The sequence below is a fragment of the Oncorhynchus nerka genome, linkage group LG13, assembly GCF_034236695.1.
Source record: "Oncorhynchus nerka isolate Pitt River linkage group LG13, Oner_Uvic_2.0, whole genome shotgun sequence".
Taxonomy (NCBI): domain Eukaryota; kingdom Metazoa; phylum Chordata; class Actinopteri; order Salmoniformes; family Salmonidae; genus Oncorhynchus; species Oncorhynchus nerka.
In genome coordinates, this window is record NC_088408.1 from 60,426,668 (window position 1) to 60,570,846 (window position 144,179).

A 144,179-nucleotide genomic window follows, 5' to 3' on the forward strand; every position below is an offset into this window, starting at 1 on the left:
AAATGATTATTTTAGCGGCAAACCAAAACTATTTTTAGCAGCACAACACCACATAGCGAGCTAAACATGTTGCGGATTCGATTATGTTTAGCCGCAGGTCGCGGTCTATGGCCCGTGACCTGAACGATAATTGAAACCCCTCAGTAACTATGCCAACAATCGCGACCCCGAACCTCAGATTTATTACGTTAGCCCACTCACTAGAAATAAATATATTCTTGTCGAGTACATGAATCATGCGATGTAGCTAGATATAATATTAGACAGTAAGATGTGTACTCTTTGACACCGTTTACTCAAAACGAAAAACGTTTTGTAACAAAAACGAGAGGTTCAATTGGACAAATTCAGGTAGGTCCCGCCCTGTTTCGTTCGGTCGTTCCAGTTCCTCTGTTTAGCTTCCGTTTGGTTCCGAAACGGTAAACGGTTAATCTGTTGCACGCGTGTGGTTAGTCCACATCACAATTGTTAGCATCAACACGCCCAATAAAGCTGCAATGGACGGTAGAGGTAAGCCTACAACTAATTAGTTAACTAGCTACAGTACTGAACTAACCATAGTCACCGGACAATAGTTGGCTTTCAAAAACGCGGTAAAGAGAGTAGCTAGCTAGCCAGGCTATTCTTGCTTCCATATAACTAGTCAATGCCCAGTTTGGTTAGTAATGTTTACTATATATTGTTGCCTATTTTAGCATTGGGGAGTTGAAACTTTATGCGACATGTAGCCTAGGCCTGAGATCCAGGATTATCCATCCACATTTGTGTGATATTGTGTAGAATTGGCCCTGAAAAAATGTTTTTGCACCAAATCCAGAGATTGATAGTCTACTGTAATCAATGTCCGAGTACTTTTGTTGACTACCCCATCTGAAATATTGATGTGATGAGTATCACTTCTGACCTAGTCTATTTGATGTTTGATAAACTTAAACTATTGCATGGGCATACTTAGAAAGCAGAACATTGAGCACATAACAATCTACTCAAGCATGCCAGAGGAAAGCATATATTATAAATGGCCCTCCAACATTCTGAGTCAGGAGCCTGTTCACTTCGAAGTTCAAACTTGGCAGAGAAGAGTATGCCTTTTTATTTTTATGTGACATGGTATAATTTGGCCCTTTCGTCCTGTGCTTCATCCTATACCACTGTTGTTTACATGACTTGTCTGTCCCTCTCCCTCCCCACTCCATTCCCTCACAGCTGACCTTTCCCCCATATGGGACAAGGACAGCTGTCAGCCGTGCTCATGTGTGAATAAAACCCACTTGTGAATTAAACCCACTCGGTTCTCTCCAGCTGCCAGAGACCGGTTATTTACTGGTCACACGGTAGTAGTGAAGGAAAAGCCTGCCTCGCTCTGCCGTACCATGTAGCCTAGTCCCCGAAAACACTGCAAAAGGTTTTTTCTGCAAATCATTCCATTTGGGTTAATTATACAGTAATTTACAGGCTACCTCGTGCACTGTCAAGACAGCATATTTGGCTGCTTGTTTTTTTGCAGCCTATTTGTGTCTAGTGCTTTTAGACTGTCCTTTTCATTATGAGGTAGAAGTTGCCCTTTACCACAGAACTAGGATCATATTACATTACTCCCTGACCTTGACAATTAGCAGGATAAAGACCTAAGAAGATAACTGACCCTTGATCAGTGGTTGGGGCAACCTCCACATAGTCCGTTCTCTGTATAATGTTGGTAAAGCATTGAGAGAAAGGCTAATCTATTCAGATTGTATATCTGATTTTCTACAAGGTACACTACTAGGTACACTATGTGGACACCCCTTGAAATGAGTGGATTTGGCTATTTCAGCCATACCCGTTGCTGACAGGTGTATAAAATCGAGCAGACAGTAATGGAATCTCCATAGACAAACATTGCCCGTAGAATGGCCTTACTGAAGAGCTCAGTGACTTTCAATGTGGCACGGTCGTAGGATGCCACCTTTCCAACAAGTCAGTTCGTATAAGTTCTGCCCTGATAGAGCTGCCCTGCTTAACTGTAAGTGCTCTTATTGTGAAGTGGAAAGGTATAGAAGCAACAATGGCTCAGACATGAAGTGATAGGCCACACAAGCTCACAGAACGGGACCGCCGGGTGCTGAAATGAGTAGCCCGTAAAAATGGTCTCCTCGGTTGTAACAGGCTTGTTCCATACTGTCTCTGGAAGCAAGGTCAGCACAATAACTGTTCGTCGGGAGCTTCAGGAAATGGGTTTCCATGGCCGAGCAGCAGAATAATGGTCTGGGGCTGTTTTTCATGGTTCAGCTATGCCCCTTAGTTCCAGTGAAGGGAAATGTTAACCCTACAGCATACAATTACAATTCTGTGCTTCCAACTTTGGAGCAACAGTTCAGGGAAGGCCCTTTCCTGTTTCAGCATGACAATGCCCCTATGCACAAAGCGAGGTCCATACAGAAATGGTTTGTCGAGATATATATATATATATTTAGTTGTAATAATGACAATTACAACAATACTGAATTAACACTTATTTTAACTTAATATAATACATCAATAAAATCAATTTAGCTTCAAGTAAATAATGAAACATGTTCAATTTGGTTTAAATAATGCAAAAACAAAAGTGCTGGAGAATAAAGTAAAATTGCAATATGTGCTATGTAAGAAAGCTACCGTTTCAGTTCCTTGCTCAGAACATGAGAACATATGAAAGCTGGTGGTTCCTTTTAACATGAGTCTTCAATATTCCCAGGTAAGAAGTTTTAGGTTGTAGTTATTATAGGAATTATAGGACTATTTCCCTCTATACCATTTGTATTTCATTAACCTTTGACTATTGGATGTTCTTATAGGCACTTTAGTATTGCCAGTGTAACAGTATAGCTTCCGTACCTCTCCTCGCTCCTCCCTGGGCTCGAACCAGCAACACAACGACAACAGCCACCCTCGAAGCAGCGTTACCCATGCAGAGCAAGGGAAACAACCACCCCAATGCTCAGAGCGAGTGACGTTTGAAACGCTATTAGCGCACGCTAACTAGCTAGCCATTTCACTTCGGTTACGCCAGCCTCATCTCGGGAGTTGATAGGCTTGAAGTCATAAACAGCGCAGTGCTTGACGCACAACGAAGAGCTGCTGGCAAAACGCCCGAAAGTGCTGTTTGAATGAATGCTTACGCACCTGCTTCTGCCTACCACCGCTCAGTCAGATACTTAGATACTTGTATGCTTAGTCAGATTATATGCAACACAGGACACGCTAGATAATATCTAGTAATATCATCAACCATGTGTAGTTAACTAGTGATTATGATTGATTGTTTTTATAAGTTAAACTTTGGCTTACTGCATTTGCGTAACAGGCAGTCTCCTTGTGGAGTGCAACGAGAGGCAGGTCATTATTGTGTTGGACTAGTTAACTGTAAGGTTGCAAGATTGAATCCCCTGAGCTGACAAGGTGAAAATCTGTCGTTCTGCCCTTGAATGAGGCAGTTAACCCACCATTCCTAGGCAGTCATTGAAAATAAGAATGTGTTCTTAACTGACTTGTCTAGTTGAAAAGATTAAATAAAGGTGTAATTATATATATATATATTTTAAATCGGCAAATCAGCGCCCAAAAATACAGATTTCCGATTGTTATGAAAACTTGAAATCGGCCCTAATTAATCGGCCATTCCGATTTAATCGGTCGACCTCTAGTAACAATTGCTTGTTCACTTGATAGAAATCCTTACATCTGAGGCAGTCACATAATTCATTTTGAATCCATATTAATTTCCTTGTTGGTACAGTGACAACATTTGGATTAGAATCATACTTAGGTTAATTCTCTCTTTTCATGAATTTGCAGTTTCAAGAGGATGTCTGTGAATGCTCCCACTTCTACTCTCGGGATTTCTGCTCGTATTGTGGCTACTTTGGAGGATTAAGGACAAGATGATGCTGGACCAAGGTGGGGAAACTCCGACTGGGTGTGGAAGCCCTGCAGCTGCAGCACAAGAGGAGATGCAAGCGGCCGATGGACCCACCGCAGCTGTACACACCCCTGCTCCTGTTGAACACTCCACACCAATGGTTCTTGCATCATCTACCTCAGACAGCGGGGACAACAGTCCCCTAACCCACATTGACCCCTCTGAGGGACCCATGATACCCAGAGCAGGGGGTTCCCAGCCTCCTCAGGCCTCTTCAGAGGGGATGACAGAGCAGTACACACAGACCCAACCATCTCCCTTTGTCGTTCCTCAGCCTCCCAGTAGAACGACCAGGCCCAAGCTCAGCTCAGGCCCAGAGGTTCGACGAGCCTGTCTCAAGTTCATCCTGGGGGCATCGGAGGACAATTCATCAGATGACGAGCTGCCTTTGACCATGAAACCCCCTACAGGTTCGAGTTCCTCTGAGGCCACCGCCTCCACCGTACGGCAAACTGCATCAGCAACCTCAACCGCCTTCTCCCCCCCACAGCAAGTTCAATCAGTAACGTTAACCACCACCTCCCCTGGCATGAGGTAGGCCAATGCAATGTTGTTTTGCCCCTTAGTTCAAGTTAACTTTGTTTTCATAATTGAGAACCGGTTTAGACATCCTCAATTTCTATAGTCGGGTGACATCTGAAATGTATTTTGTTCAGAATGTGTTGGTGGTGAATGCAAGTGCCTGCTCCAGTAACCCAGTATGAAGAAATAAATGGACCATTGAGCAAATTAGCTCGTATCTCATTGACTAGTGAGGTGAGGGTACCTGTCAGTGCAGTAGCCTCTCACTGACAGTAGAGTGCGTTGTTGCCCAACAGGCGAGACCAAGTGTTGGTCTGAGTGGAACTTTGCCAACCACATTGTGGTATGATTGCTGCCTTGTGTTCTGTCTCCAAACAACCAGCCTGCCTGTGATCACCTGACCACAGCATGCCGCTGACAGTGAACTGTATTATTGTCGCATGCCTCACGTCTCTGCACTATTAATGGAACATGTCTCTTGACTGACCTTGAGAACCTGGGTCCGAGTCCCAAGGGCCACACGACAACGTATTGTATGGTAGCTAGACAAACCTTAATCCCGCCCTTGGAAGGTCTCTGCAAATACATTTGACTTGCTGTACGTGGCCTTTAGGTATAGCCCACGAGGAGCTATTGTTTATCTTTTTTTGGTGATATCGTGATGGATATCTGGGGTAGTTGGTCAGCTAAGCTTATCTAAGTCTACTTCTTTGACTGCCCCAGTCCACTCTGAGCCAAGTATTAAACACTTGTTTGTAGACTTGAGCCACTTGTGTAGGAATTACCATGGAGGTGAAGCTGAAAGAGGAGAAAGGTAAGAACTTATTGAGAACTTACTGTGTTTTTTTGTAAATAAGCCTTTTGTTTTTCCTAATATTAAGAAGTAGCATAGGCCTATGAATAGCACTGACTGACATCATGCTACTGTGTAGGCTTACACAACAATGTTTTGGCAATTTCAGTCAGTTTGCAAAATTGCTACATGAAAGGATTAACCTTCAAGTTTTTGTTTACAATGTGCATGAAGGTTATGATAAGCTTTAGTTTGGTGGTTTGTGAAGGGACAACTTGTATTTAACTTTAATGATAATTGATGCACCCTCTGTGTGTGTGTGTGAGGTCAAACGCGTCGAAACAGACAAACACTGCGGTGCTCTGTTCCCGTTCCATGTGAGTCTGTGGGTGAAGAATGTTTTGCTCCGCCTGTGTGACTGGAGAGGGGAGGTTGTGGATCAGCTGAGAGGAAGGGATTGGTGAAGGTCTTATTGTTTTGGTGTCAGAGTTTAACTCTGCTATTCACAGATCAGAAACAATCTGCCATGGAGGGAGATGGAAGCCTCACCTGGTTTCAGTATGGATCTCCCCTCACCTGGTTGTCTTAATTGAAAAGAAAAAAACAAAATAGACACTAGGCCCTCCATGGAATGAGTTTGGCACCCCAAGCTTCAACATGCTGCAGTAGCAAGGTTTTCACCGGTGGAATTGGGGTGACCACATCTAAAAAGCCCAAATGGAGGAAGGGAACTATTTTTGCGGAACAGTGGACAAAGTAAATGTTTCCCATTGTTTCTGCAGACATCTTTGAATCTTAATTCTTGTCCTGTTTCCTAACTCCTCCTGAGACACCCTCGGAGAGTGGGGTCATGCCAGGCATCAGCCATTATTGACTGCGACCCTGGAGCAATTAGGGTCAAGTGCCCTGCTTAAGGTTAAAAAAAAAAAAGTAGAATTTTTTTACCTTGTCGGCTCTAACTTCAAGGCTACCTGCTGCCCTGGTCTCATAAACTGTGAGAGATTTTACTGTCATTCTGTTACCTGTTAGTCAAATGTTCTGTGTCAATTGTTACAAGAAGCCTTCTGCAAATAGGTGTATGGTTTGTTGCCATCAAGTTTTTGCTTGGCATATTTTAAAGTGAAAAGTCTCAGCGTCACTCTTATCGTGTCCATTATCAGTCAGATGTCGGCTCTGATGAGTTGAAAGACTGCAAAACTAGCCTAACAGAATGTCTGGAGCTTGACAAGTGCACTTTCATCACAGGAATATGAAACCCCAAAGTACTGTATCTCTTTTGACTTCTGTCTTGAATTCCTGCAATCCTACAGTCTCACTGAATATCCCCCCCCCCCCCCCCCAGCCCTTACTGAAATAGAACATTGGCAAGCCAAGCAATGGAATTGCGATGCCAAACTTTTCCATCCTCCGGATCATTTTAGATTGGATGGAGGAAGAATGAGCTGTGGCGCCCAGTGAACACTACCCCGTGTCATTAGTGATGTTTGTCAACAGTTTACTCATTGACCATGCCAGGATTGTGACTTACACTGCACGCGCACTTGTTATTTAGGCACATGTAATGTCTTTCAGAAGTTCAGCTAGGCTGGTTGCCTGAGGGCTGAAATAGCATGTTTTAAATTTGTCCAAAATCATCCGGAATAACAGCAATTCATTCTAGTTGAGCTTTCGATCAGTCGACCTTCATCAGAGGATATCTCCACAAACAACAATGGGACAGATTAGGCCACGCAGTGAGCCAGAGGTAATTGCAGACACCTGTGGTAATATAAAATACCCAAAACGGCCATTAGATAGAAATACAGGATAGAACTGAACGTTATGGATGTATTTCTACTCTAATAAAACACATGTACGCAGGGAATGTGGTGTTTGTATAAGGAACCCATAGATTCAGAGAGGACAACAAAGCAGAAAAACTCCTACCGGCCCCATACTTCTGGGTTTAAGTATCAGGCCACTAGGGCTGTCATGAATACAGGACATCCTAATACCAGGGAGGCAGTGTGTGTGAAGCTAAGATGATAGGAATTACAACATGACCCTTGTCAAAATCCTCAAGTCCTCACGGTTGTAGGGCGCCTAAAGTATGAACCCAGAAGAGTTATCTATGGCAGAGTTTACAGTTGTTGTCTCCTCCTCTTAGTCACACTTCCACCTTCTCAATGCCCTGGAATTGTAGAGAAGACACACTGGACAAAGTCCAAATCGTCCCAAAGTGTCTGATTTGTGTATCTCAATGAAGTTACTTTTAAGATAATTTGTGTAGGACATTTGAAAACATTTAGCCTACATGTTTTAAATGTTAAACATTTTGTAATTTGGGTGAACTGTCCCTAATATGTGATTTCGCTACACTCGCATTAACATCTGCTAACCATGTGTATGTGACAAATAAAATTAGATTTGATTTGATTTGCCTAGGCCTAGCTATAGTTTCAACTCTTATTTGTATATGGATTGAGGAGACTGCTGAGTACAGATTTCTTTCTGGTCTTGACATTGTTTTCCTCGGTGATCCATAATTGAATCGTCATAATTTATAGCCACTAGAATCAACTTCACTGGAATGGTGGAAGTGAGTGGCAGGCTTCCTCTTAACCCTTCCCTGGTACACTATCGTTTTATGTCGCGTGTCAGCTTTCAATTAAGTTTCTGAAGGAGTCTGGCTAATTATTAAGACATCACGTGATCATGTTGAACCCTGTTATTGTATCATATCTTTTCCATATGAACTTGGTTCATATTAATATTACTGGTGGTTTGGCACAATGGAGAGATTGTAAAATTACCTGCCAGGGATTGCGTGTGTAATTAGACTATGCATTTTTGCTGATTACACGTGAACTCTTAATTGGCTCTGTGGTCTGGGAAGTCTTGTTTATACGTGCTGTGACTACCAGAGCCACACTATCTCTGACGCACCTCCCTGACGGTAAACAGAGAGGATTAGTACTTTGTTTTATTGACATCTTGTCTGATTGTAGCCGAGTTGGAACATTCGTCTGTCTAGGTAGGCTGAACACCCTGTGTAAAAATATGGCTGACGAGATCTTTGGCTTACAGAGAAGGTAAGGAACTTGTGACCTGAGCAACAACGGCACAGCTGCTGCTACCCTACCTAGAGACTCAATTTTGTCTGACTGCTGCAATGGTCCATCGATTTTTAACAATGTCGCCGCTGTTTCCTTCTCCTTGTTATGGGTTTTGTCGCAAAGTCCGATGATGGGCTTTCCCCTTGGGACAGTAAAGTAGGTTATTGCATATTGTAACTTGCTAGTGCTGGACAGGAATTTTCTTCTAGTAGTCTTATGTCCTACTTTCCATGCGTAGATTTGTCACAACACAGACATCTGTGAGTGCCAGTTGCTTGATGTTTCGCTTGAGTAGGTACTAGGTTACAAAATGAAATATTGTAGGTTACAACATTGACATATAAGAGTGTGTCACATGTCATTTACTCACTTTAACCTACTTCACTGGAATGGGGTCTAACGACATGAAATTCCTCCCTAAGCACTCTTTATGTTTTATCAAATGGCCTGTTCAGTGGAAGTGCCAGACTTCCTCTTTACTCCCTTCCCTGGTAGGCTATAGAGGTGAGTGTTGGCTCTTTCTCGGTAGTGAACTTCTGAATGAGTCTGGCTACTAATTTAAGTGATCATGTTAAACTGAGAATTTGAAATCCATTTCCAGGTTAATTCTCACTAAGTTGTCATTGTTTCCATTATCTTTTTCATATGAACTTGGTTCATGTGGATATTATTGGTGGTTTGGCACGATGGAGAGATGGTACAATTCTCTGCTAATGATAGCCTAGTTACACAAGTCCTTTTTGCTGATAACACGTTAACCTTTGCTTGGCTCTGTGGTCTGGGAAGTGTTGTTTATGCGTGCGTACTTGCAGTGTGCAGGAATTGAATTACCAGAGCCACACTATCTTTGAGACACCTCTGTAGGTAGGTAAGAGAGGATTAGCAATGCGTTGTGTTGACAACTGTCAGATCGTAGCAGAGTTTAAACATTTGTCACGGTAGACTGAATACCTTGCGTAGGATATGGCTGACGATAGGGTCGGGACGATACCAGTATCGTTATACTCGTTGGTATTGCGACAAGGAAATAAAACGAAGCGTATTTAACTTCTTTAGGAAAATTAGCCCTAATATTGCAAACAAACATTTGTTGTCATCCAGAGTCACGTGTATTTATTTTCCAAGCTGTAGCACACTTTTACATACAGCAGGTTTTTAAAAGACGAGAGTTTGCTTTGCGTTTTCATTTTTGCCATGGAAAAAACTATTGCTTTACTGGTTCGTCCCTGCCCTAGCTGACAAGATTTTTACAGAGAAGGTAAGGCACTTACTTGTGACCTGAGAAACAACAGCACAGCTGCTACCCGCTGAAGAGTCTGCAATTGACTGCTGTAATGGTCCATCGATTACCGATGCTGCTGTTTCCTCCTTGTTATGGGGTTTGTCACTGAGTTCGGTAATGGTTTTCCACTTGGGATAGTAAAGTAGCCTATAGCATATTGTAACTTGCTAGCGCTGGATGGGAATGTTCTTCGAGTAGTCAGTCCTATGTTCAATTTTACCGGGACATACTTTACATGATCGTTTTGTCACATCACATAAATGAGCGGTTGCTTGATGTTTCGCTTGAGTTGGTACTAGGATCCAAAATTAAAGTGTAGATTACAACACGAAATGTTGACAAAAAATGAGAGGCGTTGACACATTTGTGGTCTTCGCCAACAACTCGTCTGTTTTTCTCCAGGCCTAGCATGTCTCACCCACACCTGGTGAAGAAGGTTCGCGAGATCCGGAAAATGGAGCTGCAGAGAGACTTCACAGTGGCCTCGCCAGCCGAGTTTGTCACCCGCTTCGGTGGCAACCGGGTCATAAATAAGGTAAGACGTCCCTGTCTGTCTGGGCCTTTTGGATGAGTGTCGCAAAATTGTAACTTTTTTTTTTACTAAACTCCTCGTCAATCTACGCGCAACAGACTAAGCAGCCAAAATACAGCGTCAACGTTGTTCTAGAGTATAGTCGTTTATTCTCACTCTTTTCTTTTCTCTCTCTCCATTTCACTTTTGCTCTCCACCTATTTCTCTTTATCAAGGTGCTGATAGCTAATAATGGCATAGCAGCGGTCAAATGTATGCGTTCCATCCGCCGTTGGTCCTACGAGATGTTCCGTAATGAGAGGACCATCCGTTTTGTGGTGATGGTCACCCCTGAGGACCTGAAAGCCAACGCAGGTCAGTGAGACAGGTTTTCGCAGGTCATCAGCAGCAGCTCCAGAAGGATGTTCCTCATTGTGCCACTCAGCAGATCTGGAGATAAAGTCTACAGCTGAAACGGCATAAATTATTTTAATTAAATTGCTCCATGGAAATATCTAAATCATTTCCCTGGAACCTCTGGAAAAATAACTGGCGTGACTGTCTGTGTGTGGCTCTTCTATAGAGTATATCAAAATGGCGGACCACTATGTACCCGTCCCAGGCGGAGCCAACAACAACAACTATGCCAATGTAGAGCTGATCGTAGACATCGCCAAGAGGATTCCTGTACAGGTCAGACTGTGTTCCTCCACTCTCACCCACAGAGACATTCCCAATCCCAAATCAAGTCACAATGTTCTATGATAAGTGGACCGGCGGCCATGAGTGTTCCAGTCAAATTCCCATGTTCTTAGGGCTTTGGTCTTATCAAGTAATTCTATTTTTATGGCTCAGACTCTGATCTCTGCTTTTTCTATTGTTCATAGGGGGTCTGGGCCGGGTGGGGTCACGCCTCTGAGAACCCCAAACTACCTGAGCTCTTGGACAAGAACGGAATCTCTTTCTTAGGTACAGCCCTGCATTAAGCCGTTTGTGGATTATTGGATTGTAATGATTTCCCATTGGTAATTTCAGGTTTAATGACATTACAACACAAGCGCCATTCATTGCGATGTAGATATCGTTGTTGATTTTTGTTGGTGTGTGTCTCAGGGCCGCCCAGTAAGGCCATGTGGGCTCTGGGAGATAAGGTGGCCTCCTCCATCGTGGCCCAGAGCGCAGACATCCCCACCCTGCCCTGGAGTGGATCAGGTGATGTACCTCTCTGCCTGCACCCTTACCCTCAGACAACCCTGCCACATTCCCTATCCCCTATTACATAATACTCCTAACATACAGTATTAGGACTCTGACTGGGTTATTGAGTGGGTTGTATATTGAGACTAATGATTGTAAGGGACTGTCAGGTTATTACGAGGCCCGGAATTGAAAGGAGTTGGGAAAGAATGGTTTGTCTGTGGTACATCATCAAAGCTAATACTTTAGCAAAATGAATACATTTTGCAGTTCAATAATCAATACACAGAATCATCAGATAACAGGTTTTGTGACTGCACCAAGAAGGTACAGACTTTTATTGACAATTTGTTTTGAAGAGAACCTAACTCAGCCACACCTTCTTTCACACTTGGACTCAAATGTGAAGGGCTGATCTCAAACTCAGCCAATCAGAGGTCAAGTAGATAGTCAAACCCCTCCCTGGAACTATACAATAATGTGAATAACTGAAAGAGCTGATGTGATTGGTCAAAAGACCAATTAGTGGGAAAAATATCAGAATTGGGCTGCCTGTGTAAATGCAGCCTCTGTGTCCTTTGGAAAAATATAATTTAAGGTTTAGTAAGTACAGTCGTGGCCAAAAGTTTTGAATGACACATTCATTTTCACAAAGTCTGCTGCCTCAGTTTGTATGATGGCAATTTGCATATACTCCAGAATGTTATGAAGAATGATCAGATGAATTGCAATTAATTGCAAAGTCCCTTTTTTGCCATGCAAATGAACTGAATCCCCAAAAACATGTCCACTGCATTTCAGCCCTGCGCACAAAAGAACCAGCTGACATCATGTCAGTGATTCTCTCGTTAACGCAGGTGTGAGTGTTGACGAGGACAAGGCTGGAGATCACTCTGTCATGCTGATTGAGTTTGAATAACAGACTGGAAGCTTCAAAAGGAGGGTGGTGCTTGGAATCATTGTACTTCCTCTGTCAACCATGGTTACTTGCAAGGAAACACATGCCGTCATCATTGCTTTGCACAAAAAGGGCTTCACAGGCAGGGATATTGCTGCCAGTAAGATTGCACCTAAATTAGCCATTTATCGGATCATCAAGAACTTAAAGGAGAGCGGTTCAATTGTTGTGAAGGCTTCAGGGCGCCCAAGAAAGTCCAGCAAGCGCCAGGACCGTCTCCTAAAGTTGATTCAGCTGCGTGATCGGGGAACCACCAGTACAGAGCTTGCTCAGGAATGGCAGCAGGCACGTGTGAGTGCATCTGCACGCACAGTGAGGTGAAGACTTTTGGAGGATGGCCTGGTGTCAAGAAGGGCAGCAAAGAAGCCACTTCTCTCCATTAAAAACATCAGGGACAGACTGATATTCTGCAAAAGGTACAGAGATTGGACTGCTGAGGACTGGGGTAAAGTCATTTTCTCTGAATCCCCTTTCCGATTATTTGGGGCATCCGGAAAAAAGCTTGTCCGGAGGAGACAAGGTGAGCGCTACCATCAGTCCTGTGTCATGCCAACATTAAAGCATCCTGAGACCATTCATGTATGGGGTTGCTTCTCAGCGAAGGGAGTGGGCTCACTCACAATTTTGCCTAAGAACACAGCCATGAATAAAGAATGGCACCAACACATCCTCTGAGAGCAACTTCTCCCAACCATCCAGGAACAGTTTCGTGACGAACAATGCCTTTTCCAGCATGATGGAGCACCTTGCCATAAGGCAAAAGTGATAACTAAGTGGCTCGGGGGAACAAAACATTGATATTTTGGGTCCATGGCCAGGAAAGTCCCCAGACCTTAATCCCATTGAGAGAACTTGTGGTCAATCCTCAAGAGGTGGGTGGACAAACAAAAACCCACAAATTCTGACAAACTCCAAGCATTGATTATGCAAGAATGGGCTGCCATCAGTCAGGATGTGGCCCAGAAGTTAATTGACAGCATGCCAGGGCAGATTGCAGAGGTCTTGAAAAAGAAGGGTCAACACTGCAAATATTTACTCTTTGCATGAACTTCATGTAATTGTCAATAAAAGCCTTTGACACTTGTGAAATGCTTGTAATTATACTTCAGTATTCCATACTAACATCTGACAAAAATATCTAAAGACACTGAAGCAGCAAACTTCGTGGTAATTAATATTTGTGTCATTCTCAACTTTTGTCCACGACTGTACACGGTAGCCTCAGTACCTTTCGACTGTAGCCTGGTCCTTTGCTGAATTCCAAGGCCTACACTCTGCGCATCGTTTTTGTGCAAAACGTGGGCCTTTTTGTTCTGCCTTTGTTATCCAACTGTGGCCGATGTGGCAGCAGTGTAATCTCAATTTGAATGAGGGGTATGAGGTGAAGCCATTGAAGTAGAATAGGGAGCCTCCCATAAATGTCCTATTCAATTACTAGTGGCTATGCCATCAACCCTCAAAAGTTCCAGAATGGGGTGAAAATGGCAGCCATATTGGTCCGGGAGAAATATAAACCTGTCTGATTGGAAGTAAGAGGCATAATCCTGATTTTACTTAATGCAGAAAAATAAAGTAAGGCATATGATATATCAGAAATTGTGTAATAGAATTATTGTCAACCTAAAATATTGTCATAATTTCAATTAATACATGTTTTATACAAATAGTCTGTATAAATAGGCTCTGAAAGATAGTGCCTTCGGAAAGTATTCAGACCCATTGACTTTCTCCACGTTTTGTTACTTTACAGCCTTATTCTAAAAATGTTTTTTCCCCCCTCATAAATCTACACACAATACCCCATAATGACAAAGCAAAAACGGGTTTAGACATTTTTGCTAATTTAGTAGAAATAAAAACTGAAATCACAGTTACATTAGTATTCAGACCCTTTACTCAGTACTTTGTTGAAGCACCTTTAGCAGCGATTACAGCATTGAGTCTTCTTGGTATGACGCTACAAGCTTGGCACACCTGTATTTGGGGAGTTTCTCCCACTCTTCTCTGCAGATCCTCTCAAGCCCTGTCATGTTTGATGGAAAGCGTTGCTGCACTGCTATTTTCAGGTCTCTTCAGAGATGTTCGATCAGGTTCAAATCCGAGCTCTGGCTGGGCCACTCAAGAACATTCGGAGGCTTGTCGCGAAGCCACTCCTGTGTTGTCTTGGCTGTGTGCTTAGGGTCGTTGTCCTGTTGGAAGGTGAACCTTCGCCCCGGTTTGAGGTCCTGCGCGCTCTGGAGCCGGTTTTCATCAAGGACCTCTCTGCTCCGTTCATCTTTGCCTCAATCCTGTCTAGTCTCCAATCCCTGCCACTAAAAAACATCCCTTCAGCATGATGCTGCCACCACCATGCTTCACAGTAGTAATGGTGCCAGGTTTCAGGGTAAAGAGTTCAATCTTGGTTTCATCAGACCAGAGAATCTTGTTTCTCATGGTCTGAGAGTCTTTTACTGAGGAGTGACTTCCGTCTGGCCACTCTACCATAAAGGCCTGATTGGTGGAGTGCTGTAGAGATGGTTGTCCTTCTGGAAGGTTCTCCCATCTTTACTGATGAACTCTAGAGCTCTGTCAGAGTGATCATCTTATTCTTGGTCACCTCCCTGACCAAGGCCCTTCTCCCCCGATTGTGCTCAGTTTGGCCGGGTGGCCAGCTCTAGGAAGAGTCTTGGTGGTTCCAAACTTCTTCCATTAAGAATGATGTATGCCACATTTCTTGGGGACCTTCAATGCTGCAGACATTTTTTGGAACCCTTCCTCAGATCTGTGCCTCGACACAATCCTCTCTCGGATCTCTACGGACAATTCCTTTGACCTCATGGCTTGGTTTTTGCTCTGACATGCACAGTCAACTGTGGGACATTATATAGACCAGTGTGTAGCTTTCCAAATCCTGTCCAATCAATAGAATTTACCACAGGTGAACTCCAATCATGTTGTAGAAACGGGATGCACCTGAGCTCAATTTCGAGTCTCATAGCAAAGGGTCTAAATACTTATGTAAATGAGGTATTTCTGTTTTTTATAAATTTGTAAACATTTCTTAACCTGTTTTGGCTTTGTCATTATGGGGTATTGTGTGTAGAATGCGGAATATTTATTTTAATTTGATCCATTTTAGAATAAGGCTGTAAAGTAACAACAAAATGTGGAAAGTCAAGGGGTCTGAATTAGAGGTCGACCAATTAATCGGAATTGCCGATTTAATTAGGGCCGATTTCAAGTCGGGAATCGGTATTTTTGGACACAAATTTTGCCTTTTTTTTTTTTACACCTTTATTTAATCTTTATTTAACTAGGCAAGTCAGTTAAGAACACATTCTTATTTTCAATGACGGCCTAGGAACGGTGGGTTAACTGCCTCGTTCAGGGGCAGAACGACAGATTTTCACCTTGTCAGCTCGGGGATCCAATCTTACAATATTACAGTTAACTAGTCCAACGCAATAACGACATGCCTCTCTCTCGTTGCACTCCACAAGGAGACTGCCTGTTACGCAAATGCAGTAAGCCAAGGTAAGTTGCTAGCTAGTTAAGTTTAACTTATAAAAAACAATCAATCATAATCACTAGTTAACTACACATGGTTGACGATATTACTAGATATTATCTAGCGTGTCCTGCGTTGCATATAATCTGACTGAGCATACAAGTATCTAAGGTTTTGCCAGCAGCTCTTCGTTGTGCGTCAAGCATTGCGCTGTTTGTGACTTCGAGCCTATCAACTCCCGAGATGAGGCTGGTGTAACCGAAGTGAAATGGCTGGCTAGTTAGCGCGCGCTAATATCATTTCAAACATCACCGCTCTGAGCCTTGGAGTGGTTGTTCCCCTTGCTCTGCATGGGTAACGCTGATTCGAGGGTGGCTGTTGTCGTTGTGTTCCTGGTTCGAGCCCAGGGAGGAGCGAGGAGAGGGACGGAAACTATACTGTTACACTGGCAATACTAAAGTGCCTATAAGAACATCCAATAGTCAAAGGTTAATGAAATACAAATGGTATAGAGGGAAATAGTCCTATAATAACTACAACCTAAAACTTCTTACCTGGGAATATTGAAGACTCATGTTAAAAGAAACCACCAGCTTTCATATGTTCTCATGTTCTGAGCAAGGAACTTAAACGTTTGCTTTCTTACATAGCACATATTGCACATTTACTTTCTTCTCCAACACTTATTTATTTAAACCAAATTATTTAAACCAAATCGAACACGTTTCATTATTTATTTGAGGCTAAATAGATTTTATTGAATTATTATATTAATTTAAAAATAAGTGTTCATTCAGTATTGTTGTAATTGTCATTATTACAAATAAATAAAACAACAAAATCAGCCAATAATCGGTATCGGCGTTGCAAAATCATAATCGGTCAACTTCTACTCTGAATACTTTCCGAAGGCACTGTATGTAAAACAGCCATGCATGCATGTCTACATTTTTGGTTTCTTGGAAAGCTGTGTGTGCTATTATGTGATTACAATGTCAGTACTTGTTGCATTTACAACTTGTCTAAGTCCTATCATCAGCTGTTTTCAACCAGTGTATGGCTGTGGTTTGACTGCATTGTTTGAATGGAATGTTGGTATATTGGCAGTTATTTAAAACAATTATGGAATAATGTCTCTAAAATTGGCTGGCTAGCTAGCACATAAGATATAGTAAAATAATTAATTTATTACAGCACTGGCAAACCATGGTTGACCAACTTTACTGCATTTGAAATTTGTGTCGCGGCGTGTTTACATGGTTTTGACAATTATGCTAATGTGCCTACACAGCCTATTGTTTATCTCTGTCATTAGTGTATTTGTATAATGTGAGGTCTCTCTGTATCACATCCGTCCGTGATTGGGAGTCCCATAGGGCGGCGGACAATTGGCCCAGCATCATCCGGGTTTGGCCGGGGTAGACCGTCATTGTAAATAAGAATTTGTTCTTAACTGACTTGCCTAGTTTTAAATAAAGGTTAAATAAATAAAAAAATTTAACGTATTTTTCTCTTGCCTGTGCTGTAGGTCTGAGAGTAGACTGGACAGAGGACGACCAGAGGCTGGGCCACGTGATTAGCGTGCCTCCGGAGGTCTACGTGCACGGCTGCGTGCGTGACGTTGACGATGGACTGGCGGTAAGCAGCTCCACGCCATCACCCGCCTCACTAACGCTGAAACCACAGAGACAACCTTTTCTAGGCAATCCCTCTGTTTGAAATAATGCCCTTTCTTTTTTAAAAGATGTCTGAAACAATATATTTCAATGTACTTTTCCCAGAGAAAATAAAATGCGGCTGCTATTCGGTTACAAACCAAGGTTCATGAATAGTGGAGCAAACTGAAGAAATGCGTTGGTTTTATACAGTAAAATTATATTTTAAGGGTAGGGTTGCTGAAAGTCCTTTCATTTTCAATGTGCTTTCTCCTTTAAAGGGAGCAGACAGAATTGGCTACCCGGTGGTGATAAAAGCGTCAGAAGGAGGAGGGGGCAAGGGCATCCGGAAGGTGGACAACGCTGAGGACTTTGCCAGCTTCTTTAGACAGGTTTGTGTCGTCACACTGTTACACAACACACCTGTATGCTGATTCTCATTGCTGCTGGGGGACGTAGTGTCCGAGGACCACAATCAGGAAATGAATTGTGCGACTTGGTGTTGTCTTCGACAATGTTTAACTTCTTGCTCCTACCCTCTACTTTTTTGAACATTTTGTTAAAAATCGCGCAACATTTCAGCGCCCTGCTACTCATGCCAGGAATATAGTACGTTCATATGGTTAGAATGTGTGTATAGGAAACCCTCGGACGTTTTTAAAACTGGTTAAATCACGACTGTGGCTATTACATAACGTGCGTTACATCGGAAAGCGCAGGAAAACCTGATCACAGAAAATGGAAATAAATATCCTTGCGCCACTTCCAGCAATTGTTAACAGTGAGCCGAATTAGATAAGACCGAGCATTCAACTCCCACAGCATCCCCATGTAGTCGAGTATCTTGTGAATTTAATCATCTTTGATTCTTGGTTGAACCGAAAGAGGGGCACGACGTACCTCCGGTCTCCGCCCAGATCATTCCGGAAGAGCTCTCTCCTGAAATTTTTTCCAAGACGACAGCTAATGATATGTACATCGCCTACGGATGAATTTTATCGCTTATTAACGTTTACTAATACCTAAAGTAGCATTACAAACGTATTTCAAGTGTTTTGTGAAAGTTTATCGTCTACTTTTTGAATTTAAAAAAATGACGTTACGTTGTGAAATCGCTGTTTTTTCGTTTATCACACAGTCTACATATAACGATATCTTGGCTTTATATGGCCCGATTTAATCTAAATAAAGACCCAATAGTGTTTATGGGACATCTAGGAGTGCCAACAAAGAAGATGGTGAAAGGTAATGACTGTTTTCTATTTTATTGTGCGGTTTGTGTAACGCCGAAATGCTAATTATTTTGTTTACGTCCCCTGCTGTGCTTTTCTGTTGTAGTGTATTGGTGCATGCTATCAGATAATAGCTTCTCATGCTGTCGCCGAAAAGCATTTTAAAAATCTGACTTGTTGCCTGGATTCACAACGAGTGTAGCTTTAATTTGATACCCTGCATGTGTATTTTAATGAACTTTTGAGTTTTAACTAATACTATTAGCATTTAGCGTAGCACATTTGCATTTCCAGAGCTCTAGTTGGGACGCAAGCGTCCCAGGTAGAGGTAAGAGGTTAACGCAGCGTATCTGCTTGTGTGTGTGTTTGAACTTGTTTTTAGTAAATGATCTAATACAAATCATACGACGGATCCACAGGTGCAGGCGGAGGTGCCCGGCTCGCCCATCTTCGTCATGCAGCTGGCCCAGCATGCCCGTCACCTGGAGGTCCAGATCCTCGCCGACCAGTACGGCAACGCCATCTCCCTGTTTGGCAGAGACTGCTCCATCCAGCGGAGACATCAGAAGATCATTGAGGAGGCCCCGGCCACCATAGCATCTGCCACCACCTTCGAGCAGATGGAGCAGGTGAGACACCGAGGGGCTTTCCTCATCTTTAAATTCTCCACTTTGACATTTAGATACTTTTCTCTCTGCCATTTCCAATTTAATATTCCATTTGAACACTAAAAGTGTTAGGGCATGCAATGGAAAATGTTTCACAATGGTATGCCCATCCCTGTTTTTCGTTTGGTGCCTAATGAACATGAGCCCTCTCTCTCTCTCCCCCTCCCTATGTCAGTATGCAGTGCGGCTGGCTAAGATGGTGGGCTACGTGAGTGCAGGCACTGTGGAGTACCTCTTCTCTGAGGACGGGAGCTTCCACTTCCTGGAGCTCAACCCCCGTCTGCAGGTGGAACACCCATGCACAGAGATGATCGGAGACGTCAACCTGCCCGCCGCCCAGCTCCAGGTACGCTTCAGCCAGAGGTCACTGGTCACACCCTAGCTATCACAGGCTCGTGGTTTAATCTCTGGTCCTTTGACTTAGTCAATGGTCGCATTCCAGGTTATATTTTTCCGCAGTCTCAGTAAAATTGCTATGTCATATTAATGTGGTTGTTGAGATGTTATGTTCTGGAAGCCCTAGGGACTGATTGGAGATAGACCATGTTGGGTCTAACTGGGTCAATTTCCTTTGTTGTAGATAGCCATGGGGATCCCCCTCCACAGGATTAAAGATATCCGCGTGCTGTATGGAGAGACGCCTTGGGGGGACACCACCATCAACTTTGAGGCCCCCGACTGTGTCCCCAGTCCCCGGGGACACGTCATCGCAGCCCGCATCACCAGCGAGAACCCAGACGAGGTGTGCATTCTTAATTCTACAGGGCTGGCCGGCCATGTTCTAAACAAGCGATGGCATGGGTTCTGTAGGCTCACAACTGGCCCGTCCTCTCTCCTTGTAACTCGCAGGGCTTCAAGCCCAGCTCGGGCACAGTGCAGGAGCTCAATTTCCGCAGCAGTAAAAACGTGTGGGGCTACTTCAGCGTGGGGGCTGCTGGGGGTCTGCATGAGTTTGCTGACTCCCAGTTCGGCCACTGTTTCTCCTGGGGGGAGAACCGAGAGGAGGCCATTTCGTGAGTTTTTCCTTACCTTCTGCCGTAGACTAGCCTATCAGTCCTTCCGATGATGGTTCTATCGGCACCTACTTCCTAGCCACTCCTGGAGACCTGAGAGGATTGGATAGATGGAAGCAACAATTCCACCTTGCCAATCAGAAGGCAAGGTGAAGCTATTATCGTAAGACTTTTCCAATCCTCAGATCAACAGGAGCGACTAGGGTGTATGGGTTAGGCCCGGTTCCGTTTGGAATGCAGCATGAGTTAACGGTGTGTGTTGGTGTCTTGCTGTACCTGGGTGGTGATAGTGGCGGTGGTTACTGTGTGGTGGTGCAGGAACATGGTGGTGGCCATGAAGGAGCTGTGTATCCGGGGGGACTTCAGGACCACGGTGGAGTACCTCATCAAGCTGCTGGAGACTGAGAGCTTCAGGAACAACGACATCGACACCGGCTGGCTGGATAATCTCATCGCTGATAAAGTTCAGGTAGAGAGCACCCTTGTGAAGTATGAATGTGAATCTGAACCATTTCAATCCTGTAAATCTAACAGTTGGTAAAAACAAATCTTCTAACGTGCTTGTGTGTGGCGTGTTTTCCCCCGAAGGCAGAGAGGCCAGACACCACGCTGGGCGTTGTCTGTGGGTCGTTACACGTGGCGGACGCCAGCTTCAGGAAGAGCATGTCTGACTTCCTGCACTCACTGGAAAGGTGAGTACTACTTTACTGACTTCATTGTCCCCTTGGGGACATTTTGTTGCAGTTTAAAGTGGCATTTAAATAACAAAACAAATTGACAATACACCATTCATAACAGTTACATACCAATAAAAAGAGACTAACCTGCTGGCCTTACTGAGTGGATAGGAACATTAGCTCCAGCTATTTAGGAGGGATATCACACCTGGCACAAATGGTCTAATTCTGTTTTTCTTGCCGAGGGGTGCCCTATACCTGCGCCCAGAGGGGAGTAGTTAAAAGTCCAGGTACGGGGGGTGGTTTGGGTCGAAAACGATTTTGTGAGCCTTGCGGAGGGCCCTGACATGAAAGATCTCCTGCAGGCCTGTCTGTTTGACTCCATGTACCTTGCTTACTGTGGCAGCATATTTCTCTGGCTGACAGTGGCATTAACAAACCAACAAACAAAAAGTTAAAACCCTCTCATTGAAAGATTTGTAAAACAGAGTCTGTATAGTCATCTACATTGAAAGATCCCAGCTTTTTGAGAAAGTACAGTCTCTGTTGACTCTCTTTGTATATCAGATCTGTACATTTACTCCACTGAAGCTTATTGTCCAAGAGGACACCCATATATTTTGATTCCTCTATATTCTCTATGTTCTGACCTCTGATAGATGTTGCAGAGGTAGGTGTTGCTCGCTTCCTGAAGTCTATGCACATCTCTTTGGTCTTGTTGGTATTGAGGACCAAGTGATTCGTCACGCCACTCTACAGTCGTTTAGGACCGGGCCATGGTGTTTCCCGTCATCATGCATCAGTGAACTTAACGAGGTGTCTGTCAGGATGGTAACTAGTACAACTATTAATGTACAGGAGTGGGGACAAAACACATCCTTGAGGAGAGCCTTTGATGGTGGTGCGTATGTCCGACACGTGGGGACCTACTTTGACCCGCTGTGACCTCTGGCTCAGGAAGTCCAACAGCCATAAAACCAGGCAGAAGAAAAGTCAACAAACGGAACTCTGACATGGGATTTGGCACCCTCTAGATGTCTATAGGCCATGTTGAGGAGTGTACGAATGGCATCATGAACTCCTCTGCTGGGCTGATCTAACCAGCTGAAGGACTAAAAACAAAAGATAACCATTTTAAAATATACTGTGTCCGTAAAATATGTACAGTTGAAGTTTACATACACTTAGGTTGGAGTCATTAAAACTCGTTTTTCAACAACTGCACAAATTTCTTGTTATAACGAACTATGGTTTTGGCAAGTCAGTTAGGACATCTACTTTGTGCAGGACACAAGTCATTTTTCCAACAATTGTTTACAGACGGATTATTTCACAATTCCAGTGGGTCAGAAGTTTACATACACTAAGTTGACTGTGCCTTTAAACAGCTTGGGAAATTCCAGAAAATTATGTCATGGCTTTAGAAGCTTCTGATAGGCTAATTGACATCATTTGAGTCAGTTGGAGGTGTACCTGTGGATGTATTTCAAGGCCTACGTTCAAACTCAGTGCCTCTTTGCTTGACATCATGGGAAAATCAAAAGAAATCAGCCAAGACCTCAGAAAAAAAATTGTAGACCTCCACAAGTCTGGTTCATCCTTGGTAGAAATTTAGTGAAGGTACCACGTTCATCTGTACAAACAATAGTACGCAAGTATTAACACAATGGGACCACGCAGCCGTCATACCGCTCAGGAAGGAGGCGCGTTCTGTCTCCTAGAGATGAATGTACTTTGGTGCGAAAAGTGCAAATCAATCCCAGAACAACAGCGAACAACCTTGTAAAGATGCTGGAGGAGACAGGTAAAGTATCTATATCCACAGTAAAACGCGTCCTATATCGACACAACCTGAAAGGCCGCTCAGCAAGGAGGAAGCCACTGCTCCAAAACGGCCATACGGTTTGCAATTGCACATGTAAACTTCCGACTTCAACTGTACGTATTTTACACACACACTGTGTTTTTAAAACGGTTATCTTTTTTGTTTTTAGGCCTTCAGCTAGTTAGATCGAGTGTCTATCTACCATATTTCTTACACCAATCCTATGCTTTTAAATCTTTGGGGGGGGGAGCGAACACCTCTGTAAGCAGCAAGAGAATCTCAATGCCTCCCTAGCCCGTCTTATTACTCTAATGCTTGTGCTATGTACTTTTCTAAATCCAGTATGTGAAATGTCTTCTTGTAGAGGCCAGGTGCTGCCCGCAGCCAGTCTGCTGAATACTGTTGATGTGGACCTGATCTACGAGGGGGTCAAATACTGCCTCAAGGTAGGAGGACCTGATGTTACACCTCTCATTCTCTGTCGTGACTGAACTTCCTCATTCTCTCGGGGACAAATCCTAACCAGTCAAGGTTTCACTTAGTCGCCCATTGACGTCAGTGCATGACTAAGTGAAAATGTGTCTAAAGAGGAAGTTATCAACCAATTCAACCCCCCAACTGTGTTTTATGACTGACAGGTAGCTCGCCAGTCCCCCACTACGTACGTCATCATCATGAACGGCTCGGACATCGAGATCGACGTCCACCGGCTGAGCGACGGCGGGCTCCTGCTCTCCTACAACGGCAGCAGCTACACCACCTACATGAAGGAGGAAGTGGACAGGTGAGACTTCCTGTCCATCTCAAATCTGAATGGATGGATGGACTGGCCATGAAGTCGATACTTTCAAAATGGTCATCATTTGTCTCACTTGGGAGTTGATGCTCCATCGTGAACGTACGCGTTTGTAACCCTCTAGCTACCGCATCACTGTTGGCAACAAGACGTGTGTGTTTGAGAAGGAGAGGGACCCCACGGTGCTGAGGTCGTCCTCTGCTGGTAAACTCCTGCAGTACCTGGTGGAGGATGGAGGCCATATCTGCGCCGGGAACTCGTATGCGGAGATCGAGGTGAGCAGAGGGTTCCATGAGAACATACTGTACCAGTTTGGGTATGACAATTAGATCCTCATTAGATTGGTTGTGTGTGTGTGTGTGTACACACGGACTGACGTCTGCGTTACGGTTGCAGGTGATGAAGATGGTGATGACGCTGACGGTGGTGGAGTCAGGCTGTGTCCACTATGTGAAGAGGCACGGGGCGGTGCTGGAGCCTGGCTGTGTGGTGGCTAGATTGGACCTGGATGATCCCAGCAACATCCAACCAGCAAGTCACCCATTCACCAACTTCTATACAACTCTGGCTGCGTCTGAAATGGCAACCTATCCCTGCACTTGGCCTATATCGGGAACAGGGTTCCGTTTTGGGCGCAGCCTTTAATACAGCTATTATAGGAGGCAGCCTTTTTAATACAGCTATTATAGGAGACAGCCTTTTTAATACAGCTATTATAGGAGGAAGCCTTTTTTAAGAAATATCATGTAATACAATCCAAATCATAAAATGATGCTATATGTCTAAAACAGGTCATGTAAATCACACACTTTCAGTCAGTCAATCGCAGGGTGGCTTGGTGGTCAGGACCACATTTGAAGGCTGTTTTTATCTGAACCCTATCTTCCTGTGGGTCTCCTAGGTGGAGCTGAACACGGCCTCCTTCCCGGCCCAGCAGCCGCTGCCCATCGTGGGGGAGAAGCTCCACCAGGTCTTCCACATGGTCCTGGAGAACCTGGTCAAGGTCATGGCCGGCTACTGCCTCACCGAGCCCTACTTCAGCAACAAGGTGAGGGCCTCCACCCACTGCAGCTGTGCAGCGCGTACCAGTACAGTGGCTTACTGCTTTATTCCAGTTCGTCGTTATTAGCAGACGATCAGATCTCACAACATCCCAAAGAAGTGTTTTAAGTTCTCCGGAACCATGTACTTCTTGGATGATTTCTATAAAGACGTGTCTGGAACGCAGGCAATAGAATGGCATGCCTTGTACACACTGTAGAATAGGGATGTCGGTCAAGCTGTGGGACGGGGGTGTTGATATTGGGGTGTGTGATGGCAGCATGTCCCCCCCCCCTCCTCCTGCCTGCAGGTAAAGCAGTGGGTGGACACCCTGATGAAGACCCTGCGGGACCCCTCGCTGCCCCTGCTGGAGCTCCAGGAGTTAATGACCAGCGTGGCCAGCCGCATCCCGCCCAGCGTCGAGAAGGCCATCCGCAAGGTCATGGCTCAGTACGCCAGCAACATCACCTCGGTGCTCTGCCAGTTCCCCAGCCAGAGGGTGGGTGACTTAGCCTTAAGCTATAGCCAACGCTCAAAGTATCTGAAACTTTTCTACATGTGTGTATTTGAATCAGGGGTTGGAACCGGTTCAGGGAACAGAACCTGAAACTGGAAAATAACAATATTTTTTTTGAAGAACGGAAACAGAACCGGGAACAAGGTTCCTCCGTATTAGCCGCTAGTATATAGGAATCTAGTAGTATATAAATTATTACGGAATTCAGCGACGTAATGTTAAGCCTACTGCTAATATCCTAAACGCATTATAATGCAAGTCATATCGTGATGCCCAGCGCTTCAAGCCAAGCCTCCTCCGTGCCCGTCTGTCTCTTTCGCTCTCTCCCCACCCTGCAGAATTTCAGTCGCATCTCACGCCCAGCACTTGTCTGTATGAGTCAAGCTTATAAACAACTAGCTTTCCTGGTCTATAGAGCAGTTTTCTATCTCCACTGATTGGTGGAGTAATTTAATGCTCTAAATGTCAAAACTGGGTTGCTTTTTGTAGTTAAAGGAACAATATAAACGGGTACCCTTTTTCTTCTGGTTCAGAACTTTATTATGCTGGTCAGAACAGTGGAACGAAACGATTGGAAAATAAGTTTGGTTCCAACCCCTGATTTGAGCCCAGGTCTGCTCTACAGTGAATTGGTTTCCCATCCATTTCAGATTGCCTGTATCTTGGACAGCCACGCAGCCACCCTTCAGAAGAAGGCCGACCGGGAAGTGTTCTTCATGAACACTCAGAGTATCGTCCAGCTGGTGCAGAGGTCGCACTTCTCTTATTTCATTACCTGAATCATCACTCCATGACATGTACGACTTCAGATAGGATGTTGGATTGTAATAGTGGGTGGATGAATTTGCCGCAGGTACCGCAGTGGAATCCGAGGATACATGAAGTCTGTGGTGCTGGATCTGCTCAAGTGTTACCTTCAGGTGGAGATGCAGTTCCAGCAAGGTGATTTTGGTGTTTCACTGTGGATCTAATCGAGACGATATCCTGCTGTTTATGACTTGTTTCATGTCGCGGTGATGCATTGTATGGCCACATATTTTTTTTCTCCCCTTTTTGTGAACAGCTCACTACGACAAGTGTGTGATCAACCTGAGGGAGCAGTACAAGCCTGACATGACCCCTGTGCTGGAGAGCATCTTCTCTCACGCTCAGGTCTCCAAGAAGAACGTCCTGGTCACCATACTCATCGTAAGGCTACACTCTCTCGCTCTCTCTCTCTCTCTGCTAAACACCCACCGCTTCGCATCCACTTGATGAAGAACAATGAAATGAAGCTTAAACATAAATTCAGTATAAAGGAAACTGCATTTGCGCTAATGTTTTTGCTGTTTTGGAGGGGTCAACCAACGCAACCTGCAAACTGTTTTTCTCATTGACTTTCACTGGATAATGAAACCACACTCTTTTTAAAATAGTGTAATTTTCTTCAGTGTGAACACTGCAGTTTTCCTTCATCGGCAATTGATGGTGACGGGGACATGTTTCAAGACTCCAATGCTAATAGGGAGTGTGCTGTGTGTCCCTGGTGGCGTTTAGGATCAGCTGTGTGGGCGGGACCCCACCCTAGCAGACGAGCTGATGGTCATCCTGAACGAGCTCACACAGCTCAACAAGATGGAGAACGCAAAGGTGGCACTGCGTGCCAGACAGGTACGTTTCGCAACCGTTTGTACTGAATGATGTTTTCGGCACAGCGGAGTGTACCGCTCGTCAATATTCTAAGACCCCCAGTCAGTCTGGTAAGATGGTAGATGTTATTCACTTAGATGGGCACTACATTTTGTAGCTTCAAAACAACATTCTGAATATTGATGGACACGTGTGTATTTTTCAGGTTTTGATCGCTTCCCATCTGCCCTCTTATGAACTGAGGCACAACCAGGTGGAGTCCATCTTTCTGTCTGCCATCGACATGTATGGACACCAGTTCTGTCCAGAGAACCTGAAGGTGAGCGTCACGATTTCTCCAAAACAGCTTTTTTTTTTTTTTTTTTTTGTACTTCCGTAAGATCCGAAGGATAATATTTCTTTACTCCTCGGGCAGAAACTCATCCTGTCTGAGACCTCCATCTTTGACGTCTTGCCCAATTTCTTCTACCACTCTAACCGGGTGGTGTGCATGGCTGCCTTGGAGGTGAGCATAGTGAACAGCATATAAACCTGACATGGCTTCGTCCTGATGTAGATTTGAGCTTAAAATGTTTTCCTACCGTGGCCCCCAACCTGTAGGTGTACGTGCGAAGGGGCTACATTGCTTACGAGCTGAACAGCCTCCAGCATCACCAGTTGCAGGACGGGACGTGTGCCGTAGACTTCCAGTTCATGTTGCCGTCGTCCCACCCCAACAGGTACCCAGCCAGCAGTTCTCTACCAGAGTCACAAAGCAGCTCTACAACAAACGTAACCTACAATGTCCCAACTCTGGATTTGCCACTTTCAATACACAGCTGCCATAGCTGCCAACTATCCCCAGTAAAAAAAAAAAGAAAGTCTTGAGTTGAGATAGAAGGGACAGGGTGGTTGCAATTTGAAATAAGACAGGAAAGACGTTTAGTTTACAACCTAAAGTTACAACTGTGCCATTATGCAAACTGTGTCGTTAATGTGAAGCAAGTTGGTTATATATAGTTAGCTAATTTACTTTTCACCGCATAAGGATTTGAATCATTCTCAAGCAATGTGAAAGGACATCTTTTTTTTTGTGTGTATATTTGTTAGTGAATGAGCCAATCGTATTTTATTTTGGTCCGTCTTTATACCGTCTCTCTGCAGTCCAGTATTCCTCTGGTTCTCATTGATTTGCTCCTGTTTCCCATTTCTCCCCATCAACACGCAAAAGATTCACCCGAGTGATTCACTCGGCGCGCGCCAACACGTAGTCCACTCAACTCTACATGCTCAGCATCTCTGAGAACGTGTGGTTCAGTCCCTATACTGAGAGCACAAATAGGGCCTGTAAACCCTGGTCATGGTACAGTCTGTGTGCTGTTTCCTTTTGTGTAGAGCAGTAGATCATCTTTGTCCTCCCTGACACCCCCATAACCCTCTCCCCTTTGGGACAAGCCCTTCAATGTAATTGTTTCTCCACTGCCATTTTGGGGCAAACCACCAGGCAGAAGTAAACTATTGGGATGGACTCTCAAGATGCCAAAGCTCTAATTCCACAAACCAGGAAACTGACTTCCTTTTTTGTTTTAAAAAAATGTCACAAATTCAATTAGCTGACAGTCAGGCCCAATTGCAAATGATTGACTTTCGGCTTTCCCCTCTACTCTATCCTGTTTTGTTAATGTCAGGTTTTGTAATTGCAACTTGATAAATCACAATGGATCTCAATCACACCCAGTAGTTAAAATAAAATGACCCATTTGCTACTTTTAACATTTTAACTTTGGAATGGTTTTTCATGGTCATTATTAATGTGCAAAGCTAGAGTATGCCGTAAAGTGAAACTAATAAGAATGCATTGTGGTCAAGGTTGATCATCCACTGCTTACATTCACCTGTCAATGATCTGATTTCAGAGGGAGCAGCCCTACTCTGAACAGGTAGAGTACAGCTCCTCCTTCCAGGCAGCCTGCCACACTGTGTCTAGCGCCGTCTGTGTATGTCTCCTAGCAATGCATGGCTGAATGCGCTGTTTTGCTCTTCCCCATCTTTATCAAAAAAACACAAAAAAACATAAACCTCTGCCGAAGGACTCCTCCACCGCCTCCTTCTTAGTTTATACCCTTTAAAAAAAAAAAAAAATTGCCTTTCTCAACTTTCATAGAGATAAGTACCTTTTGAGAAGCATATGTACTTTGTCTGACCTACTGTTTGTAATGTGTGTTTTAAAACCTTTTTTTTTGTGACAAAAAGCGCATTCTGTATTCTCCAGTTGCAGATTTGACCCTCTTAGGCCACTATAGTAATCTGCCCTGCCTCTTTCAATCAACCATAGTCAGTTATACACAGTCAGTTAATTTAGAACGTATTATCAAACAAAACATGTCTAGTAAACATAGATGTTGCTGTCTGTCTGTTATGCTTTGTGGAAAGAGAACAGGTACAGTATGCTATACCATTGCTCCCAGTGCCCACCCCAACCCTACCCAGGTGTCACCAGTGTGTCACCAGTGTGTCGTCCCTTACCTCAGGTTGACGATGCCGGTGAACAGTGTGGGACAGTTTGAGATGAGGCGGCAGGGTAGCGAACTCTTCCTAGATGGGGCGTTCTCTCCCCCATGTCAGCGCATGGGAGCCATGGTGGCCTTCCAGTGTTTCGAAGACTTCAAAAGGTAAAAAACCCACAGAGAACAACTCTTGGATGTCTGGTTTGTCTGGATGTCTGGTAATATAAGCCTTGTCCTGACCTGAGGCGAGTTCAGCTTCTGTTTGCAGCGAACATGTTGCCACAATTTCAGTTGAACGATTTGAATGAACAATCCGAAATGTTACAGTGAAACATCAAACAGCTACTTTTTTGGGGATTATTGTGACTTTCTAGCGACAATATTCAAACTGTAAACAACTTAACTATTCCTACTAAATATAGTAGAAAGTCTACATTGCCACTTTATTATTTTTAGTGGAAGTTTAGACCCGAAACAGACATTTACGTTCGCGGCACACAATCTTCTCAGACTGCTAGCTAACTTTAGCGAACAGTCGCGGTTAACACAAAACAAGTGGAATATTGGGTGTGTGTCCGTCTGCTGGGTTTGTGTGCAGGAACTTTGACGAGGTTATCTCCAGTTTTGCTGACCCGCTCCTGGAGAGCCCGCTTTTCCCCGAGCCCTGCTCCAGCCTTTACGAGGAGGATACCTGCAAGGTGACCGTGTGATGGGATCGTGTCAGAGGCTTTATGGAATTGTTGCTCTCTGGGGGTTGATCTCAAGCCACAAGGGGTCTACTAAATGGACAGAAATATTGGCGAGGAAAATACCTCATTAGAACAACAACAAAAATATATATTTTTGCTGAAAACAAATTTGTTTCATTAGATAAGAAATGGATATCATATAATATTGATATCTTTGCATATGAACTATACAGCTACAATCTGATTATTATTTTTTTTTTGGTATACGAGGTGAAGGCTGACATTTCTCAATAAGCTGTGATTATTTCCCTGTGCGCTCCAGCAGAACATGAAGGAGAACCCCATCCACATCATCAATGTGTCCATCAAGTCGGCGGACACAGAGGATGACGATACCTTGGTCACAGCCTTCGCTGCCTTCGCCCAGTCTAAGGTCAGCAGCACGGTTCATCCCACCAAACTCTCACAGTATAATTATGTCGGGGCTTTTTTCCTCGTAGGGGTGAATCCTAGATTCTGCTCACGTTGAATTTCAACTTAGTCTCCCGTTGACCTCAACACAGGATTAAGTGAATATTTGACTGAAGTGGAAGTTAGGATCCTTCTTCATTGTTATCCCGGGTGTCTCCTATGATTATACTTGATATGATGATTTCTTATTACAGAAGGTTTTACTCTTTGAGCACGGCATCCGAAGGATCACGTTTTTAGTCGCACAGAGGGTAAGATGTTTCTACGAGACCATTTTGAAATGGCCTCGTACGGCCATCCTGATCTCGCAAGCTTCCATTCTGTTGCACGGAATCCGCGTAGCAAAACGGATTGTAAGCTCGCGAGATCGAGCTGGTCGTACGAGGCTACATTTTGAAATATCCCTTTGCTGCTGTTGAATACGACTGTTAATAGTGCTCCGTCATCTCTTCTTATTAATCTGATTTTACTTACTATTAACTTAATTTGAATCTACTTTGGATTTACTATTAATATACTATTAACTTAATATTAACTTAATATTAACTTACTATTAAACTATGGCTAATAAAAGCAGGGTCGTTTCCATTAGTGCACACCGCAGCAAAGCGTTTTGCCACAGAAAAACGAAAACGAGCATTTCTTATTGGACAACTTCAGGTAGTCCCTCCCTGTTCCCGTGAATTTTCTTCCTTTTGGTGCCTAATGAATACGACCAAGATGAATCTAATTTTCCTCTTTGATTTTTACCAGAGGGAATTTCCCAAGTTCTTCACTTTCAGAGCCAGAGACGGGGTAAAAAAACAACTTCTTTACTATTTTTATTTTTTACAATAACTAGACATTTTTAATACATGAACAGCTTTAAAACACCACCCACTCGCTCTCCACCTGTGTGTGTCTCTCTCCCAGTTTCAGGAGGACCGTATCTACAGGAACCTGGAGCCTGCTCTGGCCTTCCAGCTGGAGCTGAACCGCATGCGTAACTTTGACCTGACGGCCGTGCCCTGTGCCAACAGCAAGATGCACCAGTACCTGGGTGCCGCTCGCGTGCAGGAGGGCGCTGAGGTCACAGACTACCGCTACTTCATCCGAGCCATCATGCGCCACTCTGACCTCATCACAAAGGTACGGGGGGGGGGAATAAACGCCACACGAGCGCAAGCGTGCAGGGGTGGAAGGAGGCCCCTTTACAAAAACTCTCTTCTAAACAGGAGTTAAAAATACATGTATTGATTTTGCTCCCTTACATTGAAGATAAATCATTTGTGTCTTGCTTGGAACATGACTTTTCTCTCAAAACGCTGGCACCCCTTTCTCTCTGTCCAGGAAGCGTCATTTGAGTACCTACAGAACGAGGGTGAGCGTCTTCTCCTGGAGGCCATGGATGAGCTGGAGGTGGCCTTCAGCAACACCAAATGGCGCACCGACTGCAACCACATCTTCCTCAACTTTGTCCCGACCGTCATCATGGACCCCTCCAAGGTCCGTGTGCCTGTGCTGTTGGCTCCTCCGAGACAAAGGATTTTGACCACAATCCCATTTTAGTAATAGTCCATCTTAAAGGGGGCTTATGTGGCTCCTGATCCAAAAAGGGTTCCATAAATGGACAGAAATATTGCCCAGAAATGACCTCCTTGGACAGAAGGGGCACACCTGCCCATACACACGAGGAAAAGCATGTTTGCCTAACACAAAGGATTGTGGGGTTTCATGAGCTAGTTAAAGTGATCCGTGTTATATCATGATGTGTATATGAACTACAGTATGTGTTGCCACTCTCGTGTCCTGTAGATTGAGGAGTCGGTGCGTTCCATGGTGATGCGTTATGGCAGTAGGCTGTGGAAGCTCCGGGTGCTCCAGGCCGAGCTCAAGATCAACATCCGGCTGACGCCCACTGGGACCGCCATCCCCATCCGTCTGTTCCTCACCAACGAGTCCGGCTACTACTTGGACATCAGCTTGTATAAGGAGGTCACAGACCCCTCAACGGGACAGGTAGGCCGATCAGGAAGAGCACTATAAACCGGCACGCAGGCTGGGATCAGCTCACTGGCACAGATTGGTGCACGATGCACAGCCAGAGAAAGTGTTGAATTCGCAGTGCAGCAGGGTCTACATTTAGCTAAACGCTTCACAGGGTATTCCTGAAGACCATATGGAGGCTTAACAAATCAGTTATAAACACTTCTCTTTCAGTTTCTCTAGCCGTTCGATGCAATGATCTGCAGCTGACAACTGACCTCCGTCTCCCCTCTGACCTCTAGATCATGTTCCAGTCGTACGGGGACAAGCAAGGCCCTCTGCACGGCATGCTCATCAACCATCCCTATGTCACCAAGGACCTGCTGCAGTCCAAACGCTTCCAGGCCCAGACTTTGGGCACCACCTACGTCTACGACTTCCCAGAGATGTTCCGACAGGTGGGGGTTCCTCTCTCTTTCTCTCTCCTTTTTGACACTTGACCCTTTTTAACTGCAGGTACTTAAACATTTTTAAAAATTATCTGTTTTTTTAACCTTTTGTGTCTCATAGGCCCTCTTTAAGCTTTGGGGTCCGGGGGACAGCTACCCTAAAGACGTGCTGATGTGCACCGAGCTGGTGCTGGACCCGCATGACAGACTGGTGCAGATGAACCGCCTGCCTGGAGACAACGAGGTAGAGCACATAGCGTGCTCACATGGATTGGAACTACAACATTTTCTAGTGTTACAGAGACGAGCAAGGCCATCTTTCTTTTAAAGCCCCTTATGTTGTCCCGAAACCCTCCTGGCAATCCCGAATACTCTACTTGGCTCTTTATCCCTCTCTCCCAGGTGGGAATCGTAGCCTTCCGGATGCGGATGAAGACTCCAGAGTATCCCGAGGGCCGCGACATCATCGTCATCTGCAACGACATCACCTACATGATTGGCTCGTTCGGGCCCCAGGAGGACCAGCTGTTCCTGCGGGCGTCGGAGATGGCCCGGGCCGAGGGCATTCCACGCATCTACATCTCAGCCAACAGCGGGGCGCGCATTGGCCTGGCCGAGGAGATACGACACATGTTCCAGGTTGCCTGGACCGACCCCCAGGACCCTTACAAGGTGACTTATCACCAGTCACTACATAACAGTAGATTCTACAGTGTACATAAGACCTTTTCTTTGCAAGGACTGTTCAGTTGAGTGCGCCTGCTACTGAGTTGTCTTCAGTGGCCTTGTAAAAAGGGTTTTGACTTGTAAGGGCATACCATGCAACAATGTACTTTATTTGGTAAATATTTTCTTAACTCTTCTTCAACTGCACTGTCGGTTAAGAGCTTGTAAGTATGCATTTCAGGTTAAAGTCTACACTTGTTGTATTCGGCGCATGTGACAAATAAAGTTTGATTTGAAAGGTGGAAAAAACGCACTCTGGAAATGTTAATTAGAAATGTTAATAGATTTGCAGCAGCAGAGGTCACGGCATTGCAAATTAAATTACGTTTCTTAAGATTTTTATTTTTCTGACTTAATGTTATTCCTTCTGTCTGTGTGACACTGGCAAAGCTGATTTGTTACCATGTGCTGGTGGCATGGTCTAATGTGTCGGGCAAACTGACTGGTGATCAGAAGTGGGTGTGATTGATTTTCTCTGTGGGGCATAATGGCAAGGTGTAATCCTGATGACCTCTTATCAGACTCTGCACTGTTTCTGTGTCTGCCCACTTTCTTGGAACTGATGACTGTTTGCTTGTCTTCACCTGTAGGGTTTCAAGTACCTGTACCTGACGCCCCAGGACTACACCCGCATCAGCTCCACCAACGCTGTCCACTGCCACCACGTGGAGGAGGGCGGAGAGTCCAGGTGGCACACGCACCCCCGTCACCTGAGGGGTGTACTACAAAGCAGGATCAATTAGTTAGCCAGCTGACTTTGAAAAGCAACCAGAAATAACTATTGATTTGTTGGGACATTACTTCTTTTTTTTTTTTATGCTCAAAAGACATATCTATACCCATTTTCAAGCTTATCTTCAAATATCACAATGTTATGGCAGGTCAGCCGGCTAACTCCTTTAACCTGTCTTGTAGTATACACCTCTGGTGCTTGTCACCCTTATCAACTAGCACAGCTAACACACACAGTCTGGTATCTCAGAGGTTCGCTGACTCACTCTCTCCCCATCCTGTCGACTGGACTCCAGGTACATCATCACTGACATCATAGGGACCGAAGATGGTCTTGGGGTGGAGAACCTGAGAGGATCAGGCACCATCGCCGGGGAGTCTTCCCAGGCCTACGACGAGATCATCACCATCAGCATGGTCAGGAGGACACACACACACACACACACACACATCTCTTTGTCTGGGGTTAGATAAGCCACGAGGCATGCTATGCTTAAGACCTAGGTTATGTTGAAGCTATGGTACTGTATGTCCTGGGTACTGCAGGTGACGTGCCGTGCCATTGGGATCGGGGCTTATCTAGTGCGTCTGGGGCAGAGGGTCATCCAGGTGGAGAACTCCCACATCATCCTGACCGGGGCTGGAGCCCTCAACAAGGTACGTCTCTGTCCCGTCTGCTTGGATTCTTCATGCGTTTTAGAACTCTGAGACTTGCATAAGAAGTATACACAGGCCCACTGTTAGGATAACTATGGGAGCTCGTATGTTCAAAATAATATATGAAAATGTGTTTTTCAACCAAAATACCCCTCTAACCCTCATACTACCAACATATTTTATATACATGGATTACCAACTGGGGTCACTTTGACAAGCAACAATCATAGCAAAATATTAACTTGATAATAATTAAGACCTCATTAGACATATAAATCATGTAATCAGTTTTTTAAATACCAAACTGTCTTATTTTAGCAAAATGTGTTAATTAGCATATTCTATTAAAAATATATATATTAATGTTAACCTTCATTAATGTGCATAGTTTTTCCCAAAGTACAAACTACATTAGTACTAAAAAGCTGATTTACCATAATTTGATTGTAGTATCATTTAGTTTTTCAGAATTTTGAAGTAAATATTCATTTTGACATGAGCTATAAGAAGAACGACTGCATTTTAAAGGGGCGGTACACCAAAAATGTAAATATACATCATTGTATTTACAGTGTTTAATCCATTGATCATGAGACGATTACCATAAATATGGCTTTATTTTATGTATTTACTTACCCCAAAGCCATTAGCATCGCTTCTAGTGAAACAATGGGAGTGGTAGGGCCTATGGCAGGAAGCTTCTAAAAGCATGCCCAAATCCTCAGTCACTTCAAACCAAATGTTATAGCAACCAAAACACCATAAAAAGTTGCACGTATAGAATATTGGAGGATATTATAGGAATTCTGGTATTTATAAAATATTTCCTGTAGATTCAAATAAAAATCCTATTTATCAAATGACTACCGGCGGATTAGGTGTTTTTGGCCGGGGTTCAAAATGACCCCTAAGGTCTTCTAAAAATAAAAAAATAAGTCCATATTGATACAGAAACACTAAACAATTATTTAGATTGATTGACAAAAGTCATGAAGAATTGAATAAATCACCTTTTGGGCTATGATCAAAAATATGACTCTTGTGTCAAAATGACCCCAGTCAGTTGTATGACGGTTAAGGAGTCTCATATTTCACAAGTAGTGAAACCTATTTTAAATCGTTAGAACTGCAATGTCCTATAATCCTCTGGATATGTGACCCGTTTCCACTGCCCTTGACAGTGAAGCTGTTGCCGTTACAGGTTCTGGGTCGAGAAGTGTACACCTCCAACAACCAGCTGGGAGGCGTCCAGATCATGCACAACAACGGAGTGACGCACACTACGGTGCCCGATGACTTTGAGGGCGTTTTCACTATCCTGCGCTGGCTCTCCTATATGCCGAAGGTACATTATGAAAAAGAGGAAGACCAGGTCTGACCCCATATTCATAAAGATTCTCAGAGAATCTAGGATCACATCTCCTCTGTCCATGTAATCATATTCATTATGATCTGATGGACAAAATGGATCCTAGATCAGCACTTTTTTAAATCTGAGACGCCAATTTGGCAAGACAGCCCAAACAGATCTCAGAGCAGGCTGAAGATGTCCCGTAAGAGGTCAAACTCAGCCGACCAACCCCCAGATAGGAGTTGTCAGCACATCGTTCTACTCTTATTTCAGACCAAGCACTCTCCGGTGCCGGTGATCCCACCCAAGGACCCAGTGGAGAGGGAGATCGAGTTCACCCCCACCAAGGCTCCCTATGACCCCCGCTGGCTACTGGCCGGGAGGCCCCACCCCAGTGAGACACACTCTGCAGCATACATAACCCTCTTAACTCTGCCCAGATTCTATTTCTCCCAGCCCCTGAGATGACAGACATGGCTATGTCACCCAGTGCAGTGTACTGAATATTAAATTATATCAAATCCAACTTTTTAAAGTGCATAAAAAAAGTTTGCAATACACTGTACATTATTGCTGTCATAGACTATTTTTGTGTGTTGTGTTTAGCTGTAAAAGGAGCCTGGCAGAGTGGATTTTGTGACCATGGCTCGTTCATGGAAGTGATGGGGTCTTGGGCCCAGACAGTAGTGGTGGGCAGAGCCAGGTGAGTGTACTGTATAGACAGACACACACACACACACACATACATGCGCGCAATATAAATGATTACAGAAGACATATGAGTAACAATTTCTTAAAAGCTGCAGGTACAATGCAGTTTTAATACATTCATGCATTTTAAGACTACCGTAATTTCCGGACTATAAGCCGCTACTTTATTCCCACACTTTGAACCTCGCGGTTTATACAATGACGCGGCTAATTTATGGATTTTTCCCGCTTTCACAAGATTCAAGCCGCCAAAAAACTGAGCACCGTCACATAGTGTGACGTAAATCGAGCGCGCATTCTGATTACGGTAGTAATTTTGTCACCCTCATCATGGCAAAGACACGGAGAAATGCATATGATGCAGCTTTCAAGTTGAAGGCGATCGATCTGGCTGTTGGAAAAGGAAATAGAGCTGCTGCATGGGAGCTTGGCCTTAATGAGTCGATTATAAGACTTTGTAAACAGCAGCGTGAGGAACTGACTCAGTGCAAAAAGACAACAAACCTTTCAGAGGGAAGAAAAGCAGATGGCCCAAAGTATTTGCAGCCACTCGACATCAGTGTAAAACGTGCATTTAAGGTGGCGCTCCTTGTTCAGTGGGAGGCTTGGATGACAAGTGGGGAGAAATCCTTCACTAAAACGGGCAGCATGCGAAGAGCAACTTATGGTCAAGTCTGCCAGTGGGTCCTGACAGCGTGGAGCATTGTCAAAAAATCCACTATCATCAACGGGTTTTGAAAGGCTGGACTGCTGCGTGTTGAAGGGGCAGCATGAGCTCAGCGGGGTATTTGCCTCCGGATGAAAGTGACGAGAGCGACAATGAAAACAATCCAACATCGGATTAAGCAATTCTGAGGCTATTCAACTCTGACACCGAAGGAGATGACTTCAGTGGTTTCATTGCACAGGAGGAGGAAGATGGTGACCAATGACTTTACTGGTAGGCTACTGTTTAATTTTTGTTACAAGCCGTATTTCGTTAAAACCTATTTATTTTTGTTACAAGCCGTGTTTCGTTAAAGCCTACTTATTTTTGTTACAAGCCATGTTTCGTTAAAGCCTATTTATTTTTGTTACAAGCCGTGTTTCGTTAAAGCCTACTTATTTTTGTTACAAGCCGTGTTTCGTTTAAAGGCTGTGTAAAGTTAATTTGTTTCAATGTACCGGTAGGCACCTGCGGCTTATTTATGTACAAAATACATATTTATTTTAAAATCAGTTGGTGCGGTTTATATTCCGGTGCGCTTAATAGTCCAGCAATTACGGTAGTCATGAGCATGTTTGACCCCGTTACGTCTTATAATCATCTCATAATGACCCTTACTAAATATCAGTCATTTCGAGTCAGTTGATAGAGAGAGAGACATAACATTTTAATTATTATATACAATTATGAAGGCTCATAGATGATTATAACAGCTTGTTCAGCGTTATACCTGCAGGATATGGAATCACTGAGATGTAGCAGTTCCGAAGGCAGACTGCCAACTAATTTGTAACGCAACACCACAGGTTAGGAGGGATTCCCCTTGGCGTCATCGCTGTGGAAACACGCACCGTTGAGGTGGCTATCCCGCCGATCCAGCAAACTTGGATTCTGAGGCCAGAGTGAGTGGCTTTGTGTCCTCCATTATATGTTGTGATTATGTATTGGACCTGCTTGGGCCGTATGCCACGGCGACATGTTAGTCAACCATCATGAATTAAGTTTTGATGCCTTTGCTCATTTTCGAAAAGGGGACACATGATCTGACAAGGTAATGCAGACTCATTTGACACCTGCAACAGAGTTTAACATCCCTCTGTGTGTCTCACTCACTCACTCACACACTCACTCAGCTGGTGCAGCAGGCCGGCCAGGTGTGGTTTCCGGACTCTGCCTTCAAGACGGCCCAGGCCATCCGTGACTTCAACCGTGAGCGGCTGCCTCTGATGGTGTTCGCCAACTGGAGAGGCTTCTCCGGGGGAATGAAGGGTACTGACTGGCCAACCTGGGATCAAATACTATTCAAAATCATTTCAAATCATTTTTGTATCTGTGCTGGATTGAGCTTGCCTGTTGTAATAAGACTACTAGGACATCTCAAATGCAAGTCACGCTCACCTGGCACTCCAGCCAGACTAAAGCAAACGCTCAACGCATTTGAAAAATTTCAAATAGTATTTGAACCCTAGTCTGGTACTGACTGGAAACACCCCACTAGAACACAGCGGGTTTTTTTCCTTCTCGTTTTCTTCTAAATCTCTAAACAATATTGTAAATATTGGTGTTACCACAACTGCAAGTCCGTTTTTATTTCTCTCAGACATGTACGACCAGGTGCTGAAGTATGGGGCTTATATCGTGGACGGCCTGCGTGAGTTCCGCCAGCCTGTGTTGATCTACATCCCGCCGCACGCTGAGCTGAGGGGGGGATCCTGGGTGGTGATCGATCCCACCATTAACCTTCTGTGCATGGAGCTCTACGCAGACAGAGAGAGCAGGTAGGCCTTTTTTCTTAACATGGCAGGGCAGCTTCTCTCCAGAGTCTATGTGAATGAGCTGCTCTCTTACTCCTTTCCCTGTTGTCTCATCTCCACCACTCTCCCCCTCCCCTCTCCCTGTCAAGGGGTGGTGTGCTAGAGGCAGAGGGCACTGTGGAGATCAAGTATCGCAGGAAGGACCTGTTGAAAACCATGCGCCGGATCGACTCGGTCTACGCCGGTCTGGCTGAACAGCTTGGTAAACAGCCTGGTAAACTCTTACAACAGTACCTGTCGTTCCACCCATATGTACGATAGGCATCGTGTTTTCTTTTTAGTTAGCATTGTAAAAAATATTATAATAATCTAAAGGTCTGTCGTGGAAATTTCCTCTATTTACCAAATCATGGGAGCAAACCACACACACAAGTCAGAGTTAGTTATAAAAGTCCATCTTTAATTATATAAGCTCTATAGCATTTTGACTTTCAACAGTTCAGTATCTCTAATGAAAAGTTGAGAGTCCCCCACAACGACAAAATGGGATCCTTTATAGCAAAGATACACAGGATAAAACAGCATCGGCATAATTCATTGTTCAGCTTTGTCTCCTCTCTCAAACTCAGAACCATAAACCAATCCTCCATATCAACAGGCATATATCAAATTGTAATTTAGATACAACCAACTCTAAATACAAACTCCTGGACAAACTCACAGAGAGGAGAATAAGGCTATAGGTTAAGATAGAAACAACATTAGAGGGAGCATAGAATGATTCCAGACACTGCCACCCTCCTTTCCCCACTGGGAAAGGTAGGGAGTAAAAGATATGTTTACACATGATGACACTTTGACCTCTCCCCTCTCAGCGGCCCATGCAACTTAGTCTTGACATAGAACAGATAACTGCAACCTCGCCACAGTATTATACAAAAATACCATTCTGATGATAAGTAACTTACACACATTTGATGAATATAAAACATCTTACATATGTTACCAACAAATTCTGAATCTTCCACGACAGGTCATGAACAGTCAATCGTGTTTGTGAAGTTATGATATTTGAAGGAAACCAGATCAAAATATGAAAAGTGTCTGTTGCTTCTACATTGATAAAGTGTGATCATAAAGTTACTGGTCCCCTCCCCCATGTCAAACACTTGGATTCAGGAGGCAGGATTATTAAGGGGATAGGGTGACATTAACTCTCATTTTAATACACCGATGATAACATGATATTCTCTTGCCTAATTTAAATAAGTGCCACCTTGTAACCAAAATCGGAGAAGATGTGTTTGCAGAGTGGCATGGTTTATATAGCTAGATAGCTACTCTACTGGTGCCAAAATTCGGAATGTAGGGTATCAGCAAATCTAATTTAAAGTTGATCCTATTCATCTATGGCAAAGATACTTATATGTTTCCCCTTTCATCTGTGTCTGGCTAGTTACTGGCTAGCTAGGTGTTCAGCCAACTTGGAACAAAAGGGGGGGGTCATTCAAAACTCGGACGCAGTTGTAAAGTCAGCACATCTGTCTGTGATGCATCACGGGAGACATGCTAAACGGGAGACTTTTTTCAAATGTCCTGGTTGTTAGCCATGAGAGAAAGTACTTTTCAGAATGACTGTTCGGTTTTTCCATGTCTAGAGTCCAGTGGTGTAAATTACTTAAGTAAAAGTACTTTTAAGTTTTTTGTTGTTGTTGGTATCTGTACTTTACTATTCATATTTTTGACTTCTAATCCACTACAATCCTTTAGAAAATAATATACTTTTTACTCCGTACATTTTCCATGAAACCAATAGTACTTGTTACGTTTCGAATGCTTAGCAGGACAGGAAAATTGGCCAATTCCCACACTTATCAACAGAACATCCCATGTCATAACTACTAACTCTGATCTGGCGGACTCATTAAACACACATTTTCCATTTGGACATTATGTCTGAGTGTTGGAGTGTGCCCTGGTTATTCGTCAATTTTAAAAACAAGTGAATTGTGGCAGCTGGTTTGCTTAACATAAGGAATGTGACTTTTGATATATTTAAAATCAAATACTTTTAGACTTTTCCTCAAGTAGTATTTTACTGGGTGACTTTTACTTGAGTCAAAGGAAGCTATCTTTACTTTTACTGTGGGTACATTTTCCACCAGTGCTAGAGTCACAGGGGTTCGACAACCATTCAGAAAACAGCGGGGTCGTGTTCATTAGGCACCAAACGAAAGGAAACAGGGCAAGACTTGCTAATGCTAATTTTCTGCTTTCCATTGCAAAATGTTTTTAAACATCTTTAATTCGGTGTCCTATTGAACAGGGACTGAAACGGGGAAAGACATCCTGGACTTGGCCAATAAGAAATGCACATTTTCCGCTTTTTATTGCAAGATGTTTTTAAACCTCTTTAATTCTGTGTCCTAATGAACAGGGAGGAGACATTGGTTAATAAATCCTTTTGACTGGCCAGGTACACCGGAGCTGACAGACAAACAGCGGAAGGACCTGGAAGCCAAGCTGAGGGCCAGAGAGGAGTTCCTGCTGCCCATCTACCACCAAGTGGCAGTGCAGTTTGTGGACCTCCACGACACCCCTGGTAGAATGCACGAGAAGGGTGCCATCACGGTAAAAAACAATCCTCCCTTTTTGTGTTTTACAACAACACTTTGTGTTATAATTGGGGTTGGAATCCCCAAAAATTAAATGAATGGAACCCACATTTAAATTCCTTTCCACTGTTCCGACTAGCAAAATAAAGTTCTGAACCAGTTTGAAAACAAGAAAAGTTATGGTTTATATCGTTCCTGTCTGTTATTTTTTTAAACATTTAGCTCAACATAAAATTACTTCACCAATCAGTGCGGATAGAGCAGCTTGCTATGGAGTGGGCAAGCTATAGTTGTTTACATGCAACTATAGCGAGATGCGACTGAAATTTTGCAGGTGGGAAGTGAGAGATGGTGGAGGAGGCTTGGCTTGAGGCTCTGAGCATCTTGTTATGACATGCATTATCTGAATTAGTTACACAAAATTATACCAACAGAAGAGCGGCTTTTATGAAGGAACTTTGAATGTCCTTGAACTTCCAAGAGTTGGCTTAGCGTTGGACCAGAGCTAGCTGCCTAACCTTTTTTTAAAGTTAATAAATCCAATGTGGAATGTGATAACTTTAGTAACCTTAACTAGTATAGAAAAAGTTAATCCATTCTTCTCTAATTAAAAAATCTCTCTCCCTAATTTCTGAATCACGTTTGTAATGTCGATAGACTACAGTAGCCTATGCTTCGGAGGGGGAGGGGCAGGTAGCCACATCTGGCAGGCAGACAGTGGAATACATTTCTGAGGCACAGCGTGAGGGCTTTGCATAGGTGTTTTGTTGCATTTTTTTGGTACTGATAAAAACGCCAGAACATAAAATAACTTTATTAACCGGTTGCTATTCTTTTAAAATGACAGTTCTGTTCCAGAACAGTGTAGATCACTTTCGTTCTGATTCTGTTCCTTGAAGGATTCCGATATTTTCCGGTTTTTGGTTCTGTTCCCTGAACTGGTTCCAACCCCCAGTTGTGATAGTCAATCAAACAATGGAAGGTGGCAGAACAAACCCTGGAAAGCAAAATAAAGTTCAATGAGACCTCAATGGGCAGACAGGAGATGAATATGTGATGCCTGGTCCCATTCTCCACACCTGCCATGGGGCATTAGTGTCCCTCACTCTATGGTCTATGTAACCTGGTGGTCACATGCAGGACATCCTGGACTGGAAGAATGTGCGGAGCTTCTTCTACTGGCGTCTGCGGCGCCTCCTGCTGGAGGGCGTGGTGAAGTGCGAGGTCCTGCAGGCCAACCCAGAGCTGAGTGACGGACACATCCAGTCCATGCTGCGCCGCTGGTTTGTGGAGACCGAGGGCACGGTCCAGGTATGGATGTCACAACGTAATTGCTCTGTTCATGTGATACAAGCAAGGCTATCCTATTGTAATGGAGTACCCCTGTCTGAAACATGTAATCCCAATTGTCACCCTCGGAACATTTTAGTTATTTTTGGTCCAGTGTTTAAGATGTTGGGTTACTGCGTGGGGGACCCAGGTTCGAATCCCACTGGTAACACAATCTATTACAATCCATGGTGTGTAGAAGTGTTTTTAGAGTTCGGTTCTGTGCTTAATTTCCAGGCGTACCTTTGGGACAATAACAAAGCGGTGGTGGAGTGGCTGGAGAAGCATTTGGCCAAAGAGGACGGCACACGATCCGCCATCAGAGAGAACATCAAGTACCTGAAGAGGGACCACGCCTTGAAACACATCCGCAGGTACACACACACACACACATTGCTACACTTGAAAGTACTGTCTGCATATAATCCTATGTACCTACTGTGTGTGTTATCCCAGCATTGTGCAGGCCAACCCTGAGGTGACCATGGACTGCATCATCCACATGAGCCAGTCCATCACTCCATCCCAGAGGGCCAAGATCTCCCACCTGCTGGCCACGATGGACGGCACCGCGCCCAGTTAAAATCCAGATCTGAGGCTGAGCTGCCCAATGCCTTACACAGGAAATCCCTGAAGTTCTAGCATAGGGGAGAGAATAGATAAGTAGGTCTGTGGGATGTAGACCCAGGGCAGGGGGACACATGCACTATCTCCCCTTTCGGTGCCGCCTACTTTCTATTGTTGAGTTGAGACAATAAAGCTAAGACGCCAAAGAAGCCAAAACGTGTCTAATTCTCAGGGTTCGGGCTAGTTTGGGCTGCTCATACGCTATAACCATGCAGCACTATACACTACACATGCACTAGATCAAGGGTCCCTGCTTTGGGTAGATTTATTTTTCTTTCCTCAGATGGTCGGGGGGCCGGAACATAGTTATAAATCATTTGTACACTGCAAATTGACCGCAAGAATCCAAAACATATATAGTATTTGACATAATTTTAAACCTTGATTTCATTGGGATACGATCACTTATGCCTCTCTATTTATGCGTGGGAATACTTGGGAACAGATTCCCTAAATTAAAATCCCTTTTAGCTGATTTCCTAGCGATTTTAGTCTTATATGTTCAACAAATGAAATATATTTTTTTAAATCTTCAGCTTGGGGTGCCAAATAAAATCGCCCGGGGGTTTCGGTAAGTATTCAGACCCCTTGACTTTTTCCACATTTTGTTACGTTACAGCCTTATTCTAAAATGGATTCATTTGTTTTTCCCCCTCATCAATCTGCACACACTACCCCATAATGACAAAGCAAAAACAGATTTGGGGATTTTTTTCTAAATTTATACAAAAATAAACGCTACAAGCTTGGCACACCAGTATTTTGGGATTTCTCCCATTCTTCTCTGCAGATCATCTCAAGCTCTGTCAGGTTGGATTGGGAGCGTCGCTGCACAGCTATTTTCAGATCTCTCCAGAGATGTTTGATCGGGTTCAAGTCCGGGCTCTGGCTGGGCCACTCAAGGACATCCAGAGACTTGTCCCGAAGCCACTCCTGCGTTGTCTTTGCTATATGCTTAGGGTCTTTGCCCTGTTGGAACCTTCACCCCAGTCTGAGAACCTGCTCCAGAGTGCTCAGGACTTCATCAATGATCTCTCTGTACTTTGCTTCGTTCATCTTTCCCTCGATCCTGACTAGTCTCCCAGTCCCTGCCACTGAAAAACATCCTCACGGCATGATGCTGCCACCACCATGCTTTACCGTAGGGATGGTGTCAGGTTTCTTCCAGACGTCACATTTGGCATTCAGGCCAAAGAGTTCAATCTTGGTTTCATCCTTTAGGTGCCTTTTGGCAAACTCCAAGCAGGCTGTCATTTGCCTTGTGCTGAGGAGTGGCTTCCGTCTGGCCACTCTACCATAAAGGCCTGATTGGTGGAGAGCTGCAGAGATGGTGGCCCTTCTGGAAGGTTCTCCCATCTCCACAGGGGAACTCTGGAGCTCTGTCAGTGACTCTTGGGTCACCTCCCTGACCAAGGCCTTTCTCCCCTGATTGCTCAGTTTGGCCGGGCGGCCAGCTGTAGGAAGAGTCTTGGTGGTTCCAAACTTCTTCCGTTTAAGAATGATGGCCTCCGTGTTCTTGGGGACCTTCAATGCTGCAGAAATGTTTTGGTACCCTTTCCCAGATCTGTGCTTCGACACAATCCTGTCTTGGAGCTCAAGGGACAATTCCTTTGACCTCATGGTTTGGTTTTTGCTCTGACCTGCACTGTCAACTGTGAGACCTTTTTAAATAGACAGGTGTGCATTTCCAAATCATGTCCAATCAATTGAATTTACCACAGGTGGACTCCCAAGTTGTAGAAACATCTCAAGCATGATCAATGGAAACAGGATGTACCTGAGCTCAATGTTGGGTCTCATAGCAAAGGGTCTGAATACTTACGTAAATAAGGTGTTTTTATATACATTTTCAAAAATGTCTAAAAACCTGTTTTCGCTTTTTCATTATGGGGTATTGTGTGTAGATTTATTTAATACATATTAGAATAAGACTAACGTAACAAAATGTGGAAAAAGTCTTGGGTTCTGAATTCTTTCTGAATGCGCTGTACATGGCAACATTGGTGTGGTATTGTAGCTTTAGCGGTTCAAGAGCAGTGGTGAATCCAAATACTTCCAAATCAAGCATATGGAGCTTTTATGCACATTTAAAAAGTATAAAAGTTATCAAAAAGCTGTGAACAAGCAACCTATTCCAGACTGGTCTACATATTTTTAAGTTTGAAATGTGTTTCTAGCTTAAACGGTATAAGACTAGTTATAGGCTACATTTTTACCATTCTAGTCTATGGCCATTGAAATGCATTGGGAAAGGGCTGATTTTGGTGTTGGTAGCTTTTACGGTTTTGGCACTACAGGTTCCAGTGGAATAATAATAATTGAAAACAATTTTTTAAGAGTAAACCATTTTCATTAATCACACCTAATTATCAAAAGTACAACCCCCCCCCCCCCCGCCCACCTGACACGACAGGTAGGTTAAAGTAAATGGTCGAAGTATTTGAACTCGGGTCTGGTTTCATGTAGTTTTAACATTGCTATGATCAGAGGGAACCACCACTACTCTTTAGCATTTCTGATTCACTTCATCAATAGGATTTGAAAACATGAATTGAATGGATTGGACCGTGTGCCTTTTTATCAGTATTCTATCAAGCTTCTCATTGCTAATGCTGTACACTGGCATTTTACAACGGGGTTGACCAGGGTTTCTGCTCTGGTGTGTTGATCATTCTGTTCATATCTGGGAGAATGTGTGCCGACCTTTGAATGTACGCCAGCCAGGGGCCGAACAGAGCCCTCATTTGTGTACCATGTAAAATACTTTATTTTTTATGTGCCAGTGCAAAGACAATACACAAGCCTGTCTGGTGGTTGGGTGATGTGTAACCTTTACTTCAGTATGTTCCTAGGCCGTCATTGAAAATAAGAATTTGTTCTTAACTGACTTGCTAGTTTAAATAAAGATAAGATACTGACCCCAAAAAAGACTAATTTCAGTGACATTAAATTACATTAAATGAAATTAATTTTAATTTGTTTAATTTACAGAATCATTTCAGTGACAATGGTCTAGTAGGAAAATTTTATTTTTTTCCCCTCAAAATGGGATATGTCAGTATTGCCCTTAAGACTAACCTGTACAATTTGAAAGTCAGGTCATATTTTTTAGTTTTTATTAACCAGTGTTTATTTGTGTGCCCTTGAATTTCTTTCTTTGTATTATTGTTTTTTTGACTGAATAACAAATACACCTGAGTCATTTCATTTGTGTTTTTTTGTTGTCAGTGATGGTGTATGCTGGAGTCTGAGTGAATAATCCTATATAAATGCAGGTGGATAAATTCACACCCGTAGTATTTGTATAGTAATGATTTGGAACAAATTGACATTGATATGACTGTCTGTGATATGTGTTTTCATTGTTTTTAATATAATGCTGATTGTTGCTTAAACGCAGGTGAACAGGGGCAGAGAAGGGTATAATGGGTCCCCAAGCCATTCTGCTGCTGTTGCCTTCATCAAAATACCAGATATCCATTTGAAATTGTCAATAATATATGTAAAATATCTGCCATGTACTTACCCCTTATTCGAGTAATGTATAGTATCTGTAAATAAATGGAATGAATCTGTTTTCAGCAAATAACTTTTTATTTATCCATTGTGATTTAACAGTACATGTAGCCTGACATCCTCCCAAAAGTTGTGAATAATTCAATGAATATTATGAATTTGGACTTTGACAGATTTGAGCATATTTTCAAATGCTGAAATTTGTCAAATGGTCTACAAATGCTATTATTAGACAGGTTTTGGAATGTATGGATAAATACTGTTTAAGAAACAAGCTTTTCAGTGGAGATCACAGGGATTTAAAACACAAATATACAGTAAACGGTGTTCGATAAATTCCTCCCCTTCTCCAGCTGCCATTTAATAAATAAAACATCACAGTAATACTGCCTAGCACAATACACACAATAGCTAAATAACAGGGAACTAACAGTGCCATGGTAAGGCTTACAAACACAGGGAAGTCAACATTGTACAAAACTGGCAGAGATGGTTCCTGTTGCCTGCTAGGTTTGTGTACGAACAGTGTAGGACAGCTCTGGGGTCTTTGCTTGGCAAAGTCGTCGTCCCCCCCCCCCCACCAAGGGAGACATCACTATATTTTAGTCAATTTCCTCCCGAATTTCAGTTTTCCTCATTGGTTACTCCCATTGTAAAACCACACAGGTAAAAAAGCAATGACTTTGATCAAATCACCCTCCGAGCAGACTTCTTTCTCTCATCTGAAGTAGTGGCTTAGGTATGGCAACACAAGTTGCTCTGTCATCGGGGATGGAGAAAAGCAATGAGGATTCAGGCTTTTCAGTGGAGGATGTTGGGGGCTTTTTGGTGCCAGGAGTGTGATTGACAAGTAGAGCCACAGCAACAAATAAAAAAAGTGTTTGTATTGTTGGTGATGCCTCGTTGCAGCTCTCCCCTTGTGGTTTCCCTTGTGGTGCAGGGGATGTTTTCATTAAAGCAGGGCAGTGATGGGCTTGCTGTTGCCTGGCGTGCCCATGTATTGGGAGGAGAGGGTGTCCAGGGCGGCGTAGGAGGTGTACATGCCCGTCACCTGTAGGTCTGAGAAGGGCATACTGCCCCCGCTGTAGACTGGAGGGAGGCTGCCCGTCATGGTGCCGATGTCACAGTCAGACAAACGCAGGGGAGAGTTACTGAAGGTGCCCAAAGCCTCCAGGTTAAAGCTGTCGTCTTTCATCTCCCACAGGTTACCTGGGGAAGGAGGTAATTGTGTCACGTCACTGGTCATCACTGCTTCTGAAAGCCAAGAAAATGGCCCAACTGCCGTGCAAAGTCACGTTGGTATGCAGATTGTTAAAGGCCCAATGGTGAAAAAGAAACAAATAGTTTTTTTTGGCAAGAGCAATTTTATTGGCAGAGGTTTGGAACTCAGGTTGTTCTATTAACCAATTTACTGCCTGGTGATGTCAGGCAGGCCAAAACATCTGGTTTTCAGGTGGTCTTTTCAAACGAGTCTTACACTAAAAGGGCATTATAATAGAAGAAAATCAAAATATTATTCCAACCTCACAGTGTGGAAATGTATATAAATCACAGGAAATCACATTTTTGATTGCACTGGAGTTTTAAGACGGTATATAATGTTGTTGTGACTAGTACAAAAGCTGCCCACCTTGTAGGGCGAAGTCCATGATGCTGGTGTCCAGTGTGTCCACCTCTGCGTTGACCTCACCATGGAGACTGTAGAACTCGTGCGGCTGCTTGCCGGGATGCTGGGTAGCGAGGAGGCTGTTGGAGAGGTCAGGAACGGTGTGCAGGGGGGGCGTTTGGGCAGGGGGGGGGGACACCGGGGCCAGCCTGGCCTGGGCATGGAGCTGGTGGTGCTGGTGCATGGGCAGGCACTGCAGAGACAGGGTGACCATGGGCTGGGGTTGCATCTGGCCCGGGACAGGCAGGGATAGGCCAGATGGACAGATAGGCAGACGGGTCATCCCGGGGTCCATGGGCTTCCGTCTGCAACTCTCCGGCCGGTCCGTGATCAACCTGTCCAACTCATCTGACAGGGAAAGAGGGAGCAGACCAGTTCAGCGACTGATGACTCCCTTTAAAATTTAAAAAACAAAGCAGATTCTTTCTCTGTGATGCTGCTTATCACAAGGGCCGGCATACCAGGGCCCAAGAGGCAGCTATTGAAAAAAAAAAAAAAAAAGTAAATATATACAGTATAGATTATATTTACCATATATATATGTAATATATATTTTATTATTTTACTACAACCGCCAACCAGAGGAGGATTCAGGAGCCCGCTCTCAATGAGAGTAGACAGCCTGCTGCTCCCTGCTGCTGCTCTGCTAATTGTCAGTTGTCAGATGGGGGAAGGAGAGGAGGTAGGGGGGGGTACATGCCTTGATTGGGTAACTGATTAATAAAAAATGAACTGCATAATAAATTGATGTGACTGGTCAATTATGTGAGTCGGGGGCTGGGCACAAGAGGCAAAAGAAAAATAATAATTGCATTTGTTTATCCAACTACAGGAGCCCGCTCTCAATGTTCAAGATGCACCAGAGAGCATCATTTAGCCACAGAGGATCAATAGTTTCTCAAAAATAACAGTGGATTACATTTTAGCACAAGCACATACAATACAGGTAAAATGTCAAAATAAAGGAAAAACCAACATGGTGTCTTAAAAGGCCAACACGAGCTGCACCTTGGCATCGATTCTACAACTAGACCTAAACCATGCCAGGAAAATGCTTCCCACTCCCACATTTTATTATTTGTATCCCTCATTTACTCAAGTGTTTCATTTACTTTGGCAGTTACTGGTTGCCTGCAGTCGGGAAGGCCACAATTTGGCCAGCATGCGTGCCAAATATATAGCTTGTTGCCTTGTAGCCATAGACATAATCCATAGAAGGGTTTTGGAACTTCTTACCCTGGGTACACTAGCAATGGCTGCCAGTCCTGATTTAAATGGGAACTGCCATCTATGGATTATATTTCTATGGTTGGTTGCTGCTGTCTGTTTTGCAGGAAAAACATACAGTTTGGAAAGCCAATGCCTTCCGCTGAAAAGAGAAGACTAATCTGTCTTTAGAACTAATAGAAGCAATAAAGCCCTACAAAAAGGGCTTTATTACAGGCAGAAATACTTCTCAGTTTCATCAGCTCTCCGGGTGGCTGGTCTCAAACGATCCCGCAAGTGAACAAGCCGGATGTGAAGGTCCTGGGCTGGCGTGGTTACATGTGGTCTGCGGTTGTGAAGCCGGTTGGTCGTACTGCCAAGTTCTCTAAACGACGTTGCCAATTGCACGCTCCCTTAAAACTTGAGACATCTGTGGCATTGTGTTTTGTGACAACACTGCACATTTAAGAGTGATGTTTTATTGTCCAAAGCACAAGATGCACCCGTGTAATGATCATTCTGTTTAATCAGCTTCTTGATATGCTACACCTGTCAGGTGGATGGATTATCTTGGCAAATGAGAAATGCTCACTAACAGGGATGTAAACAAATGTGTGTACAAAATTGTAGAGAAATAAGCTTTTTGTGAGTATGGAAAATGAATGGGATCTTTTATTTCAGCTCATGAAACACTTTACATGTTGTGTTTATATTTTTGTTCAGTATATAGTGCCCCATCATGACAAAGCAAAAACAGGTTTTTAAAACTGAAATATTACATTTAAATAAGTATTCAGACCCTTTACTCAGTACTCTGTTAAAGCACCTTTGGCAACTATTACAGCTTCGAGTCTTCTTGGGTATGACGCTTGGCACACCTGTATTTGGGGAGTTTCTCCCATTCTTTTCTGCAGATCCTCTCAAGCTCTGTCAGGTTGGATGGGGAGCGTTGCTGCAAAGCTATTTTCAGGTCTCTCCAGAGATGTTCGATCGGGTTCAAGTCCGGGCTCTGGCTGGGCCACTTAAGGACATTCAGAGACTTGTCCCGAAGCCACTCCTGCCTTGTCTTGGCTGTGTGCTTAGGGTTGTTGTCCTGTTGGAAGGTAAACCCCCACCCCAGTCTGAGGTCCTGAGCACTCTGGAGCAAGTTTTCATCAATGATATCTCTGTATTTGCTCCATTTATCTTTCCCTCCATCCTGACAAGTCTCCCAGTCCTTGCCACTGAAAAACATCCCCACAGCATGATGCTGCCACCACCATGCATCACCGTAGGGATGGTGCCAGTTTTCCTCCAGACGTGACGCTTGGCATTCAGGCCAAAGAATCAGACCAGAGAATCTTGTTTCTCATGGTCTGAGAGTCTTTACAGTAGGTGCCTTTTTGGTCAACTCCAAGCGTGTGCCTTTTACTGAGGAGTGGCTTCCGTCTGGCCAATCTACCATAAAGGCCTGATTGGTGGAGTGCTGCTTCCTTCTAGAAGGTTCTCCCATCTCCATAGAGGAACTCTGGAGCTCTGTCAGAGTGACCATCAGGTTCTTGGTCACCTCCCTGACCAAGGCCCTTCTCCCCCAATTGCTCAGTTTGGCTGGGTCGGCCAGCTATAGGAAGAGTCCTTGTGGTTCCAAACTTCTTCCGTTTAAGAATGATGGAGACCATTGTGTTCTTGGGGACCTTCAATGCTGCAGACATTTTTTTGTACCCTTCCCCAGATCTGTGCCTCGACTCAGTCCTGTCTCGGAGCTCAAAGGATAATTCCTTCGACCTCATGGCTTGGTTTTTGCTCTGACATGCACGGTCAACTGTGGGACCTTAAATAGACAGGTTTGTGCCTTTCCAAATCATGTCCAATCAATTGAATTTATCACAGGTGGAGTCCAATCAATTCGTAGAAACATCTTAAGAATGATCAATGGAAAAAATATGCACCTGCGTGTAACAGTATAACTTTAGACCGTCCCCTCGCCCATAACCGGGCGCGAACCAGGGACCCTCTGCACACATCAACAACAGTCACCCACGAAGCATCGTTACCCATCACTCCACAAAAGCCGCAGCCCTTGCAGAGCAAGGGGAACCACTACTTCAAGATCTCAGAGCAAGTGACGTCACCGATTGAAATGCTATTTAGCGCGCAGCGCTAACTAAGCTAGCCGTTTCACATCCGTTACATGAGCTCAATTCTAATGTAAATCTCATAGCAAAGGGTCTGAATAGTCATGTAAATAAGGTATTTATGTTTTTGCGTTTTATACATTTGCTAAAATTGATGTTATTATGGCTTTATTATAAGGGTTCTTGTTGTTCTTTAACATCAAATTTACCACGCATCCAATTGCATCTCGGTGCACAGATTTGTTTACCGAAAATGATGGTGTGACTATGATTTCTTAATCCAGCCCTGTTTATAGCAGTCCACCAAATGTGACAAATGGATAACCTCTTTCGTTTATTCTTGAATTAGAATGTTGTCATCAATTGTAACATAGCCAACTGTAGCCATGACACTTGCCACACTGACATATAAAACTGAATGGGCATAATCATCATAATTGGTGGTGGTGAGTGTTCTTCATTGATGGGCTATGTTCATTCTAGTACACAAAGGAAAATGTTTTTAAACATTATGCAATGGAAAAGGTTGTCCCTCCTGGTTTCCTTCCCTTTTCTTTCATTTTGTGCCTGGTGAACAGGACCCAGGTTATGTGTGAATGGGCCTCAGTTGGTCCTGTGTTCTCACCTGGGTTGGCCATGCTGCGGCGGATGGCTGGGAGGTCCTTACGCTTCCACTTCTGCATCTCCTCCTCCATCTTGTCGATCTTGACCGGGTTCAGGGCCCAGAGGCAGCCCTTACGAGACGACCCACTCGTCTTGTTCTCCACCTTCTCAAAGCACTTGTTTAGCGACAGGTTGTGTCGGACTGAGTTCTTCCATCCGTCTGGTGCTGTCTTCAGGCGGATGAAAACCCAGGAAGAGGAAGGAGACATTTAAATGACTGACTTAGCACAATGCTTACCTAAAATATCTGCTTCCCCAATCCCTATTGAATATTAGGCCAGTTTCTCAGGCCCAGATTAAGCCTAGTCCTGGACTAAAAAGCATAGTCAATGGAGATTCTTTATTGAGCATGCTTTTTAGTCCATCGGTAGGCTTAATCCGAGTCTGGGAAACCAGCCCTTAGAGCTGGAGTGTCAATCTCATTCCATGGAGTGCCTTGTGTCTGCAGTTTTTTGTTTTTTCCTTTCAATTAAACCCTAGACAACCAGGTGTGGGGAGTTCCTTACTAATTAGTGACCTTAATTCATAAATCAAGTACAAGGTAGGAGCGAAAACCCGCAGACACTCAGCCCTCTGTGGAATGAGTTTCACACGTACCTGAGAGGATCCGATCGAGTCATACCTTAAAGTAGGGGAAATGTTCCTTCATGAAGGTGTAGATCTCGCTGACAGGGAGACTGCCTGTCTTGCTGTTCTTCAGAGCCATAGAGATCAAACAGCTGAGGATGGACCAAAGTAGCGAGGCAATAAGTGCATTAGGCTACACATACTGTTGATAATTAGACCAGGTTCGTGTTCACTGGGCATCAAAGGGAAGAAAACTGACTGAAACAGGAAAGGACTACCTGAATTTGTCCTTTTCCATTGTGTGCCCTAATGAACACGACTCAGGCAATACAATAATATTATAATGCCACTTGGCTCAGGGGGAAGCTCACCTGTAGGAGTAGATGGGCTTGGGGAAAGTCTTGGGCTGCAGGTCCTGGTTTTGTGGAGCCAGGCGCGGCTGTGTGAACAGGCTTTGGTTGTTGAACGAGACATTGCCATAGAGCCCAGCAGGAGTACACTGAGAGGGAGAGAGGGCAATGAGAAATTAGTGAACAATCTAGAAAATCTGTATTGTGTATTATTTTCAACTTATTTCAAAAACATATTTCTTGTTGTTTGAATGAATGGCATCTAAATATCAAACCCTTAATCAGCAGCAGGCGGTAAACTGGTAGAGTAATCTCTAACAAATTACATTACGTTGCTCTTATACCCATGTAATAACACTGTAATTACTCTAGTAACACTACTATATTAACAGGTTTACATTGTAACTTAGTTATCCACTGGACAGCTCTTATAACTATTTTAGTAACACTAAATACTCAAACTATTCTGTGTACAAAATATTAGTCACAGCTTCCTAATATTGAGTTGCACCTCCTCAGAACAGACTCAATTCGTTGGGGCATGGACTCTACAAGGTGTTGAAAGCGTTCCACAGGGATGCTGGCCCATGTTGACTCCGATGCCTCCCACAGTTGTGTCAAGATGTCTGGATGACCTTTGGACCATTCTTGATACACATGGGAAACGGTTGAGCGTGAAGAACCCAGCAGTGTTGCAGTTCTTGACACACTCAAACCGGGGCGCCTGGCACTTTCTACCATACCCCGTTCAAAGGCACTTCGCCTTGCCCATTCATCCTCTGTATGGCACACACACACAATCCACGTCTCAATTGTCTCAAGGCTTAAAAATCATTATTTAACCTGTCTCCTTCCCTTCATTTACACTGATTGAAGTGGATTTAACAGGCGACATCAATAAGGGATCATAATTTTCACTGGGATTCACCTGATCAGTCTATGTCATGCAAAAAGCAGGTGTTCCTAATGCTTTATACACTCAGTGTATGTAACAATTAATCTCTAATTAACACACTGTATCCACAGCCCAGTTGCAGGGATGACGTAGTTACCTGCTGGCTAGTCTGGGTCAGAGTGAACACTTGTTGGGGTGTAGGTTGGTAGACAGAGGCAGGGCATTGGTACCCTGGGGAGGGCTGTCCATTCATGGAGAATGGAGACATCTGTGGAGTAGACCGAGGACAAGTTTAGTATATTAAGTTTTTCCTATACTTTATTGTCCTAGAGTATAAGCACTGATTTTTTAAAAATGTGTTGATAAATAATTGGTTCGGGAAGCAAAACCTACACTTCCGCTTTGGGCGGTGATGACATTAATTCCCAGGGGGCTGTGCTGCATGTTGCTCTGTAGGTGGATCATGGCTCCCTGTCCCCCTGCCATGGTTATGTTGTTCATCTGAGCTGTGAGGAAGGAAGAAGTACAACATCCAGGTCAGTCTCCAATCAATCTCCACACATCGGCCCTGTTACAATCCTTTCTTCCTCGTTTCCTTGAGGTAAGTGTAGATATGTAGGTGATGGGATAAATTCCTTTCACTAATCCAACCATTCAGATCTGTGATTGTACTTCAAGGAGGATGCATTTGCAAAGTATTCAAATAGGGCCCATGGCCCTATCAAGATTTAGCACAGGCCCGAGTCTATACCCCCTTATACTTTAACGATTTGATTTGTCTTGTAAGTCTTATTAACCAGGTTGACAGTTATAGCTTTTTTAACTGTAATGGCTTTGGCTAACTTGTCCTCCTCAACATCCGGGCCTAGCTGTACTCCTGAACTATCCAATCAAAGCGTATGTGTGTGGATTTGAAATGGCGCTGCCCCACCGACGTGGAGTGTGTGTGCGCCTCACCTTGAATCCAAGATAGCATAGCAGCAGGACGTGTGTGTTTGTCTTTGTCTTATCCCGTGTCAATAGCCAGTCTTTTTCGTATATATCTTAATCTCACTTTCTATCTACGAACTAAATATACTTTCCTGAAACCCGCCTCACCCAATGTGGTACGGGTCTGCTATTTTTTTATTCCTTTTAACTGGAACTTCCATCAGGAGCTAGCCAGCTAACTAGCTACTAGTCTTTGTTAGCCACGGCTAGCGGTCTTCACCTTTTTCTCGGTCACCAGCCAGCCTTAGTTCGGACAACACCTGCCAGTCTGCACAGCATGATATCAACCCAGAGCATATCAGACTGCTTCTCTCTACCACATCACTGGATTCCTGCCGCTCTGGATCATTATACCGGATCATCGCAGCTAGCTAGCTGCAAACGAGTGGCTACTGTTAGCTAACACCTCTGTCCCGAAGCAAGCACCAACTAGCTTTGAGCTAGGCCCATATACCAGCTAATTCTAGGGCTACAACACCTCCTTTGCCAATTGGCCTGGACCCTTTATTGTCGACATGGAGCCCCGCCGATCCATCACGACTGGACTGCCGACATGATCACCCGATGTGGTCTCAACAGGCTATTCTGTTACGATGTCGCCGAAGAAATACTAGCCCCGGCCCGCTAGCTTTTCTGAACACTGTGTCCCCTGCTCGCCTAGCGTAGTAGTGACTACCGAACAGCACCCTGACTCACCTATTGCTGCTCTTTTGACCTTATGATCAGTCGGCTACACAGCTGATGTCCCCTGGACTGTTTCAATAACACGGTACCTCATTTTGTTTACCTGTCGGCCCCAGCCTCGAACTCAGGTCCTGTATGTACCTAACTGACCCGCTCTGCCCATTCATCGCCATTTACTCGTTGTTGTCTTAGCTCTCCTGATCAACGCCTGTGATTGCTTTATACCTCTCACTAATGTCATTATGCCTTATCTACTGCTGTCTTGGCTAGTTCTTATTGTTTTATTTCACTGTAGAGCCCTCAGTTCTGCTCAGCATGTCTCAGATAGCTTTTTTGTCCTACCCCGCACAAATGCGGAGACCTCATCTGGCTTAACTAGTACCTCCAGAGACGAAACCTCTATCATCGTCACTCAATGCCTAGATTTACCTCCACTGTACTCACATCTTACCATACCATTGTCTGTATTATGCCCTGAATCTATTCTACCACGCCCAGAAATCTGCTCGTTTTATTCTGTGTCCCCCAACGCACTAGACGACCAGTTCTTATAGCCTTACCCTATTTCCTACTCCTCCTCTGTTCCTCTGGTGATGTAGAGGTCAACCCAGGCCCTGTAGCCCCCAGTCCCACTCCTATTCCCCAGGCACTATCATTTGTTGACTTCTGTAACCGTAAAAGCCTTGGTTTCAAGCATGTTAACATCAGAAGCCTTCTCCCTAAGTTTGTTTTATTCACTGCTTTAGCACACTCTGCCAACCCTGATGTCCTGGCCGTGTCTGAATCCTGGTTTAGGAAGGCCACGTAAAATTCTGAAATTTCCATCACCAACTACAACATTTTCCGCCAAGATAGAACTGCCAAAGGGGAGTTGTAATCTACTGCAGAGATAGCCTGCAGAGTTCTGTCATGCTATCCAGGTCTGTGCCCAAACAGACCTACTTTTAAAAATCCACCTTTCTAGAAATATCACTGTTGCCACTTGTTATAGACCACACCTCAGCCCCCAGCTCTGCCCTGGACACCATATGTGAATTAATTTCCCCCCCATTTATCTTCAGAGTTTGTACTGTTAGGTGACCTAAACTGGGATATGGGATACCCTCATAGATATCATCCTGACCAACCTGCCCTCTAAATACACCTCTGTTGTCTTCAATCAGGATCTCAGAGATCACCGCTTCATTGTCTGCGTCCGTAATGGGTCCGCGGTCAAACGACCACCCCTCATCACTGTCAAACGCTCCCTAAAAAACTTCAGCGAGCAGGCCTTTCTAATCAACTTGGCCCAGGTATCCTGGAAGGATATTGACCTCATTCCGTCAGTAGAGGATGCCTGGTTATTCTTTAAAAGTGCTTTCCATCTTAAATAAGCATGCCCCATTAAAAAAATTTAGAACTAAGAACCGATATAGCCCTTGGTTCTCTCCAGACTTGACTGCCCTTAACCAGCACAAAAACATCATGTGGCGTACTGCATTAGCATTGAATAGCCCCCATGATATGCACATTTTCTGGGAAGTTAGGAACCAATATACACAGAGGCAGTGAGGAAAGCAAAGACTTGCTTTTTCAAACAGAAATGTGCATCCTGTAGCACAAACTCCAAAAAGTTCTGGGACACTGTAAAGTCCATGGAGAATAAGTGCACCTCCTCCAAGCGACCCATTGCACTAAGGCTAGGAAACACTGTCACCACCGATAAATCTACAATAATAGAGAATTTCAATAAGCATTTTTCTACGGCTGGCTATGCTTCCACCTGGCTACCCCTAACCCGGTCAACAGCTCTGCACCCCCCACAGCAACTTGCCCAAGCCTCCCCCATTTCTCCTTCACACAAGTTCAGATAGCTGATGTTCTGTAAGAGCTGCAAAATCTGGACCCCTACAAATCAGCCGGGCTAGACAATCTGGACCCTCTCTTTTTAAAATTATCCACCGCAATTGTTGCAACCCCTATTACTAGCCTGTTCAACCTCTCTTTCATATCGTCTGAGATCCCTAAAGAAAGTTGCCACGGTCATCCCTCTCTTCAAAGGGGGAGACACTCTAAACCCAAACAGTTACAGACCTATATCTATCCTACCCTGCCTTTCTAAAGTCTTCAAAAGCCAAGTTAACAAACAGATCACCAACCATTTAGAATCTCACCGTACCTTCTCTGCTATGCAATCTGGTTTCCGAGCTAGTCATGGGTGCACCTCAGCCACGCTCAAGGTCCTAAACGATATTTTAAATGCCATCGATATTAGACAGTACTGTGCAGCCGTCTTCATCGACCTGGCCAAGGCTTTCGACTCTGTCAATCACCGCATTCTTATCGGCAGACTCAACAGCCTTGGTTTCTCAAATGACTGCCTCGCCTGGTTCACCAACTATTTCTCAGATAGAGTTCATTCAGTGTGTCTAATCGGAGGACCTGTTGTCCGGTCCTCTGGAAGTCTCTATGGGGGTGCTACAGGGTTCAATTCTCAGGCCGACTCTTTTCTCTGTTTACATCAATGATGTCGCTCTCGCTGCTGGTGATTCTCTGATCCACCTCTACGCAGACGACACCATTCTGTATTCTTCTGGCCCTTTGGACACTGTGTCAACAAACCTACAGATGAGCTTCAACGCCATACAATGCTCCTTCCGTGGCCTCCAACTGCTCTTAAATGCAAGCAAAACTAAATGCATGCTCCTCAACCGTTCGCTGCACCCGCCCGCCCGTCTAGCATCACTACTCAGGACAGTTCTGACTTAGAATATGTGAACAGCTACAAATACCTAGGTGTCTGGTTAGACTGTAAACTCTCCTTCCAGACTCACATTAAGCATATCCAATCCAAAATTAAATCTAGAATCGGCTTCCTATTTCGCAACAAAGCATCCTTCAATCATGCTGCCAAACATACCCTTGTAAAACTGACTATCCTACCAATCCTTGACTTCAGCGATGTCATTTACAAAATAGCCTCCAACACGCTACTCAGCAAATTGGATATAGTCTATCACAGTGCCATCCGTTTTGTCACCAAAGCCCCATATACCACCCACCACTGCGACCTGTATGCTCTCGTTGGCTGACCCTCGCTTCATATTCGCTAAACCCAATGGCTCCAGGTCATCTATAAGTCTTTGCTAGGTAAAGCCCCGCCTTATCTCAGCTCACTGGTCACCATAGCAGCACCCACCCGTAGCACGCGCTCCAGCAGGTATATTTCACTGGTCATCCCCAAAGCCAACTCCTCTTTTGGTCGCCTTTCCTTCCAGTTCTCTGCTGCCAATGACTGGAACAAATTGCAAAAATCACTGAAGCTGGAGTCTTATTTCTCCCTCACTAACTTTAAGCATCAGCTATCAGACCAGCTTACCGATCATTGCACCTGTACACGGCCCATCTGTAAATAGCCCACCCAACTACCTCATCCCCGTATTGTTATTTATTTTTTTGGTCCTTTGCACCCCAGTATCTCTACTTGCACATTCATATTCTGCACATCTATCACTCCAGTGTTAATTGATACATTTTAATTATTTCGCCACTATGGCCTATTTATTGCCTTACCTCCCTAATCTTACTACATTTTCACAAACTGTATAAAGATTTTTCTATTGTGTTATTGACCGTACGTTTGTTTATCCCATGTGTAACTCTGTGTTGTTTGTGTTGCACTGTTTTGCTTTATCTTGACCAGGTTGCAGTTGTAAATGAGAACTTGTTCTCAACTGGCCTACCTGGTTAAATAAAGGTGAAATAAAAAAAATATGAACATAAACCTGTCTGCTGCTCCAGCAGGCTGGCCCCCAGCCCCTGGGAAGGCCCGTTGAAGTCTCCTTCGCCACCACCGCGACCATCGGCCATCTGCTGAAGCCGGGGAACGTCTACAGAGGTGAGCCACGACAAAGACTGCAGGTCCCCGGGGAGATCCTCCTCTCGGAGCTGGGAGGGGTCTGTGGTCAGAAGTCTGCAGAGGCGGGACACAAGCAACACAACCACTCAGATACACAGCCTAGATTACAACTGTTCATTATATCCAGACCTGGGTTCAAATACTAGTTGAAAGCATTGTTGTGATGGAACCAATACCAAAAGTCCCAAAAGTGCAAACTCTTAAACAAATTAGAAAGTAACATTTTATAAATAGTATTCGAACCCAGGTCTGGTTATATCTAGGGCAAATATAAAATACACTGACTGAACAGCGAGTTATTGTAAAGTAATACATTCAATACTGGAGGCGGAGAAGTGAGAACAAGTCATTATTCAGGAGTATCGTTTTATCTGGGATTTACCACAAGTAGATTATAGAGTGCTATTTAATTAGGCAATTACTGCAATAGTAACATTATGGACACTAGCCAAGATTCTCAACATGATTAATCCCTCTTCAAATTTGCTTGTGAACTTCCTCATCAACATTAGACATTTTAATGTTTACTTCCCCAGTTTTGGGAAATACTGTACAAAAAACCCCCCACTAGATTAACTACACAACCACAACCTTGTCTAAAATGAATTTCCTTACCAGCGTACAATGACATGAATTAGGATTTACTGTATCATTTCTGCTTAATCGGGGCAAGGGCCTGCCTCTCAGCTTTTTATCATTATTTCTTTAAAAAAAAGTAGGGCTCTGCGGGAAGAAAAGAGAGGAATCCTCTTGAATCCTCTCCAGTCGTCTTTGCACACACTTACTGTAGAAGAGTTCAGTCATTGGGGTCGCTATGACAACACTCACTATTCAGTTTCTTTGTGGGTCTGGACACCGTAGGACCCCAACCCCAACTGCAAGCAAAATTACCCCTATGTCAGGTGACCACAATCTCCCTCTAACCATTGGCTGAATCATACGTACACAGCGCATGAGATCATTTGAAAACATGGGAGAGCGGCACATGTTGCTCTGTAACAGTTGGCCTTGTCTATTGAAAAGTGATTGTGTCCCAAACGACAAATCTGCCCAGTGGCACGTGGCTCTATTGTTTCCCCCCAGACCCTTCCTTGATTGTCTTTGCCGTTTAAAAAAAAAAACAGTCCCTGCATTAATCTGTTGGAATGACAGCTCTCACACAAGAGACAAGTAGGATGCCATCTGCTTCCCTGTCCCTTTCCAGCCTCTCCCCTCAATGCCCCCTCCCTCCCTCCAGAAGGGCAGTAGACAAGGCCCTGGGGGAAGGTGGGGGTGAGGGGTTGGAGGTCAGGCCACACTGCTCACTCAACCTGTCACCTGAATAAATGACATCATTTCACCAGGGCTTTGGACACCTTGACTGCGTGTGCCAGTAAAGGCTTGTGAATAACCGTCTCTTTCAAAGCAGAGTGACAGAAGCTCCTGTGAAACTGTACACCACAGACAACACCTATTTCATCTTGAGCTTTGAAGTATGAGCTTCCTCTACCCCCCCCCCCCAAAGACACATGTACATCCGCCACATACATTCTCTCTCTTTCCCTCTCTCTCTCTCTCTCTCTCTCTCTCTCTCTCTCTCTCTCTCGCTCCAGCAGAAAAAAACACACCAAAAATGTATATAGTTAAGGCTAAATCCAAATTGGTGAAACACATTTTAGAGAGCACTAGGTCCAATGGAAGCATATGCCCAAAATATTATTATTTTGGCCTCAAAGGAGCAATCTGCAGTTGCTACATAAATTTTTTGGCTTACAAATTAATAATAATAACAATTGTTTCTTGAAGAATATAACTTAGAAAAATGCCTCATGAGTTTAGTTCAGTTGTTGTACCCCATCAGAATACAAAATATAAGCTTGTTTTATTCTGTTTGTAAACATTGTAAATGTAAACAAACACTGTAAAGCCTCAAAGATGCTTGAAAATATAATTTGGATATCTTGGATGATCAGTCCTTTCCTCAATAGCTCTGTTTATCTATACATTTAAGAGTGGTTATACATTAAAGAGTGGTTATACATTAAAGAGTGGTTATACATTTAAGAGTGGTTATACATTTAAGAGTGGTTATACATTAAAGAGTGGTTATACATTAAAGAGTGGTTATACATTAAAGAGTGGTTATACATTTAAGAGTGGTTATACATTTAAGAGTGGTTATACATTAAAGAGTGGTTATACATTAAAGAGTGGTTATACATTTAAGAGTGGTTATACATTAAAGACTGGTTATACATTTAAGAAGCTTTTTTATTGTTTCAACTCAATGCAACTTCACAGAATTTTTCCACTTACCTTAGCTGTAGTTGGATCCCCAATACAGTTATTGGGATATGTATTTTGTTTAATTTACATAGGTATGTAATTCTTTCTGAAATAAAGTAAGGTCTAAAGCACCTTACAAGCACACCAAGCCAACTCATATTACACAAGTATCCCTCTCTCAAGGACGTCTGACGTTTATGGTGGTTCAATCTACTTTTGAATGTTGTTATTGAGATGCATCAAATGCAGACATGACATTGAGATGCATCAAATGCAGACATGACATTGAGATGCATCAAATGCAGACGTGATTTGTAAGGTGTTTTGGACCTTTTTTTCTCCAAATGAAAGAGGTACAAAAATCATGTTAGGTTGTGTTTTGAGTAAAACATGAACATCCCTTTAACGATTAGTGGGATTTGAACACAATATTTCAACTCGATTGGAAACAGTCCTCGCCTATGACTCATACTTAACGTGTTAAACGAATGAGAACTATGCAAGGAGGTCCCATTCTTAACGCTTGTCTGAAAATCTCACAAACATCTCTAGACCCCTCCTCCCTCCCACACACTTAACCCACAATAAAGTGGATGTTCAGCGAGGCAAGGCATGTTGGGCTATGGTGTCCCCCATCTAGCACCAGTCACACACGTTCAACACTGCAGCTCACCCCGCTCCCCCTCTTATTCCCTCCACCTCCTCCTAATTGGGAGCCACTTCTCTGCAGTAGTCACCCGGAGAGCCCCATCTCCCCCTCGGAGCCGGCGGGCCAAGAGGCTCAGTCTCTCCGTGTGCCGACAGCGGGAGTGTTAACAGAGCTGATGGTTTCTGACAGATCCATTCAGACTGAAAATCATTCATTCTAAGGTTGTTGTTTTTTCTTTCCACTTTTTCATAAGCCCCCTCCCTTCACTGAAAGAGCTGTCCATCTACATTTAGATGAAACATATAGGGATATTTTGGAAAATACATCTTGGAATTATCCTTATGCCTGAACATTTTGAACCATATTTTCAGTGTTTAAGCGTTGCCAACTTGACAAAATACAAGATGTATCAAAAACCTTATATCGGTGGTTAGGATTTAGTCTGGTTAAAATCATTCAAAGGCTGTCTTTAAAGTAACTGAATGTTATAAATCCAGTCTTACCTGTAGTCTTGTGGAGAGGGATGATGACCTGAATTTTCGAGAATTCCTGACATGCTGGTCGTAATTCTACTTTCTATCATTTCCCGGGATGTTTGATAATGCTGCAACAAGGGGAAAAGTGCAACTGCGTAAGACATCTAGGCTACAGTGCTTTCATTGAATTTAGGCCTGGGTCTATTTCTGTTTTCAAAACTGAAACAACAATTTGAATTCCTTTGTTTCCTTGTTTTAGCAACTCATTATATATGGTATTATACTGGCATTTAGATAAATAAAATATTAGCATTTTCTATTATTTATTTAATCATACAAGCTACAATGAATGTATATAGAAAACAATCTGAATCAGATTATGACCAGTTAATGATGGGACCTACTGTTATAAGCTAATGACAATCATATCACCTCTTATGGCAAAAACATAACAATTTAATATTAACATAGAAAACAACACCTTTTTGGTGTAAAAATGATGGTGTAAATCAATTGATTGATTTTGCCAATAATGGCTTTTTATTTAATTTCAGTTCACAAGGCTATTTATTAACTTGACTGCTTAAAAAATGTATACTTGATGTGCAATCCCAAAATATCGCCGCGTTTCCCACCCTTACTGACATATCAATTGTCCTCCAATTGAAATGATCCCCTCACTCAAAGTCTTAGGCCTACAACTATTTGCTGATAGTCGTTCTCGTAATTCCGAGAAATAAAATGACAATCTTACCTGTTTAGAATAATCTGCAGCAAATTTGAGCTGGCGATGAGCCCCGTGTAGCCTACTGTATTTTCACTGTGCTGCACTTGTTTCCCAAAAACAGTTTTTAAATTTCCCTCTCTGGAACTGTCCAGCAGACTGTCATGCGCAGTAGGTCTACCTCAACGGAGCCTATTGTTGCTCAAGGGGCCTGCTGCCAATGTAACAACTTGTGACAGTCCCGTGGAAGACAGCAAGCACACCATCCGCACAGTCTTAACAGATCTGCAGTCTGTGCTTACTTTTTGTATTTAGGCCTATATTCTAGTTCTTCCTTTAATTATTGTGATTGTGCGCAGTTCCTGGATAAACTGTAGATATTGCGCTCAATAGCTGCAGCCACTGAGACTTTATCCAATATTGTTGACAATTGTCATAGTAAGATGACAGATGATAACCTATATGTGTGATACTTTTTGTTGGTCAGCTAAAATAAATAGTTTTGGTCATGACCGATGCGCAGGTGCACTTTAGATGCGTCGCTAGACTACAATAGGCTACAAAACACTTTATCACTCTGTCAAGCCTTAATTGAAAATCAGCACTAGATTGTAAAAAAAAAGTTTAAAAAAGCACACACACACATATATATATATATATATATATATATATATATATATATATAAGAAGTAAGCGGAATAAATTGATCAAGTAAAATGTTATAGCCTATTTTTAGCCTATACAATTTTCCTTCTATAAATTCATGTCGAGTCCATCTCCATAAGTTCCATTTTTTAAGTATTCCAACAAATAGAGACCCTCGACTGTGATGGTGTCTCGCTACTTGTGAGCGTCTAAATGAATGTACATTTTAGGCGAGTGTTTGCAGACAATTGTTTCCCCGCGGCTGCACCCGCGTCTTTCTCTGCACAAAAGCGGGAAAAAATAGCCTGGGAGGCGCGCATGGGAGGTAGGAACCCAGGAAACCTCAAGGCTGGAAAGGTTGACAGTTGTCAGAGGAGATTTGCGCTGGTGAGGTCAACCTGTGTTATGGAACACAGACAGTATTTCGACAAGTCTTCAAGCGACAATAAATAGTAGCAATAGACTCTTATGGGCTATAAGCACCCAGAAATAGAGTAAAGACTGTTATTAAGAAAAGGAGTAAAAGTTTTCCTTGTTTAGGCCTATAGGCTACTTTAAAAAAAATATATATATATTTTTTACTTCCCTTATTTTGTGGGTTTACCAAATTTAAAATCTGTTGACTACGTTCACATACACAAATAGATTTCACAACGGGAAATTAACATAAATTACTCTAAGTCTGTGGGGATAGAGCCAATGACAGTGTCAACCCCATGGGACACCACAGATGGTAAATTGCGCTGTCACAATAGAAACAATCAACGATTACATGCATGAACGTAACGGACAAAATAAGACCATCAAAGACTCTGAACGCTTAGGTCCTAGAGCCTGTGGATTTCCACTGTATTCTTCACAGGGCTTCAGTTAGATTTTTTTTTTTTTTTACCGAGGAACACAAACCCCTTCACTGATTCATGCATGTCTATTGTATTTATAGGGATCTCCCATAGATATGTAAAATTATAATGGTTTATCACTACAGTCTATTTTATAATATTGTTGCTGTTAAGAGAGAGAAACAAATATGTTGACAGAGAAACTATGGGATTGTAACTAAATATTTCGAGTTCTGCTTGTGTGTTTAATACAGTCTGGTGTCCTTTTGACTGTGCCCTTTGCACTCTCAAATGATTTCACAAGTGGTTACATTAGTTAAATTATACTGGTAAAGGATTGGAGTGTGTGACATACAGACACTGTCTACAGCCAAGACAATCAACCAGTGTCCGGTTTCCCAATAGCATTTTAAGGCAAAGTTCATCTTTAGTACCTTTGTAGGAGCATTATTAAATCGCTGAGCTGTTTCCAAAAAAACATTGTTTTTAACGTTGCACTTGAAAACTCTCACAATCTAACGCCTGCCTCAAACCACTCGTAGAAAAGCTAAGTGCCGTCGTTAAATGTTTTTTTGCGTCACTTTTTACACAAAAGTTATCTGCTAAACACAGAATCACAGTGTTTATTCATCTCTGTGACCGCCGATAACTTCACAACTAAGTTCATTTTAAATACACAGTTGCCAATGTCTTTGCAATTGTTACAAACAAGCGAATGATATAAATATGCTTAAAATGAAAAACAAGATGATTGCATTACAAGATAAATAGCCTACCTACAGTATAGGCTATAGGTGTATACAGTATATTTCAATCAAATTGAAATACATTTTCATGCTCTTTGAATTTAGTTTGATTTTGCTATTTGGCTACTGTCAAAGTGTTTGCCTCAGTATATTTCCGAATGTGTAACCTAACGTGCGCAATGATGTGCCAAATATTGATTTAGTGTACTATTATAGGGAAAGTATTCAAATAAAGCCGCCTCAATATTTGCAGCAGTAGGTGGTAATATCTCTATAGGAGCTGATCCGTCGTCAGTAGGCCTATTGTGAAACAATTACAATGTTACGATTTCAATGGAGAAAGCTTTTACAAGAGCAGCATTCACTTTCGATCCTATCGACACATACTGTATGTTCCAACGACGCACGTCGATACCTTCTCCCTGTGTGGTGTTTTGGGAAATGCACGTTACATCTTCGGCCCTTGCTTTTCTTTCGATCCTATCAGTATCAACACATTTTCTAACAATGAACTTAGTAGCATCACGAACGTTCTCTCTCTACGTGCTTGTTTGGGAAACACTTTTTAAAAAAGTTCCCTCGTAAATAACGAAGTATCTGGCATGATCATCATAATGTTTAAGTTACATCACAACTGGGAAAGAGGCCTTGGGCCCATATTCATAAAGACTCAGCGCAGGCATCATGGACAGGGGGGACCTGCTCATAGATCAGCTCTCCTGCTCTGAGATGATTTATTAATATGGCCCAGATCACCAGATCCCCCTTAAACAAGTAATGTCACCACTGTTTGCATCAGTCAAGGAAGTCCCAGTAAACGACTCCCTGCGGTTCAGGAACAACGGATTCCCTCTCTAAAAGGAGCAACAACCAGTGTTTGGTGGCTCTGTTTTTGTCTTCCACCTAAGTGCTTACCAAAACACCCCTGTCTGTCCTTTGGACACTTCTAATAGGCGCCCCAGCCAGAGAGCCAGAGCCAGAGTGTCCCCCGGAATGACACATCACCCAGGGTGACCTCATGGCCAGAAAGAGGAAGCTAGCTGTCAGCAGTGCTTAACCAAAGTGCAGCAGGAGAGTTCAGCATGCAGCCAAAGCCTTTCTGTTCCTGATTAGGCCAGGGTTGACCTGATGGGCTGTCCTCAGACTTGGGGTCATTCGGACCAAAGGCCTTGTTGCTTTTGGCAGTTGCTGCCAATTGCTACCTAATAAGAAGTTGGTGATAAGGACATGGATTTATTTAATTCAAGGGGTGTTTCAGAAGTGTAGAAGTGACCACTGAACCAACCCATATGGAAGTTTACACATTTGTTGATGTATGGACAGTATCTTAATAATCCTGAACACTCCAGTAGGTCGACATCAGTGTCAGCTCTGACCATTTAATGTGAAAAAAGTGAGGAGTAACCGGACATGGTCTCTAGACTCCAGCAGTACACCCAAATAAGCATTTGTGGACAATCAGACACTACAATATGCTATTCTGACATTATATTCATTCTCCATTATAAAAAAGACAAAAACACCAAAAAGAGTTACAAAAAAGTGACTGCCACTAGTCCATCCATTCTATATTTTATATTCTCTATCTTTTGCGGAGGCAGGTAACCTCGTGGTTAGAACCGAAAGGTCGCTGGCTTGAACACCCAAACCGACAAGGTGAAAAATCAGTCGATGTACCAGGGGCGCCTTACTACAATGCCTGACCCTGTAAAACAACACATTTCACTGCACCTACCCGGTTTATGTGACAATAAAAACATATAATATTTTATAGTTCTAAAATGGTCTAGAGAGAGCAAAGATATACTCCTTCAGGACCGTCAATGAAGTTCTCCTGGAGTATGCTCTGGAGGAGCCATACACTTTTGACTTTGAACTGCTCTAACACAGGCAGTCATCTGTTAGCTACGGAAACCCTGAAGCCCAAGGCAACAACAGAAAAATAGACTCTTGGACTTACAGTACCTCATCTGGATGACTTAATATCTCATTCGAACAACTTAGTATTTGGTTTGAACGACTTAGTATCTCATTTGAACGACTTAGTAATTTTTGAAAACACAATTGTTATTTTGTCTAATTAGGCCTCATTTGTTTACGCATCGACGGGGGGATTGTGAGATAAATCTCCTTGTAGACGCTGCACTTCCCAGGAGTCACGTGTATCCCCTGTCGCAAGCGGAGACAGTGGCTATGGAGACATATGTCTCCAAATCCCTGCGTCAGGGGTACATTCGGGCCTCCACTCCACTTCTCAATCAAATCACGGTGAGGTACAGTTACCCGCTACCTCTCATGCCACAGCGATTGGGTCAATGCACGGGGCGCGCTTCTTCACAAAACTGGATCTCAGGTGCGCATACCACCTGGTGCGTATCCGGAAGGGAGACGAGTGCAAGACAACGTTTAGTACCACCTCAGGGCATTATGAGTACCTCGTCATGCCGTACGGGTTGATGAATGTTCCATCAGTCTTCCAATCCTTTGTAGACAAGATTTTCAGGGACCTGCACGGGCAGAGTGTAGTGGTGTATATTGATGACATTCTGATATACTCCGCTACACGCGCCCGAGCATGTGTCTTTGGTGCGGAGGGTACTTGGACGACTGTTGGAGCATGACCTGTACATCAAGGCTGAGAAATGCCTGTTCTTTCAGCAAGCCTTCTCCTTCCTAGGGTATCACATTTCCACATCAGGGGTGGAGATGGAGAGTGACCGCATTTGTGACCGCACCGCACCGCACCGTAATTGGCCGACTCCCACCACGGTAAAGGAGGTGCAGCGATTTTTTTAGGTATTGCCAATTACTACCAGAGATTTATCCGGGGTTTTGGTCAGGTGGTTGCTCCCATTACCTCACTGCTGAATGGTGGTCCTGTACGTCTGCAGTGGTCAGTTGAGGCGGACAGGGCTTTTGGGCAACTAAGGGCTCCGTTTACCTCGGCGCCCATGCTGGCCCATCAAGATCCCTCTTTGGCGTTCATAGTGGAGGTGGATGCGTCCGAGGCTGGGATAGAAGCGGTGCTCTCTCAGCGCTCGGGTACGCAACCGAAGCTCCGCCCCTGTGCCTTCTTCTCGAAGAGGCTCAGCCCGGCAGAGCAAAACTATGACGTGGGGGACCGGGAGCTGTTGACTGTCGTCAAGGCCTTGAAGGTGTGGAGACATTGGCTTGAGGGGGCTAAACACCCTTTTCTCATCTGGACTGACCACCGCAATCTGGAGTACATCCGGGCAGCAAGGAGACTGAACCCTCGCCAGGCAAGGTGGACCATGTTTTTCACCCTTTCGTACAGACCAGGTCCCCAGAACGTTAAGGCAGATGCACTGTCCCGGCAGTATGACACAGAGGAGCGGCTCATGGATCCCACTCCCATACTCCCCGCCTCTTGCTTGGTGGTGCCAGTAGTGTGGGAGCTGGACGCGGACATTGAGCGGGCGTCACGTGCAGAGCCCGCTCCCCCTCAGTGTCCAGCTGGGCGTCTGTACGCCTGATCTATTGGGTCCACAAGTCACCCTTTTCTGGTCATCCTGGGATCGGTCGGACGGTGCGCTGTCTTAGTGGGAAGTACTGGTGGCCCACTTTGGCTAAGGATGTGAGGGTTTATGTTTCCTCCTGCTCGGTGTGCACCCAGTGTAAGGCTCCCAGGCACCTGCCCAGAGGTAAGTTACAACCCTTACCCGTTCCACAACGGCCGTGGTCGCACCTGTCGGTGGATTTCATAACCGATCTTCCACCTTCACAGGGTAACACCACGATCCTGGTCGTTGGGGATCGTTTTTCTAAGTCCCGTTGTCTCCTCCCTTTGCCCGTTCTCCCTACGGCCCTACAGACTGTGTCTTCCGGCCCTATGGGGTGCCTGAGGATATAGTGTCTGATCGGGGTCCCCAGTTCACGTCGAGGGTCTGGAGGGCATTCATGGAACATCTGGGTGTCTCGGTCAGCCTTACCTCAGGTTTTCACCCTGAGAGTAACGGGCAGGTGGTTAACCAGGATGTGGGTAGGTTTCGGAGGTCTTATTTCCAGGACCGGCCAGGGGAGTGGGCGGCGTTCGTGCCCTGGGCAGAGATGGCCCAGAACTCGCTCTGCCACTCCTCCACTAAACTCTCTCCCTTCCAGTGTGTATTGGGGTATCAGCCGGTTCTGGCTCCTTGGCATCAGAGTTAGACCGGGGCTCCTGCGGTGGATGACTGGTTCTGGCGCGCTGAGGATACATGTGACGCCGCCCATGTCCATCTTCAGCGTGCCGTGCTGCGCCAGAAAGTTGGCGCAGACCGTCACCGCAGTGAGGCCCCGGTTTTTGCACCGGGGGACCGGGTCTGGCTCTCGACCAGAAACCTGCCCCGCTGCCTGCCCTGTCGGAAGCTGGGTCCGCAGTTTGTGGGGCCATTTAAATTCCTGAGGAGAGTGAATGAGGTATGTTATAGGTTACAGCTTCCCCCCGCATTAACCCCTCGTTCCATGTGTCTCTCCTCAGGCCGGTGGTGGCTGGCCCGCTCCAGGAATCTGAGGTGCGGGAGGTTCCTCTGCCCCCTCTGCACATCGAGGGGGCCCCGACGTACACCGTTCGATCCATCCTGGATTCGAGACGTCGGGCGAAGGGCATTCAGTACCTCGTGGACTGGGAGGGGTACGGTCCGGAGGAGAGATGCTGGGTTCCGGAGGAGGACATGTTGGATCCTTCTATGCTGCGGGACTTCCACCGTCTCCGTCCAGATCGCCCTGCACCTCGCCCTCCGGTTCGTCCCCGAGGCCGGTGTCGGCACGCGGCTGGAGCCGTGTGTCAAGGAGGGATACTGTCACGACTTCTGCCAAAGTCGGTTCCTCTCCTTGTTTGTTCGGCGGTCGACATCACAGGTCTTCTAGCCATCGTCAATCCATTTTTCATGTTCCAATTGTTTTGTCTTGTTTTCACACTCACCTGGTTTCAATGCCCTAATTACATGTCATATATTTTCCCTCTGTTTCCCCCATGTCCTTGTCGGGAATTGTTTATTTGTAAGTATTTGTGCTATGTGTTACTGGTGCCCTATGGGTTTTGTGCCCATGTGTTTGTTGTTATGTATGCCGTTAGTTTTAGATATTAAACTGCTCTGGCTATTCAACAAGTTCTGCTCTCCTGCATTTGACTTCCTTACCACCAGTTACGCACCTCTTACATGCATTCTACTCGTATACATTTATGGAAAAATATGTTCTATTTAATTTAAAATATATTTAATTGTATATTATTATTATTATAAAACACTATAATACTCAAATTTTTATTATGAATTGTGAGGGACTACACGGGTGTAGCTAAAATATGCTGGGAGTCAGAAAGCAAGTGCAGGTGGTGAGTTTAATAATAAACGGAACATCAAACAATATAACAAACACAAGTAGCATATAGACATGAAACACACAGTTAATACTGCCTGGGGAAAGAACATAAGGGAGTGCCAGATATAGTGGAGGTAATAAGTGGGGTAATGGAGTCCAGGTGTGACTGATGATGATGTGCAGGTACTGCATAATGATTGAAGCCAGGTGTACGTAATGATGGATCCCAGGACCGTTGGTTAGTTTACCAGCGATCGGAGGGGAGGAGCGGGAGTAGACGTGACAATGGGCAAGAAAGGCAATGAATAGCCTACTTCCTACAAATGTGACTTGTTATGTTATGATTTTCATGATGTCAAGGTTTGAAATAATTTGTAATTTGCCAATCAAATCTAAAAAAAATGTTGTAACAATAGACACTAAAAAATATCATTTTTTTGGGAACTAGCGATCCACACATGGTGGCAGCTTCATCTCAATGTATTTTTTAATTTGAGACTTTTCAAATATATTCCATTCTCCTGTTTATATTCTGGGTATTTTCCCACTAATATTCCTTTATGTAATTAAGCTTTCACATGTGTGTTTTTCTGTTTAGGAATCTTGTTGGTGCTTTGCTTCTGTGCACAAATCAATTGCCGCTGCAGTTTGAGATTATTTATTCAATTTCTTTATAAAAAAAAGCTGATACTGGCCTTTATTATGTATGATTATTTTTAGCTTAATTAAATTGATTAATATTATGGTGTTTCTATTCATACATTTGACAGTGGCTCATAGCTCATGCAGTGGTGATTCATTCAGGGCAGGTAGCCCCACCTGTTTTGAGCCCCACCTTTTTTGCAAAAATGAATAAATAAATATAAGTCACCTGTCAGTTTGCAAACATTGTAAAAAAATATTTAATTCAGTTAATAAAGCTGCATGGTGTCACGCCCTGGTCGAAGTATTTTGTGTTTATCTTTGTTTATTTGGTCAGGCCAGGGTGTGGCATGGGTTTTTGTATGTGGTGTGTATATATGGGGGATTGTAGCTAGTGGGGTGTTCTAGATAAGTCTATGGCTGTCTGAAGTGGTTCTCAATCAGAGGCAGGTGTTTATCGTTGTCTCTGATTGGGAACCATATTTAGGCAGCCATATTCTTTGAGTTTGGGGTGGGTGATTGTCCTTAGTTGTCTTAGTGTCCTTATTCTGTGTTAGTTTGCACCAGTTTAGGCTGTTTCGGTTTTCATTACGTTTATTGTTTTTGTTTTGATTCGTGTTACGTTGTTTTATTAAACATGGATCGAAATCTACACGCTGCAGTTTGGTCCGACTCTCCTTCACCACATGAAAACCGTTACAGAATCACCCACCACAAACGGACCAAGCAGCGTGTCAACAGGCAGGAGCCGCCCAAAGAGGAGAAGCGCTATAAGGATTTCTGGACATGGGAGGAAATCCTAAACGGAGAAGGACCCTGGGCTCAGGCTGGAGAATATCGCCGCCCCAAGGAGGAACTGGAGGCGGTGAAAGCTGAGAGGCGCAGATATGAGGAGGCAGCACGGCGACACGGACGTAAGCCTGAGAATCGGCCCCAAAAAATTCTTGGGGGGGGAGGGCTAAGGGAGAGTGTGGCAGAGTCAGGAGTCAGACCTGAGCCAACTCTCCCTGTTTATCGTGAGGAGCCTAGGAGGAGACCAGAACCAGAGCCAGTGTTGGAGGTGAGCGAAACAGAGACTGTGAAGGAGTTAATGGGGAAATTGGAGGAGAGAGAAATGAGGGAGTTGCTGTGTTGGTGCTTTTTGCATGGAATTCGACCGACGGAACGTGTCGGGGATTTGATGGCACCTGGGTTAGCGCTCCATACTCGTCCTGAGGTGCGTGTTAGTAGGCTGGTGAAGTTGGTGCCAGCCTCACGCACCAGGCCTCCTGTGCACATCCCTAGCCTTACACGTCCTGTGCCAACACTGCTCTCAAGATCTCCAGTACGCCTTCACGGTCTAGCCCATCCTGTAGCACCTCCACACTCTAGTCCTCCGGTAGCAGCTCCCCGCACCAGGCTTCCTGTGCGTTTCCTTGATCCAGTACCACCGGTTCCAGCACCACGCACCAGGCCTTCAGTGCGCCTCGCCTGTTTAGCGCAGGCAGAGCCTGTCTCCTCTCCTGCGCTGCCGGAGTCTCCAGTCTAGCCCAGCCAGAGCCTGTCTCCTCTCCTGCGCTGCCGGAGTCTCCAGTCTGCCCAGCGCCGCCAGTGCTCCCAGTCTGCCCAGCGCCGCCAGTCTGCCCAGCGCCGCCAGTGCTCCCAGCGCCGCCCAGCGCCGCCAGTCTGCCCAGCGCCGCCAGTCTGCCCAGCGCCGCCAGTGCTCCCAGTCTGCCCAGCGCCGCCAGTGCTCCCAGTCTGCCCAGCGCCACCAGTCTGCCCAGCGCCGTCAGTCTGCCCAGCGTCGCCAGTGCTCCCAGTCTGCCCAGCGCCGCCAGTCTGCCCAGCGCCGCCAGTCTGCCAGACTCTTCCAGATCTGCCAGTCAGCCAGACTCTTCCAGATCTGCCAGTCAGCCAGACTCTTCCAGATCTGCCAGTCAGCCAGACTCTTCCAGATCTGCCAGTCAACCAGACTCTTCCAGATCTGCCAGTCAGCCAGACTCTTCCAGATCTGCCAGTCTTCCAGACTGCCAGTCAGCCAGATCTGCCAGTCAGCCAGACTCTTCCAGGCGCAGCCAGACTCTTCCAGATCTGCCAGTCAGCCAGACTCTTCCAGATCTGCCAGTCAGCCAGACTCTTCCAGATCTGCCAGTCAGCCAGACTCTTCCAGATCTGCCAGTCAGCCAGACTCTTCCAGATCTGCCAGACTCTTCCAGAGGTGCCAGTCAGCCAGGATCCGCCAGAAGTGCCAGTCGGCCAGGATCCGCCAGTAGCGCCAGTCGGCCAGGATCCGCCAGTCAGCCAGGATCCGCCAGTCAGCCAGGATCTGCCAGACCGGCTAGTCAGCCAGGATCTGCCAGTCAGCCAGGATCTGCCAGATCCGCCAGTCAGCCAGGATCTGCCAGATCTGCCAGTCAGCCAGGATCCGCCAGTCAGCCAGGATCTGCCAGATCCGCCAGTCAGCCAGGATCTGCCAGGTCAGCCAGGATCTGCCAGATCCGCCAGTCAGCCAGGATCCGCCAGTCAGCCAGGATCTGCCAGATCCGCTAGTCAGCCAGGATCCGCCAGTCAGCCAGGATCCGCCAGACCGGCTAGTCAGCCAGGATCTGCCAGTCAGCCAGGATCTGCCAGATCCGCTAGTCAGCCAGGATCCGCCAGTCAGCCAGGATCCGCCAGTCAGCCAGGATCTGCCAGATCCGCTTGTCAGCCAGGATACGTCAGTCAGCCAGGATCCGCCAGTCAGCCAGGATCTGCCAGATCCGCCAGTCAGCCAGGATCTGCCAGTCAGCCAGGATCTGCCAGATCCGCTAGTCAGCCAGGATCCGCTAGTCAGCCAGGATCTGCCAGAACCGCCAGTCAGCCAGGATCCGCCAGAACCGCTAGTCAGCCAGGATCTGCCAGTCAGCCAGGATCTGCCAGTCAGCCAGGATCTGCCGGAACCACCAGCCAGCCAGGATCTGGTAGATCCATCAACCTGCCTGAGCTTCCTCTCACTCCTGAGCTTTCTCACTCTCGACTCCTGAGCTTTCTCTCACTTTCTCGAGCTTTCTCTCACTCTCGAGCTTTCTCTCACTCTCGAGCTTTCTCTCACTCTCGAGCTTTCTCTCACTCCCGAGCTTCCCCTCAGTCCCGAGCTGCCTCCGTCCCGAGCTGTCCTTCAGTCCCGATCTGCTCCTCAGTCCAGTGGGGTTCTGGGTGAGGACTACTAGGCCATGGTCGGCGGCGAGGGTGGACTATCCAGGGACGCGAGGAAGAGGGACTAAGACATTAATTGAGTGGGGTCCACGTCCCGCGCCGGAACCGCCACCATGGACAGACGCCCACCCGGACCCTCCCTATTTGTTTTGAGGTGCGTTTGGGAGCCCGCGCCTTGGGGGCGGTTCTGTCACGCCCTGGTCGAAGTATTTTGTGTTTATCTTTGTTTATTTGGTCAGGCCAGGGTGTGGCATGGGTTTTTGTATGTGGTGTGTATATATGGGGGATTGTAGCTAGTGGGGTGTTCTAGATAAGTCTATGGCTGTCTGAAGTGGTTCTCAATCAGAGGCAGGTGTTTATCGTTGTCTCTGATTGGGAACCATATTTAGGCAGCCATATTCTTTGAGTTTGGGGTGGGTGATTGTCCTTAGTTGTCTTAGTGTCTTGATGTCCTTATTCTGTGTTAGTTTGCACCAGTTTAGGCTGTTTCGGTTTTCATTACGTTTATTGTTTTTGTTTTGATTCGTGTTACGTTTTATTAAACGTGGATCGAAATCTACACGCTGCAGCTTGGTCCGACTCTCCTTCACCACATGAAAACCGTTACACATGGTCTCTTTTTTGTTTTGTTGAGTCAGGCAGCTCCAAAATACAGGGTTTCTGCCTAGCTCAGTGCTTTCTGTGGTGGTGGGGGGGTGAGCCAGGAAAAAATAGGAGCATTGCGCCGTGATTTGCTCAGTGTTCTGTCACTCACGGGGACAGTACGTCATCGCCAAGTTTAAGTGCTTTGTAAGGGTAGGCATCCCAAATTTCAGCCTTTTGGGTCTTGCAATAGAGTTATATCACAAGTGCCCTTCCAAGAAGGCTCAAGGTAATTGGCCACAGCTTTGATTGCTTTGATTGGACTGATCATGTCAACATCTTACTTTCAAAGTCTTAGCTAGTAGTCATCATGAATCAAGTTGACAATCTACTGGCAAATCATTTTTAATCATTATCATATGAAGAGAAATAATAGATAAAATGTATCGGTGCTCATCGCCCATTGGACATAAAGTTTACACAAGAATTTGGAAATTGCAAATTCAACAATGAGTCGTTTGGAAGGAAACAGTGACTAACTACAAGCATTGTAATGCAACCACTAACGTTAGCCTGCTATTCAATGGAGTGGCTCTGTGTGTATCCCCCCCCGAGTTCTCACCATAAATCCCACCATACTGTTCTAACTTGGTGGTGCACATGTAGCCTATAACCTGTTTTAGAGAAATGTAATCATTGAATATTGGAAGAACTTTCATTGTCTTCTTATATGCCCCCTTTTTCTTATCCTACGGCTCTGACTTGTTGTACAGGGAGTACACGTAAGAACAACCCATGTTCTGAATTCTGTCGCTGTACATTTCAAGGCACTGAACAAATACTTATATTGATTACGTCCGTCGTTGCTCGCTCATTAATGTCATAATCGAAATTACGGATTGCCTCTTATCCACTTGTCGTCCCCTTAAGCCATAGTTTGTACATCAAGTCAGCCATATTAGCTATGTTTTTTTAAAGGAAGTAAATGAGCCTGAATGAACTGTTTCGCTGCCAGACAAGGCTCCGCTGAAAGCCAGGTGTAGCAGTGGTAAGGTGTTGGGACTGCTATTGGGACTCTGCTGTGGGGACAGCTTTATGTAGGCCCTTACAGTTTTTCGGCACCGTTTGGCACCGCTATAGTGCAATTAATGTATTGTTTAGTGTTGTGTTGTATAGTGGCTTTGCTGGCATGCATCCCACATTTGTTTTTGCCCCACCAAGATGTACATGCTAAAATCACCCCTGAACCCATGTAAAGCCTACCTAAAACATGTAAAGCCTACCTAAAACATGTAAAGCCTACCTAAAACATGTAAACATGTAAAGCCTACCTAAAACATGTATAGCCTACCTAAAACATGTATAGCCTACCTAAAACATTTACATTTACATTTACATTTAAGTAATTTAGCAGACGCTCTTATCCAGAGCGACTTACAAATTGGTGCATTCACCTTATGACATCCAGTGGAACAGCCACTTTACAATAGTGCATCTAAATCTTTTAAGGGGGGGGGTGAGAAGGATTTTTTATTTATTTTTTATTTTATTTCACCTTTATTTAACCAGGTAAGCAAGTTGAGAACAAGTTCTCATTTACAATTGCGACCTGGCCAAGATAAAGCCAAGCAGTTCGACACATACAACGACACAGAGTTACACATGGAACATACAGTCAATAATACAGTAAAAAAAAAAAAAAAGTCTATATACAATGTGAGCAAATTAGGTGAGAAGGGAGGTAAAGGCAAAAAAGGCCATGGTGGCAAAGTAAATACAATATAGCAAGTAAAACACTGGAATGGTAGTTTTGCAATGGAAGAATGTGCAAAGTAGAAATAAAAATAATGGGGTGCAAAGGAGCAAAATAAATAAATTAATTAAATACAGTTGGGGAAGAGGTAGTTGTTTGGGCTAAATTTTAGGTGGGCTATGTACAGGTGCAGTAATCTGTAAGATGCTCTGACAGTTGGTGCTTAAAGCTAGTGAGGGAGATAAGTGTTTCCAATTTAAGAGATTTTTGTAGTTCGTTCCAGTCATTGGCAGCAGAGAACTGGAAGGAGAGGCGGCCAAAGAAAGAATTGGTTTTGGGGGTGACTAGAGAGATATACCTGCTGGAGCGTGTGCTACAGGTGGGAGATGCTATGGTGACCAGCGAGCTGAGATAAGGGGGACTTTACCTAGCAGGGTCTTGTAGATGACATGGAGCCAGTGGGTTTGGCGACGAGTATGAAGCGAGGCCAGCCAACGAGAGCGTACAGGTCGCAATGGTGGGTAGTATATGGGGCTTTGGTGACAAAACGGATTGCACTGTGATAGACTGCATCCAATTTGTTGAGTAGGGTATTGGAGGCTATTTTGTAAATGACATCGCCAAAGTCGAGGATTGGTAGGATGGTCAATTTTACAAGGGTATGTTTGGCAGCATGAGTGAAGGATGCTTTGTTGCGAAATAGGAAGCCAATTCTAGATTTAACTTTGGATTGGAGATGTTTGATATGGGTCTGGAAGGAGAGTTTACAGTCTAACCAGACACCTAAGTATTTGTAGTTGTCCACGTATTCTAAGTCAGAGCCGTCCAGAGTAGTGATGTTGGACAGGCGGGTAGGTGCAGGTAGCGATCGGTTGAAGAGCATGCATTTAGTTTTACTTGTAGAGCAATTGGAGGCCACGGAAGGAGAGTTGTATGGCATTGAAGCTTGCCTGGAGGGTTGTTAACACAGTGTCCAAAGAAGGGCCGGAAGTATACAGAATGGTGTCGTCTGCGTAGAGGTGGATCAGAGACTCACCAGCAGCAAGAGCGACCTCATTGATGTATACAGAGAAGAGAGTCGGTCCAAGAATTGAACCCTGTGGCACCCCCATAGAGACTGCCAGAGGTCCGGACAGCAGACCCTCCGATTTGACACACTGAACTCTATCAGAGAAGTAGTTGGTGAACCAGGCGAGGCAATCATTTGAGAAACCAAGGCTGTCGAGTCTGCCGATGAGGATGTGGTGGTTGACAGAGTCGAAAGCCTTGGCCAGATCAATGAATACGGCTGCACAGTAATGTTTCTTATCGATGGCGGTTAAGATATCGTTTAGGACCTTGAGCGTGGCTGAGGTGCACCCATGACCAGCTCTGAAACCAGATTGCATAGCAGAGAAGGTATGGTGAGATTCGAAATGGTCGGTAATCTGTTTGTTGACTTGGCTTTCGAAGACCTTAGAAAGGCATGGTAGGATAGATATAGGTCTGTAGCAGTTTGGGTCAAGAGTGTCCCCCCTTTGAAGAGGGGATGACCGCAGCTGCTTTCCAATCTTTGGGAATCTCAGATGACACGAAAGAGAGGTTGAACAGGCTAGTAATAGGGGTGGCAACAATTTCGGCAGATAATTTTAGAAAGAAAGGGTCCAGATTGTCTAGCCCGGCTGATTTGTAGGGGTCCAGATTTTGCAGCTCTTTCAGAACATCAGCTGACTGGATTTGGGAGAAGGAGAAATGGGGAAGGCTTGGGCGAGTTGCTGTTGGGGGTGCAGTGCTGTTGACCGGGGTAGGAGTTGCCAGGTGGAAAGCATGGCCAGCCGTAGAAAAATGCTTATTGAAATTCTCAATTATGGTGGATTTATCAGTGGTGACAGTGTTTCCTATCTTCAGTGCAGTGGGCAGCTGGGAGGAGGTGTTCTTATTCTCCATGGACTTTACAGTGTCCCAGAACTTTTTAGAGTTAGTGTTGCAGGAAGCAAATTTCTGCTTGAAAAAGCTAGCCTTGGCTTTTCTAACTGCCTGTGTATAACGGTTTCTAGCTTCCCTGAACAGCTGCATATCACGGGGCTGTTCGATGCTAATGCAGAACGCCATAGGATGTTTTTGTGTTGGTTAAGGGCAGTCAGGTCTGGGGAGAACCAAGGGCTATATCTGTTCCTGGTTCTAATTTTCTTGAATGGGGCATGTTTATTTAAGATTGTTAGGAAGGCATTTAAAAAAATATCCAGGCATCCTCTACTGACGGGATGAGATCAATATCCTTCCAGGACACCCCGGCCAGGTCGATTAGAAAGGCCTGCTCGCTGAAGTGTTTCAGGGAGCGTTTTACAGTGATGAGTGGAGGTCGTTTGACCGCTGACCCATTACGGATGCAGGCAATGAGGCAGTGATCGCTGAGATCTTGGTTGAAGACAGCAGAGGTGTATTTAGAGGGGAAGTTGGTTAGGATGATATCTATGAGGGTGCCCGTGTTTAAGGCTTTGGGGGTACCTGGTAGGTTCATTGATAATTTGTGTGAGATTGAGGGCATCAAGTTTAGATTGTAGGATGGCTGGGGTGTTAAGCATGTTCCAGTTTAGGTCGCCTAGCAGCACGAGCTCTGAAGATAGATGGGGGGCAATCAGTTCACATATGGTGTCCAGAGCACAGCTGGGGGCAGAGGGTGGTCTATAGCAGGCGGCAACGGTGAGAGACTTGTTTTTAGAGAGGTGGATTTTCAAAAGTAGAAGTTCAAATTGTTTGGGTACAGACCTGGATAGTAGGACAGAACTCTGCAGGCTATCTTTGCAGCAGATTGCAACACCGCCCCCTTTGGCAGTTCTATCTTGTCTGAAAATGTTGTAGTTTGGAATTAAAATTTCTGAATTTTTGGTGGTCTTCCTAAGCCAGGATTCAGACACAGCTAGAACATCCGGGTTGGCAGAGTGTGCTAAAGCAGTGAAAAGAACAAACTTAGGGAGGAGGCTTCTAATGTTAACATGCATGAAACCAAGGCTATTACGGTTACAGAAGTCATCAAAAGAGAGCGCCTGGGGAATAGGAGTGGAGCTAGGCACTGCAGGGCCTGGATTCACCTCTACATCGCCAGAGGAACATAGGAGGAGAAGAATAAGGGTACGGCTAAAAGCAATAAGAATTGGTCGTCTAGAACGTCTGGAACAGAGAGTAAAATGAGGTTTCTGGGGGCGATAAAATAGCATCAAGGTATAATGTACAGACAAAGGTATGGTAGGATGTGAATACAGTGGAGGTAAACCTAGGTATTGAGTGATGAAGAGAGAGATATTGTCTCTAGAAACATCATTGAAACCAGGAGATGTCATTGCATGTGTGGGTGGTGGAACTAATAAGTTGGATAAGGTATAGTGAGCAGGACTAGAGGCTCTACAGTGAAATAAGCCAATAAACACTAACCAGAACAGCAATGGACAAGACATATTGACATTAAGGAGAGGCATCCTTAGTCGAGTGATCAAAAGGGTCCAGGGAGTGGAGAGGTTGGTTTGGGGGTCACGGCGATTTAGACAGCTAGCCAGGACATCGGTAGCAAGCTAGCATAGGATGGAGGTCTGTTGTTAGCCACCTCTTGCGTTCCGTCAGTAGATTAGTGGAGTTCCGTGTTGTAGAGGGGATTAGTCCAAATCACACAACAACAAAAAAATAAAAACAATAGATATAGTTATAGAGGCCCAAGAAGAAACATAATAATAATAAAAAAATAAATAAATTGTCCGATTGTCTATTCTGAGAGCAGCCGGTAAGACCGCTAACGGTTAGCAGGCCGCAGATGGGCCAGATTACTTTATCCTATCCTAGGTATTCCTTAAAGAGGTGGGGTAAAGCCTACCTAAAACATGTAAAGCCTACCTAAAACATGTATAGCCTACCTAAAACATGTAAAGCCTACCTAAAACATGTAAAGCCTACCTAAAACATGTAAAGCCTACCTAAAACATGTAAAGCCTACCTAAAACATGTATAGCCTACCTAAAATATGTAAAGCCTACCTAAAACATGTAAAGCCTACCCTACATTTGAAGTCCTTCAAAATACATTTACATTTACTTTTAAGTCATTTAGCAGACGCTCTTATCCAGAGCGACTTACAAATTGGTGCGTTCACCTTAAGACATCCAGTGGAACAGCCACTTTACAATAGTGCAAAATAGAAACTAGATATCCTAGTGGTAGAAAGTAGAATATAAACTGGATATAGGCTACTGTGGGTGGGGTAGGTTAAATAAATACAACCACATAGGCCTAATCAAAAGAATAGTGATAAAGGGGGAAAAAAAGATAGGCAGAGCATGCCCAGAGCTTGTGTCTGAGCACTACCAGAACGAAGTTGGAGTGGGAGAGAAGGCCGTTTTTCTTTTTTGATCTTCTCCAGCCATTCCAGACGAATTACACCCCGCTCCTCGCTCCACACTCGCCCACTAACATGCTCTGGCATTCAAAAGCAGCACTTTCTTTAGGCTATCAAAAGGACTGTCAGTGAGGAAGCATATCAACGGATGGAATCAGTGAATAAATGGCTGCAGCAACGGTCTGATAAGCACAACTGGCAGTGCACAACAAACGAGACCTAATTAACACAAAATAACAATTCAGTAGTTTGAACAAGATAATCAGTCATTCAAACAAGATACTAAGTCGCGCTGACGAGATAATTCCAAGAGCCTGGTTTATTTTTTTGTTGCCACCACTTCTATGTGACGTGGCAGACAGTGACCGTGCTCTGAGAGACCGCCGCATATGCCTAATATCAAAAGGTTGCTCCTGTTCCTCTGTCACAGTGCTATTGTATTGGGAGATCACACACCCTCCATCTTTCAGGTTTCAAGGTGGTAAATGGGGTTTACCTTTGTGTGACCAGGGTCAAGACCAATCAGCTGTGTTCTTTGGGAGGACAGCCCTTTTCATGGGCTTAGAGGGTAAGATGAAGACACATTTGTATTCCCGTTCACGGGTGATCTCCGCACAACGGCGGCTTTAGACAATTGCCTCAACTCCAAAAGATTGATCAATATGCCCTTTGAAAAAGACACAGCAGTCGCTGTGTATTCCAGAGGTATGGATGGTTCATGGACACTTCAATGTCAAGCTGCCTGATTTTTTTTTTCTCTGTATTTAGCCTTGTCTATGATGGGCTGCATCCTTATAGCGCACTACTCTTGACCAGGGCCAATAGGGCATAGTGCAATGACCATAGTACAACGTCGGCCATGTTGGGAATAACTTTCGGTCATTTTCCCACTCTTATCCTTTGTGCATTCCTATTTTTCTGCACTGTGGATATTGCAGGGGTAAATGATATTGCCACCGCAGGAATGTATTCAGTGCTGTACATAGAGGGGAAATGCTGTTCACACATACATCTGAAATTATATGTAAGTTAAAAGAAATACAGGTGTTTTTTTTATGTCATATAGCTTCCTCAGCTAAGAGAGAGACAAACATTTTGTGAAAGTAAAGAACTGCCTTCGATGTACTGTACACAGGGAGTAAGTAAACTTGCTGACCCTATCCTCCAAGGCGGGGACCTGAACTGAAGACGGGGGCCCATTCTTCGTTCTGCTACTCAGAAAAATTTACTATGATGGACTATGAGAGAAAGAAAAGAGAGAAAAACAGAGAGCGAGAGAGAAAGAGGAATAGGGGGAATGGGAAAGAGAGAGAGAGAGAATGAGAAAGAGAGAGAGAGGGACCTGGCAGTAATGGTCTGAAGATATGAGTGGTATCATCCAGCCTGCATTCTCAGCATGGAATCTCTAATGGGAAAATCAACCTCTCTGACTCCTCTGTAATTGGATTTAACCGGGTCTCGTGCAGAATCAGCCCAGTGGGTAGCTCAAAGCTTGTTAAGATTGGACAAGCATTGCTGGGCTCCCTGGTTGGGGAGAGTGAGGCGAGGGGCTCAGGCAAAATAAGCCCCCTGACAACTTCTCGGAGTGGAGGGTGGATAATTGAAATGGGCAACATCTGAACATCCATTATGTCTAACTTTACTCTAATGCTGGGAAGCAGCTCCAACTGCCACAAATAGAAGGAAATGAGATCTTTTCATTTGGTCATCGTGTCAGTGGAAACGGACACCTGTGCTTCCCCTTGTGTGTGTGTGTGTGCGTGTGCGCGTGCGTGTGTGTGTGTGAGTTTGCTACTACAGGTTACCATGTTACTGAGATAAGCAGGTTACTGCTCCCTTATGGTCTTTCCCTGTGAATAGCAAATGTGGGGAAGACCACAAACAGTCTTCAGGCTAAAGTTTTTATTTTAAAAGTGGTCTCTTTTTTTATTTCAACTGTGTGTTATTAGGGCAAAAAGTGGACTAATATGATGTGAGAGAATGATTGGAGTATAAAGGACCATTATGTTTGTATTCCTTGGCCCTTTGGAGATTATTTTGTAAACATTAGGCATTTCTTGTCAAGCATGTGTAGTTTTCCATTGTGCAAACTCCAAGCAAAGTTTTGTGAATCAACAATTAACAGCTTCTGATCAGAGAGCTCTGAGATTTGATATTAGGATTGTATTCATTGGGCCCCAAATGGAAGAAAACGGATTGAAACAGGGATTATCTAAACTTGTCCAATAAGAAACACTCGTTTTTATTTTCTGTTGCTAAACATTTTGCTGCGTTTTGCAATGGTGTGCATGAATGAATATGACCCAGTTTGGCACCTTGACAACAGCCTTATGTCGAGCAGAAATGAAATAGTAGTGGCCCGGTAGAACTATAAACTGAGTAGTTTGTAATTAGCCCGTCGTTTATCTGTCTAATCAAATATCATTAACAAGACCTATGCTGTGCCAGCAGGGGGTTGCTGTGGTGGTGGTTCTGCTGCAATGACACACACACGCACGCACGCTTAACGAGAGCGACTCGGAGGACGGTTGGATTGGATTGTGTTTCTGCATCTTTGTGTTACACCCCATCGAGCTAGTAGACCACTCAGGTAAGCACTGAATAAGATCTCCCTCTCCCTCCACCTCCGTTCTCGACGGCATGAATGATAGATTAAGCAGCTGGGCCGCAGTCTCCCGAGGATGGGTCAGTGCGATCACGGCGTGGAAGAGCAGAGCACGCAGGTAGACAGCACCACCATACCCTGTGGTAGATCCTTACTTAATGGGTAGATGGGTCACTCAGTAGTGGCTACAGAGGAAAGAGATGACTGTACCGTAAATACACTATTTCTTCAGAATTGGATTTTTGCCAACTAACTGTCAGCACACGTGTGACATAACTCTGGTCCAGAGAGGGTGAAGAATTTACATCCAACCTGGATGTCATCATCCCGTTCCTGAGTTTGACTGAGAACTTACCCACACAGATTTGGAGAATGCAGGTATGCTTCAAATGTACTGTATGTGTACCATTTTGTCTTTTCACAGATGGGATGTTAACTTTTCATAAGGTCTCCTGTAAAACATTCCTTGCTGCTCCTTGGCCCCTAAGAGCGTTAACTAGTTGAAATGCTTGTTGAAAGTTTGATTCATGCTAAAAGATAAAATAACCAATATCATCCCTTTGGGTGCTCACTGTCTGACCGTGTTAGATTTAGAGGGGAGGGGGGGGGGGGCATAGAGGCCCAGCCAGGGGACCATAGATAGATAAAGTGCTTATGACAGGGATGGAGGCCCACTCTTTGTTAGTGGGGCGTAACAGGATCGTGTGGGTCAGGCAAAGAGATTGGCTTCCATACCGCGGGGCAGAATAGAAGAAGGGAGGGAGGCAGATTCATTCCATCCTTAGACGACGGATATGTTTCCCTCATGGTCCTGTACATTAGGGCACGCAATGGAAATCGTTTGAAAATGTTTTTGCAACAGAAAACAAACATGAGTGTTTTGTAGTCCCTCCCTGTTTCATTCCATTTTCTTCCATTTGGTGCCTAATGTTTATGACCTATTTTTCACTGGGTCTTGCTAGTTTGTTTTCCCCTCCTGCAGTTCTCTCACGGGGACGAGATGAGGTCAACATCGTCTCAGGTGACGTTGTTTGACACTCTAGACCGAGACGAAGGGGCATCTCTTAATTCATTCATTTACATTTTAATTGGGCGGGCTGCAGCTAGCCTAGCGGTTAGAGCATCGGGCCAGTAACTGCTAAGGTCGCTGGTTCGAAATACCTGAGCCGACAAGGTGAAATATCCGGCGATGTGCCCTTCATCAAGGCCCTTAAGCCTAATTTGCTCCAGGGGCGTCGCACTACTATGGCTGACCCTGATAAAACAACACGTTTCACTTCACCTATCCAGTGCATATGACAAAAGAAAACATCATCGTTTTTAAAAGGCAATTGGTCCCCTGATCTGACAATGAGTCACTTTTATCAGTCTATAAATTCTGTATAGCCTAGATGGAGAGACACATGGAAAATACATATGTCCATTGAATTATGTTACACTGTGTTGAGTCTGTCTCCGATACAGTTACCTCACAGATCCAGTGTCAGTTATTGGTTTACTGTGGCCACTCTCCAAATACAGGAATTGTCCATCAAGGTAGTTGTATTAACAGTAGTATTTACCGCTGTCCATATGCTCTGTTATGGAGCTGTACGGTAGACTCCCAAATCCCCCCTTTCTCTGAGCGTTGCACATCATCTGTTTGCACTGCCTTGAGAGATGCTTGTTCCCGTGAAGGAATGGGGTGTCACAAATACCCCACACAGCCAATACCACTACCATCATATTAGTAGATTGATTTTGACGTCTCAAATGGGGTGCCTTCAATGATATTGTTCACCTGTCTCATTGGCTTAAAGTGGGGGGGAGAATGCTGAGAGGGGGTTGGTGAGAGACACGGGGTGAGCGTTATTGTTAAGAAGAGGGGGTGGGATTGGGGGGGGGGTGCTCTCATCCGACTAGCCCCCTCCATCCATCCATGAGGCCCCATGTGAGGAGGGTAATGAAGTCCAAATTGCAGCACAGGATTGCTTGGAACAAGCCCCTATTGTCCGCCCCCAGGGCACACTAAATGAGTGTCACAGCAAACAGCGGGACACAGACCGTTACTGCACTATTTAGTCTGCCCCGTTGTCTCAAGACGGCCCCATTTCAGAGGGTTCTCAGATCAGACAAATACTGCCCCTCTCCCTCATTCTCTCCCTCCTTTGCCCTCACCCTTCCTCTGTCCAACCGAACCCCCTTCTCATCCAAACATAGGGCAAATCTTCTCTATTGTGTTTTGACTGGCCAGCATGAAATTGATTGTGACATTAAATGTTTTCTAATGAATAATTACTGAATGGATATGCTGGTAGGAATATATGTAATGGATTGTAGACTGCATTTTAAAAACCTTATTTTTGTCTCTGCTCCTTGGTATTTACAGGACAAAAACACTTGGCCTTTCTCAGAAGTAATGAGGGCTATGGAATAGGAAAGGGGACTTGGGGGTGGGGGACTAAGGGCTTTGTGTCAATTACATCCAATGGATTATCTTTTTAAAATGTTTAAATGAGAGTTGAGAATCAAAGGATTTCTGCCTTCCAAAGAAGGAGAAAAAAACCAACCAACAAAAGCTGGGAAAAAACCTTTGGACCAAGTGTTGGTGTTGAGAATGCAAAACAGATTGGTGGAATTTTTCCCACTCTGCTTTCTTAAATGTGCCGCTGTTTTATCGTTCCCCTGTTCCATTTGCACAGGGTGAGGGTGGTGTGGTGGTTTACGGGCCGCTGGCCGACGCCTCCGTACTATGTGCTCTGTAGCAGTCATTAGCTTCTGTCTATAGACTACCATTGCATAATCAGAGGGCTCTGCTTCAAAGCCCCATGAGACCCACAGAGCCCTCGTTTCAATAGAGCTAACAGCTAACTTTAGCTTTTTCTGCTGATTTCACACCTCCGCTGGGTAACCAAGGACCCCTCTGCAACTTGACTTAAATATACAATATGGAGGTGTAGTTGCTAATTGTTTACATTAAATGTTGGCTGTATGGTTATACAGAACACATGATATACATATGATATAATATTAATCAATTTCCTATCTCATGAAAGCACACAAATCCTTAGTTTTAGGCAAACAATATATGATTTTGCTCATGGATTGGAGAGGTGTGCCTCGTTCTGTCCAATTAATTTATGGACAATATTAAAGTTTTGTATAGCATCTTATATTCATCCTTCTTATCCATCCACTTTTGTTTGGATGCCTGTAAAAAAATCACGTAGAACTACATAACTGCATAAAAACATCCATAAAATGCATTCATAAGCAGTACAATAATACATTTATGAAATGCTTATCTTCATTCTTCCAGTCCTTATGTAGGTACCCTTCAAATCAAATGTTATTGCCGTGTGCTTGCCTGCAGGGGTGTGCCCGGGGTCAGCTGGACATGGAGGGGGCTCTGACCGCACGGGACCGCGTGGGGATCCAGGACTTTGTCCTGCTGGACTCCCACACAAGCGAGACTGCTTTCCTAGACAACCTGAAGAAACGCTTCAGTGAGGACCTAATCTATGTGAGTTTGGTCGACTTAGTATCAACATTTAAAAACATACATAGCATGATGTATTATGACACCACTTGCAGACCCTGTTTGTTGCAATAGTTGAAGGAAAGATATATTATAAGTAACATTCTGGGAAACATTTAGAGAATGTACAGCTATCAACTTACAGATATTAACCACAGATATTAACCAGGTTTTTCTTCACATGAAGACCTATATAGGCACTCTGCTAGTGTCTGTGAACCCCTACAAAGAGTTGGATATCTACAGTAAAAAACAGATGGATATATACATGGGCGTCAACTTTTTTGAGCTTCCACCGCATATGTGAGTGTCATATAATTAGCACGCCAATGTGTGTGTGTGTGTTTTTGCATGTTTGTTTGCAAATCTTTTTGATTGTCAGTTGTGAGAGGATATGCCATACCACGGGATAATCCCATACATGGTATACTGGTCATTCTACAGAAGTGGTACAAATTGGGGGTTAAATTTCTTCTCCAAATTTGTATCCTGTATCTTTCAACATATGTCAGGTAGAAATATACAGTGGGGCAAAAACGTTTTTAGTCAGCCACCAATTGTGCAAGTTCTCCCACTTAAAAAGTTGAGAGAGGCCTATCATTTTCATCATAGGTACACTTCAACTATGATGGACAAAATGATGAAAAAAATCCAGAAAATCACATTGTAGGATTTTTAATGAATTTATTTGCAAATTATGGTGGAAAATAAGTATTTGGTCACCTACAAACAAGCAAAATTTCTGTCTCTCACAGACCTGTAACTTCTTCTTTAAGAGGCTTCTCTGTCCTCCACTCGTTACCTGTATTAATGGCACCTGTTTGAACTTGTTATCAGTATAAAAGACACCTGTCCACAACCTCAAACTGTCACATTTCAAACTCCACTATGGCCAAGACCAAAGAGCTGTCAAAGGACACCATAAACAAAATTGTAGACCTGCACCAGGCTGGGAAGACTGAATCTGCAATAGGTAAGCAGCTTGGTTTGAAGAAATCAACTGTGGGAGCAATTATTAGGAAATGAAAGACATACAAGACCACTGATAATCTCCCTCGATCTGGAGCTCCACGTAAGATCTCACCCCGTGGGGTCAAAATGATCACAAGAACGGAGAGCAAAAATCCCAGAACCACACGGGGGGACCTAGGGAATGACCTGCAGAGAGCTGGGACCAAAGTAACAAAGCCTACCATCAGTAACACACTACGCCGCCAGGGACTCAAATCCTGCAGTGCCAGACGTGTCCCCCTGCTTAAGCCAGTACATGTCCAGGCCCGTCTGAAGTTTGCTAGAGAGCATTTGGATGATCCAGAAGAAGATTGGGAGAATGTCATATGGTCAGATGAAACCAAAATATAACTTTTTGGTAAAAACTCAACTCGTCGTGTTTGGAGGACAAAGAATGCTGAGTTGCATCCAAAGAACACCATACCTACTGTGAAGCATGGGGGTGGAAACATCATGCTTCGGCGCTGTTTTTCTGCAAAGGGACCAGGACGACTGATCCGTGTAAAGGAAAGAATGAATGGGGCCATGCATCGTGAGATTTTGAGTGAAATACTCCTTCCATCAGCAAGGGCATTGAAGATGAAACGTGGCTGGGTCTTTCAGCATGACAATGATCCCAAACACACCACCCGAGCAACGAAGGAGTGGCTTCGTAAGAAGCATTTCAAGGTCCTGGAGTGGCCTAGCCAGTCTCCAGATCTCAACCCCATCGAAAATCTTTGGAGGGAGTTGAAAGTCCGTGTTCCCCAGCAACAGCCCCAAAACACCACTGCTCTAGAGGAGATCTGCATGGAGGAATGGGCCAAAATACCAGCAACAGTGTGTGAAAACCTTGTGAAGACTTACAGAAAACGTTTGACCTCTGTCATTGCCAACACAGGGTATATAACAAAGTATTGAGAAAAACTTTTGTTATTGACCAAATACTTATTTTCCACCATAATTTGCAAATAAATTCATTAAAAATCCTACAATGTGGATTTTTCTTTCTCATTTTGTCCGTCATAGTTGCAGTGTACCTATGATGAAAATTACAGACCTCTCTCATCTTTTTAAGTGGGAGAACTTGCACAATTGGTGGCTGACTAAATACTTTTTTGCCCCACTGTATATACTACTCACACACTTTGTTTGTATTGCATATTTGAAATATTTACTTGAATTCCATACTACCCCACTAAATTTGTCACTACCGAAACATAATGAAAAATATGCAATGAAGGGGGAACCATGCACAGTAGCCCCATGACCTTCTATTACAGAGACATTTTTAGAAATGTTATTTACTTAACAAATTTACAAAATAGTGAAAACATAATTTAACAGATTTTCAAAACCTTTAAATAGAATTTATAGAAATATGATTTCTATTGTCGTCTTAAAATGTTCAATGTTGTTTTTATGAATCTGAAACTTGTTGATTGATTGAATTACTTATGCATCTAATTAATTATGTTGTTAGATGTTTATCTGTCTTTATCTGTCTTTATTTTGGCAAAATTACATGTGTTTCAGTGTCAAGTGTCAATCAGATAAATGGAGGACTGTAGATGAATATAACACATTTTAGTATAGACATTGTAAATTGAGGGCTTCCACCACTTAAAAGTTATCTACTGGGAGGGAATTCCTATGGCTTGGGAGTGATCAGCCAATGATCAGAGAGCATTGTCTTCTTCAAATTGGGATGCCTATGGTTTGTAAACCAAAGACTAAAGTAATATCCAGAAGCAAAGACCAAGATTTATACCAAAACATTCGTCCTAGATCCAGACCCAGTGAGTTGAGACCATTACAAGTTTTTGAAAAATGTGGTCTTGAGTGGTTTTAAGACGAAGACCAGTAAATCAAGAGTCCATGGGCACTTTCTTCAATTGTAAGAAAGTAAATTAGAGTAAACTCACGTACAGTACAGTAGAGTAGGGTACAGTACAGTAGAGAAGAACACAGTAGAGTCGAGTACAGTAGATTAGGGTACAGTACAGTACAGAACAGTATAGTAGAGCATGCTACAGAAGAGTAGAGTACAGTAGAGAAGGGTACAGTACAGTACAGTAGAGTAGAGTAGAGTAGGATACAGTACATTATAGTAGAACACAGTACAGTAAAGTGGAGTACAGTAGAGTAGAGCATGGTACAGTACAGTACATTAGAGCATGGGTACAGTAGAGCATGGTACAGTAGACTACAATACAGTAGAGTACAGTACAGTAGAGCATGGTACAAGAGACTACAATACAGTAGAGTACAGTAGAGCACAGTACAGTAAAGTATAGTAGGATACAGTACAGTATAGTAGAACACAGTACAGTAAAGTGGAGTACAGTAGAGTAGAGCATGGTACAGTAGAGTACAGTACAGTACATTAGAGTAGGGTACAGTAGAGCATGATACAGTACAGTAGAGTACAGTACAGTAGAGTACAGTAGAGTACAGTACAGTATACCACATAATATATATCAATGTTTGGGCTCTTGGAAGGCTAGAATCCCCCTGCTGGCTATGCATCTCAAGCCTTGACACTTTTTCCTGAAGTGTGCACTTGCCCACTACCCACATGGTGGTCCTCTTTTTTAAAATGATTTTGTAATACCTGTAGCTGAAGAAAGAGGAAAAATTATTTGCACACTTCCAGTCAGATGCTAATTTATTTAAATTATAGCTGAGCTTTAATTAAAAGATAGTGGGACAGATAAGGCCACACAGCAAGCTAGATGTAATTGCAGACACCTGTTGTATTCTAAAGTACCCAAAAGGGCCACTGGATGTCATAATATCAGATGAATTACAAGATAGTACAGTACATGTTATAGATTTTTTTATACTATAACAAAACAGATTTACACAGGGAATACCCATAGCTAACATATGGCTGACTATCTCATGTGTGTTTCTGTAGTGACATCAAAAGGCGGGACTGCATTTTTTTGAGAATGATGTTTAAAAATGAACAAAACTACTTATTAGATCAGTACGTTTCAATGTAATAAAATAACAACTCCATATGTTCTACTGAAGTAAAAGTGTTAATAAAATGTTAAATCATTAATAGCTTTATCTTCAAACATGAAGTTTAGGAGCAAGGGATTGGAACAACCTCAACTCATTTGAAATACGTGTATAAACAATGACTTTGCACTATATTAATTTAATAATATGTTTATTATTGCCTTGGATTGAATTAGAACGTATCGTCATGTAAATAAATGTCTGACATTTGGAGACTTAACTGTTGTGTTACATTTTGCACCACTTCTGCAATTTGCACCACTTCTGTAGAATCATCCATATACAACATGTATACAGTGTTTATACGGCTGTCTGACAAAATACCATAGGTGGGTCCAGGCCTAAAGCATGGGAGCAGCATATACCATCATTATCATCACTGCATCGTTGAAGAAATTTGAAATCTGGAATGTGAATATACATTTCACTTGACACACTATATTTCTGTAGTTTTGCCCTGGCAGACAATGCCTACCACACCATGCTGGCTGAGGCCAACAACCACTTCATCCTCATCTCTGGGGAGAGTGGTGCTGGCAAGACAGAGGCTTCCAAAAAGATCCTGCAGTACTACGCTGTGAGCTGCCCCAGTACCACCCTACTGGACAATGTCAGGGACCGGATGCTGTTGTCCAACCCTGTGCTGGAGGTCTGATCAGACAGTTCCCGTCATTCACTGTTATCACACATCTGGTCAGATCTTGTCCCAGATCTGTTTGTGTTGTCTCGCCATTGTGCTGTGCTATGGTCATTGCCATAATGACTATATCGTATGAACAGATCTGGGACCAGGCTATCACACACCATGGATCACATAGTTTATTTTGGGGTGGCAGGTAGCCTAGTGGTTAGAGCGTTGGACTTGTAACCGAAAGGTTGCAAGATCAAATCCCTGAGCTGACAAGGCAAAAATCTGTCGTTCTGCCTCTGAACAAGGCAGTTAACCCACTGTTCCTAGGCCGTCATTGAAAATAATTATTTGTTCTTAACTGACTTGCCTAATAAAATAAAGGTTAAGAAAAACAACATTGTAGTTAACCTCTTAGTGACTAACACCTTTGTGCTTCCTCCACAGGCTTTCGGCAACTCCAAAACACTGAAGAATGACAACTCTAGCCGCTTCGGGAAGTACATGGATATCCAGTTTGACATCCAGGTAAGGATGGATGGGTTTATGTTCTTAAAGTAAGCAGAAGGCATACCAGTTTCTTTCAAATATGTTTGCTGTGCTTGATTGCGCATTGGAGAAAAATTGCATCCCCACCCACCTGGCACTCACAGGCTCAAAAGATGAAGAAGAATACCACCCCTATTTCAACCCAGGGCCCATATTCACAAAGCTTGTTAGAGTAGCAGTACTGATCTAGGATAGGTTGGGCCTTTTTGTTGAATAAGAGGGGTGACCTGATCCTCGATCAGCACTCCTACTCTGAGACTATTTGTGAATACAGGTCCAGGTCGGGTAAGCAGTTTGTTGAGGCTAATTGGATCATTGATCATTGTCACATGTCTGGCACTCTCAGGGGGATGCCGTGGGGGGGCACATCCTAGGCTACCTGCTGGAGAAGTCCAGAGTGGTCCATCAGAACCACGGAGAGAGGAACTTCCACATCTTCTACCAGCTGGTGAAGGGAGGAGAGGAGGACCTGCTGCATCAGCTAGGCCTCGAGAGCAACTGCCAGCACTACAGCTACCTGGTGCAAGTATGGGCTACCACTGTGGTCAACTGATGTGCTAGCTCGGACTAGGCTAACTGGTGCATGCTTGGGCAACCACTGTAGTCCGCTGACGGGCTAGCTAGAGCTAGGCCAACTGGTGGGAGCCATGCATGGGTGCCACTGTAATGTTGACTCCCTCTCTCAAAAAGGGCGAGTGTGCCAACGTGGCCTCAATCAATGACAAGAATGACTGGAAGACAGTGAGAAACGCCCTGTCCGTCATCGACTTTGACGAGAGAGACATACAAGTGAGTTGCTGTCACACTGCTTGTGGAAACAGCTTTTGTGATGACATTCATTCAATTGCTTATTGTGCTATACTGTGCCCTACTACGCCGCACATCATTTTTTCTTTACTACTACTCTGGCCACCACCTCAAACCTAACCCTAACCCCCACGTCTCCATTCTCCACAGCACCTGTTAGGGGTCATCGCAAGCGTCCTCCACTTAGGGAACGTGCAGTTTGAGCCTGACAGCAAAGGCTACGCCACGTTGAACAACAGCGCTGAGCTCCTCTGGGTGTCAACAGTAAGCCTTGTTAGTCCTTAGACACTCCACAACAACACCATGCCAATGCCTCGCTAGTCCTTAGACACTCCACAACAACACCATGCCAATGCCTTGTTAGTCCTTAGACACTCCACAACAACACCATGCCAATGCCTTGTTAGTCCTTAGACACTCCACAACAACACCATGCCAATGCCTTGCTATTCCTTAGACACTCCACAACAACACCATGCCAATGCCTTGCTAGTCTTTAGACACTCCACAGCAACACCATGCCAATGCCTTGCTAGTCTTTAGACACTCCACAACAACACCATGCCAATGTCTTGCTAGTCCTTAGACACTCCACAACAACACCATGCCAATGCCTTGCTAGTCTTTAGACACTCCACAACAACACCATGCCAATGCCTTGCTAGTCTTTAGACACTCCACAACAACACCATGCCAATGTCTTGCTAGTCCTTAGACACTCCACAACAACACCATGCCAATGCCTTGCTAGTCTTTAGACACTCCACAACAACACCATACCAATGCCTTGCTAGTCCTTAGACACTCCACAACAACACCATGCCAATGTCTTGCTAGTCTTTAGACACTCCACAACAACACCATGCCAATGCCTTGCTAGTCTTTAGACACTCCACAACAACACCATGCCAATGCCTTGCTAGTCTTTAGACACTCCACAACAACACCATGCCAATGTCTTGCTAGTCCTTAGACACTCCACAACAATGCTTTGCAGACCACGGTCCCTGTACTTTGCTGACTTTGTGTTGTGTGTGATCATCTGTAGTTGCTGGGCGTCAATGTTCAAGTGCTGCAGGAGGGGCTGACATCCAGAAAGATTGAGGCCAAAACAGATGAGGTGAGAAGGAGAAGAGGGGTGGTGAATGACTAAATGAATGAATGAATGAATGAATGAATGAATGTCGAGAGAGAAGGCAGGGACTACACTCACTAATAATGGGCATTTCTAACTTAACTCACTCGTCAGGTCAGGTAGTTGTTAATGTGTGCCTTCTTTTTCATCACCATCCAGGTGCTCAGCCCGTTCACAGTGGACCATGCCATCTATGCCAGAGATGCCCTCGCCAAAGCCATCTATGGACGCACCTTCACCTGGCTGGTCAATAAAATCAACGACTCCATGGAAAATAAGGTTAGCAGATACAGTAAGTGAAAAGTACATGTCAAGATAAAACAGGAGCATTGGTGATCCGTGTGAATGACCACAGTTTCCTGAAATTTTTTCGACAGGACTCTTCATGTAAGACAGTAATTGGTCTCCTAGACATATATGGCTTTGAAGTTTTCTATGTCAACAGGTAGGTGGAACTAAGTTGTGCAGTACATTGTAGAAAACTATTGGGCTACATTTTAATGTGCACTTCAATTGAAATATGTTGTCTGTCAATTCCAGTTTTGAACAGTTCTGTATAAATTACTGCAACGAGAAACTGCAGCAGCTTTTTATCCAGCTGACCTTAAAGTCGGAGCAGGAGGAGTACGAAGCAGAGAATATTGGGGTAAACGTAATTGATCTATTCTATTCTTTTGGGTTCTATTTGGTTAAGTTTAGTCAACACGTGTTATATGGCATTTTTACCTTGTCAAAGTATTACTTTGGCATTATAGGTATTGTTGAATCCTGCAATGCCTCCCCCTTGGGAACAAACTGATTAAAACAATGTTGTTTCAACATAATTTATCAATGTATTGTGACGTGGAATCTACGAGGAAAATACATAGGATTTTTTTTTTTAAGTCATCAACCTGCTGCAGTTTCAACTGTTGTTTTGAAGGTGAAATTTCACCCACAGGATTATGTCATCGGGATAACCAATTTTCAACACAGACAAACTTTGCATAAAATATGTTGAATTTGTACATTTAAAACAACGTCAGATTTTCAACGTAATATCCACTATAAGAAAACAAACTATACTGAGCAGCAACTCCTACTGGGGAGTTGATCCGTCTTTGGTTTCCCATCCAGGGCTTTAACCAAGTCTCCACTTAATATATTCACTTATATATGTCTTAATATATAAGACATTCTAAAGGATAGGTTTAACAGAGCAAATGAAAGATAACCATATTTCAATGATAATTCATCAGTGATGCAAATTTAGGCCTATATAGCATTTGGGAAGTAATCCACAGCTATTGTTTCAATTCAACCCAGGACTCAACTAAAACTAGACAATACATATAGGCCAAGGGTTTCAAGCTTTGGTTGATATCAAATGGAATTCAACAAGTTAATTAAAACAAGACAGTGGCTTCAGAAAGTATTCACACCCCTTGACTTTTTCCACATTTTGCTGTGTTACAAATCGGGATTAAAATGGAACAAATTCAAAAAGAAATTCTCAACAATCTAAATAAAAAACTGTAATGTCAAAGTGGAAAGAACTCCAGTGTGTATTTGGCCTTGAGTTTTAGGTTATTGTCCTGCTAAAGATGAATTTGTCTCCCAGTGTCTGTTGGAAAGCAGACTGAACCAGGTTTTCCTCTAGGACTTTGCCTGTGCTTCGCTCTATTCCATTTATTTTTATCAACAACAAAAACTCCCTAGTACTTGCCTATGACGAGCGTATCCATAACATGATGCAGCCACCACTGCTTGAAAATATGAAGAGGGGTACTCAGTGTTGTACTTGATTTGCCCAAAATAGCACGTTTGTACCGACAAAACTGTGGTTATATGTAGAAACCAGACAACAAAGTTTACAGTAAGCCTCTAAAATCTCTAAATCTATATATCCCCAAGCAACTGTTATGTACAACTGCGAACCAATCAGTTGGTAAAACAGAGCGGTGACACGAATCATTTACATTTACATTTTACATTTAAGTCATTTAGCAGACGCTCTTATCCAGAGCGACTTACAAATTGGTGCGTTCACCTTAAGACATCCAGTGGAACAGCCACTTTACAATAGTGCATCTAAATCTTTTAAGGGGGGGGGGGGTGAGAAGGAATCCAAACAACTTCTACAATTTGTTATTACAAAAGTGGATTTGCTCGAAAAGAATGTAGAGGCGATCGTGTCACACGCACAACGAGGCATTTGAATGAATGAGCAAGATAACAAAATGAGTCTTTTGGAAACAAAGTTGCAAACATTAGAAGATGAATTGGACCAGCAAGAAAATAGAAGTAGACGAAACAGCATGAGAATATTGTCCTTACCGGAAGACGAGGAAAAAGGTGACCATACCAGCTATGTGGTCAAACTGATATCAGAGGAACTTCACGTGGCTATATCACCAGAAGATCTGGAACGATGCCACAGGATCGGCATGAAACAAAATAACGCTAAATACCCAAGCATGGTAACCTTCAAACTGTGGAACTATCAAACCAAAATTAACATTCTGAGGTCACAGGGGGGAAGCAGATCAAAATCCACGGTTGGTCCATTCGATTCGGCCAGGACCTGTCTGCTAAGCTGAAAGAGAGACGCAAGGAATACATTCCAATCAGACAGTTACTGTAGGAAAAGGGGATCAAGCCTCAGCTCTGTTCCCAGCAGTGCAGTGGGTATGGAAGGGAACGCAAAGGATGGAATTCACAAGCGCCAATGAAGCCCTAGTTACAAGAAAGCTTTCCAGTTGAAGGAGGAAAGCCCCCTTCTCCGAGAAGTGGACGAAGTAGGAAAAAACAATGAGTGCACTAGGCTACATACAGGGATGCCTAAGACCATCTTATTGTACATTGAGACCATATCCTTTCCCTCTCCCCCTAATACAATCTACAGTAGTGGCCAAAAGTTTTGAGAATGACACAAATATTAATTTTCTGCTGCCTCAGTATGTATGATGGCAATTTGCATATACTCCAGAATGTTATGACGAGTGATCAGATGAATTGCAATTAATTGCAAAGTCCCTCTTTGCCATGCAAATGAACTGAATCGCCCCAAAACATTTCCACTGCATTTCAGCCCTGCCACAAAAGGACCAGCTTACATCATGTCAGTGATTCTCTCGTTAACACAGGTGTGAGTGTTGACGAGGACAAGGCTGGAGATCACTCTGTCATGCTGATTGAGTTCAAAAAACAGACTGGAAGCTTCAAAAGGAGGGTGGTGCTTGGAATCATTGTTCTTCCTCTGTCAATCATGGTTAACTGCATGGAAACACATGCTGTCATCATTGTTTTGCACAAAAAGGGTTCACAGGCAAGGATATTGCTGCCAGTGACTCACTCACAATTTTGCCTAAGAACACAGCCATGAATAAAGAATGGTACCAACACATCCTCCGTAAGCAACATCTCCCAACCATCCAGAAACAGTTTGGTGACGAACAATGCCTTTTCCAGCCATAAGGCAAAAGTGATAACTAAGTGGCACGGGGAACAAAACATTGATATTTTGAGTCCATGGCCAGGAAACTCCCGAGACCTTAATCCCATTGAGAACTTGTGGCCAATCCTCAAGAGGCGGGTGGAGAAACAAAAGCATGGGAAAGGATGGAAGGTTGGGACAAGCTTAGCTTGGGTGGGTAAGGATAGGTGGTTGGGACAAGCTTGGCTTGGGTGGGTAAGGATAGGAGGTTGGGACAAGCATGCCTTGGGTGGGGTAAAGGGGCCAGAAAACAGGGAGAGTGAGGTGGAGAGGGATGGGTTTGGCTTGGGAGAGAGAGAAAGGAGGATTTAACAATACTACAATGTACATTTATTTAAAACATTTTGCAAACCTGATGTAAAATGAATAAGATGAATATGAATAAGAGTTCTGGACAGATTAGGAGATGTTGAGAAATTATTATTCCTTGTTTGTCTTTATAGCTCAGTTGGTGGTTGTTGGTGAGAGTGGAGCTCTGGAGGTCTGATTCACGCAGTCTCCTCTGAACAGTTGATGTTGAGATGTGTCTGTTACTTGAACTCTGTGAAGCAGTTATTTGGGTTGCAATCTGAGGTACAGTTAACTCTAATGAATGTATCCTCTGCAGCAGAGGTAACTCTGGGTCTTCCTTTCCTGTGGCGGTCCTCATGAGAGCCAGTTTCATCATAGCGCTTGATGGTTTTTGTGACTGTACTTGAAGAAACTTTCAAAGTTCTTGACATTTTCATTATTGACTGACCTTCATGTCTTCAAGTTATGATGGACTGTCGTTTCTCTTTGCTTATTTGAGCTGTTCTTGCCATAATCTGGATTTAGCCCTATTTGGTAAATTACCATATTCTGTATACCACCCCTACCTTGTCACAACACAACTGATTGGCTCAAAAGTATTAAGAAGGAAAGAAATTCCACAAATTAACTTTTAACATGGAACACCTGTTAATTGAAAGCGTTCCAGGTAACTACCTCATTAAGCTGTTTGAGAGAATGCCAAGAGCGTAAAAGCTGTCATCAAGGCAAAGGGTGGCTACTTTGAAGAATCTCAAATCTATTTTGATTTGTTTTACACTTTTTTGGTTACTACATGATTCCATATGTGTTATTTAATCATTTTGATGTCTTCACTATTATTCTACAATGTAGAATAGTCAAAATAAAGAAAAACCCTCGAATGAGTAGGTGTGTCCAAACATTTGACCGGTACTATATGTACAACGACTTAATCCACAAACGTTTGGTACAGAGGAGTTGGATCTTAAAAGCCCTAAAAAGGCACAGTGCCTCAAACTACAAAGAAGTACGTTGCATTATGTTTTTGTACGTTTTCTGTTAAATGTCCACTCAGCCCTCATGCTCACATGCTTTATGTATGTAATGTATACAATAACTATGTATTCATACTGTGACTCTCCCATATCATAGAATGCCCACCGCCCTCATATGACATGTCTGCCAAAAGGTTTTATCTGGTTCTTTAATGATAGACGGAACACACAAGGAAGGTTCAATTTGATTTTATACAGGACCAACAACTTATTGCATGGAATGTGCACGGGCACCAAAAAAAAAAAGACAAGCCTATTGTTCTTGAACACTTAAAGAGGTTGTCAGAAGAGGCCTATGCTGCCACCTACTGTAGCAACAGCAGAGGTGTAGGCATCCTGATAAATGGACCAAGATGGCCATTTTTCTAACATTGAATTGTACCTTATATGGTGAAAAATACACATTGATTCCATTGCATATCCTACCAGGTGAAAAATCTTTTTTGTTGTTGTTGATAGAATTCAAGCTATATTAGATCAAATCCAGACAGTAACTATTATTTTAGCAGGTGATCTAAAGCATTATGTACATTCGATAAGATTGGCAGACATAGAAATAAAAAAGGCACATTCAAGGGACCTCCAAAGAGGCTGAAAAATTCTATCTCTACAAATAATTTACATGAAACCCGGAGATTACTATTCTCAGCTACGAAAGACTACTCCTGTTTTTCTCAAAGTAAGAAAAGCTATTCAAGAATTTACTACATTTCTATTTCCAAAAATGCTCTCAACAACATTCCATGATATAGTGATATTGGATCATTCCATATGCTTTAAAATGAAGGCCAGGCTGTTAGGAAGGGTAATGCAACCCTGGGCCAGACTACACTCAACCATAGGACCTACTGAAGAGATGAGTCTTCAGTAAAGACATAAAGGTCGAGACAGAGTTTGCGTCTCTCACATGGATAGGCAGACCATTCCATAAAAATGGAGCTCTATAGAAGATAACAAGCTTGCTCGCTCACAAGACTAACTAGCTAGCTCGCTCACAAGACTAGCCAACTGCGTTGTTTGCTTGCATGAGATTGGCTGTTGTCTTGGGGGTGGCACACAGCCTGTTAGGCATCATTCAGGACTTAAATGCCCCATTGAGGGCTTAGATGCTCCACGAGCTTTTAACTCAAGATAAGTGACATTTAGCTTGCAAACATTCTAACTTATAAACTGATAATGAACTCCAAACACAAATGAAAGCATGGTGTTAGCATGAAATGTACCATCGCTTAGCGTAGCAATCAATAAAAACATATGCGCTGATCCATTGTGGGCTCTGCCGCTTCAGCCATAGTATTATTGTCAATCCATCATCAATACGTCCACACTCCTATTCATAGAGTTTATTTTGTGATCTTGACAAAACAACTTTTTTTATGTCACGATCATGAGGTAAATAAATTGTGATCTCGACATAATGAAGGAATTTATTTATTCATATACTTCCGTATGTTACATTGTTATTACACTGTAATAAGGACCCCTTAAAATGAAGTGTTACCGAACCTTGTTGTGCTTTTAAATGTTTGAAAGTGCAGTGATAAAAAAGTTTGACAACCTAACCAAAAATTTGACATTGATTTTCCATAGGAATTTGGTTGTTTTTTAGATGGTTGAAAGCATAGTGATAACACATTGGAAAATCAACAAACTTTCGGCTGTCTTTCTGATGTTGTAATCTTATTGATCACGTAACAACCAAATATTACCCAATTGTCAATGCTGAAATGACGTGGTGTGCCCAGTGGGTTGTGTATGTTTCTGTTGAGTTTGACTCAGGTAGTATTCCCCTCACTTACCCATGTTTTCCTATCCCCTATTTCCTTTCCTCTTCAGTGGGAGCCTGTCCAGTTCTTCAACAACAAGATTATCTGTGACCTAGTGGAGGAGAAACACAGGGGCATCATCTCAGTGCTGGTGAGGACACACAAACAGCACCCTATTCCCTATCTAGTGCACTACATTTGATCAGGGCTCTGGGCAAAAGCAGTGCACTACATACGGAATAGGGTGCCATTTTGGACGCCCATAAGACTGAACACATACAGTAACACGAAGCATCCTATTGGTCTTGGAAAGGACATAGGCTGAAATGAAATGGCGAGCGGTGATAGTCTTGTTGCTTTCTTAGGATGAAGAGTGCCTGAGGCCTGGAGAGGCCACTGACTTCACGTTTCTGGAGAGGCTTGAGGAAAAATTAGACAGTCACCCTCATTTCGTCACGTGAGTGTAGCTACCTCCCCTCCCGGCCCCCCACTCCTGCATACGTACATGTTGACCACGCACAACCCTTCTCAAGGATATACAAAGGTGTAACTTTATCACTTAAGTCAACCTCCCTTATCACTTAAGCTCAAATCCATAAACATTTTGCTGATAGACCTATTATTGTCCCACCCTGTGAGTCGACACAATGAGCTAAGGCTCTGTCCTTACATTCCTCTCACTCTTCATCCCTCTCTCCATCCCATTGACTGCAGGCACAAGCTGGCTGACAAGAAGACACGTAAGACGCTGGAGAGGGGCAACTTTCGCCTTCTGCATTACGCCGGGGAGGTCACCTACTGTGTTGTGGGTAAGGGAAACCACGGTCTCAGGCCCAGTGGGGGCATTACTCTGCTCCTCAATGTCCCTATATGTCCTACTACTAGATCATTCAGGACACTCTCTCACATGTTGTTATTGTTGTTATTTGTGTCATCCCAGGGTTCCTCAACAAAAACAATGACCTGTTATACAGAAACATCAAAGATGTGAGTCTGCAGGTTTCTACTCATGTATTATGTGAGACGAGGAAGGGACTCTTCAATTGGTTCCTTAATTATTTACTCTCCTGTAGACTTATTGTAAATAATAGAGGAGGAGGGGAATGCAGTGAATTTGGCCAATGGGTTTTGAGTATACACTTGATGGGTGGTGTGTGTGTGTGTGTGTGTGTGTGTGTGTGTGTGTGTTTATCCCAAAGAGATCCTATTAAATTACTAGAGGGGAAATGTCATAAACCCTCGAAGTTCCAGAATGGGGGGAAAATGGCAGCCATATTGGTCAGGGAGAAATCCAAACTAGTCTAATTGGAATAAATGGCAGGAGAAGCATAATCCTGATTTGACTTATGCAGGAAAATGAAAGTAAGACATGTGATATATCAGAAATTGTGTAATATAATTATTGTCAATCTAAAATATTGTAATATAATTATAAATACAGTTTATATGGGTATTATACAAATGTACTATATAAATAGCCTCTATGTATATATGTAAACACACCATAAATGACTACATTTCTGCTTTTTTATGATACAATATTAGTACTTGTTGCATTTACAACTTGTAGAAGTCCTATCATCAACTGATTTCAGCTGAGGATTGACTGCATTGTTCGAATGGAATGTTGGCATATTGGCAGTTAATTCAAAAAAATGTATGGAATCATTCCTCTAAAACTGGCTAGCTAACATACAGTGCCGATCAATTCTTCAAATTCTTTATTTTACACAATATCTTATCACAGCACTGGCACCTCCTTGACCAAAAAGGCTGACCTTTCTCCAATCATCAGGTTCATGTCCATTCTGTTATTTTAATTCCTAATTATTTTGTTTAACCCCCCCCCTCCCCTTTCCCTACTCACAGGTGATGGGGCAATCTAAAAATACCATAGTCAGAGAGTGCTTTGCATCAAAGGAGTTGGATGGCAGGCGGCGACCAGAGACGGTGACAGCTCACCAAGTTTTTCTCCCACCTCTTTCCCATCTGTCCCCCTGAAGTCACGATTACATTGTTTCTTTCCTTGTACATTGCCTCAATAGTATAACATATTAAATATAGTATGGCTGTATGGGGACGTACCGTTTTCAGAATTACCAACAACTGGGAAAAGCAATAGATTGCTCTGTGTTTAAATTAGATTATTTATTGTCCCCTTGAAACAACACTAAATTGTAAAAGCAGTCTGCTAGAACTGACACTGATTCCAGGCCTGTTTCTCTGTAGGTTGCTAGCCAGTTTAAGAGCAGTCTGATGGGACTGACAGACATCCTCATGTCTAAGGAGCCCTGGTATGTGCGCTGCCTCAAATCTAACGAGTCCCAACAGCCAGGTGAGAGACCCTCTGACCTCCACCACGTGCACCACATCTTCACCAGCTGGTGGCACTTCCAAACTGCAAAACGGCAACCTGTCAACTGTGTTTATGAAGCAATTTCTCCTTCTTTCTTTCTCTTTTGCCCTCTGTCTTTCTCTCCTTTTGTGTGCACGCGCGCACACGCACAACAGGGCAGTTTGACGACGTGTTGGTTCGGCACCAAGTGAAGTACCTGGGGCTGATGGAACACCTTAGGGTCAGACGGGCAGGTTTTGCATACCGATGCCGCTATGACGTTTTTCTGCAGAGGTAGGACAATAGAACTTATTGCTTTAGCAGACCACGTTGATTACTTTGTACAGGGAGGAATTTCAGCCTATGATTTTGCCTTCACATGAGCTGTTGATATTAGGGGCCTGGTCCAAAAATTGCATCCACCTCCCAAACATAAAATATATTTTCACATGACCCTGCTCTTGTACAGTAAAATAAATTGCACACCATCCCCCCCCTCATAGAATGAACTCAAAATAAGTCAGATGTTCAACATTGTGATGCCATATTTATAATTATATATATATGCAACAAATCTTCCACCAACAGATTTGTGTCAATGCAGCACACAACCATTAAACAAAGCATACTGACTTCGGCAACTTCAATATCATGGTTTGCGTTAACACCACAATAAATAGACTATGTCAATCTTGACCAACAGAAAATACATCCCTCCCTACCATGTAGGTTCTACCCAGTATTGAATGTCATTTAACATTTTGGTGTTTTGTAACAGATGTCTCTTTCCATTCATCAAATGGCCGCTGCACAGTTTAGATTGATTGAATGGTTATATGTCAGTAAAAAAAAATAAACTGTTGTGGAAATTACCACCAGGGATACCTGAAGTCAATTGTAACAAGTGCGCTGAGTGTCGGGAAGCAAGTACAGGGAGCGAGCGTTTTAATAAATAAACAAAACCGTAAACACAACAATAAACAACGCAAAACACAAACAACGCATCGACATGAAACAGAGTCAACTCTAGGCATACTGATGGTTTTGTCACAAAAAATGTTGCGTAAGTAGAGCGAATATTCCCACTCTGCTATTAGCATGTGCTCTAGTCAACAGCTCTCGCATATACAGTACAGGGTTAGCCTACTACATGATGTGATTATTATGGACAAAAAGTATTTTTATTTATCAAACGGCAGCCAAACATCAATAATCAGCCACGTCCTCAGAGAATGCGCAGACCAGATGGCTGGAGTGTTTCCGGACATATTCAATCTCTCCCTATCCCAGTCTGTTGCCCCCACTTGCTTAAAGATGTCCACCATTTTCCTGTACCAAAGAAAGCAAAAGTTAACTGAACTAAATGACTACCGCCCCGTAGCACTCACTTCTGTCATCATTAAGTGCTTTGAGAGGCTAGTTAAAGAGCATATCAACTCCACCTTACCCGACACCCTAGCACCACTGCAATTTGCATACCGCCTCAAAAGATCCACAGATGATGCAATCGCCATTGCACTGCACACTGCCCTATCCCATCTGGACAAGAGGAAGACTTATGTAAGAATGCTGTTCATTGACTACAGCTCAGCCTTCAACAACATAGTACCCTCCAAGCTCATCATTAAGCTCAGGGACCTGGGTCTGAAACCCACCCTGTGCAACTGTATCCTGGACTTTCTGACAGGCAGCCCCCAGGTGGTGAAGGTAGACAACAACACCAAGGGTGCATGCTCAGCCCTCTCCTGTACTCCCTGTTTACCCATGACTGCGTGGCCACACACACCCGAGCCACGGACCGCCATCATCCAGAAGGCTAGGTCAGTACAGGTGCATCCCGAGAGACTGAAAAACAGCTTCTATCTCAAGGCCATGAGACTGTTAAATAGCCATCACTACCTGGCCTCCACCCAGCACCCTGCCATGAACTTAGTCACTGTCTCTAGACGGCTACCACCCGGTTACTCATCTGTGCACCTTAGAGGCTGCTGCCCTATGTACATAGACATGGGACACAGGTCACTTTAATAATGGAACACTGGTCACTTTAATAATGTTTACATCCTGTTTGACCCATTTCATATGTATATACTGTATTCTAGTCAAGTCCATCCTATTCAACCATTGCTGTACATACAGTGGGGCAAAAACGTTTTTAGTCAGCCACCAATTGTGCAAGTTCTCCCACTTAAAAAGATGAGAGAGGCCTGTAAATTTTCATCATAGGTACACTTCAACTATGACAGACAAAATGAGAGAAAAAAAATCCAGAAATTCACATTAGGATTTTAGGATTTTAAATTAATTAATTTGCAAATTATGGTGGAAAATAAGTATTTGGTCAATAACAAAAGTTTATCTCAATACTTTGTTATATACCCTTTGTTGGCAATGACAGAGGTCAAACGTTTTCTGTAAGTCTTCACAAGGTTTCCACACACTGTTGCTGGTATTTTGGCCCATTCCTCCATGCAGATGTCCTCTAGAGCAGTGATGTTTTGGGGCTGTTGCTGGGCAACATGGACTTTCAACTCCCTCCAAAGATTTTCTATGGGGTTGAGATCTGGAGACTGACTAGGCCACTCCAGGACCTTGAAATGCTTCTTACGAAGCCACTCCTTCGTTGCCCGGGCGGTGTGTTTGGGATCATTGTCATGCTGAAAGACCCAGCCACGTTTCATCTTCAATGCCCTTGCTGATGGAAGGAGGTTTTCACTCAAAATCTCACGATACATGGCCCCATTCATTCTTTCCTTTACACGGATCAGTCGTCCTGGTCCCTTTGCAGAAAAACAGCCCCAAAGCATGATGTTTCCACCCCCATGCTTCACAGTAGGTATGGTGTTCTTTGGATGCAACTCAGAATTCTTTGTCCTCCAAACACGACGAGTTGAGTTTTTACCAAAAAGTTATATTTTGGTTTCATCTGACCATATGACATACTCCCAATCTTCTTCTGGATCATCCAAATGCTCTCTAGCAAACTTCAGACGGGCCTGGACATGTACTGGCTTAAGCAGGGGGACACGTCTGGCACTGCAGGATTTGAATCCCTGGCGGCGTAGTGTGTTACTGATGGTAGGCTTTGTTACTTTGGTCCTAGCTCTCTGCAGGTCATTCACTAGGTCCCCCCGTGTGGTTCTGGGATTTTTGCCCTCCTTTCTTGTGATCATTTTGACCCACGGGGTGAGATCTTGCGTGAAACCCCAGATCGAGGGAGATTATCAGTGGTCTTGTATGTCTTCCATTTCCTAATAATTGCTCCCACAGTTTATTTCTTCAAACCAAGCTGCTTACCTATTGCAGATTCAGTCTTCCCAGCCCGGTGCAGGTCTACAATTTTGTTTCTGGTGTCCTTTGACAGCTCTTTGGTCTTGGCCATAGTGGAGTTTGGAGTGTGACTGTTTGAGGTTGTGGACAGGTGTCTTTTATACTGATAACAAGTTCAAACAGGTGCCATTAATACAGGTAACGAGTGGAGGACAGATGAGCCTCTTAAAGAAGAAGTTACAGGTCTGTGAGAGCCAGAAATCTTGCTTGTTTGTAGGTGACCAAATACTTATTTTCCACCATAATTTGCAAAAAATTCATAAAAATTCATAAATTCATTTTGTTTCCTCGCTTTGTCTGTCATAGTTGAAGTGTACCTATGATGAAAATTACAGGCCTCTCTCATCTTTTTATGTGGGAGAACTTGCACAATTGGTGGCTGACTAAATACTTTTTTGCCCCACTGTATACTATTCTACACATGTATTCTTCAGATATACTAAATATTCTATCCACATGATGGCCACATCCCATCACATATACACTGCTCAAAAAAATAAAGGGAACACTTAAACAACACAATGTAACTCCAAGTCAATCACACTTCTGTGAAATCAAACTGATGTACTCGCCAGAGGTAGCCTGACTGCCATTAGGTACCGAGATGAGATCCTCAGACCCCTTGTGAGACCATATGCTGGTGTGGTTGGTCCTGGGTTCCTTCTAATGCAAGACAATGCTAGACCTCATGTGGCTGGAGTGTGTCAGCAGTTCCTGCAAGAGGAAGGCATTGATGCTATGGACTGACCCGCCCGTTCCCCAGACCTGAATTCAATTGAGCACATCATGTCTCGCTCCATCCACCAACGCCACGTTGCACCACAGACTGTCCAGGAGTTGGCGGATGCTTTAGTCCAGGTCTGGGAGGAGATCCCTCAGGAGACCATCCGCCACCTCATCAGGAGCATGCCCAGGCGTGGTAGGGAGGTCATACAGGCACGTGGAGGCCACACACACTACTGAGCCTCATTTTGACTTGTTTTAAGGACATTACATCAAAATTGGATCAGCCTGTAGTGTGGTTTTCCACTTTAATTTGGAGTGTGACTCCAAATCCAGACCTCCATGGGTTGATAAATTTGATTTCCATTGATAATTTTTGTTTGATTTTGTTGTGAGCACATTCAACTATGTAAAGAAAAAAGTATTTAATAAGAATATTTCATTCATTCAGATCTAAGATGTGTTATTTTAGTGTTCCCTTAATTTTTTTGAGCAGTGTATTTACTGTGTGTGTGTATATATATATATATACCCCGGACTCCGACATTGCTCGTCCTAATATTTCTACATTTCTTCTATAACATGTGTATGTGACCAATACAATTTGATTTGATTGGATTTCATTCATGTCGCCTGAACCTTCGATATTTATTGAAAGGAACATAAAGCTCATCACCGTGCACTTTCACCACCTTGTGAAGTTCATCATAACTTAATTAATGTGTAGCCTAAAAAACTGCATGCTTTCCCATGATGTCGTGACATGTTTTATCTACATGTACACTCTTAGACAAAGGGTTCCAAAAGGGTTATTCGGCTGTCCCTATAGGAGAACCCTTTTTGATTTCTGAGAGAACCTTTTCTGATTTTACATAGAAACCTTTTGGGTTCCATGGAGAAACCTCTGTGGAAAGGGTCCTACATGGAACTCAAAATGGTTCTAGCTGGAACCGAAAGGGTTCTACCTGGAACCAAAAAGGGTTCTTCAAAAGGTTTCTCCAATGAGGACAGCCGAAGAACCCTTTTAGGTTCAAGATAGCACCTTTTTTTCTAAGAGTGTACTTTACTCGCATAAAAATGTTGGATGGAACCTGGTTAATGTGAAGCCATTTTGAGGATGCTGGAATTATATTTTGGACAAACGCGTGCATGCCTATGGGAGACTTTTGAAGTAGCCTAATCCCTTATCAGATTAAAACATTGTGAATGTTTGTACCACATATAAAAGGCAATACATTTTAAAAGTTCAATTATACTGTAAATATTTAGGCTGTATTAAAGCGTTAGGCCATTCCTCGACATGGGAGACTGATGATCTGCAACAGACAGCGCTGTCACGTTCTGACCTTAGTTATTTTGTTATGTCTTTGTTTTAGTATGGTCAGGGCGTGAGTTGGGTGGGTTGTCTGTTCCTTTTTCTATGTTGTGTTTTGCGTTTGGCCTGGTATGGTTCTCAATCAGAGGCAGGTGTCGTTAGTTGTCTCTGATTGAGAATCATACTTAGGTAGCCTTTTCCCACCTGTGTTTCGTGGGTGATTATTTTCTGTTATGTGTATGTCACCTTTCAGAACTGTTTCGTTTAGTTTCTCCTTTGTTATTTTGTTTAGTGTTCTCGGTTTAATAAATATATGATGAACACTTACCACGCTGCGCTTTGGTCCTCACCTCATTCCAACGACGATCGTCACAAGCGCATCAGTATCAGAATTAAAAATACAGCGATTGGTCTGCTACTGTGTCTTTCTAAACCTTATAAACTGCAGAGAGGAGATCCACAACTGATCCAAATGGAATGAGACATTGAAATCAATGCCTTTGCCAAGTTATATTTTCACTGCAGCCTAGTGTATCATTTTGTACACTTGAAAACAGTAATACAATTATTCATTGCATTGTGGTGTTGTAGGCTAGTCTAGCTAGGATAATTGTATTGTCCCTAAACAAGATCTACAGGGGAGCTTTCTGATCTGCGTGTCTCATGTCTTCACTGTTCTTTCATGCACAATAATGAAGCTGGCCTCTACATTGTCTATCAGCTATTCCTATTTGTTATTGTGGATTCATATTGAAAACTGATGCTGCTTTGAATGCTTTTATATGTGGTATGATTGCTAGTTAGCCTATTGCATATCTTGACAAACGATCCACCTACAACTACATATGTCACCATGACAGTTAGACGGGAAGACTATTACTGATCTGTGGTATTGTAAAAGTTAGTGTGTAGAAAAGTGTAGTGCATAAGGGAAGTACCAAAACACATTGATATGGTGGAGGCACATGCAAGCAGATAAGGAAATGTGACTTATGTGTAAGAAGTTATAAACAAAAAATGATATGGTAAAACCTGCTAAAGACTGAATGCAAACGTAAGGGAAAAAATGCACTATCCACCCCTGTGCCCAATTTTAAAAAAACACACAACACTCCCCAAAGTAAAAAAAAAGTTTGACAACCATCCCCTATTTTTCAAATTTCTACCTGTCCATTTTAATTGATTTTTTATTGTGTCCCCTTGGGGAAATTTGTCTTGTGTCTCAACACAAACAAGCACAGGTATTACATTCAGTACAACATACTGTAGAGCATTAGGCCTACTCCATCTAGGTGATGTGTGATCCACCTCCAGATACAAGCCCCTATGCCCAGCTACCTGGCCCTATTGGAGAGGAGTGGCTGCAGAAGGAGTGGAAGTGCTGGTGCAGCACCTAGGATACCTGCCAGATGAGTACAAATGGGCAGGTGAGAGCAGATAACCAGTGTGGGCAACTCATTTCTCCTTGACTAAATTGGTTCATACAGACCTCTGTTACCTTTCCATTTCACTTTAGAACCAAGATATTTATCCGCCACCCCAGGACACTTTTTGCTACAGAGGATGCCTTTGAGGTCTGCAAACATGATCTTGGTAAGGACAGGAAAACTAAGATAAATCAAGAGGTTTTATTTCTTTGCATAGAGATTTTAATATTACTCATTGATATTACAGCATCAAGGATTCAGGCCCAGTACAAGGCATACTGGCAAAAAGGACAATTCAGAAGACAGAAAGAAGCTGGTAAGTGACTGCTAAGCTACATGAAGTGGTCCTCTGTAGCCATTGTTGGGGAAGCTACTCGAAAAATATAGTTTACCAAGCTACCAATTACTTCACACTAGAAGACATTAAGCTACACTAAAGCTACCCTTAAAGGGCAAGTCCGCCACTTTTCAACCTCATATTTATCATCTCCAGCACCAAACCAGTGTCTACATATGTGAAAACAGTACATTTCTATGATCTGTGGTAAAAAGAAAATATAAGAAGAAATTATTAAAATAAAAAAAACAGGGATTTTCAAAAGCTGCAAGAGTTTCTAGCCAAAGGGAGGGTCTTTTCTAGCTCCTCACATCACTGCAAATCTCATAGTGTTTTAAAATAACTGTTCATCTTTAATGATGTCATCGGGTAGAACTTTTTAACTTTATAACTTCTACAAAACGTAGAACTGTGCCGTTGTGAAAATATGTTGACACTGGTATTGTGCTGGAGGTAATGAAAATGAGGTTGAAAAGTGGTGGAGTTGCGCTTTAAGAAAAATGTTGAAAAAGTCGTTCACTACATCCAAACTACTCCATCGTGAAAAATGATATATCATAGACTACAAATCGGAAGAACAGATCAATTTAGGTTCATATGTTAGCAGAGGGGTTAACATGGCAAAAAAGTAATTGACTACTGAAAAGATGACCTAGATTTGAATTAGGTTCAACTACCACTAAGCTAATGTAAAATGTAGTTAAATTACTAGTTGAACTACATGTAGTTCACTATTCCCTAACACTGCCTGTAGCTCAGTTGGTAGAGCATGGTGCTTGCAACACCAGTATAGTGGGTTTGATTCCCAAGACCATCCACATGTAAAATAAAAATGGATGCACGCACGACTGTAAGTTACTTTGAATAAAAGTGTCTGCTAAATGGCATATATTTATTAAATATACACTGAACAAAAATATAAATGCGACATGTAAAGCGTTGGTCCTGAAATAAAATATCCCCAAAATTCTTATTTCTCTCAGATTTTGTGCACAAATTTGTTTACATTACTGTTAGTGAGCATTTCTCCTTTGCCAATATAATACATCCACCTGACAGGTGTGGCATATCAAGAAGCTGATCAAACAGCAGGATCATTACACAGGTGCACCTTGTGCTGGGGAGAATTAAAGGCCACTCTAAATTGTGCAGTTCTGTCACACAACACAATGCCACAGATGCCTCAAGTTTTGAGGGAGTGTGCAGTTGGCATGCTGATTGCAGGAATGTCCACCAGAGCTGTTGCCAGAGAACTGAATGTTAATTTCTCTACCGTAAGCCCCTCCAATGTTGTTTTAGAGAATGTGGCGGTACGTTCAACCAGCCTCACGACCACAGACAAAGTGTATGGCTTCGTATGGGCGAGCGGTTTGCTGATGTCAACGTTGTGAACAGAGTGCCCCATGGTGGCGGTGTGGTTACGGTATGGGCAAGCATAAGCTACGGACAAAGAACGCAATTGCACTTTATCAATGGCAATTTGAATTCACAGAGATACCGTGACGAGATCCTGAGGCCCATTGTCATTCCATTCATCTGACACCATCACCTCGTGTTTCAGCATGATAATGCCCCATGTCGTAAGGATCTGTACACAATTCATGAAAACTGAAAATGTCCCAGTTCTTCCATGGCCTGCATAGTCACCAGACATGTCACTCGTTGAGCACGTTTGGGATGCTCTGTATCGACGTGTACGACAGCGTGTTCCAATTCCCACCAATATCCAGCAACTTCCCACAGCCATTGAAGAGAAGTGGGAAAACATTCCACAGGCCACAATCAACAGCCTGATCAACTCTATGCAAGGAGATATGTCACGCTGCATGAGGCAAATGGTGGTCACACCAGATACTGACTGGTTTTCTGATCCACGCCCCTACCTTTTTTTTTTAAAAGGTATCTGCGACCAACAGATGCATATCTGTATTCACAGTCATGTGAAATCCATAGATTAGGGCCTAATGAATTTATTTAAATTGACTGATTTCCTTATACAATCTGTAACTCAGTAAAATCTTTTCAATTGTTGCATGTAGAGTTTATATTTGTGTTCAGTGTATTATGATGTGTGTAACATGACATAGGATAAATGGTAAATTTTTTGGAGAGCAGGAACATTGTAGACAAGCTGTATATTAATTTCGCTGGCCATGTAAACAGAATGGAGTAGTCTGAACTAAAACTAAATATACAGAGACATTCAATGAGTTCACCGTTCTCTCCATTTTATTAAGAGACCTGTTGTGTCATGTGATCCTTAGCCACCAAGATTGAGACTTGCTGGCGAGGAGTACAAGCCAGGAAAGCGAAAGGGAGGAGACAATGGGCTGTCAAGGTCATCAAGAAGTAAGATGGAGGACGAGGTTATATCTTCAGGCTCTAGCACTACAATGTTGACCCATCAACCAAAATTACATAACCTCGTTTATACTCTAGAGTAGACTATGTCATAGTTTAGGTCCATAGTGGATTGAAGCCTATCATTTCCTAGCACAGTCACAGAAGACAGAGGGCAGTGTTACAAATACATGACCAATTTGATCATTTTCTATCCCAGGTTTATTAAAGGATACATGGCCAGAGGGGAGGCAAAGACCACCGATAACTCAGAATACCTGGCCTTTGTCAGACAGAACTACCTAAACAGGCTGAAGGACAATCTCCCCAAAATGGTTCTGGATAAAACCAGCTGGCTAACCCCTCCACCGGTATTGACGGAGGTATGTATTGACATTGGAATTAAATTACATTGAATTGAGGATGGCTATTTTTCTTAAAGGGGAAGCTCAGTGAAACTTGGCTGTGGAACTGTGCTTGCTCTACTTGTACAGACCTCAGAGATCCTGCGTCAGCTCCACATGCGTCTCATGGTGAGGAAGTATATCAGAGGTATCACTGCACAACAGAAAGCACAGGTAAAACCAGAATTACTCCTTCATTTTCCATTTTTACCCAATGAGTCCCACCATCACGCCGGTCTTGAATTAGGACCAGAAGTTGAAAGAATACTGAAATATCCTTCTCAAGTAGATGTACTGTTACTATGTATAATGACAATTTACTTAAGTAGAAGTAAAACTGCTGGTGTGCGACACTGTGGGTTAGCTAAAAAAACTAGCTTGCTAGTTAGCGACATCATGTGCTAGCTATCACACGGTGTTGCTCCGGCCTGCGGTGTACCGGACTAGCTGGCTAAACTAGCACACGGTGTCCTTTGCTCCTGCCGTCGTTAACAGAACTTCAGGAAAATCAAATCAAATCAAAGTTTATTTGTCACGTGCGCCGAATATAACAGGTGTAAACCTTACAGTGAAATGCTTACTTACAGGCTCTAACCAATGGTGCCAAAAAAAGATGTGTGTGTGTGTAGATAAGTATTGAAATAAAACAACAGTAGAAAGACATTTGAAAAAAGAGTAGTGTTGGTGTTTCATACTGGAGAGGGAATGCAAAACAACGACGCTGGACAGAGTGGAATCAGGTGTATCAAAAAGGCAGTTTATTGGTCAAAGTTATCTTGTCCTGCCATTTATCGTGCACGGACCTAAGGAATGTGACTCTTGTGAGGAGTCAGAATAGTTAGGCTGCTCAGCCAGAGTTTACAGCAGAATGTATACACAGAATAATGTAGGTGGAGTCTCGTCGTGTTGGTCTTCTGACTGGTCCTGAAGAGTTGGAGGCAGGCCTTGCTCTAGCCAGAGCGGGCCCCATTGGTGCACAGCAAAGTCCTTTGCTCTTGGCACCCGACCAGTAGGGGGGGTAGAGTGTGTGTGTACAGTGCTCATGAAATGTATGTGTGTCAAGGAAACGTGGATATTGGTAATGTCTGCTTTAGGCTCAGGTGTTTCCTGTCTTTGCAGGAGTGCATGCAGGGTTCAATGTCAGCGAGATAGCTTGGCACTTCTAAACTCGTTAGTGTTGCAGGATGCTCTTTGTAGTTTTACAGGGGAGTAATATTTGCGTGATGGCAGCTGTGTGTCCTTCGGATAATCATGTTATTGCACACAGGCTCTAGACTTGGCTGAAGACACTGGGCCCAGAGTTATCTGAGGGCATCCGGTTTAACCAGAGCTTTGGTCTGCTAGTAACGCTTTATATTAGATTATTTATATAACTGTAGCAAGGCTATATACACCTGTTAGTCAGGCTTATTGAGGTAGTATGTACATGTAGGTATCGTTAAAGTGACTATGCATATATGATGGACAGAGAGTAGCAGAAGTGTAAAAAGAGGGGTTGGTGGGTGGTAGGACACAATGCAGATAGCCCGGTTAGCCAATGTGCGGGAGCACTGGTTGGTCGGGCCAATTGAGGTTGTATGTACATGGATGTATGGTTAAAGTGACTATGCATATAAGATAAACAGAGCAGCGTAAAAGAGGGGTTGGGGCTATGCAAATAGTCCGGGTAAGCATTGGTTACCCGTTCAGGAGTCTTATGGCTTGGGGGTAAAAACTGTTGAGAAGCATTTTTTCCTAGACTTGGCACTCCGGTACCGCTTGCCATGCGGTAGTAGAGAGAACAGTCTATGACTGGGGTGGCTGGAGTCTTTGACAATTTTTAGGGCCTTCCTCTGACACCGCCTGGTGTAGAGGTCCTGGATGGCCGGCAGCTTTGCCCCAGTGATGTACTGGGCTGTACGCACTACCCTCTGAAGTGCCTTGCGGTCGGAGGCCGAGCAATTGCCGTACCAGGCAGTGATGCAACCAGTGCTCTCGATGTTGCAGCTGTAGAACTTTTTGAGGATCTCAGGACCCATGCCAAATCTGTGCCCGTCAGGGGGGGGACGAAGGTCACTGTCTACCGGTGTACTGCTAGCTAGCTACCGTTGTCCCCCCGCCCTTTCTTCTGTGGGGTTTATCGGCGGATGCCATCCAACGTTATTGTGCATTAACGCCACCTACTATACTGGAGCGCCCCCCCACCGCCTCCCATCTGTCCTAGCATAAACATTTACCAATAGAAGTATAAAGAGGGGTTCCTGCAGATGCAGGAATGCCAACATGCAGGAACGGCCTGAATTGCAGGCCGCAATTGCATCCTTCTCAATCTGGGGAGTGCCAGGGCACACTGGACATACCCAAAATATTTGATGTCAAATTAGCTCTAAAGGCAACAACAGAACCTCATGGAAATGCAACAAATAACAATTAACCAAATGCGGTGTGCGCCTGTAACTCTAGTGACGAGGGGAGCAGGGATGGGGGAGACAGATAGCAACCAAGTCGACTTGCACTGGTAGATTAAAGGGTTCTCCACAGTGATTTAACAGTCTTTTTATTTTTATTGATCCTTTATTTGTCACGTTTTATCAAGGTGGGTGGAATCAGGCGCAGAGAGCAGGTTTCAGTGATTCTACAGTTTATTCTCTGGCGCACAAAAAACACGGTCCACCCAACACACAGGGTGAATAATCCAACACAGGATCAAAATAGACCGGAGAATAAAACACAAGTACTACACCAAATGACATGAATATGAATGAAAAAAACAATCCCGCACAAAACAAGGGCGGGACAACCTACTACATATAAGGACGTTAATTAAACTAAAATACACACAGGTGAAACTAATAAGACAAAACCAACAGACAAACGAAAAAGGGATCGGTAGTGGCTAGTAGGACGGTGACGACGACCGCCGAGCACCGCCCGAACAGGCAGGAGAGCCAACTTCGGCGGAAGTCGTGACATTATTTAACTAGGCAAGTCAGTTAAGAACAAATTCTTATTTACAATGACGGCCTACCAGAAGGATAAAGGCCCCCGGTGGGATGGGGGCTGGGATATTATTATATATATTTTTAAATATATAAATATAGGACAAAACACACATCACGATAAGAGAGACAACACAACACTACATAAAGAGAGACCTAAGACAACAACGTAGCAAGGCAGCAACACATGACAACACAGCATGGTAGCAACACAACACGACAACAACATGGTAGCATCATAACAGACAACAGCACAGAGGGCAAGAAGATAGAGACAACAATACATCACGCAAAGCAGCCACAACTGTCGGTAAGAGTGTCCATGATTGAGTCTTTGAATGAAGAGATTGAGATAAAAACTGTCCAGTTTGAGTGTTTGTTTCAGCTCGTTCCAGTCGCTAGCTGCGGCAAACTGAAAAGAGGAGCGTCCCAGAGATGTGTGTGCTTTGGGGACCTTTAACAGAAAGTGACTGGCAGAACGGGTGTTGTATGTGGAGGATGAGGGCTGCATTAGATATCTCAGATAGGGGGGAGTGAGGCCTAAGAGGGTTTTATAAATAAGCATCAACCAGTGTGTCTTGTGACGGGTATACAGAGATGACCATTTTACAGAGGAGAATAGAGTGCAGTGATGTGTCCTATAAGGAGCATTGGTAGCAAATCTGATGGTAGAATGATAAAGAACATCTAGCCGCCAGAGAGCACCCTGACCCGCCGATCTATAAATTGTCTCCGTAATTTAGCATGGGTAGGATGGTCATCTGAATCAGTGTTAGTTTGGCAGCTGGGTTGATAGAGGAGCGAATGCGATAGAGGAAATCAAGTCTAGATTTAACTTTAGCCTGCAGCTCTGATATGTGCTGAGAGAAGGACAGTGTACCATCTAGCCATACTCCCGAGTGCTTGTATGGGGTGACTACCTCAAGCTCTAAACCCTCAGAGGTAGTAATCACACCTGTGGGGAGAGGGGCATTCTTCTTACCAAACCACATGACATTTGTTTTGGAGGTGTTCAGAACAACGTTAATGGTAGAGAAAGCTTGTTGGACACTAAGAAAGCTTTGTTGTAGACCGTTTAACACAAAATCCGGGGAGGGGACAGCTGTGTATAAGACTGTATAATCTGCATATAAATGGATGAGAGAGCTTCCTACTGCCTGAGCTATGTTGATGTAAATTGAGAAGAGCGTGGGGCCTAGGATCGAGCCTTGGGGTACACCCTTGGTGATAGGCAGTGGCTGAGACAGCAGATGTTGCCAAATGAAATTCTTGAAGTGGAGTAACTCTGCAAGATCAAGGTCGAATTATGGGCTGAACCTGTTTTTAGTTCTCATTTTCTTTATGGGGGTGTGTTTGATAACAATAACACTGAAAATATCCAAAAAGAAAGTCCAAGTGTCTTCAACAGAGGGGATGAAGCTGATTCTATATCATTTTAGAGGCCAGTTCATGAAGGAAGGCTTGCTCATTAATGTTTTTTAGCAAGCATCTATGACAAATCAGGACATGTCATTTCACTGAGCAGCCATTACAAACAAAGGCTGTAAAACAGTGATCACTAAGGTCATTACTGAAAACACCAGACTGATAACTGTCAGGATTATTTGTGAGGGTAACATTGAGGAGAGTAGCCTGTTCTGGATGTTTGGAGTCATACCTTGTGGGATTGGTAATAATCTGAAAAAGATTTAGGGAGTCCCATTGCTTTAGGACTTGGTCCGGTGGATTTAAGTATGTCCCAGTTCAGGTCACCTAACATGACAAATTCAGACTTAGTGTAAGGGGCCAGGAGAGAGTTTAGGGTAGGTAGGGTACAGGCCGGTGCTGATGGAGGACGATAGCACCCAGCAATAGTCAACAAAGAGCTATTTGAAAGTTTAATGCTTAGAATCAAATTGTTTGGGGACAGACTTGTTGGAGACAACTGAGGACTGAAGGTGATCCTTGGTAAAGAGTACCACTCCCCCACATTTGGAAGATCTGTCTTGCCGAAAAAGGTTATAACCAGAAAGGTTAACATCAGTGTTCAAAACACTTTTCCTTAACTACGTCTCAGTAATGACCAACACATCTGGATTGGAGCTGTGAACCCATACTTTCAATTGATCCATTTTAGGTAATAAGCTCCTAGTGTTAACGTGCAGAAAACCCAGGCTTTTACGAGAGCAGAATCAGTGAAGCATATATTAGAGCACAAGTCAGAATTGGGTCTTGCAACAGTAGATGGGCCAGGGTGTACATGCACATTTCCAGATATCATCAGCAGTAATACAATCAAGGCACGGCAGAAGACAGGGAGACCTATGCAGCGCTGATTTATCTGAATGTGCATTAGATGGCAACAAGATCATATTGTACAGCAATTTCATCAGGTAACATGAATACAAAGCTGGCGAGAGGTGGTTAGAATAGGAGCTATAGAGTGTTCCAAAGATTCTGCTGCACAAAAGTATGTAGAACTTCAGAGCTACACAAGCAAAGCTCCGTTGGATCCGTCACGGATCCGTTGACTGTGTGGAGCCCTTAATTTATGGTTAGATATTTATAATCTCATCTGAGGAGATAGTACCAGTCTTGACCACATCGAACCAAAATAAGCTAGTTACACTAGCTAGCCAGCTAGCTAACGTTAGCTACGCTAATTGAGACTAGCTACATAACTTTAACTGTGTGCTTTCTCCACTCCATTCAGATTATTAAGTAGTAGCCCATTGTTGGCTCTTGGTGTGGTAGCCATTCCTTATCATTTAACTTTTAGTTCAGTTATTATATTTCCATCTTCCATTGATTAGCCTAGATATCTAATAAATTGCCACATGGAGGCTCTAGCTCTATAGACAGGTTAGCTGACAACGTCACGAAAACAATGCTTCAATGGGGCAGAAATCCTGTGTTGTTGTGATTCTTGGTGGCCAGTGTTGATGATGGGATATGTAGATAGGGCGAGTCGGTCAAGGATCGATTCGGACAAGGTGGTCAATTGTATGACAAGCGACAGTTTATTCAGAGTAAAGATATCTGGTACAACGTATATGGGCTTCATTTGGTCTCACAAAAGTACCATCAGAAAAAGCGCCGATAACAGATTGTAAGCATGTTAAGTACAGTACAAAAAGTGGGTTGAGTCTGAAAGTCTCTGGCTTTTGATTGGCCACAGTTGAGGTGTTGTCTTCTTGGATTGGTCCTGTTGAGCCGTCCGTCGTTCCTCCGGGTCTCGTCCTGTCACACAATGTTCGGCTAGAAAGGAGATTAGGTGTGTGCGCTGTCCTCAGTCACACAATGTTCGGCTAGAAAGGAGATTAGGTGTGTGCGCTGGTTTCTGCAAGTCAAGGCTGTCTCTTCCTCCCAATGTGTGGGTGTATGTCTTATCTGTGTGTCCTCGGCAGTTAGTGTGTGTAATGTGTGTGTGCTGTGTGTGTGGGTGTGGGAGCTATCCTGTATGGGACCTAACATGTTTTACTGTGAAAATACGTTGTCTCAGTTATAGCAATGTAATAGCAGTAGGCTGGTCACCTGCATAAGAAATAGCACTTCCTTACACCAGATAGCTAGCAACAATGACAAGAAGCTGCCATGTGGGGAATGGTAGGTGGATAGTTTCAGTTAGTTTGATCTTGTTCTTGATACCATGTCTTGTTTTGAGGTGTTTCGACACATCTACACTAATATTATTAAAATTAGCTAGGTAGCTAACCAACAACTGTAACGATGTACAGTACCAGTCAATACTTTGGACAAGCCTACTCATTCAAGGATTTTTCTTTATTTGTACTATTTTCTACATTGTAGAATAACAGTGAAGACAACAAAACTATGAAATAACACATATGGAATGATGTAGTAACCAAAAAAGTGTTAAACAAATCAAAATATATTTGAGATTCTTCAAAGTAGCCACTCTTTGCCTTGATGACAGCGTTGCACACTATTTTTCTGCCTGTTTTGCATGTTATTTTGGCATTACTACGTGTCATATCAGTTTACAAACAATGTAAAATAATATATATCATTCAGTTAATAAAGCTGCTTACACACATATTCTCTTTTTTGTTTTCTTGAGTAAGGCAGCTCTGAAATGCAGGTGTTTCAGCCTAGCTCAGTGCTTTCTGTAGTGGTTGGCCGAGCCAGCAGAAAATAGGAGCATTACGCCGTGATTGGCTCAGTGTTCTGTCACTCATGGGGACAGTAGGTCATCCCCAAGTTTAAGTGCTTAGTAAGGGTAGCCATCCAAAATTTCAGCCCTTTGGGTCCTGCAATAGAGTTATATTACAAGTGCCCTTCCAAGAAGGCTCAAGGTCATTGGCCACAGATAAAATGACGCCAAATCACATTATATTTACAGTAGCTTTGATTGGACTGAACATGTCAACATATTACTTTCAAAGTCTTAGCTAGCAGTCATCATCATGAATCAAGTCAACAATCCACTGGCAAATCCTTTTTAATCCTTATCATATGAAGAGAAATAATGAAGAGAAATGATAGATAAAATGTATCGGTGCTCATCAGCCATTGGGCATAAAGATTACACAAGAAGTTGGAAATCGCAAATTCAACAATGAGTCGTTTGGAAGGAAAGAGTGGCTAACTACAAGCATTGCAATGCTACCACTAATGTTAGCCTGCTTTTCAATGGAGTGGCTCTGTGTTTTTCCCCCCGAGTTCCCACTATAAATCCAGAGAATGCCAGACTTTGATGACAAAATTAGCCAACAAAAGGCCGCCACGCCACCTTCACAAGGTGAGTCCAAAAATGTATTGTGTGCTGCTGCATAAATTATGTAATATGCCAGTGTTCAATGTGCCCTACCCTAATAATTTGGTCTATTTTCACCGTTCTGTTCTAACTTGGTTGTGCACATGTATCCTATAACCTGTTTCAGAGAAATGCAATCATCGAATATTGTAAGAGCTTTCATTGTCTGTTTATATGTCCCCTTTATTTATCCTACGGTTCTGACTTGTACAGGGAGTACACTGTAAAAACGGCCCATGTTCTGAATTCTGTCGCTGTACATTTCAAAAGTGCTGAACAAATAGTTATATTGACTAGATAGGTGGTCGTTCGCTCGCTCATTGTCTTAATTGAAAATACGGATTGCCTCTTATCCGCTTGTCGTCCAGAAACCACATTTGTTTAAGCAAGTCAGCCATATCAGCTACTGTATGTTTTTTTTAAAGGCAGTAAATGAGGCTGAATGAACTGTTTCGCTGCCAGACAAGGCTCTGCTGAAAGCCAGGTGTAGCAGTGGTAAGGTGTTGGGACAGCTTTATGTAGGCCCTAACAGTTTGTGGGCACCGTTTGTCACTGTTATATTGAAATAAGTGTATTGTTTAGTGTTGTGTTGTGTAGTGGCTTTGCTGGAATGCATCCCACTTTTAGTTTTTTGCCCCACCAACATTTACATGCTAAAATCATTGCTTATTATTCTCAAGATACTGAGACTGTAATGAGTCTGTCAGATGTTCTCTGACCTAAAAAGTTGCCTAATGAGATGAGCCTATGTCTAGCTGTAGCTATTGTGTTGACACACACAGTTATATGCAAGATGCATTAATGTATTGTTCTCTCTCACTTCACATGCAGACACACACTCAATGAAATGAGATTGATGTGTAGACAATACATTATTTGTGAGAAACACTGATGTTGAATGAATACATCAATCATTAAGGTTAATGTAATGAATGATAGGCCTACTTCAACTCTCATTAATGTGTAATGAACGGCTGCACATTTTATGTGATTGAATTATGTGATACTTGGCTATTCTTTGCTTTCATACATCATCTGAGTGATCTAACCAAATATAGTTAACGAATAACGAATAATGAATAAAAGAATAATGAAACTTGACACATTCTATTTTATACTTACTGAGTCTGGCTTTTAGATTAACATTATCCTAATTTGCACATGACTAAGTACATCAGATAGCTAAAAATCCTAAATCTCTCGAAATATGTCATGATCAAGCAAGCTAATGTTAGCTAAATAGCTATCTAGCTAGTTCACTTGTTTTTGATGTTAGTCTCGCTAATGTTGTTCCCTAGCCCACCATACATAGTGACAATGACGTGCTAGCCACAATAGCGGCTAATATTTTCGAGTGCTGGTTAGCCATGCAGCTAGCTAGCTAACTTACTGTAGCTGCAAGGATGGCCTCTCCTGTACTTGAAGGAGAACTGGTCACTGAAATGCAACCATTGATTCTCCTCCTTGTGTTTTCCAGAAGACACAGACACTGGGTATGTGTCTGGATTGTCTCGTGACTCTCCTCAGTCATTGTTTTTCACACACACCGCTTTGATTAAAAAAAACTTTTACTCTCTTTCACGACAAGTCAGACTAACAAAGTTATTTTTGCGTTTTTTAAAATCTGCCTACTGTTAGATTTGCGTCAATTCGAATCTGGTATCAGGATAAATATGACAATGAGTCAACGATTGTATACTATGTATTTTTTATTAGCTAAGCAATAAGTGGTAAATGCAATTTTCGTATATATACGGGCTCTCTGTCCCACCTCGCAGGGCAAACAGAGAACTGACTTGTTCCTGACAAAGATATTATAATATACCCTGATGACAGTAGTAGTTCCTGCTTCCGAGCAGGCCTGTCAGAGTAGAGACTGGGTGTGGTTTAAACTCACCCAGCCTATCGTTGATTGTTGGCGCAGAGGCTAGTCCCAGCCCCCTTCGCGCTTCAGTTGATAGATGTAACTGTTGCTGTGAAGAATATCTATGCGCTCATGCTCGATACCGTTATCTCGCACCTGGCTCCTGTTATCTAACAAAATACCATTTGTTCTCGCAACACTACGTTCTGAATGTGCCCCCCCAACTCATTGCACAGTTCCTGTCTTCATTATTTTTCCATCATGAGAAAGGCCCATGGCCCTGAAACTGTTAACAATGTTTCAAGTCAGCTATGTTGCAAAACACATACATACATCCACACAAGCCAACAGCAGATAATATTCAATCACATATATGGTAACGGGCTATAGTGCATAACACAGAATCCTCATACTACCTTCATCGTTCAGTCTGCGTGCACGGCGCAACATTTTATTTGAGGGGCCCCAGCCCATGTAACATCATGATAAACTATGGATAGCCTACAAAATTGTAGTCTGTAATTTATGGCTTTAAAAAGGTAGTGAAATACAATAATTAATTCAAAACATACTTAAGTCAAAATGTAATTACTGACTTAGAGAAATACTCAAAGTACTCGGGAAAGCTACTCAATTACAGTAACAAGAGTATTTGTAATTAGTTACTTCCACCCCTGTTTGGGACTTTTAAAACACAACGTGTGTTTGAGCTACAGACTTCTGGGTTGTACCATTGGAGTTGTCTATTTTTTCTGCATTCATACCAATCATTCGTTTGTGTGATTAACGGGGGCTGAGCTAGAGCAGTGTTTGTGAGACAAGAGCAGATCCCAAAGAGGCTCCGGGCTGGGTCTTTTTTACTAAAACATCCGAATGGTTAAGCTACTAAAAACGATTAAAAGCTATCTATGAAAAGATGAGACTCTCATGTACACGCTCTAGCTACACAAGAGTTTTTAGAAGGTAAGGGGTTCTTTTACGTAGAAGATCGTAGGAAATCCCAGAACATAGTGTCTATAATACAGTAATAAGCTCACATAGTTGCTCTCACTCCAAATTCCTGACAGTTGTCACTGACGAGTTGGATATTCATTTCCCCCTGAGCAAACCATTTCTGTACTTACAGCTTCATATAAATTCATTCTGATCAGGTTTTTGTTTTGGCGGACCGTATTTTCTTTAAATTGACATTTGTGAATCAAACTCATGAAATCAACTGTTTATGTGAAATTGTTGTTAAATCTAAGGGCTGAACATGCAGATAAATGAAAGTCAGATAAATAAAAACTAGATTTTTGCTATCCATTACGTCATGGATATAGTAGGCAACATACTTTTGTTGTAGTACTGTACATGTTTTATTTGATTTACTGTGTTGTAGGCATAGGGGCCTAAAAGGTTAGGATTTTAAACCTTGTATAACCTGTATAACCTATGCCGATGTTTGTGATCACATGAATGTGTAATTCCGTCTTTGTGATGTTTATTAATTGTGTTTCCCTCCCAGCTTCAACTCAAGGGGATCACCAGTGTCATCTTCAAGGGCAAGAAGGACAGCTACCCACAGAGTGTCTCCCAACCCTATGTGGACACCAGGATCAGTCAGTATATAGTAGCACAGCGGTTCCCAAACTAGGGATCACAACCCCATGTGGGGTCGCAGGAGGGGACCTGATATGGGGGTCGCAGGAGAATTTCCAAAATCCTGAGAATAAAATACGATATACAACTATATATATCTAAAAAATATACAGTGTGTATGTATGTGTATATATATATATATATAGTACCAGTCAAAGGTTTGGACACACCTACTTATTCAAGGGTTTTTCAGAGTTTTTGACTATTTTCTACATTGTAGAATAATAGTGACGACATCAGAACTATGGAATCATGTAGTAACTGTCACTTTGGCATGAAGAGATTCGGGAGACAGGCGCAGGAATGCGTATTTTTAATTTTTATTATGCCCAAATTACGGCGTGCTGTGTTAAGGCACAAGGACAAAGACCAAACAAACACGTAACAAAAACACAGGGTTGAAACTCAAACAAAAGAGCGAGGAGTACCTCGAATAAATAACACGCGCACACAATGATTATCGCACGGGACGAGACCCGTAATCATCTGCACAATCCACAAGGGCACGAAAGCCCATAACACACAGCAACAACATTGTCCTGTTGAAAAACAAATGATAGTCCCACTATGCGGCAGGTAGCCTAGTGGTTAGAGCATTGGGCCAGTAACCGAAAGGTTGCTAGATCGAATCCTCGAGCTGACAAGGTAAAAATCTGTTGTTCTGCCCCTGAACAAGGCAGTTAACCCACTGTCCCTAGGCTGTCATTGTGAATAAGAATTTGTTCTCAACTGACTTGCCTAGTTAAATTGTCATGAACGTCGTTGTAAGGATTGTCGGACCAAAGTGCAGCGTGGTATGGGTTCAACTATTTATTTAGTGAACCCGGCACAAAAAACAATAAAGCACAAACGAAACGTGGAGCTAATGGCATGCTCACAGGCAACTAACCAAAAACAAGATCCCACAAAAACCCAGTGGGAAAAGGCTGCCTGAATATGATCCACAATCAGAGACAACGATAAACAGCTGCCTCTGATTGGGAATCATACCAGGCCAACATAGACATACAATAACCTAGATAACCCACCATAGTCACACCCCCACCTAACCAACATAGAGAATAAAAGTCTCTCTATGGTCAGGGCGTGACATAAAAAAAATAAAAAATAAACGCAAACCAGATGGGATGGTGTATCCCTGCAGAATGCTTTGGTAACCATGCTGGTTAAGTGTTTTCTAAATAAATCACTGACAGTGCTCGTGTTTCTTGGCCCAATCAAGTCTCTTCTTCTTATTGGTGTCCTTTAGTAGAGGTTTCTTTGCAGCAATTCAAACATGAAGGCCTGATTCACGCAGTCTCCTCTGATCAGTTGATGTTGAGATGTCTGTTACTTGAACTCTGTGAAGCATTTATTTGGTATTGCTAGCAATCAAGAGGGACTCTGACTGAACGACTCAAAAACTCCCCAGGTTATGCTCTCCAAATGGACGTTAACTGTGAGGTGCCGAGATGCCCATGCATTGACTTTGTTCGCTATACATGTCGGGGGATGCAATTCACAAGGACGCGCACGCCTGTTCACAAACCTATGTGGAGATATGGGATCAAAGCATGACAATGTTCTGTTTCACACCAAGGCTTGGTGGTTATCAAGAGGGAGTGTTGGAAAGATTTTTCGAATTGAGAGGGGAACTGTTGTCATTCACAATAGATGTAAAAAATAAAAAAAAACTTGGTTGACTTGGTAATGGAAATAAAATGTCTCCTTGCTTATGTAACAGACATATTTGGGAAACTGAACGAACCCAAGCATGCAGGGGAAATACAAAAACATTCAACAGTTGAGTGACCGAATCAGTGGATTCAAAGGAAGGAATTCTTATTGGAGAGTCTTTCAAAAGCAACCCATGCCCCATTCCCTCTGCTGTGCATGTTTTCTAACAGAAAACAGCATCAGTAAAGTGTCCCACACGATTGATGCCTGCTCACCTCCAACACTTGGAAGAGCACATATTGACCTACAGCGGCAAGAACAAGTATGTGAACCCTTTGGAATTGTCTGGATTTCTGCATAAATTGGTCATCAATTTAGATCTGATCTTCATCTAAGTTGCAACAACAGACAAACAGTCTGCTTAAACTAATAACACACAAATGATTGTATTTTTCTTGTCTATATTGAATAGATCATTTAAACATTCACTGTGTTTGTTGATAAAAAAGTATGTGAACCCCTAGGCTAATTACTTCTCCATTAGCTAATTGGAGTCAGGAGTCAGCTAACCTGGAGTACAATCATTGAGACGAGATTGGAGATATTGGTTAGAGCTGCCCTGCCCAATAAAAAACACTCACAAAATTTGAGTTTACTATTCACACGAAGCATTGGCTGATGCCAATGAACCATGCCTCGAACAAAAGAGATCTCAGAAGACCCAAGATTAAGAATTGTTGATTTGCATAAAGCTGGAAAGGGTTACAAAAGTATCTCTAAAAGCCTTGATGTTCATCAGTCCATGGTAAGACAAGTTGTCTATAAATGGAGAAAGTTCAACACTGTTGCTACTCTCTCTAGGAGTGGCCGTCCTGCAAGAGCACAGCGCAGAATGCTCAATGAGGTGAAGAAGAATCTTAGAGTGTCAGCTAGTTTAAAGAAATCTCTGGGACATGCTAACATCTCTGACGAGTCTACGATAACGTAAAACACTAAACAAGAATGGTGTTCATGGGAGGACACCACGGAAGAAGCCAAGTGTCCCAAAAAACATAGTGCTGCACGTCTGAAGTTCGCAAAAGAGCATCTGGATGTTCCACAGCGCTACTGGCATAAATATTCTGTGGACAGATTAAACTGAGTTGTTTGGAAGGAACACACAACACTATGTGTGGAGAGAAAAAGGCACAGCACACTAACATCAAAACTAACATCATCCCAACTGTAAAGTATTGTGAAGGGAGCATCATGGTTTGAAGCTGCTTTGCTGCCTCAGGGCCTGGACAGCTTGCTATCATCGATGGAAATATGAATTCCCAAGTTTTTCAAGACATTTTGCAGGAGAATGTAAGGCTATCTGTCCGCCAATTGAAGCTCAACAGAAGTTGGATGACGCAACAGGACAATGACTCAAAACGCAGAAGTAAATCAACAACAGAATGGCTTCAACAGAAGAAAATACGACTTCTGGATTGGCCCAGCCAGAGTTGTGACATCAACCCGATTGAGAGGCTATGGCGTGACCTCAAGAGAGCGGTTCACACCAGACATCCCAAGAATATTGCAGTTGAATTCCTCCTGACCGTTGTGCAGGTGTGATGCGCAACTACTCTGAGCATTTATGTCGCATTCAAAATAAATGGGAACTCTGAAATCTCTGACTTCAGTGCGTTCAAGACAACTGGAAACTTGGAAAGAAATGGTCATCCAACTCGGAATTCCAACTCGGGACCTCGGGCCTCTTTCCAGAGCTCCGGCTTTCCGACCTGAAGATCACTGACGTCATAATTTGACCTTGAGTTCCCAGTTGTCTTAAAAACACCATAAAACTTGTGGTAGGCTACCCTTCACCAGCTCATATCTGTGTGAAGCTAGATTCAGTGCTCTCTCCTGCATTAAACCAAATATTGATCCAGTTTGGATGTGACCTCAGAGATGAGGTGCGCACTGTTGACCACGCCCCTTGAATTTGAGAAGCTCCGACACGACATGCATCAAGCACACCCATCAAGCACACCCATCTCGTTAGTGGTGGTAAGATAAGAGACTACGTCAGACTAATTTGCAATTGACTGTCATAGCCCCACATTAAAATGTGCTGGTGAGTTAAAAAGACAATCAGAAACACTGTTAGAATGTTTTTCAATTGACTGCCACAGCCCCAAATAAACAAGTTAACATCGGCTGTTAATTACATATTTTTTTTCACCAGGTTGGGGTCGCAGGATTTTTCAGATATCAAAATGGGGTTGTGGGACAAAAACGTTTGGAAACCCCTGAGTAGTGAATAGTATCTGTGTATTATGTGGTGTCTTACTTAAACTCGTATTTTAGGGTCAAATGCCACATCTTACACTATGTTCTTTTTTTCAGGTGAACAGGACATAAATATGAAGGTCTTGCAGATGATTCACCATGAAGGAATCAAGGTAATCAAGACACTTGTGTTGCAGTGTGTCCTTGACACTTAAAACTCATAGAAAGATTGTTTCAATCGTTTAAAAATATTTTCTCTCTTTTTCTCTCCTGCTCCCTCTCTCACTCTCGTACTCTTACACCATCTCTCTTCCCTCTCGCTCTCTCTCGCCCCTCTCTCCCATCATCTTTCTTTTCTCTCTCTCTTTGCAGTACAGCATACCAATAGTGAAGTACGACAGGAATGGATTTAAAGCCCGACCTCGGCAGCTCATCCTCACACAGACTGCTGCCTATGTGGTGGATGATGCCAAGATCAAGCAGAGAGTGTTGTACACTACTCTGAAAGGTGAGCATCCAGCATGCTGTGGATGGGATGGATGGGGTTCTAGCTTGTCTGATCTCTCTTGCAAAATAGATTTGATCTCAATGAGACGAATCTTAACTTCCATTTAAGTCACATTTTCACAATGGATTACTAGGTCAAAATTCTACTTAAGGGGAAGTTCGGATTCTCCCCAATGAGACTAATGTGGATAAATACTGGTTGTATAGAATAGATTTGGTTTTAAAGTGTACTGATCTGTGTGAGTGCTGCTTACTCGATTACAGGTGTGTCGGTCAGTACCTTGAGTGATGGCATCATCATTTTCCATATTCCAAGTGAAGACGATAAGCAGAAGGTAGGAGGACACGGTCTCCACACCCTCACACAACGTATAGAATAATAGCCTGGTAATGTCCATGTAGTGCCTCTGTTATTCAAGTGATTCTAACCAGGAACTGCTCAAAATGGAATCCGATGTGCATCCAAAATGGCGCCCTATTACATATAGTGCACTACGTGCCCTGGTCAAAAGTATTGCACTATACAGGGAATATAATGCCATTTCAGACACAGTCCTAATGCTATCCAATGTGTCCTGACCTCGTGTGCCCAGGGGGACCTAATCATGCAGTGTGACCACCTGTTTGAAGCGTTGACCAAACTCAGCGTGGTTGCCAACAAGCAGAGCGCCATCAACGTGGTCCAGGGCAGGTAAGGCTGTGGCTGACAGGATTGATTCTGGGCGTTCTAGTCCGATGGATCAAGAGGCCAGATGAGCTTACTTATGAATGTTATTTTATTTAGGATAGTCCACTCAGTAACAATTGCCAGTGTTTTCCAATGAGTTCTGGGTGAATATGACTATGATATGTGGTTATTCTTTAGCGTCAAGTTTCAGATGAAGGCGGGGAAAGAGGGCATTGTGGAATTCCGCAGTGGCCAGGAGTCCATGGTGTACAAGGACAAGAATGGACATCTCATGGTGGTGAGTGATGCTGTTACTGCTGCTGAGAGGGGCCTGGTTGCCTGTTCCCAGACCTGTTTGTACTGTCTTGGCCAACTCCTATGGCCTTTGCCACATAATTTGCCTGAGATCTGGGACCAGGCTCGTGCACAGCTGGTTAGAATCATATGCTTTCTGCTGACTTTTATTTTAGCTGCTAGAAGAATGTCACGGCTTCAATAAGTAGTGAGCTCAGGAGTCAGGCGCAGAGAGCAGGGTAGTTCAAAAGATGTGGATCTTTAATATTCCAAAAAAACAGAGAGACGGTCACGCCACACACACAAGGGCGTGTAAAGTCCCAGTCCAAACAAACAGGACGAAACTGATCGGAAAAAAGAAACCACAAGAATAATCAAACACCATAACCAGAAAAACAAGCCCGCACAAAAGCCGGTGGGCCTACTGGGTTTAAATAGCCCACAACCAAACCTAAACACGAAACAGGTGCAACAAATCAGACACAACTAAATGAAACAGAAAAGGGGATCGGTGGCAGCTAGTAGGCCGGCGACGACGACCGCCGAGTGCCGCCCGAACAGGAAGAGGCACCATCTTCGGCGGGATTCATGACAAAGAAGACATTTTTTTATTTTTTATTGTCCACACAAAGTAGAATGTTTCCTTTGGCTTCCCAGTGGCATTATACACAGAACAGACAAACAAATATTGAAATGACTGTGATCGCATTGATATGATATCAAACATAGGAAACGTTAACAAATGTTTGGAGTAAGATGCAGTTATTGTATGGTTTTTTATGAGGGCATGCACTACCTTGGATTATGGACATACTGTGAACCATACAAAAAGGAATGCGGAGTCCTTTTTGCAGCAGGCAGCTCCAGGATCGCGTTCATTTGGCACCAAACGGAAGAAAATGGACTGAAACAAAGAGGGACTACAGTGTCCAATAGGAATCTTTCATTTAATTGCAAGGGTTTTCAAATGTTTTCTGTTACGTCCCCTAATTAACACAATGCAGGTGATCAACACATGCAGACTGAACGAATGACATATTTGTCACTCTAGGTTTCCACTCGGACCAGGGCTCGATGACCTGTGCAGGACATAGAGACACACTAAGGAGAGAATGGACAGGCACCCAGGAGACAGACACATCATCTGGATTAGACCAAGAATTTTGCTCTTGTATTGCCTGATTCCAGATCTGTTTGTGTTGTACACAAACTCAATAGCCAGTTGCAAGACCCCACAAACAAATCTGGGATCAGGCTGGTTTTTGTTAGAGATGAACACCCCAAAAATACCTACAGCTGTTGCTTTCAGAAAACCCGAAACTGCAAATGTACAAACCAATGAATCAATCAATGTATTTAATGTCAATCAGGCAATCTCTTAAGAAAATATATTTCAGTTCTTCTTATGCACCAATCCTGTGTGATAGAATTGACTGGAGCCAACCAAGTGTTCATTTAAAGACATACTCCGGTACTTTGGCGACTAAGAAAGTATTTTTTAAACCTCCCACATTGGGCTGAATGTGTCAATTTGTAGTTCATACTATTGAATAATCTATGAGCAGAATTAGTCTTACCTCAATTAGCCAAGAAATTCCTAGTTTGAAAGCGACTTTTCTTGAAGCTGTGCTGCGCTATTTTCCCTAAATTTAACCTCACGTGGCCAGCCACCTAGCAATTTGAGTTCTAGCCAATGAGCTTGCATTTGAGTGACAGTGTTATCCAACAAAGTTGCAGGGCGGGCCCAACGGCTCAGTGGACACAGCAGAGAGAGAGAAATGACGTCGTGCACATACAGTACGTGACATATTATGCCATTTTCAGGGACCACTTTTGGCTCATGAGCGCTACTGTCATAACTACTGACTAATAAGTATACAAAAGTACCGGAGAATCTCTTTAAGGGACCCAAGAAAAGCACAAACCTGTGTCATGTCTATGATCTACCACACACTTGTATATTTCAATTCATTTCTGTTTGTGAATTCAAGGCTAAGGGAGCCTTATGTCTCTGCTGGTTTAGTATTTCAGATGTAAGCACTATATTCACATTACGGTGTTGTTGAATTCAGAGCAAAGTGTACTTACTCTCTAAAATAGTACATTATATATTTTTGTACTATAGCAACCGTCAGGATAGGAATCATTGATTTTGCAACAAAGTCATGTGTATCATAATTTTGTATTTCAACCAAAATTCAAATGAAATTAGAAAAATAAAATCACATTGTAGAAATCTTTCATTTATTTGATAAGGTATCTATAAGCGTGTAAAACATTTAAATGTTAAATCTGTAGACAGATGTCTTCACAAGTATGGTTTCCTAAAAGAGAACACATGTGGACATACAGTTACATTCCCTGATGAGGGCCAGGTCTAAATGATCTGCCTGTTAAAAGCTTGTAGGAGAGAGCTCTCCTCCTTGGGGGGGGTAGAGCTTTAGTTTCAACCATTCTTTTCAGCCTTGGAGCTCCATCATTCAATCTTCAATCAACCTGGATAACACGTCACAGCTCAAGTTCTTCCCTTGTAAGCAATCATTTGCATGGCAAGAAGGGACAATGGGTTAAATGGGAAATCCTATTAATTAAAAAGTGGTTGTGGGAGAGTAGAGGTACTCTATTGTATGATATCTTTTTAATCAACTAAATGTTGACTGATATTCAATAGGGTGAATTTAAAAAATGCAACAAAAATCGTTGGAAATTGATAGAACATGAAAGGCTGCGAGCAGCGACACTGTCTCAGACACAATGAGATCATCTGATTCAATACTGCCCCCTAGTGGGATTTTATTGTAGAACACCTGATTGACAGCCATCATACAGCTTCTTCAAACACTTAGAAGACTTTTCTTTCAACACATCCAAAAACTCAGTGACAAACGTTGATTCTTGTTCTTCTGGATTGCATTATAGCAAGGACCAAAGAACACGATGCTGACATTGCAATTCCCTCCAGTATAACAACTGACATTTCCATTCCACACATTTCCAGTCCCATTAACAATCCTATTTACATTCACGCACAGTAGAAAAACAAATCATCACCTCCAAACTCTGCATCTGCCAACCGACAGATGAGAAAAAGAAAACAAAAAATCATCAGAGCACTACACACAACAAGATAGTCTACAAATGAACACACGTGAAACAACTTCACCACATCACACTACGCTTCAACTAGTCTCTCATCCTCAGCAGTGAGCTCCTGTGTGAGAGTAGGAGTGGGGAAGAAGAGGCGCTGGAAGTAAGGCACAGAAGAGTTCCACTGAGTCCCCAGGGTCAGACATTTAGGGCCGGGCTTTGGATGGTCGAGGTCAGTCAGGGGTTACTGGTGGTGGTGTGTGCGGTCGTCGGGCCGTTTGACGTGGAACCTGCGCACCCTGTCAACGCGCTCCTCGTCTTCGTCCAGGTGGTGCGAGCGGCCGGCGGCACCCCCTGTGGCCTCCAGCAGAGCGTTGTCAGGACCCCTCCCGTCCTGGGACTCGTACAGCAGGATGTTGAGGGGGCTCCTCGTAGATCCACACCTCAGGGAACTCCACCTGGAACGGTAGGGGATTGGATATATATGCATTTATGTATGTCTGTCTGCCTGCCTGGGTATTATGTTATCTGAACGTAAAGTACGCCTGTACTTTGTTAAAAAACAAATGTCACAACGGCATATTAAAGTACTCTATTTTATGCCAACAGAAGGTTAGAGACAACCAACTCATAAATTGAAATAATTTACTAAAGAGGATGAATCAGTTCTGTCATCAGAGATGGAAGCCAGATACATGATGTACTTGCCTAGTTTGTGCTGATTAAAATATCTTAATGACGACATCCCACTATAAGCCGTCCCAGAGTATGATTCACTTGCGTTACCTTGGTCTGCTTCTTCTCGGTGGCGTAGACGATAGAGGTGCAGCACACCTCGGCGATCTTGCGGTCCTGGCCATATAAGGACCAGCAGCAGATCTCGTCGCCGATCACGTCCTTGTTAAGGACAGCTTGTTAAACAGCTCGATGTTCTTCGACATGTTGTCGTCAGAGTTACTGTCTGGAGGGAAGGAAGGGGAAGCCTGCAACAACCGGCTGCGTGTCACATCATCGACTATGCTGTCGGACATCAGATTGCAATATCAAATGACGTGGCTAGGTGATATGTTGTGAGATATTGCAGAGTTTTCACTTGAGATTTACAGTTGAAGTCGAAAGTTTACATGCACTTAGGTTGGAGTCATTAAAACTTGTTTTTCAACCACTCCGCAAGTTTCTTGTTAACAAACTATAGTTTTGGCAAGTCGGTTAGGACATCTACTTTGTGCATGGCACAAGTAATTTTTCCAACAATTGTTTACAGACAGATTATTTCACTGTATCACAATTCCAGTGGGTCAGACGTTTACATACACTAAGTTGACTGTGCCTTTAAACAGCTTGGAAAATTCCAGACAATTATGTCATGGCATTAGAAGCTTCTGATAGGCTAATTGATATCATTTGAGTCAATTGGAGGTGTACCTGTGGATGTATTTCAAGGCCTACCTTCAAAGAGGTACTGAGTTTGCTTGACATCATGGGAAGAATCTAAAGAAAGAAGTCCTCAGAAAAAGATTGTAGACCTCCACAAGTCTGGTTCATCCTTGGTAGAAATTTAGTGAAGGCACCACGTTCATCTGTACAAACAATAGTACGCAAGTATAAACACCATGGGACCACGCAGCTTCATACGGCTCAGGAAGGAGAAGCGTTCTGTCTCCTAGAGATGAACGTACTTTGGTGCAAAAAGTGCAAATCAATCCCAGAACAACAGCAAAGGACCTTGTGAAGATGCTGGAGGAAACGGGTACAAAAGTATCTATATCCTCAGTAAAACGAGTCCTATATCGACATAACCTGAAAGGCAGCTCAGCAATGAAGAAGCCACTGTGCCAAAACCGCCAGAAAAAAGACAGACTACAGTTTGCAACTGCACATGGGTACAAAGATCATACTTTTTGGAGAAATGTCCACTGGTCTGATGAAACAAAAATATAACTGTTTGGCCATAATGACCACCGTTATGTGTGGAAGGAAAAGGGGGATGCTTGCAACCCGAAGAACACCATCCCAAACGTGAAGCACGGCGGTGGCAGCATCATGTTGTGGGGGTGCTTTTCTATTTTGTGAAGTGGCATCATGAGGATGGAACATTTGGTGGATATATTGAAGTAACATCTTAAGACATCAGTCAGGAAGTTAAAGCTTGGTCGAAAATAAATGGGTCTTCCAAATGGACAATGACCCCAAGCATACTTCCAAAGTTGTGGCAAAATGGCTTAAGGACAACAAAGTCAGGGTATTGGAGTAGACATCACAAAGACGTCAATCCCATAGAACATTTGTGGGCAGAACTGAAAAAGCGTGTGCGAGCAAGGAGGCTACAAACCTGACTCAGTTACACCAGCTCTATCAGGAGGAATGGTCCAAAATTCACCCAACTTATTGTGGGAAGCTTGTGGAAGGCTACCCAAAACGTTTGACCCAAGTTCAACAATTTAAAGGCAATGCTACCAAATACTAATTGAGTGTATGTAAACTTCTGACCCACTGGGAATGTGATGAAAGAAATAAAAGCTGAAATAAATAATTCTCTACCATTATTCTGACATTACACATTCTTAAAAAAAAGTGGTGATCCTAACTGACCTAAAACAGGGAATATTTACTGGGATTAAATGTCAGGAATTGTGAAAACTGAGTTGAAATGTATTTGGCTAAGGTGTATGTAAACTTCAGACTTCAACGGAACCATAATTCACTGCCAATTTGTCTTTATAGACGTAAGAGTCTCACCTGGTGTAGGAGTATTTATCGTTGCTTTTGTTGTGTAACAGTTTGACAGTAGGCTGTGTAGAGACAAAACAACAGAGGAAGATGCCAGTAAATATTCAATATGTGAGACTAGATCTTCCCTAGTAAATACCGGACGTGTCCTTCACTCAGTCAACAATACCTTATTAGAGGTGGCAATGAGTCTGTGATCTTCCTTCGATGAGGTCACCAGGGGAAGTTTACAGAACGGCTCGTACGACTCTTTGTTCTAGAACACCAATAAAAACATGAGTCATACTTAGACGGTAAAGACAGATTTTGTCCAGAATCAATATGAATTTGAACATAGATCCTCTAACAGATTGGGCGGGTTGCTGGGCCAGTAATTATATATTTGTAGGAGGTAGAGGAAGTAGAGCTATACAAAGGCAGAGTGTGGGTGCAGGGATGAGACTTAAACTATTTCACACCATTGTGCCGACCAAAACCGTACTGGCTCTAATATTTTCATTTTGACATGGTCCTTTCCAACACGATTCAAGCGACTATGGTGGCTGCATAACCAAACCAGTGCAGTGCAGCTTGGCTCAGCTCAGTAGTGTGAAAAGGGTGTAAAGAGGTGTGACAGGAGAAAAGACCCGTCTTGAGGGTGAGGGTTACCTGAAGGGCAGCCCGACACTCATCAGCCAGGCCCTGGACCAGATAGTACTTGGACTCAGCCAGCATCTCCTCAGTCTCCCGACGACTCTCTGGGAGTGGCACCACTCCATCTCTTAAGGTAGTTCAGAATTGTCCCAAAGTGTTTCCCACACCGGTCAATCAAGATCCAGCCTAGAAAGGGACAAGCACCAGATTAGAGACATTTCATTTGTAATTAGTGTATGGGGGCAATTCCATGGTAGTGATGCTAAGACTCAAGAGTTCTCGCTTTAAAAAACAAAACAATGTTTTCTATGTTAAATAAACCATACAACTCTATGTGTGACAGGTTAAAGGAAATATTCATAGTCTGTTATACATGAAAAAGTATTAGCAAATTCATAGTATGTGAGGATCTTAAAACATCTAAGGTTAAAAAGATGCATTCAGTATTAGTTGATAGAGATTGATAACATTCATATAATTGTGTTAAAGTTAAAATCTGTCAAAGGGTACGAATTGTGAGAGTAATGTGTAAACGTTATATTGATTACTTTATTTTGTAGTGCCTAAAAGTGTTAATCTGTGATCTACGAAATACTCTTAATCTATGAGCCGGAGATCGATTGCTCTGGTCTCCACCCATATTCCTGGGGAAAATCGTGGTCTTTTCTCATTGAACTAAACGTTGAATTGAGAATACAACACCTTATCACTCTCGTGATTATTTCTCCCCTGTTTTCAGGTACTTTATTGATGATAAAAATAGTCATTTAAATGTTATAACTCGCTAACATGTCAAGAGTGTTTAAGGTGTGTCTTAGTAACGTCTTGAGGAAGTTAGAGTTAAGTTTGAAGAGAGTAATATTAGCCCTGCTTTGTTGAAGTGAAGAATAGCGTCGTACTGAGAGTAGCTGCCATTTTATGTCGATTGTGAATGAACATGTGCGTTGTTAATAAGATATTTTGCTGTGTTATTTGTATAATGGGTTTTCTGTTGTTTTGTAATGTGTTACTTTTGTAAAGATTGAACTAAACGTTGAATTGAGAATACAACACCGTATCACTCTTGTGATTATTAGCTGAACCTCGGCAAGACGGAGCTGCTCTTCCTCCCGGGGAAGGACTGCCTGTTCCATGATCTCGCCATCACGGTTGACAACTCCATCGTGTCCTCCTCCCAGAGCGCTAAGAACCTTGGCGTGATCCTGGACAACACCCTGTCGTTCTCAACTAACATCAAGGCGGTGGCCCGTTCCTGTAGGTTCATGCTCTACAACATCCGCAGAGTACGACCCTGCCTCACACAGGAAGCGGCGCAAGTCCTAATCCAGGCACTTGTCATCTCCCGTCTGGATTACTGCAACTCGCTGTTGGCTGGGCTCCCTGCCTGTGCCATTAAACCCCTACAACTCATCCAGAACGCCGCAGCCCGTCTGGTGTTCAACCTTCCCAAGTTCTCTCACGTCACCCCGCTCCTCCGCTCTCTCCACTGGCTTCCAGTTGAAGCTCGCATCCGCTACAAGACCATGGTGCTTGCCTGTGAGGGGAACGGCACCTCAGTACCTCCAGGCTCTGATCAGGCCCTACACCCAAACAAGGGCACTGCGTTCATCCACCTCTGGCCTGCTCGCCTCCCTACCACTGAGGAAGTACAGTTCCCGCTCAGCCCAGTCAAAACTGTTCGCTGCTCTGGCCCCCCAATGGTGGAACAAACTCCCTCACGACGCCAGGACAGCGGAGTCAATCACCACCTTCCGGAGACACCTGAAACCCCACCTCTTTAAGGAATACCTAGGATAGGATAAAGTAATCCTTCTCACCCCCCTTTAAAAGACTTAGATGCACTATTGTAAAGTGGCTGTTCCACTGGATGTCATAAGGTGAAAGCACCAATTTGTAAGTCACTCTGGATAAGAGCGTCTGCTAAATAACTTAAATGTAAATGTAAATTATTTCTCCCCTGTTTTCAGGGGCGTAACATATGCACAAGGATGACTTTGAACAATTTCCACAGAAAACTTTACCAACACATTTACTTAAAGGACAGTGCAGAAGTTTGATAATAGAATGATGGCACCAACAGCACAAACCATCACTGTTCTTGAAGTAAACGGGTTTTTGTAAAAATGTCTGGAAATTGTTAAAAGTAGTCATTGTGCATAGAGTTCTATGGTTTGTTTAACTCTGCAATCATTGATTTTTGTTTCACATACATTTTAAAGTGAAAAAGCTGAGACTCTGTTCCTGAAGAATTGCCCATAGCCAATTCCTAGGCTGGTTGTCATGTTCGTCTTGACTCTTGACAATTAATATTTAGGAGTTGGCAAGACAGCACAGCCAGACCTCGGACCAGGATAGCAAAATACAGAAGCATGTTACAAAGACTCCTCACTCAGACACTCTGGATCCCTCCAACCATGCGTTCTGGTGCCACTGATGTCTGACAGATACAGTACCTTCACTGTCTGTGAGGACCTCCATCTTGCTGCTGAACATGGCCTTGAACACGGTGTCCTGCTTCGTGAGGGTCTGCATGGTGGTGTAGTAGAGCGCCCCGCCCACGTTCAGCTTCACATACTTGGAGCTGGATCACTTGAAGGTGATGGTCCGGGTTGTAGCCGCCGGCACTGCCGAGCTCACCACGCTCTCTCCTGACATCTCTTCCTGTAACGGAGGCACAACATCACCAAGTCAAGTATCAAGACAATGAGCCGCATGGACAGGTTGGCTTTGGAAAACCAGTTCATTCAAACCCACATTGACCCCAAGCTTCAAGACTTGAGATCTGAAAGGATGAGCTAGATACAGTAGGTAGGACCTGCTTTGGCCTAACCCAAAACCAATTTGATTCTCAATTCTCACAGTTGGTCGCCTTCCCCAGTTAGTTGCCCTGCAACGTACCCTCCACTCACCGAATGGCAGCTAACTTTTGTTTTGGCCACAGGTCACATACATAACCAGAGCTTTATATTCTAGACATAACTAGACTCCCCCCAGTTAACTAACGTTAGCAGACTAGCTAACTATAGGATAACCCATTCATAGTAGCGCCTATTGACGATAATACCTTCTGGCCTGGGTTGGCCGCAGGAGTGTTAAAAGAGCCCAAACGTTCGTTCTGAACGTTAAAACGCATCGCTTGCGGTACGGTTTGGGAAACATAAGGAACGTATCTTTAAAAATCAGCGACAAATAATTTTCCAAAAAGTTTAAATTAGTACACACCTTTATAGGTTTAGAGTTCCCACACGGCCATATTTCCATGTTACAGTGGAAGACCTGTTCTAACTTCGCTATCTGCATCTCCGAACACCTGTGTGTAAATGGAATAGAAGCCACTGAAAAATACTGTCAGCTTTAACTGTTAAAACAATGTATAGGAACGGTGTATTTTGCATTTGTGAAATTATTTTGACGTGATATATTTTAAAAAACATACAGTACCGCAAATGAGAACCGAATCATGTTTAGATGGAATATTTGGCTGTTTTGGCTTCCAGGCCCAATTCGCCCTTTAAACAGAACATGTAAGGTCCAATACTGGGCTAAACCAAGAAGACTAGCTAACATTAGGCCAAAGAGACAAGAATGTCCCACATTTGACAAATGAGTGATCATTGATTCAATGTTTTCTATTCCCGAAAGTGCTAGCTAACTACCATGTGATTTAGAACAATAACATTATTCAGTCATATCTACCATAGAACCCACCCCCAACAGATTTAGGTAATCTAGCACCAGCCCGAGTCAGGAATCACCCACTTCCGGACACTAGTATTTTGCCAGCGGAACTTCTTATGTGATTATGTTTAACGACGGTTTGCATTCAACAAATGTTGCATTACCGTCAACTACTAGATTGGAGTATAACTCCCTTATACTTTGCTTGAAAAAATAAAAAAAATAAAAAACAAATACCCTACAATCTACAACACTCACAAAAAAATACAAAATAATAATGTTAAAAAATAACACCACCCTACTCCACTATTTAAATATATTTAGTCCCACTTCAGGCCAACAACCTAAAAGGATGAGACAACCCCACCTTATCACACCCTGTAACTTTTCTGATGTAAAGTCTTGCACACCCAAATACCTCTCTGCAGCTGCCACCACAACCTCAATTTTCTGCGAGTTACGTTCCATCCCTGCAGTACAGTTGATAACCATTGCTATAAAAAAATCCAATCTTACTGAAACATATATCACTTGTTGGCGTCTCCCTCTGTACTGGTACAGATCTACTACTCACACCACTCCTCTCAGGATCCCCTCCCCTTGACACATATTCCTCTACTTTCTTCACTGCCTCAGCATATGACAACGTCTGCTCTACTCTAACCCTGGAAACCTCAACCTGCCTCTCTCGCATGGGACATTTCTGATCCCAAGCCCCATGGGCACCCCTACAATTAACACATACCACTACTTTCCCAAATGCTACACATTCCTTTGTCTCATGCCCTTCTGCACACTTCTAAACTCCTTCCAGACTCATATTTAGCATCTCCAATCCAAAATGTAATCTAGAATCGGCTTCCTATTGCGCAATCCTTCACTTATGCTGCCAAATATACCCTCATAAAACTGACTATCCTACCGATCCTTGACTTTGGCAATGTAATTTAAAAAATAGCCTCCAACACCCTACTCAGCAAATTGGATGTAGTCTATCACAGTGCCATCCGTTTTGTTACTAAAGACCCATATACTACCCACCACTGCGACCTGTACGCTCTCGTTGGCTGGCTCTCACTACATATTCGTTGCCAAACCCACTGGCTCCAGGTCATCTATAAGTCTATGCTAGGCCTTATCTCAGCTCACTGGTCACCACAGCAACACCCACCCGTAGCACGCACTCCAGCCGGTATATTTCACTGGTCATCCCCAAAGCCAACACTTACTTTGGCTGCCTTTCCTTCCAGTTCTCTGCTGTCAATGACTGGAACGAATTGCAAAAATCACTGAAACAGGAGTCTTATATCTCCCTCTCTAACTTTAAGCATCAGCTGTCAGAGCAGCTTACCGATCACTGTACCTGTACATAGGCAATCTGTAAATAGCCCACCCAACTACCTCACCCCCATATTATTACTTACCCTCTTGCACTTTTGCACCCCAGTATCTCTACTTGCACATCATCATCTGCACAGCCATCACTCCAGTGTTAATGCTAAATTGTAATTATTTCACCTCTATGGCCTATTTATTGCCTACCTCCCTACTCTTCTAGATTTGCACACACTGTACATAGATTTTTCTATTGTGTTATTGACTGTACATTTGTTTATGTGTAACTCTGTGCTGTTTGATTTTGTCTCACTGCTTTGCTTTATCTTGTCCAGGTCGCAGTTGTAAATGAGAACTTGTTCTCAGCTGGCCTACCTGGTTAAATAAAGGTGAAAAAAAGAAAAAAATAACTTCTCCCACCTAAGAACCTCCCACCTACACACTCCTGCCCTTAAGCTTGACACCTGTAACAACTTAATGTATTCGGCACAAAAGCTCGTACAGGATAACTTATATATCCTAATATCACTTTGTCGGGCAAAGACTCAACATCAAAACTCAAAAGAACAGACAACGACTCTTCTGTTTCACCACACACGCCACCCTGTCTGTGTCGCACTAAACGACCAGCATCACAAACACAGAGAATCTTCCCCTTCAGTTGGAAAACGTTTACATTTACTGCTACCCCAGTAATCACTCCTTTCAATAGCGCCCTTTTCTTGAGAGCAAAACAATTCACATTTCTTGTCCCCATTCATTTAACGTGGAGCGCCTTCACCCTCTGACCAGCAGAAACACAACCAATTATCACAAGACCACTTCTGGTTACCCTCACCGATTCCACGGCATCCAACTCTGTTTTCACCCACCCTGAAACCACAAATGGATTAGCCAAAAGGCAAGGGTACACTTTTTCCAAAAACTTAAATCCAACTGTCACAGACTCATCTTTATCCTGACCCTCGGTGCAAGCCTCAGGCTCCGAGAACATCACCACACCTATCACCTTACAACTCTTCGCCCTCATGTAACAGTATAACTTTAAACCGTACCCTCGCCCATACCCGGGCGCGAACCAGGGACCCTCTGCACACATCAACAACAGTCACCCACGAAGCATCGTTACCCATCGCTCCACAAAACCCCCGGCCCTTGCAGAGCAAGGGGAACCACTACTTCAAGGTCTCAGAGCAAGTGATGTACGCACGCACCACC

General features: G+C 43.5%; 3 protein-coding genes and 1 pseudogene across 3 annotated transcripts; 2 read left to right on the forward strand and 2 right to left on the reverse strand.

The window, feature by feature from the left end:
* The first annotated feature begins 398 nt into the window (after positions 1-398).
* On the forward strand, positions 399-47,686 carry LOC115139760 (acetyl-CoA carboxylase-like). The gene is given in 55 exon segments (XM_029677504.2): positions 399-510; positions 3,820-4,477; positions 10,038-10,170; positions 10,383-10,521; positions 10,730-10,839; positions 11,034-11,115; positions 11,260-11,358; positions 17,317-17,426; positions 17,725-17,835; positions 19,095-19,304; positions 19,519-19,689; positions 19,924-20,085; positions 20,193-20,356; positions 20,675-20,825; positions 20,945-21,048; positions 23,223-23,304; positions 23,497-23,642; positions 23,779-23,929; positions 24,051-24,185; positions 24,556-24,702; positions 25,006-25,194; positions 25,863-25,963; positions 26,066-26,154; positions 26,276-26,400; positions 26,749-26,862; positions 27,047-27,160; positions 27,257-27,346; positions 27,442-27,560; positions 28,737-28,760; positions 29,352-29,492; positions 29,926-30,025; positions 30,342-30,449; positions 30,682-30,738; positions 31,241-31,282; positions 31,400-31,615; positions 31,817-31,972; positions 32,282-32,485; positions 32,755-32,910; positions 33,023-33,145; positions 33,304-33,573; positions 34,218-34,315; positions 34,656-34,776; positions 34,906-35,016; positions 36,218-36,361; positions 36,641-36,761; positions 36,974-37,070; positions 38,591-38,646; positions 38,649-38,686; positions 38,918-39,053; positions 39,385-39,562; positions 39,688-39,812; positions 42,015-42,169; positions 43,294-43,464; positions 43,720-43,856; positions 43,939-47,686. Coding segments are annotated over 54 exon segments (7,398 nt in total). The 5' UTR covers positions 399-510; positions 3,820-3,839; the 3' UTR covers positions 44,066-47,686.
* A 14-nt stretch (positions 47,687-47,700) lies between these two features.
* On the reverse strand, positions 47,701-64,162 carry LOC115139764 (forkhead box protein N4-like). Its single transcript, XM_029677514.2, has 9 exons — positions 64,076-64,162; positions 60,525-60,712; positions 55,480-55,592; positions 55,244-55,354; positions 54,213-54,340; positions 53,897-53,993; positions 53,237-53,444; positions 49,256-49,639; positions 47,701-48,834 (listed from the first exon to the last, which is right to left on the reverse strand). The coding sequence occupies exons 1-9, from the start codon at positions 64,153-64,155 to the stop codon at positions 48,578-48,580; spliced, it is 1,566 nt and encodes a 521-aa protein (XP_029533374.2). The 5' UTR covers positions 64,156-64,162; the 3' UTR covers positions 47,701-48,577.
* A 24,636-nt stretch (positions 64,163-88,798) lies between these two features.
* On the forward strand, positions 88,799-133,713 carry LOC115139765 (unconventional myosin-Ih-like). Its single transcript, XM_065026521.1, has 31 exons — positions 88,799-88,948; positions 89,151-89,266; positions 93,434-93,632; positions 94,059-94,139; positions 94,507-94,686; positions 94,851-94,949; positions 95,118-95,231; positions 96,016-96,087; positions 96,262-96,381; positions 96,480-96,547; positions 96,643-96,748; positions 102,739-102,819; positions 103,034-103,125; positions 103,383-103,477; positions 103,609-103,655; positions 104,538-104,618; positions 104,898-105,003; positions 105,180-105,297; positions 111,686-111,796; positions 111,885-111,964; positions 112,046-112,114; positions 114,400-114,484; positions 114,696-114,858; positions 114,970-115,053; positions 125,985-126,078; positions 130,148-130,203; positions 130,403-130,538; positions 130,802-130,872; positions 131,131-131,228; positions 131,403-131,502; positions 132,550-133,713. Exons 1-31 carry the CDS (start codon positions 88,823-88,825, stop codon positions 132,574-132,576), a joined length of 3,075 nt encoding a protein of 1,024 aa, XP_064882593.1. The 5' UTR covers positions 88,799-88,822; the 3' UTR covers positions 132,577-133,713.
* A 51-nt stretch (positions 133,714-133,764) lies between these two features.
* Positions 133,765-141,081, reverse strand: LOC115140650 (BTB/POZ domain-containing adapter for CUL3-mediated RhoA degradation protein 3-like; annotated as a pseudogene).
* Between the last annotated feature and the right edge of the window lie 3,098 nt (positions 141,082-144,179).

Excerpts from the sequence above, each read along its gene's own strand:
- LOC115139764 (XM_029677514.2), bottom strand. The coding sequence starts at position 64,155 with ATGATAGAAAGTAGAATTACGACCAGCATGTCAGGAATTCTCGAAAAT. Across the intron at positions 49,640-53,236 it reads CCGCAGCATGGCCAACCCAG|ATGAGTTGGACAGGTTGATC; the intron begins GTGAGAACACAG and ends TTTCCCTGTCAG. Across the intron at positions 48,835-49,255 it reads CATGGACTTCGCCCTACAAG|GTAACCTGTGGGAGATGAAA; the intron begins GTGGGCAGCTTT and ends CTCCTTCCCCAG.
- LOC115139765 (XM_065026521.1), top strand. The coding sequence starts at position 88,823 with ATGGAGGGGGCTCTGACCGCACGGGACCGCGTGGGGATCCAGGACTTT. Across the intron at positions 96,548-96,642 it reads GAAGTTTTCTATGTCAACAG|TTTTGAACAGTTCTGTATAA; the intron begins GTAGGTGGAACT and ends TGTCAATTCCAG. Across the intron at positions 102,820-103,033 it reads GGGGCATCATCTCAGTGCTG|GATGAAGAGTGCCTGAGGCC; the intron begins GTGAGGACACAC and ends TTGCTTTCTTAG.